Genomic DNA, 144,179 nt, shown 5'->3' with positions numbered 1-144,179 from the left:
GATAGTTTACAAAGTCATAAGAAGACAAAGCCCTAAGTGGAAGAGGTGTATGCTCCTGGTTGTCCAAAGCCAATATTATGTCATTCTTTCACCCACTGCCACTGCAGACATTTAGGAGCTTAGTCAGGCTTGGATTTGATCTTTGTTTAGTAACACAACAAATAATTAGAATACAATAATGAGACAGAACATTTTATTATTTATTAACATCTTAAATATTCATTTAAGAGCTACGGTTTAAAAACTGCAGAATAGAAGACACATTGCCATGTGATAAGTTTAACCATCAGATCTCCTGGAACTGAGTGTTCTTCAGATTGTCACTGCTCCTCAGACAGCAAAAAGGGGGCACACAAGGACCAGACTATGCAGAAATGCACCCAGCTCTATTTGGTTATGTACAGGAGGCATTTGTCTGAATGCATTCATTCATGGCAGCAGGCTTTTTGGCGTGACTTCTCCTCGTGCTGCTCAGATCTATACAGCACCATATCATGTGCTGCAGCAGGAAAGTGGTGGGGAGGTGCTCAGCTGCAGGCCACTCTTGGGCAAAAGAGCTCCAATCCTTCGAGCATACTTAGCACAGTCCTTCCTCCTCTTCCTTCCCCCTTTTAGCCAGACCTTGTTCCTCCCAGCTCAGAGTTCTCGTGTTCAAACTAAGGCCACTTGTGAAAGCAGCTGCACCTGCAGCACTGTGACACCTGAGTCTGACCATGGCAGGATCCAGAAGCTGATCTCAGAAGGGGCAAACAGAAACATTTTCCCCTTTTACCCTCGTATCTCATCACATCCTGGTCCTCGGAGCCAGGAGTCAGCATTAGCACAGCACAAAAGACTTCTGAATGAGCAGCACCTGCCCTATTTGCTCCATGCAGTCAGATGTGCCTGTGTCGTATGGAAACTAGGCTAAATGACAGGAGTGTGACTCCGGAAGCCTTTATTTTGGTGTTGCTTTGTATATTCTGGGTTAAAAACTAGAGAGAGAGGAACCTAGAGAGTTCCAGAGAGGAACAGATCTATGTCTGAGGTCTGTCTGAGTAAAGGCTAAGGCAGGAATCTGGGATTTGGACTGCCATGAAGGGAAAAAAGTACCAGCACTGATAAAATTACAGAACCACAGCACAGCTGAGGCTGGGAGGGCCCTCTGGGTACCTCTACTCCAGCCCATGCCCCAGTAGGGACACCCAGAGCAGAGTGCCCAGGGCCACATCCAGGTGGCTCTGGAAGATCCCCAGGGAGGCAGATTCCACAGATAAGCATTGCTGCACCAACTATGCTGGTGTCCATGTGTTTTATACTTACCTGGTATTTGGGGCAGGAGAGTACCCTTGATGCCGCATGAAATTTCCCTGCCACCAGTCAGATGTGATCCCCATCCATCACTCCCAACACCCCTGGGCAGAGACGTCCCCAGATGTGGGACCACCTTCCCCAAAGCCACATTTAGCAACCCCCACAGGCACAGCAGTATTACTGCACACAGAAATGTCGGAGAGCCCTGAGAAAGCAGAACTGTAACCATAGGTGCATTACTAACGCCTCACTCCTACACAGGCCAGATCTTACTCAGCAAACACAGTACTTATGCAGGTACTCAGCAAGGCTGGAAAAAGCTCTTACAGCTACAAGAAGGTAAGCAGCTTTCTCGTGTGATGTTGGTTTGGTGATCACAATTAGCACTGAGGAAAGGAGAGAAGGGGCTCTTGGTTTGTGTGATTTCCATGTGAAAGGTGACCTAGAGTTTAATCAAACAGAACTTAATCTGAAAATATTGCAGCCCTCAAAGACAGGCTGCAATCACTGAAGACAATTATCAGGATCTGCTGTTTTTTCAGATCATCATTTGCTCAGAGAGGTGGTGGATGCCCCACCCCTGCAGACACCCAAGGTCAGGCTGGACTGCGCTCTGAGCACCTGATAGAGCTGTAGGTGTCCCTGTAGGAGGTAGTAGGTGTCCCAGAGGAGTTGGGCCAAATGGCATTTAGGGGTCACTTCCAACTCAAACAATTCCATGATTCTATGAAATCTTTCCCATTGACCCTCAGGTGGCAGCTACGAGAGGGGCAGTGAGCTGGTTCTGCTGTTTGTAATGCAGGATTTATGACAGATGAGGTGTTTAAATGTTGCATGTACATTCTCTGTGGTGATGTTATGTCACAATATTTGGGTTTTCAGCTGTATCCATAGAATGATCATCAGCACCAATTATGATGTTCACAGTCTTGGTTCTGGCTTTACTTCCTCCTCCAAGTTGGGCTCACTAACATTAACACATATTGAAGAGCAAATCCACCATCAGACCCAGAATATCCTCCCAGCTTCCTACCTACTTCTTCTTCCCAAAAACCAAAAAACACTAACTGCTAAAATGCTGCTTGAGAGCAGGGGAGAACAAGCACTGTCTGTTCTCCTTTGAAGCCCCAACACCAACCACACAGATCCTGTGATACTAAAACGATGTTTACAATGTGATAACAGCACTCTCCCCGAGCAAATGGCACTGGTAATCATAAAAGCAAACACCTTGGACCATCCCTATTGAGCACAGCTTCCAACACGGGTCCCAGGGAAGCCAGGCTCCAGTGCTCACCGGGTGCAACGCATCCCCTGACCCACACTTGAACCCACCACTTGCTGTTTGCTTCTGCTAATCTAAATCTGGAAGCGCACTGTCTGGTCAGTAGCGTACTACAAAACCATTCAGCGAAATGCTCTAGATGCCATAAAAGCGTGTCTGTGCTTGCAAGCAGGGCTGAAAATTGACTTGTAAAATATAGCCCGCGCACTGCTCACAGCCTGCATCGCAGCCGGCCCATGTGCTGCTGCGCAGGCACCTTTGTGAGGCAGCCAGGCAGCAGCTGTGTGCATTGCAGACATTGTGGGTGGGTGTTTGTCTGCACACTCCACAGCTGTCCTGGCTGCCGTGGAAAGCGCCAGTCCTGCTGCTGGTGAGAGCCGCCCTTGGGCATGTTGTGTTCTGCAGGGCTCTGCGGGACCCATCCGCCTCCTGCGGGGCTGCAAAGCAGCAGGCTGCATCTGGGGGTTGTGCCCTTGTCCTTCCCCAGCCCTGGAGCTCTGATGTACAGCTCCTATCAGTGCACAAACCTTTACAAACTTTGCTGATGTTTTTTGTGCTAAAGCTGCATATGTGTTTGTGATTTCAGCATTTGTAAAGGACACTATTAATCTCTCCATAAATTTTCTTGTTATGCATTGGGTAAGGAAAACAGCCTTCAGTTCTGATACCAAAAACTGCAGAACTACGGCACAGTTGAGGTGTGAAAGTACCTCTGCGTCCCTCTGCTCCATCCCCTGCCCCAGCAGGGACATCCAAAGCAGGGCGCCCAGGGCCACGTCCAGGCAGCTCTGGGAGATCCCCAGGAGGAGACCCCACAGCCTCTGGGCAGCCTGTGCCAGTGCTCCGTCACTGCACAGCACAGAAGGGCTCCTGATGTTCAGAGGGAATTTCCTGTGCTCCAGTTTGTGCCCATGGCCTCTGGCACTGGCATCGAGCACCACTGATAGAGCCTGGCTCCAGCCTGTGGCACCCTCCCTCAGGTATTTGTGGATATCGATGAGATCTCCCTGAGCTTCCTCTTCTTCAGGTGAGCAGTCCCAAACATTTCAGAACTCTTCATTTCCAGTTTCATCAGCCCATCATGGGAGGGAATCTTTCAACCACCTCTGTAGCCAGAATCCAGCTTCTACCTGCGCAGTGTCAGGAACATGAGCCTTCAGGACTGCATCTTCTCACTGCAATTTCAGCAGACCTAAGGGTTGTGTAATATGTGGTCATGAACACCAAGGATTCCAGCTGTCATAGAATCATAGAACCACAGGATAAGGTTGGAAAAGACCACTGAGATCATCTAGTCCAACCATCAGCCCATCCCTACCATGCTCACTAACCCTGTCCCTCAGTACCACATCTGCACATTTCCTGAATACCTCCAGGGATGATGAATCCACTCTCTCTCTCGGCAGCTGTTCCAATGTACTCTTTCTGACAAGAAACATTTCCTAATATTCAACCTGAACCTCTGCTGGTGCAACTTAAGGCCATTCACTCTCATTCTATTGCTGTTACCTGGGAGAAGAGGCCAACCCCCATCTCACTACAACCTCCTTTCAGGGAGTTGTAGAGAATGGTAAGGTCTCCGCTGAGCCTCTTCTTCTCCAGACTGAGCAATCCCAGTTCTCTCAGCTTCTCCCCATACAACTTGTCTTCCAGACCCTTCATGGCTTCAGTATCCTTCTCTGGACACACTCCAGGATCTCAACATCTTTCTTGTAGTGAGGGACCCAAAATTGAATGCAATATTCGAGGTGATCTCACCTAAAAGCAGATGGAGTCACTTTTCCTATTGACTTTCAGTGACTGCTGCCTTCCTCACTCAATGAATAGTAAGGATCCCTATAATATAGGCAAGGAAGATGTGTGCACAGACATCTATAACAATTTTGAGAATACCTGCTTGTGTTTAGGTATTTCTGGTAGAAGCTGTGGTTCTCCACACACTGTTGTGGGGTCACTTCTGGGCTGGTTTTGAGCTGTTTCCAAGCAGAATCTTCATTTCAATCACCCTGGTGAGAAAGCAGTATTTTTCAATGTGAAGTGTTTTCTTTTCAGTTGTGTTTTACGTCAACATGTGAATAACTTTAAACAGACTGTTTCTGAGCTTAAACATCACATTTAGTTTTTAAGTGGGCCCGTGTACTTTGCTCATTCTGATTAAAATCAGAATCTTCAAATCCTCATTACCATTGCCAGAGCTCAAAACCTCAAATCAAGGAGCAGTGATTGCAGTGAAGCATGTGAAGGTCAAGCGACCCGACCTGAACTAGTGCATGACCTGTTGAGTAGCAGCACTGTGCTCAGCAGTGCATTCAAACTGGATGGACATTAAGGTCTCTTCCAACCTGAACCACCCTGTGACTCCAGGATTCTATGAAGCAGCTTCAGTGCAGGACATGGAAACCATAGTTCTAAGGCATCATCTGATGAAAAAGAGAACAGCATTTCTTGCAGTGTCAATATCATGTTGAAGGGGGTTTTTCTAGGCTTGATGTGGAGAAATGTCGAAAAGGGAGCAGGTGATGATCTTTGATGATTTTTGTTTTTTCACATCACCTGTGGGAACAAATTTGCCCTTCTTCCGTCTCCCCATATCAGAAGTCACAAAGAGGGGCAGGCACAGGGAAGGTGTTGGGGACAGTTTCTCAGCCATCTCACTCCGCTGGCATTTTCTGGTGCAGTGAGGATATCTGAGAGCTTCTGGCCAAGGGGAACTGGACATCTTCAGGGAGCTCATTATCCTTGGAAGAAGCCAATTAAGAACCAAAATAAAATAGGTCGATCAGCTCTTTCTACTGAGGCTGTGGTCTGGTGCTAGAAGCAAACCTGAATGATAAATCACATATTGTATGAAACTACGAAATCATACGCTTTATGGAGAATAGTATGCTAGGAAGTGTCCAGAAAGAATTACTTTCATTGCCCATTGAGGACCATCTATCCAAGAGCCAACAGGCACTGGAAGCTGTTCCACTGACGCTCCCCACACACCCACTGCTCTTATCAGGCCTTTGTTCCCCTCAGTGCCAAGGTCCTCCTATGCTCCCAACATCTTAGATCTCAACAAATTCTTTGTATTTACAAAGTCTTTATTAGACTCCAGAGGCCATGGATAAAGACAAAAGACCATAAAAACATCCACAGGAGGTTGGACCAAAAGTCCCTCCAGCCCAATATCCTGTCTGTAATGCTGGCAATAGCAGATGCTGAGGGAAGAGCATAAGACGAGGGCAAGCCTACAATAAAACTACCACGATATACTCTGTTAGCCTCCAGTGAGTTGCAGGTCAGGGACTTCCTGACCCAGATAGGGTATGTTTGTGTTTGAAGGCAGGGAAGGATTTGAACCTCTATTCCAAGCATTTGTGTGCTACAGGAAAAAACACTTGACCCAGCTGGAAAGAAATAAATGTTCACTATAAACACAAAGCTGGCGGAAGCAGACTCAAAGGCCATTTCCAAGCCCAAGGCATGAGGTCCAAGGAAACACTCAGCTTTCCAATGCCCAGAAGAATCTTTTGCTCTGAGAAACTCCTGGGGCAGTGCTCACCAGAGCCCTTTCCCCTCCCCAGACGTGTTGGCCTCTTGTCCCATGTAATAGCAATAGGATGAGAGGAAATGGCTGTGAGTTGCACCAGGAGAGGTTCAGGTTGTATATTTGAAAAAACTTGTTCTCAGAAAGGTTGGTAACACACTGGCACAGGCTCCCCAGGGAGGTGGTGTAGTCACCATCTCTGGAGGTGTTCAAGAACCACGTATATGTGGCACTGAGTAATGTGAGTTAGTGGGCACGGTGGGAATGGTTGGTGGACTAGATTACCTTAATGGCCTTCTCCAACCTTACTGATTCTGTGACTCTATAGAGGTGAGCCTCACCCTTGTGCTTTGAGCACATGCTGGCCAGGGCCGGGCACCCACAGTGAAAGCTTTCCATCACTCAAAAGACCAAGCAAACATCCCCCTGTAATGCTTGGCAGGGCCTCAGTGCTTGCATGAAGGCATGACTGCTCTTCAGAGCCATGCTACTTCTCTGCCTGCCACCACAACCCCCACAGAAATCATTTCCTGTTTTATTTTTACACTGTCATAAGCTGCTGCCAGCATGGGCGTAGGGTTGGGGCAGGGCCGAGGTGCCTGGACACACGTCAACAGGGGGTCAGCAGGATGGTGTGTGGTGGAGGAAACCCAAGGAGCAAAAGGCCAGAGCCAGGCTCTGCCAGTGATGCCCAGAGCCAGGCTCTGCCAGTGATGCCCAGAGCCAGGACCAGAGGCCATGGGCACAAACTGGAGCACAGGAGGTTCCCTCTGAACACCAAGAGCCCTTCTGTGCTGTGCAGTGATGGAGCACTGGCACAGGCTGTCCAGAGACTGTGGGGTCTCCTCTTTGGGGATCTCCCAAAGTCGAGCAGCAAGTATCAACACCAGAATCATCACCCCTTCTACTTACAGTAATTGTAGCAGAAAAACTCAAAAAAGGGAACTTCAAATGGCAAATGGTACTAAATGATAAGCTAGACCAGCTGCACTACTGCCAGCATTGCCTTCTTCTCCGGGTCCCAGCTTCATGTTCAATTTACACTGGAATAAGTCTGCTGCTCCATCATACCCTGCCATGTTTGCTTTATGTTCTTTTTTAATTTCCCTTGAAAATATATGAAGCGATTGGCACAGACTGGGGGAGGTGGCGGTCAGATCGAAAGGCAGAACTGAAATTCGGAACAAACCAGCTGCTGGAAATTGTTTCACAGGTTCTGGAGCAAACTGCTCCGCTTCACTTAGAGGCCACTGTGCAGCACATGGCCTGCCTTTTCCACGGGGCAAAATGGGCACTGCTGAGCTGTTTTGTTGTTGGTTTAGCGCAGTAAAATCATTCGTGAAAAGGCAAGGGTTTTTGCTCAAAGAGGCTTTTTTAAAATTCACCAGCCATCCCTTCCTGCCACCAGGATAGCTGTAAAATTTGGCTTTTTTTTATGCCAGAACTCGTGTAATTTCCATGGCTGTGAATCAGGACATCTTCATTCTTGTGGCATGTTTTTCACTTTTATGAACACTAATTTCGCTGCATTTTCGGAGTGGTGACTTTAGCCACAGCGTGGCTGCTGCGAAGTTCCCACGGCTACCAGTAGGACTTTTATGTGGGAAATCTGTGGGCAGCAGGGAGCCTCCCTGCTTGTATCAATAGGAACTTCCCAAGCGCCTCAGACTGACATTTTCTCAGCCCGGGATCGGAGCACACATGCTCTCATTTAGAGCTCCCTTCTCCGAAGCTGAAAGACATGTGTGATCATTTTAGCTCCGGCAGTTTTCTAGCAGGCCTTCTGCACACAGAGAAATCCTGTGCAAATGGGATTTTTTCTCTTCAGCCAGCAGAAACCCCATCCTGCAAACTGCAGGAGATGCCAGCCAGGGCCACGTTGACCCCAGGCCCCCATCATGTTGAAGATCATGGAGGAAGCATATAGGAGTCCCACCAGTGTGGATGCTGCACTGCAGACCTCCCCTTTCAAACTTCTTAAAATTTGGGGTGCACAGAGCATCCCTGCAGTGTGCCTCAGCACCACAGAGACATTATTTTTCCTTCTTTCTGTGTGTCTGCTGGGGCTGTCAGGCCACCGCCAGCAGTCATCCTGTCCCACAAGAGTTTCCCAGCCTTTCGCATCACAGCCATGCATTCCAGAGATGGCCAGACACATAAATACATCTTCTGTGCTTGCACACTGGAGGACTTTCTGCAGCTGGATAAAAGAGAATGTTAAAAGCATATACATTGTCTCCACCAGTCAAAAAAAGAAAAAAAAAAGGTTTGAATTTTTGTTCTCAGAAGACAGAAATGCAGTGGGAGGGCAATGGGCATGTTGTACAGCTTTGGATTTATTAAAGATAATATATTGCAGGGAAAAATCAGCTGTGGTGGGACACTGTGTTTACTGGATGTTTAGAGAAGACCACACAACCCACAAACACGACAGGACCACGCTCAATGATCATATCTCACTATCACTTCCTATTTGCAGAACTGTAATTGTGGGAATTCTTAAGGTCCATAATCACTAAAAGTGGATATCTGAACTCAGAAACCAGGGAGGCAGAAGCCCTCAAGGAATTGTTTTCCACTTCAGTTAAAAAAAAGTCTGAATTCTTTGTCAATGAGAGATGGTCCAGTTTTGCAGCATTAGATTTGGTAAAAGAAACACCTGGCTGCCTGTCTGTAACAGAGCGGAGTCTGATGAGAACAGAGGGCAGAGATTATCACTCACTTATCATGTGTAAGGATTTCATTGATGCACATCATTCCAGTACAAACTGGTAATAACTGTTCAGGGTTGCCCAGAGGAGCTGTGGATGCTGCATCCCTGTAGGTGTTCTCGGCCAGGTGAGATGGGGCTTTGGGCATTTGGTCTGCTGAGAGATGTCCCTGCTACATGTAGCTCAGAGGGTTTGAAATGGAAAAGAAATGGGAATATGTTTGTTGTTGTTGCAGCTAGAATAAGCAAGGTGTAAGTGTGGTGAGGTTTGTAGCAGAAGCTAGTATCTTCCTCCAAACAAGATATGCTGAGGGGAAAAGAAGTAATAATAACCTTTCTCCAGCTCCAAACTATCATCTCTCTGTATCTTGATGGCATTTGATAAGCTTTCAGTGTCAGTCAGAAAGAAAAACATGTATACATTGCTGCTATGGCAAAAATCCTGCTATACACCTTCACCAATGGCTGGTGCAAGAAGACCAAAATGTTCTCTCTGATATTGTCAAGTGGCCCAGTTCTGTAAGGTGGTTTCAGTGTCTGTGCATGCACATCTGTGCCCTTCTCCTTTAGAAAGCTGCTAACACCTTGTCCAAGCAAGCTAAATGCAAAAGGAGACTCAAAGCAATTCTTTTCTAAAATCTGTTTGAAAATAATCAACAGAAGAGGAGAGAATACACATACAATGCCTACAAGCACCCCAATTGAAAGTAGGGCTGTGGTGTGAACCTATGTTACTATGTCACCAAGATCACTGCAGGGGGAAGGTGCCATAATGTTTCAACACAGACAATGGCATCAACAACAGCTTGTGCTCACCCATTATACAAGCCCATGGCATTTCAGTAGACATGATGTTTCACCAATCCCTTATTGACATGAAGAGCACATTCACAGAATAACTGAATCATTATGATTGGAAAAGATAACCACCCGGTCCAACCATCAACCCATCACAACCAGGGCCACTAAGCCACGTCACTCGTATCCAGAATGTGGAGTTGGGGATGGGGTTTTGCTGGTGACAGGAGCTAAAAAATGAGAAATGTGCCAAATAAAATGAAGAAGCAGCAAAAATGGGATAAAAGATGAGGAGAGCAGGTCAACAGGTTGGTCTCACTCTGCAAAACTTGTAAAGGCTTCTTGGTGTCGAGTCATGTGAAGGGAAAGTGGGTGGCTCTTGAGACACAGTAAAAATGAGAATTAACTCACCTACTAAATTCTCAGTCATCTTCCTCTTACAACCACTGCCAGGAAGTCTGATTAATCAGTCTAAGTTTAAATAGAACAAAAAAAAAATACTATGCTCTCTGACTGGTCCACGAGGAAACCATGAATTTGCTCTTTTAATAATTAAAAGTGACCCAGCAGGTTTTCCAGAGCAATCATCTCTCATTCAGAGAATAAAATCTTCTCCACCCATGTACATGGAATCCACTGCATTCTCTGCCCAGATAATCGCACTGTTTTGCCCACTTGGATGAAATTTCATTTTGTGAGGTGGTTCCCCAAATACCACTTGTTTTTCTGCTGAGAAAGTACTGTGTAAAATCATTCCAATGGTGGAAGAGTAGAAATGTTTTAACTACCTAATTGGTCATCTTTTGCAGATTTCTATGGAAGAAAAAAGAAGTTCATTGCCACTGCCAACACAAGATGAATATTTTGCTGAGTATGACTGACAAAATTTCCACCCCAAGTACACTGCAGTAGGAGACATGTCTCACAAGTTTGTGCTTGATTTCTTGCTGTACAAAACCCATGTACTTGTACAGCTCAGCTCATGCTGTGTAAGCTTTGACTTTCAAAGCCAGATTTCTACGTGTCTTCACCTTTGGATATTCTCAATGCATCTACTTCACTGAATGGGAGAAATATCATTAATATCTGTGTCTCCAGACTTCTCCTCTAGGTCACACCTGAGACGGAGCTCTCAAGGCACTGTGTGGGGAAAGGCTCCACCACATTTAATCCCCTGGAGTACTTCATGCAAGTCAGTGAGAGTAACTCTAATGCAAAATGAGCAGAGGAGGCAGAAATGAGTCTGCAGGCAAAACCCCAGTGAGTCAAAGTGTCCCTCAGCGATGACATCAAATTGCTGGTAGAGGTGAGGCAGCCCAAACACCATGAGGAAGGTTGGGACTCCTTGGTGTCTGTGGGGGTTTCTTTCAGATATGAGCACAGTCTAAAATCTGAAGTCCATAAAAATCTTTCAGTCACTCTGGCTCTATGAGAGAAGAGAAGATTTTGGTACTGAGTTTGAACGTATCAGAGCAACTGATTGGCAGTGCCACAATGGAAAGAAAAAGGAAGCAGAGCTGAAGAAACTTCTGAGAAATGTAAAAAACAGCTAACTGGACAGAAACTGAACAAGTTATCAAGTGTTATGGGAAGAGGCTGGTTCCTACAGGTATGTCCCATGCAGCCTTTCTGTTTATAAAGTATGTATCAGCACTCCAGTAATCAGGCCTGGACATTTGGGGTTGGAACTAGGTGATCTTTGAGTCCCTTCCAACCCAAGGCATTCTATGATTCAAGTTATTCTATTAGGATTAAGCTACTGGACATGAGAAAGCATATACTTTAACAGTGTCTGTAAATGAAAGGCATCGTGGAGTTAAGAAATTGCACATCTTTGTTACATAACAGCACAACTAAAAACAAATAATGTATTACTTCATATGGCCATCTCCTGAATTTCATCAAGACCAATTTCATGCTCAAAATCTCACTAGCCTTTGCCTGCTATCAGATAGAGAAAAGGGAAATTAGTGCACTCTTTTTCATTTTTCAGAACAAAAGCACGAGCTTTGAAGCGCTGCCTTTGTGAAAGAAACAGTTGTGGCCTGCTAAAACAAGCAGTACTGAAAAGGTTAACTAATTTGGTTTCCCTGATAAGTTTATCTATGATCAGAACTGAGTCATACAGAAAATACTCCTACAAGATTTGACCTTTTACTTGTATCCCACACTGAGATAATATTATACTTAAAATGGATATCAATAAGAACTTTGTTTTAAAAACTATATTTAAAATAAATTACTTTTAAATAACAGAAACTGTTTTCAATTAGCCCTGTTAAAGGAAATCAACTAGAAAGTTATGTATGCTTTTTTATTTTCTTTATATAAATTATACCCAGGAGTCCTATGATAGCAGCACTATACAAACTATGCACTACCTTTATATTTATTTCTTATCAAAATAAACTTAACAAATTAGATTTGTTTTTACAGCACTTTATATCCAATAATGACAATGTTGTATTGGTCCCAGGATAAAAACAATGAAAGTAGCAGCTGAATGGTATTTTTATTAAGAGTTAACAAAAATGTCCTGTGCAAACACAGTGTATAAAGAAAATTAATTCCATAATTCCTTATGATGAAGGCGTCCCTCTCTTTTTTCTTTTTTTCTCACAATATCAACCTCATTTGGAAAGATCATTTTAAGGGGAAAACTGTAAGTTTTAACATGACTTACTCAGCAAAATGATATAGCTGAACTTAAACATTGCTGACTGCTACGATTTAATATTAGGACCTGGCAAATGTTTTGATAACTTAATACTTTTTAAAAGAAAACTTGTTTGTTACTGAAGATTTTGGGAGCTCAGAAGAAATATAATCTAAAAAAATAACACAGCTAAAGATCCAAAGAGAGGTCTCTTCTTTTTCCCATTTTTTCCATTTCCTTTACCTTGAGCTGGTTCCTCCATGTGAGCACATTTAAAGGCCTTTTACCGGTGGCAGATTCAAATATCTCTGAGATATTCACCATACAAACTCAGCAAGAGTCCACGTTTTCCTCCAGCAGTGGAAAAATGGCAGGGCTAACAGTCTGGGGTTTGTTACTAAAAATGAGTCCTCACACCAAAAAAAATAAAAATAAAAAAAAAATAAAAAATAAAAAAACATTGTTTAGAACATGTGGTTTGCTGCTATTAAGTTAACAGTGGAAAATCTCATTACTTTTAATTTTATTTTGTGGTGGGATTGTTTTGTAGACTGTGGCAGATTTTCTCTTAAGTAGAGCCTCTCCTCCTACCTTGCAGCACTCTGCTCTGCAAGCAGCTCTTTGCACAGCTCGCCTCAGTGTTTCAGGTCAAAGTGCTGAATTAAAAAAAGAAAACAGATTTTTCCCCATGTGTGCCTCTCATGTGCCATCCTCTCCAGCTCTTGCTCTGACAGAGGAGTGTTCCAAAGAAGACCCTGGGCTGAGGGTGTTCTCCATGCAATGCTAAGAACTTATCTGTTCCTACTGAAAGCTCCAAAGGGGCAAATAAGGCACTGGTCCAATCCTGATGTCACCTCTATGCAGGAAGCCCTGTGAAGAAGCAAGGTGTAACATGTGTGGATGAAACTGGAGCTCAAAGTGGCCAGAGTAGAAAAGAGAAGATTGTAATTGTAATTGCAGATTGTCATTGTAATTGGATTTCTTGTCAAAGTTCGGAAGCCTCTCATCTGATTTCTGACTTTGAATTGAAGCTACAATTATGAGAATAGAGGACCAAATGTGCAATTTGAGGTGAAAATATTGCCAAGGCAGAAGCCTTGCTCAGAGCTTAAAAGCTTCTATATACAAACATATATATATCCTACTTATTGTGACTCAAATCTGAAACTATTATGGTTTAAAATATCAAGTGAGATTCAGGGTCACATAATATTTGCTTTCCATCAACAGCCCAGTGGATTTCCCTGTAACATATGCTTGCACATGACAAGGCTCACTCTCGTGCAGAGGTGAGCCATTACATTGTAAATTCCATTTGCAATACAATCCTTATGTAACTCAGCTTGTGTATTTCCAGATAGCCTTTTATTTTCAAGTTCAGCCATTCCCCTGGCACTCAGCACTTTTCCAGGTCCTGGTTTGTCATGAGAATTTGACATCTGCTTCCTGAATAAACAAAATATATGCACATAAGATCACTGATGATCAGATACTATATTTCTTTTGAACATCTCTCTCTAGTCCCCACTTCTTAACAAAGCTGCCAGAAACTGAGCTCTACATTCAGATGATGACTCACCCAGCCCCGCTGCTGCCAGGGTCTCACTTTTCCATCAGTGGTCATTCTGGGAGCTCAAGTCAGTCTCTCAGTATTTTTTTGGAAATGAGGGAAGGAAATGGATCAGCTGCTCAGTGAATACAGGTCTTATGGGGAGTGGCTGAGGAAACTGGGATTGTTTAGACTGGAGAAGACGAGGCTCAGGGGAGACCTTATTGCTCTCCACAACTCCCTGAAAGGAGGTCATGGCAAGGTGGGGGTCAGCCTCTTCTTCCAGGCAACAGCAATAGGATGAGAGAGAATGGCCTCAAGTTGCACAAGGGGAGATTCAGGGTGGATATTAGGAAGAACTTCTTCCCAGAAAGAGTGGTAAAGCATTGGAACAGGCTGCCCAGGAAGGCACTGTCCCAGGAGGCGTTAAAGAATCGTGTAGATGTGGCATTGAGGGACATAGTTAGTGGGTATGATGAGGATGAGTTGGTGGTTGGACTAAATGGTCCTAGAGGTATTTTCCAACCTTAATGAATCTATGATTCTTTGATTCCATGAAGGGAGGAACTCTGACTAGTCTGAATTCCCAAACACTCAACAGTGCTCGGCTAGAAGTGCCACTGTATGGGCACAGCTCGTATGTTTGCTTCTATCCAGCTGCACTATGTTTTCACAAAAAGCTAAAGCAAAGCAGAGGGCTGCTCATTGCTTCATTTTGAATAAGAGTGCCTGGGGAGTAGGCGTCTGATGTTTGCAGTGGCATGAGCACCTGCAGTTTGTGGGCTAGCGTGGAGGAACAGCAGATGTTCAGCATCTCTGCAACATCAGGCCTTGAATTGAACACACATGATTTCAAAGATGACCTTCCAGGGGTGCAGTGAGTGGCTCCTGCCATTTCAAGAGTGGGTGCCATTTAGAGCATTATCAGAGGCTTAGGAAATGAATTCAGAGCTGGATATGAAAACATACTGATCATCGCCTTAGAGATGAACAAAAGTTAAATGTGACCAGGCTGAGACAGAAAAACATTCATCTCTTGACAGATGTCCAAAGTACCAGCTGAGACTGAGAGCAAGCACTGAGATCTTGATGACGGTGTGGTGCTTTGGAGCTGCACTACCCATAGTGAAACCAGCTCAATTTTGACATCTGCTACATGTGCAATTTAAAAGTGAACTTGCAAAATGGGGATTATTTTGAGAGCTAAGTGAAACTAGCTTGTTCAGTCTGTAGAGCTCTTGGGTTCACTTTCTTACGTTTTACTTTGTACAGTTCTATACACCAAGAGTTTTGCTTTGAGTTTTAGGTTGAAACAAAGCAAAACTGATCACAAAGCACTGTATTTTGATTTTTCAGATTGAAATTAGGTCTCACACAGAAATTTTCAAAAGCCAAAGTGCAGAGCATTGGGAGCCTGCGTTTCAGCCCAGTCCGTTTCCAAGCTGTCGGCCTGAGGCTCAGAGCCAAGTTTTCCTTACGTGCACTGATGCTGAGAGCTGCCTTCTCTGCGCAGTCCCACATCCACACAAAACTCCCTAAAACCACCCGATTTTGCAGTTTCTTCCAGGAATAATAGGTGAAGCCATCCCAGCGTTGTTAGATTTAACTAACGTCAAATAGTGCCAAGTTAGTAATTGCTACCTTCAATAGATTTGTTTCTAGCTAAGTCCACGAAAATTATTACAAAAGCACATAAATCCCGAGCTACAGTTAGCACTATTTTCTGCTAGAACGAAAGCCGCATGCTTACCTTTATTATAACAGACATGTCTTGCCAAAAGCAGTAGGGCAGAGTGTCCAAAACACCCTCCTGAAGAAAGCTTTGAAGAAACACCTACTTAAACATACTTTCAGCCTTTATTTTATCCACTTTGCACATTTATTTTCTTAGCAGCCCTCGAGCCCAATGGTTAACACGTTGGATTATCGTTCTTACTGGCCACAGAAAATCATTTCTGTCTCACTTACAACACAGCTTATTATCATACTTCCATGCTCATCATTTAACTTTCCACTATAAGCTGGGCTGGTTTTACCCAGCGAGCAACCTAAACCTTCTGACTTTGACAGAAACCTTGTGTGCTTATTTCTCTTTCTAACCATCAAAGAAGGTCACTGAGCTACCCTAGGTATCAGCATTTTTCCTGTGTGATTCACTCACACCAAGCAAACCCTCTAGACCAACATTTCTTCCGTTTCTGAATTTGTACTTAACCAATAGGATCAACAGGCCCCCTTCTCCGTGGGTGGTGATAATGTCAGTACACCACTGCCCAAATAACCTTTCTCTATAGGGAAATGCTAACATTTAATTCTTTAAATTTAAACCACATGTATTTTGGTCTCATAACCGTACTCTGCATTAACTGCCTTTTGTTATTAATTTGTATCACTAAAAACCCTAATGAAACCGGTTATTTAAATTGGAAATGTTAAGTGCAGTAGACATCTAAAATTTGGGTATGAGCTATAATACATCAAAATATTTAAATAGTAACTAAATATTTTACCTAACCATTGTAAACACATTTGCAGAATTAATAATGACACAGCCCTGCGTATGTTCAATGTAAAGCCACGTCTCCAAAGAGCTGTTCTCTTCAGTCCTTTGCAGGGAACATAAGCAACAGCCAGAGAGGCTTTTGAATGGTTTCTATCAGTTACCTTCATCTTACCCAGAAACAAAAAGTGCCATTTAAGTACTGCGTATGTGAGACCTCCGCTAAGGAGAACAAATTACGTGTGAGTTGGCCACACGCTATTTTCCTCCTGGTGTTCTCTGAAAGAGACACTGCCACTGTATACAGTCCTCACAAACATTGCCGTGGGGTGACCACAAACACACAGCTGCCAGCACAGTGCAAATACTGACATTTGGGACCAGGACTCAGGGACTCTTATTCAGACAACAGGAAAACGAGATAATTCCTCAGCAAAATGTAACACGATTGAAAATGTTTTTAAAAAAAAAAAGAAAAAGAACAAACAGTCAAATTAGGTCTTAAAAATTTGGGGGGAGGAGGGTAAATTTTTAAGTTTCTTCAGTATTAACACATGATCTAGATAATGGTTGCATCGCCCTCTGCTTACAGTTATTATTCTAATTACATGTTTCGTGTCTCAGCATAAAGACTTATAAAACCTTAAACTGCTGATCACAGAGTTTCGATACCAGTCCATTATTTTTTGAATTGCCTTTTTCAAAGCATACACTACCTCCCAGGTGCAGATTTACACCATCTTCTTTGTTTTTTAAATAGGAATTCTGTAACTCATTCCACAAGCCAAACAGTTCACTACTGCAGAATCTTCTTCTGGACCAAAATCACTGAATCATAGAATCATAGAATTGCTCAGGTTGAAAAAGATCTTCAAAACCATCGAGTCCAACCATGACGTGACCATCCTACCCTAACCCTAACAACTCTCCACTACATCACGTCCTTGAGCACCACATCCAAACAGTTTTTAAACACATCCAGGGATGGTGACTCAACCACCTCCCCAGGAAGCCTATTCCATTGCTTAACAACCCTTGCTGTAAAGAAATGTTTCCTGATATCCAACCTAAATCTCCCCTGGCTCAACTTGAAGCCCATCTTTCCCTATTCTGTCTTGGGGAGCTCACTGGGGCTGGTAAATCACACAAAAAAACAGCAGTCATTGAAAGTGGCTGCAGTAACAAGAGGCATCCTTGGGGCTTGGTCACCGATTTCAGGATGCTTAGGTTGCAGCTCTCCATGGCTTCCTATAATTCTTTCGATCTCACAGTTTTTCGGTTATATAATTCCCAGTCCATAAAATGCTGTTGCACACTCTGGGATTTGGTAAAAATGTTCAAAATATCATTGCTCCCTTCTAAAGAGACAAACCAGTCCTGGTTCTCTGTAGGAGTGTTCCTCTACCTTCCTCCTGCTCAGACTGCTGGCATGAGTGATGCGAGGAGAATGTTTGTTTCTCCTCTCCCACAACCACTGCTGCTGTGCCTGGGGGTTCATCCTGGAAAAGAATCATACAGACTCAGTAAAAAAAAAAGAGTGAACAAGAATAATTTTTCTGCTTCATTTGCAAATTATAGAATTAATATTTACACGATTAAACCCGATTTCCTGATTGCTTTGTGGGTCACCCTACATCATGCTATTTTCTGTAACAATTTGACTTTTAAACTTCTGCAACAATAATCCAAATTCCTGTCGATCATAATGCTACTGACCGATAAAAAACAGTTCATGGGAAAGTTTTATCTGCCTATACAATCCTCATTGATTGCCTGTAGTGAATTTCGCACAGTTTGCTACCCTCTCACAATTTTAGCTTCATTATGAGTTATAGATTTATGCACTATATTGTTTTTATATGTTATATTCTAGAAGAACATTCAGTTCAGCATTGTACAATGCCTATATAACCACACCAACTAATATATTCAAGGTTTTTAACTTCCCTCCTATTCAGCAGACCATCAAAAATGAACCTGATTAACATAGCTTTGTAATTACTGCATGTATTTCTCTAACTCTCTGTAGCTGAGTGCCTGGTACCTGAAGTTACCACTTTCTTCATCAATATTAGTTTGCTGCATCATGCCCCAATCTGAGGAATTATGCTTACTTTTTCCAGACTCCCAACACTGTTGAACCTCCAACCACGGTACTCTTGCTGGGAAGCCCCATTTTCTCAGTCAGAGCCTGCGCGCATCATCTGCAAGGGAAAGATGGACTGTTCAGTGCCCCAAGCCCTGAGCCTCACAGCTGTCTTCTTGTGCTCTCCTGCAGCATCAGCATCTCCCCACCCGCACACAGGTTCAGCTCAGACACCTTAATTCAAAACAGACCCTTGATGGCATCCTGTTAAACACAATAACCCTCTACTTGCTAGATACGGAATTACTTTCCTGCCCCTACTCCTTGTTAAACATGGATAAAACACCTTAGGTGGAATTACTTTCACAGCTGTGCCAACTTTGATTTTGTTAAGCCTTTATAAAGGTGTATTGCTGTTTGTTTTTTTTTACGGTGTTCTTCTACAGCTGTATCAAAGTTCAGATGCCCACAGGAAGGTACCCAATGCCCTCTGGAGCAACCCAGAGTCTCTGCAGCACCTGTAGTGGGTTGACAATGACAGCATGGGACCTACAGGAGATCTGCACCACTGAACTGTCAGCAAGAGGCCAGCTGGGATTCCCCAGGGGCTCCAAAGCGACACAGGAGGGCAATGCTTAGGCACGTGCATTTCTTCCAAAATTAACACAATAAAGTATAAAATAAAGAAAAAAAAGTAACTAAACAAAAATTAATATGATCGCTTAACTAAAAGCTGGGAAAATAATACTCCAAAGATATAATTTCACTTTGATATGCAGAATAAATCCCATACCTACCTGTATAAAAGCCAGTTGTAGATAATTGCTGCAAATCATCCAGGTCCCATAAAAATAAAGCGCATAATGGAATAGCTAAATTCACTGCACTTTGATGCTCTTTTTACTTCATATTTTAGAAGACTGATACATTTTTAAAGTTAAATACTGAAAACAATAATTGCTTTGAACTATTCTAGAGTGAACTTTTTTAATTCTAAGTACATATGCTATTTTTTCTCATTCAGCAACAGAGTGTTTTATACCGTCCAAAAGAAAAGCATTGTGACATTTGTATTTAAATAATTTATTGAAAAAGATATGGACACCTACGGCACAATTATTTCCCATCACTTCATAGTAAGTCCAAATTTTGAAAACATAAAATTAATTCACATCGTAATGTATTCCTCAGAGCCAAACCTTGGAGATTGTTCTCATCTTTCCCCTGGATAAATTCCTTCCAGTACCTAAAGGGAGCCTGCAGGAAAGCTGGGGAGGGAGACTGTAGTGATAGGACAATGGATAATGCCTTTAAAAAGGGGGCATAAAAGAGGGGAGATTTAGTTTAGACACTGGGAAGAAATTCTTCACTATGAGAGTGGTGAGGCACTGCCACAGCTGTGGGTGCCCCATTCCTGGAGGCACTCAAGGCTGGGTTGCATTGGGCCCTGGGCAGCTGGCTGGCACTTCCCATGGCAGGGATTGGGTGGGCTTTAAGGTCCCTTCCAACCCAAGCCATTCTGTGATACTATGAAATTTAGGCTGAAAGGCAGAACTATTTATATTTAGAAGTATTTATAATCATCAGAGCTGTAATGGGTTGGAACAAACCTCGTGTGGAATACAAGGTGGGCAGTACACCTCCTGCATGGGTTTTTCAGCAAGTTTGGTTTTAACAGCCAGAAGACCAGACTCAGCAGACCTGGAGTCCTCAAGCAATAAGCAGTGATGTCTTGATTCTTCATAATTCTGGCACAGCTTTCTCAGTGTTGTTATCAAAATTATGCTCTTTATATCAAAGGAATCTGCATCTAATAACCAGATGAACACTTAAGAGGTGACATAACTCTCATTTGAATAGACATTAAAATGATTGCGTGATTCTCAAGTTTTATTTATAAAGTAGAAAGTGAAACTCTACTGTTCTTTACTTCAGACTCAATCTGCAGCAATTCTGCTGATTTCAGTTGCTTCAGTGAGTTTACTTCAAGCTTTTATCAAAGTAAATGAGATTTGCATTCATCACCTTATTCTGTATGCCCTCTGGGGGAACTAAAGCCCAAAGCCCATCATAAAAACTGATGATTATCACTATTTGATAGTCACCATGGGAGGAGAGTTCACAGTGGTGAAGGTGACACACGCAACTGCAAAAGGCAGGAGACATCATTAACCAGGCATTGGTTTGCTTCAACCACCCTCTGCCCTCTGTTCGTTATATGGCAGGGTTATGCAGTGCAAAGATTCTGAGAAAATATTCTCACAGTCTGCTTCAACGTAGACCAGCCAACTTTGTCTTGGTTTTTATTTGGAGTAACGTATCCTTCAAAAGCTGTATTTTAAAGCAAACTTTTTATTTTTTTTTTCCTGTCACGGCCAAATTCTCCACTTCTGGGATTCACAATATTTTCCTTTTTCCAGAATGACACCTGCTGGTGGGAGAAGCATGGATGAATTACAGATATTCTGTGATTCAATAGCAGCTAACCTAACCATACTCTCTGTGCGTGCTCATCACCTGTGTCCAGTAAACTCTTGATAATAAAGATCTGGAAATGTAAAGATACTATAAGGAGCATGTTGTAGAAGCAACATAGTTTTCAAATCTGATTTAATATTTGCTCTTATTAAATCACTAAGATACCATCCACCAAAGCGTTGCTTCAGTGGTGTTTCAGTGTCATATCCTAGTACTATTTTGGGAAGCCCTCAGCATGGATATGTCAAATTGAGGTGAAAGCCTGAATGAAATCCTTCCTATCCTATGCAAAAAGCTGCTGTGCTGCTTCAGACCTTTCAGTGTGAGTAAAACCAGCTGCTAACGCTATTATTGGTGCTTAACACTCCAAAAGATTAGCATCTCAAAGAGAAGCATTATGCACATGTCCCTCAACTGGTATACGAGGACATAGCTAGGAGAGACAGAAAGCAAGCTGTACCTTTGCCAAAACGATGACAAATGCTCCTCAATATGCCAGGCAGCATTAGGATCTGTAATGGATTTCTGTACCCACAGCACCTCTAATGTCTGGGGCTGCTGGAGAAGATTCCAGCTATAATGGAGCCGGACTTGAGCTTTTCATGCTTTCAGCACATTCACAGCAATATTTCCAAAAGTGATTTCCAATGCTCGAAACGTCCTCACTGTGGATGCACAATTTTATCTCCTTTTTCTGAGATGCTAACTACCCAAAGTCCCCTGTGATGGCAAGCTAAAGCAGAGGTGCCCAGGACCCCGAAGAAAACATATATATTGGACTACGAAAAATCTAGAAATCTGAATTATTGAAGCTACTCTCAGATAATTGCAGACAGTAACTTGTGGTCACGTACTAAATCATATTTTGAGACCTGTATGATTTGAGCCCATCTTATGATGAAATATTTGTGAAAAAAATGCCCAACTAAAAAGAAAACAGTATCAGAAATTAAATTCAGAACTAGAATTCAATAAATTCTTTTGAATTATTTGCAAGGCAAATGTAGAATCATAGAATGGTTTGGGTTGGAAGGGACATTAAAGATCATCTAGTTCCAATCCCCTGCTATAGGCAGGGACACCTCCCTCTAGACCAGGTTGCTCAAAGCCCCATCCAGCCTGGCCTTGAATGCTTCCAGGGAGGGGGCATCCACAGCCTCTCTGGGCAACCTGTCCCAGTGTCTCTCCACCCTCACAGTAAAGAATTCTTCCTAATATCTAGCCTAATTCTACCTCTTCCAATTTCAAGCCATTTCCACTTGTTCTGTTGCTCCATGCCCCTATAAAAAGTCCCTCCCCAGCTTTCCTGTAAGCCTTCAGGTACTGGAAGGCTGCTATAAAATCCCCCTGCAGCCTTCTCTTCTCCAGGCTGATTAGCCCCAGTTCTCTCAGCCTGTCCTTGTAGGAGAGGTGCTCCAGCCCTCTGATCACCTTCCTGGCCCTCCTCTGGCCCTGCTCCAACAGCTCCATGTCCTTCTTATGTTGGGGTCCCCAAAACTGGACACACATTCAAGTGTGTTCCTCTTGAGTAAATAATTAAAATATAGATAATGTTATGGCATACCTCATCACAATGCCAGAAGGCAAATTCTGTGCTGATTAGAGAATTAGAATGCAACTTAGGAGCTTTGGCTTGGATTCCTGGATTTGTCACTGGCCTCCTATATAGCTTTGAGCGGACAGCTTCACATCTCTGCTCCTCCAGTTCTTCCATCTGTGAAAAGACAATAACATTTTTATGTTTTATGATTTATGAAGATAGTTATGTGACGGATTTCCAAAGATTACTTTTATTTTGGAAAATGCAAGCACATGAAAAAAGGGGTATATTGCTGTAAACTCACTGGATAATAGGAGACACATGAGGCTGTTTTCTTCAACAGATACTTCAGAGATAGAGTTTCTTCAGACGTATTCCTTGTAAAATTCATCATGTCCAGCCAGTGGTTGCACATACTTCTGGTTTTAGAGCCCTTGTTTGCCATGGCAAATGAAATACATGCATGTTATAGAAACAGCCCAGAGTTCAAATAAGCCTCTGCAAAAGGATGAGAGCTCTGAATTTGGTCAAATTTTCCTGCTCTCTTAACTCAGCCTATTGAATTCACACTGAATGGAATAACCTTACCGTTAGAACCACTTCCACATCCTTATCCTTTTACTCCACCTAGGACATTCTGAACTTCTACCATCAGTAGTCACCAAGTTACCAAGCATTTGTCCCAGAAGGACGAACACTACATAACTGGACATTACTTACCTATCACCAACCTGCACAGCAGTGCCTCTGCACAGAGGAAGTAAGAATGCTCCAGAGCATTGCATATATTTGTATTTCTCTTCTTTATTGCCTTTTTTTCCCCTTTCTACTCTCTCTCACTTTCTTTCATTTGGGTTCTTTGCCATCTTATAACCCTACCATGAGCACCAGAATGACAGTTATTGATTCTCCCTCTGAAAACATATACTTTCAGCAGAAGCATCATATATTTTAAACTCTGTTAAGAGAAAAACAGAGGTAATCCATACTGTAGTCTGAATCCACACAGGACCACTAAACACTGCACACTGTGCAGGATGTAATATCAATTCATGGAGAGAAAAATACATAACAACCTCACCCAAACTAGCTGCAGGTAAATTCAATTAGAGAATTGCACCTTCACTTCTCCCCACTTCCTCTCTTTCTACTTCACTACTTCTCTCCCTTCTCAGAGAAAAAGAAATATTAAATACTTTGCTGTACCACAGCAAATTCTGCACTCTGAGATCCAGAGAGGTTAGATTTACAATATGCCCTTTTTCCATCAAATCAAAAAGTTCCAGATTTGCACGTCATTTTCACACTTTTTTTTTTCCAAAATTGATTATTTCAATACTTCTTTCTATTTACTAAGTACATTTTTTTTCCTCCAAGATCTGTTTTAAAGACTTGTGCCCCTGATCTTTTTACCCAGATTAACAAACCTGCTCTTGTCGCAGTGACTCTTCCCTTCTTGTAAGACACTCAGGCATGTGGTTTCATACACCCATTTTGTCTGAATTCTGGATTAACATCTACCCCACTCCACTGACTTGAGTATCCAGACTTTGCCCTATTTCTTCATCATTTTAGCCTGGAGGTCCAATGCAGATTCTATTTCATCTTGCCCCTGCCTTCAGTGCAGAGCAGCCTTCCCCTCTTCCTCAGTGTTTTCTAGATGAAGAAGTTTTTGCTATTTCCTTCCATTGGTTCTTACTTCATTCCTACACATCCTGCTCTCTGACTCATCACTTTCTTTGTCGATTCCTCTTCTGTCTTTGCACTACCTACAGATGTATTTTCACTGGTGATTGCCCATCAAATTAAATAAGGTGCTCTCACCATTACCATTTTTTCCTTTGTTTTGTATACAAGTTCTGGATAGTTTTTACACTTGAGGGAAAAAAAGAAATAGCCTCTGCAGTTCAGCTCCTTGATTCTTCTTAATGCAGATGACTTCAACAGTTAATTCATGTAGCTTATCAAAACTTTTTATCTTCAAAATAAGGAACCTTAACTACAGTTCCGCTTCTATTTAGTCTTCTATTTAATGCAAATGCAATAGGCTAGTGAGTATTTGTTTCCAAGTTCCTTATATGTTGTTTTTTCTTTTCTTTTTTTCATTGTCTTCATCAAAAGTAAATCTAAAATAGGTTCAGTTGAGAAGTCATTTGGTTACCTACTCTATCTATAGGTACATGGGCCCTACCTTGAGAAGTAAGGCCCTACTTCTTTCTGCATGTCTTTCACTAGAGATCACAGAATGAATCATAGAATCATAGAAAGGCCTGAGTTGAAAAAGACCACAATGATCATCTAGTTTCAACCCCCCTGCCATGGGCAGGGTAGCCAACCTCTAGACCAGGCTGTCCAGAGCCACATCCAGCCTGGCCTTGAAATACAGAGTTACATCTCTGTGTGAGATACAGATGAGAAACATCTAGGAAATATAAATCTTCCCAAAATATGTCATTTCCAGTTGTATTTATTCATCTAATTACACTATTTGTGACCTGATGATAAAGATGGAATGAGAGCTGCAGCATCGATCCAGAATGATCCCTACTTGTTCTAACTAATGTTTCTCAAAGAATGTTAACACAAATTTTGTGTTCAGCCAGCAAGTCCGTTCTTTTATTTTTCTGAGGGACAATTTGAGACAAATTTTTTCTTTTAGAAAGCCAGTATATAAAATTTTCAACTCCCAAAGCAAATGTATCATTAGATAGCACAAAACCTACGGCTGCTGGACTCCTGGCTGCCCTAACACTAGTATATCTCAAAAAAAGCAGCTGCCCAGCAGTAAGGAAGCCTCAGAGCTGGATATCTGAAAGGGGTAACAAGTCTGAGAATCTGGGAGGCCTGGAGGGGAGAACCAGGTAGGTTTGAGCCCCAATCAGCCTGGGAGGAGGGAGCTGGAGAGCTGCAAGCCCTCTCCACAGATATGGAGGGAGCTGGCTGAGCTGAGGCAAAATTATTCCTTTCTAATGGTGTTCTGTTCTAATAGGTTGGAGCCCACCCTAAAAGTGAGCTCTCCCACTGTCACAACCCATTGCACCTTTGCTCAGAGCATCTCAGAGGCTGGCCCAGCAGGGACCCAAATACCCCCATCTGCTCCTTTGGGGTTTCACTGCCATACCTCGGAACATTAAAGTGGCCATTTCCAGCCCTTTCCCACTGGGAACGTTTTGACACTGCTCTTCCCTACAGAGCAATAGCATTTCCAGTTACCACTAAAATATGTAAAACTTTCACAAGCATTAAAAATGTGAAGCAAGAGCAGCAGTTCAGCCACCAGATGAGTAATACCTCTGAAGAAGACTTAACAAAAAGTTTGTGGGAATTTTTGTCCAGCTTTATTTACTGCTACAAATTGCTTACCAGACCGAGCCTGTTCAGACTGCTGTGCTTGTTACACCAGCAGAAAAACAGCTTTAACTCTGCAAGTCCTTTTTTTCTTGCAGTGTACTTTCACTCACTTTCACTAACACGATACAAAAATGATGCCTTGGGATTACAATTGCGTGATGGAAACTTTTTACTACACTTCAGTGAACCTTAAGGGAAAACACGTACATATATGTACTGTGAATATTATGTGGATTTCCAGGAACCCTGTCAAAATTATCTCATGAAACGTTAAAAAAAAAAAAGACAACTAGAAAGAAAACTGCTTCATTAACTTCTTCCATTACTCACACCACGGGTAGATGTAAGACTAAAACTAAAAGCATTATTTTCAAAAGCCTTTTGAAAATGTGGCTGGGTTTCCTACCCTCTTACCTCTGTGAGCCATGCAGAGAATGAGTAGTCCGTGATCTTCTGAGCATCAAAACACCACGTAAAGCAGCAATGTAATTCCAGATTACGTCCAAAATGCTGAATTGTTTAATCCATGAACAAACCACAGTGTACTTTGTTATACATCTGGGGAAAAAAAAAAAAAAAGAAAGAGAAAGAAAGAAAAAAAAAATTAGGGTATGATGAAACAGAAAACTCTCTTTGTGGTTTTTTGTATATCATCCTTGCCACTTTCATAATTAGAGGACATAGGCTACCATTAAAGTCAATTGCAAAGTTCTCGTTGACTTCAGTAGATGTAAACCAGGCATTAATATTATGCTTTTCAGTTTTCTTGAGGTTTAAACACCCCATAAAATAAATTTACAGATGAACTAGTAAATGTACACTTACAAAGAAACCTCCTAAGGAGTCCCTGAAGCCATATTTTTAAATGCTGCTATTCATTTGGTTTCTATCGACCAGATTAAGGGACTGTCAAACAAGGGTGCATAGATCAAGAGCTGCAATAAGAAATGCTGAAAATACACTCCAGCAGTCTAATCTCAAAAACATCATTTGACGTACTTGACAAAATGGACTTAGAAGAGGGTTTCATGTTATGTGACATGTTTCACGAGTACAGAAAACCCTATCTATTTATTTATCTGTCTATCCATTTCACTGATCTGTAAATGAAAACATGTACAGTAGACACAGCAATTTTATTTTTTTTTTTTCCAGGAACCCTTTCAAAACCACTCACATAAAAATACAAGAAAAGTTAATTGAGAATGAGAGTCTAACTGATGAGAAGTCAGAAACACTACCATCCGGAGCTGACATTTTCTTCTATACAACTATGTGCCCATTGGGCATAATTTTTGATCTTGCAGACTTTCCACATGTAAAACTCCAATTGACTTCAGTGCAAATGAATGAACTGCAGGATCTAATTAAGCCTGATGAGGTCTGAAAAACAATCTTATACGGTGCCTGAACATTTCCATGAATTACAAAGATTTTCAAGATACTTTGCCTAGCTCATTGCCAAATAAGCATCTGCAAATATTTAGAAGGATAATGTGTAAATATAAGGTGAGCATTAGATGATAAGCAGATATAAGGAGCTAACAGTTACCTGAACTGACTTGATGAAGGCTTTATTAATGGAACATCATACATGACATTACCATGCAAAAAGTGGTGATTGATGGATGACATTTGCATAATAATCTTGCACAACTGGCACAAGCAGAAAGGCCCTTTTGACAATTAATAACCACTTGGGAAATGTTTGCCTATTACCACACAGAAGCATGGTAGGAGAGGCAGGGATATTGTCCAGCTTTCCAGGGTAGAATTCAACCTCAACTGGAAGACCTTGTTTTCTTTTTCTACCACGTCCTGATTCATTCAGGAAAATTCAGCTTCTCTACATGTGAGCTGGAGTTCTGCAGTTGCCATCCATCAATTCTGCTCAGTGCTGATTCATCTCCAAAGCAGATACATACTAGATGTATGGCCAAAACCATATGAGAATAGACAGCATACTCACAAAACTCAAGTCAGTGTTACAATGCAAACACGTTTTGGAAGCAAAACGAAGCTGCAGAAATCAGTCTTTTATTCTTAATTTATGTAAACTGATTCTTGTAAATTCAGTGTTACCTTAACATGGCGTTCTCCATATACCTGCTGTTACCAAACTAATGAACCTCACCTGTTCTGCGTTCAGATGTGGAGTACTCAGTACAGAAGAGACATGGAACTGTTGAAGCACATCCAGAGGAGGGCCACAAAAATGATCCAAGGGATGGAACACTTCTTCTATGAGGACAGGCTGAGAGAGCTGAGGCTGTTCAGCATGAAGGCTCTGAGGTGATCCGAGAGCAGCCTTTCAGTATTTAAAGGGGGCTGTAAGAAAGAAGGGGACAGACTCTTCAGCAGGGTTTGTTGTGATAGGACAAGGGGAAATAGCTTCAAACTAAAAGAGGAGAGATTTAGACTGCATGTAAGAAAGAAGTTATTTGCAACAGGGTGGTGAGGTGCTGGAACAAGTTGCCCAGAGAGGTGGTGGATGCCCCATCCACCCAAGGTCAGGCTGGATGGGGCTCTGAGCACCGGATGGAGCTGTAGGTGCCCCTGTTCATTGCAGGGGAGCTGGACCAGATGGCCTTTAAGGGTCCCTTCCAACTCAAACGATTCTATGATTCTAAGACTATTTCCACTATGTGGCATCATACCCTCAGAGACCCATCATCTGGGATGGTGTTCTCAGGCCCACACAGACTGACAGAGAGACTGATGGCAAAGAATCACAGAATGGTGGTCTAACTGAAACTGGGAAGGACCTTAGGAATCCATGTGGTCCATGCCCCAGTCATAACAGGACTAATGTCTACATTACGTTTGGCTCCCAAGACCTTCTTGGCCATTCTCTATGTCCATTCAGGAAAGTGGCAAAGAAACCGTGCTGGAGGCTGGCCACAAATGGTAAAATTTGAGAGCTCCACATTTCTCTTAAGGGCAACAGGGACAGGCTGCAGGTCCAAGTAAAGGCCAGAGGCAATACCAGAGGGGTCACTTCCAGCCGAGCCACTGGTGCACCCAGCTGGTGACTGCTCAGCCACTCTGTGAGTACGATGTATGGAAAGTCTGAGCATGGGAAGGAGCTGTGTGAGGCAGAGAAGATGAAATCTCTGGAAATATTTGCTGTTAGGTCTTAGTAAATCTCTATGGAATATTTGGTAACTGTGTTTTTTTCCACTTCTTGAAACAGTCGACCAAATTTGAAAAGCTTTGTGGAGATGGCAGAAGACATATACCTGATTCAAAGGAAGAGAAAGATCTGTCTTTGCTCTGAAACTTCTTAAAACTCAGGGTCGCATTATTATTATTTCTTTTTTCTTAAGTAGAATAACAACATGGCTGTTTTTGTTGTTGTCTTTTTTTTTTTCTTTACCAGCCTTCTTATAAGAAGTTAAATCACTTATCACTATGGCTAATACTTTAAAAAAAAATTCTAGAGAATGACATCCCATATAAATATATTTGACCCAAATGTGAGTTTGGCTAAGTTCTAAACTGAGAACAGAATCTTATAGCAGAAAACATTAGGAAAACTTCCTCAGGGGCAGAGCTGCCCATCCTGCCTGCAATACTGTTTATTAAGCACTTTGGAATCCGTAGACACGAACAGAACCATGTAACCAAAGCTTCTGGCCTGCATTGCCCCACTCCCTCTTTCTGCTGCAGTAACTTACTGTTAATTATTGTTATGAACCACAGCTGGCTGGTGGGAGCACCAGGCAAGCATGCTTTCCTCTGGAACTAAACTCCGGGAAAAGAAAAAATTCTGAATATGCATTGCATCAGGATTAAAGACAAATTGTGAAGTTTGCTTCCAGAGCAAATGCTGGTGCATTCAAAGCCTATTAAGGTACAGGGGAGGGAGTGCCAAAGGACGAGAGCACTCTGCAAATACAGCTGCAATTCCATGAAGTCAGAGCAAGCAGCCCACAAGATGAAGTAAGTAAGGGATGCAGTGTAACAGCCCACAAAACACAAACGGATCTTGCTGTTTAAACTATTTAGACCATGAGACCCAAAAACTGATGAAATTAAACATAAAAAATACGGCCGTTGTCTTCAGGTCAGGTTTTACTTGTGGATTTTATCTTACAGCTCTAAATCCCAATTGTTAAAATGTTTTCTCTATTGTCATTATTATTAAGGTATTTCTTTTTAGGCTTCCAGTATGGGACATCACTAACTGGTAAGGGATCATGGGCGAACTGTCCATCCTGTGGCAGTGAGCAGAAAGTTTGCTACTGATTTCGGAGATGTGAGATTTTTACCTGCAGGAAATCAAGGTAAGTGGGAAATAATATACATTTTATCCAATTAAAAAGTGAAGCTCATGCATTTTCAGGTTCTCAGCCCACAGACATTTCCTTTTTCTGTCAGAAAAATACAGTTGGGAGGATATGTAACGTAAAGTACAAAAAAGGTGCTGTAACACAGAGAAGGCCAAGGGGGCCAAGGCTGTAAATTCCTTCCATCGACATGGTAATCTGTATTTGTAAAAGGCCAATATTGAGCAGGCAGCGAAAACAGAAATGCATAACCACATCACATTGTTCCACTGCCAAAAACATTCATACTAATTTCCACCATCAAACGCACAGTATGATTACTTAAAGGTTTTTTTTTTAACCAATCCAACTTATAAAAACAAAATCCTCAAGATGGTGTAACTTCACATTTTCATATTCTGTAACATGAATATCCATCAAATTGGCAACAATCCTTACCTTGTGTACAAGCCTCCTTCAGGGTCATTAATGTGGAATCAACTCCTTGCAGTAAGTAAACACTTTTTTTCCTTGGTTTTTATGTTGAAAATTGAAAATTAATCTTGCAAGTCATGTTGAACCAGGAAAACAGGGTTGACAAAGCAAGCACTGTAGTCTGATATCTTTTATTAGGCCAACTTAGAGTTCAAAAATATGCAAGCCTCCTTGACCACACACAAGTTCATGTATGCAGAACTCCAGGCTGGACCCATAAAATGGATTAAACTACTTGCTTTGTCACTCCATATATATATATATATACACACACACAGTATATGTATGTACATATATACAGTATATAATGAACATGCATATACATTTTCAAGGCTTCAGAATAAACTGTTCTTTGATGCAGCTTTAAAATAACAGCTCTGAAGGACTTCTGCTGGTTGGCATGTAACCATGCTATGGGTCAACAGGTTTCATAAAGAAAATTTAGCAGTGCACACAACAAATCCTACTTCTGATTCCTAATGAGTTGTAATTCCTATGCAAAAACTCATGACTTTCACTAACTGCTAAATATTATTAGCAGTTCCTTTCCTTTAATGGTAATAATGAGAATAGCTGGCAATATAGTAATATACTAGGAATAATAATGTAATTCACACAAAGTTTTGTAGGAACAATAAAAAGGTTACTAAACTTACAACTCTAACACTTCAGAATGTTCTATGCAAGTAAAACCCTCTGTAAATGGATATGTCTCTCCTGCACAAGAATTCAAGTGTTTGTAACGTTGCTATGTGCCCACAGCAAGGTGTGTGCATAACCTGCTCACCTCTGCTTTTCCTCCCACAAGCATGTATCAAGATCACCGCCCAGCTCTTCAGCAGCCCTCCATCCAGAGGATGAGTCATCTGCCTGCAGAACAGAAGGGCACTGGTGGGAGATCTATTCCAAAGAACATGCAAAGAATTACAGGAACGAAAGGAATTGCTCTTCTTTCTTCAAGTTCTGGTGACTGGGAAACTCCTTAATGGTGTTTCATTAAGGGCAGTCACGTCAGTAAAAGCTAGCTTTGTTAGGACAAAAACTGAAGAAGCAGTGCCCTTCTGCAGTGTCAAACCTCTGTGCTACTATCCTCAGCACTGCTTCCCAAGTGTGAGTATCAGCAATTGTGTGGTATCTCTGCATCCCTCATCTGCTGGAATTCAGCCAGCATGGGCTGTGGCAGCATCTTGTATTCTAGTTGTGCATGCCTTGATAAGGGCTGGTGGATCTAATCTCCTTACATCAAAGGTGGCTCTGATGCAGGCTGGTAACTCATTTTGAGTGCATTTGAGGCCATGGCTAAGTATTTTAAGACTCATTCCTGTACAATAAAGGCTGTTTGTGACCAAAGAGCATCACAGATTTGCTGAAGAGTTTCGTCTACCTCAAGTAATACGTTAATGGTCTGCTAACATTCAAGGATGATCAACATTTTGATCCTCTTACCGGTGAACTGGGTCTTGGGAAAAAAAAATATTGGTAAGTGGATATACTGATTCATAAGAAACCTGAAACCACCTTTAGAATACATTTAAGATGTTGCCTCAGAGTCACCCTATCCACCTGAAAATAATATGGAGGATTAGACATAAAAGCTAGGACTTTATTTATCCGTGAGCTGAGGTAATGGCTACTAAAAATGTGGATTTCATTGACAGATGACTTAGTGAACGTGATGACAGCAGCTCAAACGTGGCTCCATTAAAGATAAAAGTAACATGCTTAAATCTCATGAGAAGGGATTTTTTCTTATTGGTAGAGTATGTATGTCAAGACCTTTAGAAACCTAAGAACCACATAATGAGAAAATAACGAAGAATCAGCACTCGTAAGTGTCTGACTGAAGTTCCCACTAAATGGGCTTTGATAGATCATTTTTCTTCTGGCAACAAAGACACCAGAAGGATTGTCTGGATTGTAGCTCTTACTGCAACCTATGATGAAAAACACTTCCTATAGCCAAGTAGAAATCCACAGAGAGGACTTTCTCCCTAGAAATAGCCATGCATTTTTTGCACTTCTAAAGTGAATCTAGACCAGAGGTATCATCTAAGAACATCAGCACCACCAGAGGCAGAGGAGATGCTAAAACAGTACTGGACAAAAATATTGGGCCATTGTGTTCTTTGAAGACTGTTTAACCAGTAACAGGAAAGATACTGAAGAACTAAAACCAAAAATGAGCTTTTGGTTGTGAGAGCTCAGCCTCCACTGTTGCAGAGCCAGCTGTACAAACTTTGCAGCCTTTCCTTGTGCAGCTGGCACCAGTGAGGGTGGCTGAAAGGCGAGCTGAGAGCAGCCCCCCTTCCTCCGTGGGTTTCAGTGACAGCTGACTACAGCTACTGCATGGGTCTCCTGGAAACACTGACCTTGGTGACAGTGGTGGCCTTTTTTGGCCCTCAGTATCAGCCCTCCTATTAACAAGACACTAACGGTGAGATTCCTTTAGTCACTGGATAGACACAGACAATTCTAGCATGATACAGAATCATAAAAGAAATGCCAAAAACACATCAGATGAATAATTCCCCAGAATTATCTACTCCTTACCATTGACAGTAAACACTGCCTAAGGTGACACACTTCAGTGCAAATATTCATAGAATCATAGAATCATTTTGGTCAGAAAAAAAACCTCTAAGTTGATCATCAGGTCCAACTGCTAATCCCGTACTGCAGGCATCTACATTTAGAGTACAAGAATTCCACCCTAGATACTTGCATTTTGGAAGAAGAACGCAATGTGACGTGGATGCACTTGTGAGTTGATATTATCATGTCCTCCACATTACAAAGACTGGCTATTTTGACTTCCAGATCTTCTCTAGGCATCCACAGTGAATGCCAAACTGCACATTTGGGAGGATACTGGCCTATTTCTTAAGAGTGGAACACTGATTATGGCCACAGCATTATACTTCATTAACATGTTAATATGTTAATATAGCAACTGTGAAGTTCAGTAGTAACAAAATATCCCTCACTATAAATCCAGGCAAACACCAGTGCTGATCTACTTCTTCGACAAGGAACCAAAGGGCAGAGACCTGCAGAACTGGAGCTGCTTTTCACCCATGCATTGAGTCCTGCGCTGAGAAAGGATATGCTGTGTTTTAATGGACTTGGAGAAAAATGTGCTTTACAACAAGATTACTCCACAATAGTTGTCTAAGGAAAAACAAAGAGTAGGCAGGTGAGAGGCAGCACTGTTCCATGCAAACAAAGAGATGAGAAAGAGGTATGATTGAGGCTCCTACTTCCAGTTCCTACTGTTGTGATGTTCCAAACTGCTGTAATGTCTTTCTTAGAGACATTTATTATGTTATTCCAATCATTTTTCCAAGGTAGAGTAGGTCTACAGATCTCATTTGATACGTTTACAAGGAATTAGCAGTAATTAATGATGAAGGGTATAATAAATAAATCTGCTAATCTGACCAGATGTAATTAGATACATAAGAATGAGATGAAGTGAGTTGAAATGTCTCTAAACTCCATTGATTGCATTGGCTAACTTGATCACAAAGGGCACTTAGACACCCACTCACATGTGAACATCTAAGGTTACCCAAATACCTAAAATCTTTCTGAGGCTTCACAACTTGCATTGCTAGATGCGTGAGTATTCCAGACCAGCTTAGTGCTTGTGGTGGCAATGGTGATGAGGAGACAGTTGGACTAGATGATCTTCTAGGTTGTTTCCAACCTTGTGATTCTATGATTCTATGATTCTATGAACTAAATGATCTCACAAAATGCAGGAAGAGTCTGAAAACAAAGGTAGACAATTCTACTGAGATGAGAATAAGGCTCTACACTTAAGCAACACATAGAAAGTGAGGGATAATAGGTTAAGCAGCAGTTAACAAAAAAAAATATGCTAGGATTATAGCTGAATAATCTGAAGATGATTCACCAATGTCATATTGTTATGGGGAAAAGAAAAAACAGTCATAATGGTAGGACACATGATGGGAAGTATGCCTTACAAGGGATATTAAGGAATCTTTCCATTCATTTGGCATGAATTGCATTGCTCAAAGCTTTGGGCACTGTACATCAAGAGAGATGTGGAATAAAAGCTGTAAGAGGGGCTGGAGGTGAAGAAAAATAAGTTATTCTCAAACTACTTTAGGTCAAGAAACAAAAGAGATAGCAATCGACTTGCAGCAAAAGAGGTTCAGGTTATAGAGCAGGCTTGTCCATTTAATTTGCACATGTCAAAAAATAGTTTTCTAAAATGATTAAGCACTGGAGTACACTACTGAAATCTCCATTCTTGGAAGTCTTAAATAACAAGTCTGTAAAATATCTGTTAAGGAGAATATAGGTATATATCATTCTGCCTTGTTCAGACAGAAGGAAAAGATGGATTCTAGAACTGAGTGGTAACAATACATCTTAGAAATACAGAAATAAAAATATGACTTGCCTCTCTCAACAAGTGTAGCGTATCCAGATTTAGGACACTCTGACTTACTTCATTCTTCCAAACAAAGCCAGCTGGTAATATTACCTGTTCTTAAGACAACAAATACATTCTTTTAAACCGACATGTTTTAAAAACAGATGACCAGTTACAAAATAAAAAACCAAAAGTAACTACACATCAACATCATTGCTAAATATGTACGTACAAATCAAGCAATTTTAACACTTACTGTATAAAAATCAGATTTGCATTTCCAGTCACATGAACTACCTGGCATAGTAAACACACACATATTCCGTAGTAAGTAGAGTTACCACACAGTACGTGCAATATCATGCAGTGTTTTTGTGTCTTTTTAAGCTGCTTGTAAGCTCCCTGGAACAAAAACACCAAAGAACATTTTCTGACTTGAACAAATGAAGCAGCAGCATCTCTGCCATATGTAAAGATCACTTTCCTTTTCCTCAGTGCCTTCCCTGTAGACTGATGTTAGCACAGATCCAGAAGTATGACTTCATTCTTTGATCTTTTAAAAACAGATGGGCTGGGGATCACCATGAAAACTGCAGCTTCTTAATCTTCTAACATAACTGTTAAGACCATGTACCTTCTTAGAAATCGTGCCAGTTGTTTGCACTGAGTTAAGGCAATTTTCTGGCATTAAATTTCAATGACTCTGGCAGAAGGTCAAAAATACTTGTAAGTTGTTCTAGAAGGCCCTAGCATATCCCCATATTTCTGTGGGGTCCTGTGACAATGTTATGGAGTGTTCCAGCAAAGCAATGTTCAAAAGCAGAAGCGTAAACGTGGCAATTCACATTTTAAAGCTACGTGTTCTTTTGCATTTGAACAGAAGAACAAATCACCTGCTGCCCTCCTGCAATGAATTATCATCTCACTGATATCTGTTTCTTCAGAGTTTTTACCAAGGTTTAGAATTCAGTTGAGTTTTCCAATTCCCTTCCACATCAGACATTCTTATCTGTATCACAGTACTTCAGGTAAAAATCTAGTGTAAATGGTGTTATTCATGCCCTGCAAACTGCTGTACTTAAATACATACAGTGGCTCTTCCATCAGCCTCAGGAAAATGCTCTTCAAAACTGTTGGTTAGCACATTGGTCATTTATATACTAAGTCTAAAAGGGCGGTCATGCGTGCCACCAGGATTTTAGTATCTGTGACTCCACAAATTAACAAGCTTATCAGATATATCAGTTTACAGTAGAATTCCCATGCTGATGTTGGCTTCCTTAAGCAATACAGAATCCAGCAGATCCACAGCAGGCGCTGTCATCTGGAGCTCCATCAGCAGCAGCATCTGTAGCCACAGGTTAGCATGGACAGGTTAGCTTCTGGCTCTGTCAAAAACGTGATCAGGATTTGTCTACACAAGGTGCCTTGGAAAATCAATCTGGGTCAGCCGAGTAAACTGTATTGGATTTAAACTCTGTAAGTTTTCATATTTATGAGTGTTCAGTGTTTAACACTACTCAGTGTTTTAACACTATTAAGTATATCTGAATTTGAAAACTATCAACTCTCCTACCTTACAGAGATGAGTTTTTGATGCCAAGAACTCCAGCACTGGTGGTTTCTTAATAGGGACTTGCAAGCAAGATTTATTCAGGTGTAGGAGAGGCTCTGTGTAAATCCACAATTCTTAACTAAGCTGCAAGAAGAATGATGGCAATTATGAAAGAATTAATAGTCAGCAACCAAGAGGCTCATCTCTGTATACAGGGTTATAACAGGAGACATTTGGGTGCTAAATATTTAGACAATGCCTTACTGACATCAAGTTTTCCTAAAGTTCATGGGGCACTGTCAATATGGTGGTTTTGCCCCTCTTTCCGTAATAATTTATACAAACCAGAAATGACTTACACAACCAAAATAAACCTTCTTAACTGAAGCAAAACTACTTAGCTTGACAATATACATCTAAAATACAGATGTCCACATCTGACCTGTCAGATCACACTGTACACAAAAGTATATTTCTCTGTACAATTCCCCTCCAGAACAGATTAGATGGATTATACGCTCAAAATGTGTATTTTTCTTCTCTGTATATCAAGCGGTGTGATATGACATGAAATATACACTGTACACTTCTAGAGACAAATTACATTAATATATATTGAATTTTCCATTAGCCCAATATTTGTTTCATTTCGGCATGCCCTACTATAGATGATCGAGTTAACGAGTGCAGGTTTCAGATCTCTGGATGTACATATGTTTTACATCCCCCGTCCCTGTGCAGATCATAGAATCACTGCACTTGGAAGAGACCTCTGAGAGCACTTAGTCCAGTATCAGCCCATCCCACCATGCCCACTGACCACATCCCTCAGTGCCACAACCACACTGCACTTGAACACCTCCAGGCTTGGTGACTCCACCACTTCCCTGGGCACTTTCTTAACATATTTGAACAAAAGTAACATTTTAATGTTTTGCTTTTGGTGTGTTCTAGAGATCCAACTGTTTTCTTTTACTACAAATATCCTCTGAAGGTCGCTCCTTGTGATCACCATTGTCTCAAGACACTACATTCAGCTGCAGAAAGGACAAAGGGAGAAAAAGCTCTAGGGCAGTGTCTCACATCAGATTGCTCTAGAAACTCACCTGCCCTTACCATGATAACTTGTAAACTTTGCCAGATGTTCCTCAGCTCACGAGCCCCACTCCTCCAGCACAACCTCAGCCAGGCTGATGCCTCCGTTCACAGACAGTGCATTCACCTGGGGACATAACTTGGCAATTGCTGATCCATGCTCTTTATCAAAGCTTAAATTATGTGTAGCTAGTCTTTTTGGATGAGACTAGGTGGTGACATACTAATCTAGTTTCCTTCTGTAACAGGATAACAGATGGGAGAAGCAGGAGGTGTCATATCTTGACTGTTATTCACACTGACATGCATTATTCTTCTATCCAAGACAGAAACACAGTTTAGAGGAAACTAATACAGGATGAGTACAAAATGGTTATGAAGCCATTCACCAGAAGCATTTATCAACAGAGAATTGTTGAAATTGAAGGCTGTATAAGAGTAAGTCTGGGATTTCTCAATATTTCCATTACCAACCTAAGGGATGGAAGATAAAATATGCTTATTCGTTGTTGCAAATAATTCCAAGCTAAGAGAGGATGCCAGCTCACTGGAAGATGGGACAGAAACTCCGATGATCTTGACAAATTGGAGAAATAGTCTTGGGGTCTAGTTTGAGACACAGCGAAAGAAAGATTGGATGAGTTCAAAAAGGAGACATGACCTCTGTGAAATAAAAAAGACTGGTATGATTTAGTCTAGAGATGACTACAGAAAATATGCCAAGAAAATGACGGTTAAACACTGGCATAGATTGCACAGAAGGGTGTGAAATCCCCATCCCTGGATGTCTTTAGGAACAGGCTAACATCTGTCCAGCAAAACAAAGGGACAGCAGGTCAAGGGGGCATAGGGAGAGGCTGAATCATCTCCAAGCTGATACTGTCATCCAGGATGCAGTCATTCTGCATCTTCTAAAAAATTAGCTGGAAGTAGCTGCGTTTAGAAGAATTGTACAAAGACCAGCATTTCTCATTCAGCATTCTCAGAGCTGAATGAACCTGAGCTTTTTGGTTGTTAGAAATTCAGTAAGTCTGCTAGCTCTCAGAGTTCACTGCGCTAAAGCTAAGGCAGTCAGACAGCCTGCTTTTATAATGCTTCCATTGAATAAATTTGCAAAGCTGCTACCTAGAGTCCACATTATTGCTCAGCGCCACTTTGTTAATTTGGAATCCAGATCTGGTGACTGATTTAGGAAAACAGTTCAGCTAATCCCCGGTGAATAGAAATCCTCAGCCTAAGATTGTATGGCTCACCAGATTCCCACATGTGCAAATGCAGCAGTTGCCTTGCAAAGGGAGGTTGAAATATCCAGTACAAACCTCAGGGGGGGTTCACATGACATGCAGGAGCTCCAAAAAGCTGAGGTAGAGACAATTGCAACCTGCACATGCCTACATGCAGAACAGCTTTTCTGTACATGGAAAGTGCATATGTGTATTCTAGAAAGCAGTTCTGTCAGGAGAGCACGCAGAGTTAAAAATGATAATTCTGCTAATTAGTCTTGCCTACTTTCTTTGGTCAGCAAATACAATTAGCATGTATACCCCCATGATAGCAACAATCTATAGATTTCAAATTGTTTTCACGTAATTGCCTTCTGCATGATAAAACAGAAACATGTCTGTCATTACAGGAAAGCTGTGCAGATTGCCTTCTGTCTCTCACATAGCCCTGGGCTGACCTATTGTAACCTATACAGTTACAAGGCCCACATATTCCCTCAGACTTGGTAGCAGGTGGGCTAGGATAGTCCTGGGATGCTGAGAGAGGCCAGTCAGGGGTATGTTATACATTGTGCCTGCTCCTGCAGTAGTTGTTCAAGCTCAGAAATAAATAAGTAAATGTAATTTAATTTATATATATATATATAAAATTAGGAATACAAAGAAAATTGATTCTTCCTCAGGGTTTTTATAGAGACGTAGCAATTGCTTTCTAAGGAGTCCTTCTGAGTGGCACTGTCTTCCTGCTTTAGTAAGGGTTGGTCTCCAGAGGTCCCTTCCAAGCCCTACAAGTCTGTGACTCTGCTTTAGAGAACAGTTTGAGTGCAAGAAAGAGTAGCTCCTACTGTAGCCCAGTACAGAACTTCTACCTACACACTTCAGAGGAATCCCCCTGATAGGGTCCTTGCATCATCTCACATCATTTACAACAGGAGCTTTGAAAACATTGTGTCAGCAGTCCAGTTATTGACTGGACCACGGAATTGACCATGTGACCACAGTACCTCAGGCACATGTCATCCTTTCCTCATCTTGCTGGGCCTTCCCATCCCATCCTCATCCCATAGCATTATTTTTTTTTTTGTATGGGATTAACCTTGAAGACTATTGGTACCTTTCCAGCATGGCCAATGATTCTCTCCTGTTCTCAGGAGGGTCAAGGTTTACCCCCACACCATCTAAATGCACTTGCATGCTTACACCGCCCAAAGAGAAACAGCTGCTCAGGATTTGGTTGCCCAGCGATCCCAGGTGACACTGAAGGACTTGAGCCTTTGTCCCACATAAGAAACCAAGCACCAAGAAATTCAGGGTGCTCTCCAATGCATGACAGTCTCACATGATAAACTCAGCCAACGTTTCTGAACTTACTGATTTAAGCGCACGGTGATGACGGGTTGAAACTGATGGTCTTGGAGGTTTTTTCCCAATCTCTATGGTTCTTTGACTGGGCTTGGTGGTGATGGGTTGATGGTTGGACTTGATGGTCTTAGAGGTGTTTTCTAGCTCTAAGCATTGCTGGTCTGTTTCCTGTAATCTGTAGGTACATATACAAAGCAAGGCTACAAGTAGGCAAAGATATGCAGATTGTGTTGACTAAGTTACAGCCCTTGCATCATCGTGTGCAGTACAGACACTCGATGTTAGCTATAATGAATGGCAAGCTGCATTTGCTGAAATAAGGTGGTGATTAAGTGATGAGCAAATATTTTCTGAATATCATTTTACACTGACACACTTTTAATAACAAACAAGGTATCTTTTTTCACGTAACGTTTTATAATTTTTATCTGCCTTGCTTCTAACCTCATTGCTATAATGCAATGACCACATATTGGGAACGTGCTGCAACTCACTGGAAGCTAACAGAACTGCTGCATGGAGTAGGGTGCCTTCTGGGTCCCCAGGAAATGATAATTCCCAAAGGAATGCTTCTTAGCTAAGCAGGCAGCATACAGACAGGAGCAGAGCAGGGGACCGTGCTTACACAGCCGTGTCTCCCCAGCCGCAAATAGGCACGCTGCGTGCCTCAAACCACTTCCATTTGTATCTGCACGGATGGATGTCAGAGATATTGAGCAACGTTTCTCTGTGCATTAGCCCTTCAGTACGCAAATCCTCCCTGTTTCTCTTCCCGGAATTCCCCCTAGAGCAGTTATTAATTAAAGGCAGAGAAGCAGCATTAACTTATCTATTAAAAAGCTGAAATGTAAATTCAGATGGATGCAGAGAAACACTTTTTCTTTATTTACTCTTGATTTACATCTCGATGAGTCAAATCCCCACAGTCTCATCGCGAAGCCAAACAAATTCATCAGCGATTGAAATCGCCTCGTGGGATCGTGCAGCACCACGCACGTCTTTAGTGAGCGCTATTGAGAAGGTGCGCAAAGAGCTCCACCGGCTCGCAGCGTGCGGGCACTGAGGGGCGGCTGATGTCCCGGGGCACGGGGAGGGCTTACAAAACCCACTGACATAAAAAGAGAGGAAAGCAGCAGGTGTAGAGAAACCAGAAGGAGCCGATTTTAGCAGCTGGAGGCGAAATACTGATTTTTTCCATCCAGGAGACGCGAAGACGCGGACGCTTCTCAGGCAGAGAGAACGCGGCGCTCTCTTCCCTTCCTTTTCCTTCCCCTTTCCCGCAGCTCCCGCCCAGAGCCGCTGGTGCGGCCGAGCTGCAGCCGGGGGCCGGGAGGGGCTCGGAGCCCTGCTGCTCCGCCCGGCCCCCAGGTGCGGCTGTAGCCTCCGCGCTGCACGAAACGGCCCGGCCCGGCCCTGCTGCTCGATGCTCCTCGTTCCCAGGTCGTCCCAACACACTCCTAGCACCGTCTCGACTGCCCCACACCATCCTAGCGCTGTCTTCCTGGAGAGAACCCCTCCGGGTGCCCTCATTGCGAGGGTCCCGAACAACCACGGGGGAGGAGGGAAGGAGGGAGGGAGGAACGAGGGGGGGGGGACACACAGCTTCCAGCCCAGGTGCGTTGTTTGCAGTTTCCACGTCCAGTTTCCACGCCTCGGACAAACTGTCTCGGGGCGTCAACTTCGCAGAAAATGGCCGAACGCGATTTTTTTTTCTGCGTTTGCACTCGTTTTGCATTTCCCCCTCCCGCAAAGTCGGGGCTGAAGCCAGGAGATAAAGAAGGGCAGCGGCGGTGAGCGCTGAGCGGCCCGGGATAGGCGGGGGGAGAGGGGAGGTGAAGGCAGAACCCCGGCTCCGGCCGCAGCCCGGGGGGGGGGGGGGGGGGATGGGGCACGGAACGCTCCGGGGGCAGCGACCGCTGCGCGGGTGTCTGCGGGGAGAGATAAGGACCGGGCCCGAGAAACTGTGACAATGAAATAGCGAGAAGCGGGGATCGCTTGGAAGCAGCTGCAGCTCCGCCGGGTCTCTCAGAGAGGGGCGGGGGGACAGCGAGCGCACATGGCACGGGACGTGGGGCAGGAGGACATGGGGACAAGGGGGAGGAGGATATGGGGACAAGGGGGATATAGGGACAAGGGAATATAGGGACAGGGGAACATGGGGATATTAGGAACGGATGGACATGGGGACGGGGGGCCATGGAGCAGGGGGATATAGGGACACAAGGACACGGAGATCTGGGGACACAGGGACAGTGGCAGCGGGAAGAGGGAGCACAGCGGGCAGAGCGGGAGCAAAACTGAAAGTCCTAAATCGCCCCAACACGCATTTGTCGGTGCGATGCTGAGGGGTGAAATGAACGGAATTCACTCACAGCCCCTGAAAGTTCTTTTCTTTTCTTTTCTTTTCTTTTCTTTTCTTTTCTTTTCTTTTCTTTTCTTTTCTTTTCTTTTCTTTTCTTTTCTTCTCTTCTCTTCTCTTCTCTTCTCTTCTCTTCTCTTCTCTTCTCTTCTCTTCTCTTCTCTTCTCTTCTCTTCTCTTTTCTCTCTCCTTTTTCCCTTCCCTTCCTTTCCCTTCCCTTCTTTTCCTCCTAGCTTTTCAGGCAGCCGGGAGTTACTTTCCGCGTCGTTGTCGCTACGGTTTACGTATTTTCAGCGCACCGCAAAGTTTCCATCGGTGAAATCCCCGCACTCCCCCCGCAGCCGCTCAGCTCTGGGGACGCCGGGACCCGCCCGCCACTTCCCGCGGTGTCCCCGCGATGTCCCAATGCCGGTACCGGCACGGGGCACCCGCAGCCCCGAGGAAACCATGCCGAGACTCAAAGCCGCTCGGAAAACGATTGTTGGTTGCTTTAGTTTTTGTTTGTTGTTTCTTTTTTTTTTTTCTTTCCCCCAGCGGTATTGCAGAGTTTTCTGATTGTCTGAAGATTTTTTTTTTTTTGTCTTTTTTTTTCCTCTCTTTTCTTTTCTTTTCTTTTCTTTTCTTTTCTTTTCTTTTCTTTTCTTTTCTTTTCTTTTCTTTTCTTTTCTTTTCTTTTCTTTTCTTTTCTTTTCTTTTCTTTTCTTTCTTTCGGTTAATTGCTTTTGAGCTCCTGCTGAAAGGTATCCGTCGCTTTTCTTTGCCCGTTAAACAACTCTCCGTGCGCCGGGGGCAAATCGAAGTCTCGGGACACGCAGCGCGCTCAGCATTTGCGTTCCGTATTTTTAACGACGGCACTGAAAATCGCCGCATTTAATCGTGCCAAAATGGGAAGATAACGCGGTCATCGATCACCTCAGCTCACACCAAACCTACGCCAAGTTTGGGCGGGAGGCGAAACGCGCAGCGCCCGGGGAGGGAAGGAGGCACGAAATGAGGGACGTGGGACATCTGCGAGGAGAAGCGCGTCAGAAAACGGAGGGACAGAGAGGTGCCGTGGAGGGGACGAGGAGGGCAATGGGGCTGGAGAGGGGGAAAGCTGTGACACCGGGGTTTGGTTCGCGTCGTCAGGGAGAGCTCGGAGCTGGGGAACGAAAAGGGGAAAGGGAGCGGGCGGCCGGGGTTGTATGGACGGCTTCGGAACATCGGCTCGGGGACGGAGCAAAAGGGAGGGAAAGGGAAGAAATGGGGGAAAAGGAAAGAAAGAAAGAGGAGGGAAGGAAGGGAGAAAGAAATACTAAGAAAGAAGGAAAGAGAGAAATAAAAAGAAAGACAGAAAGAAAGAAAAAGAAGGAAAGAAAGAAAAAGAAGGAAAAGGCAAAACGCTGGGAAAGCGCTATCCCAGCGCAAGTTATTGAGATTTTTCGCTAAAGGCTGTCACAAATTGCAGAATATATATATACACACATATATATAACCTCCCTCAGCCGCTCGTGACGAACACGTTTCCAAGCCTCCGCCGCTAACGTACACAGAACCAAGGCTACGGCTGACACTTCCCAGCTACATAGGAAAAAAAAACGAAAACAAAAACAAAAACCCAACCTCGACTCAATTCCAAACAACGACTTTGCCCTAGGACAGCCCCCGTCGCTCAGCTCTCCCCGCCCCGGGCCCTTCCCGCGGCCCCCACAGCGCTCATAGGGCCGCACCGCCCCGCGCCCCTCCCGCCCCGCAACGGTTCGCTTTGCGATGCGAGGGCTGGGAGCGACCCTGCGGGGATCCCGAGCGGCGCTCGGCCCGGCCCTAACAACAACCTGCTCGCCTACACGCGACGGGGGCTGAAATAATAATTACGGAATGACGCCGCTCGAGACGCACAAAAAGTTTCCAGACCGAAAGAAAAAAAAATGTGTATGTATATATATATATATATATATATGTAATGTAAAAAAAAGCCCCACGCTCTCGGTAGAAGCGCCTCTTCGCTTCGACGCGCGGACCGCATTCATCCCTCTGCGGCTTTCCCAACACGTCTCTTTTTGAGCCCATCCCGTCACTTTAACCGTGCGGGGCCGGAGGGGTCGGAGCGGCGCCGGATCCCCCCGGGGCAGCGGTGGAGCGCAGCAGGGCGCGGGGCGGGGCGGGGCGGCGGCGAGCCGGAGCCCTTCCTCGGGCCGAGCTCTTCTTTTCTTTTTTTTTTTTCTCTTTTCTTTTCTTTTCTTTTCTTTTCTTTTCTTTTCTTTTCTTTTCTTTTCTTTTCTTTTCTTTTCTTTTCTTTTCTTTTCTTTTCTTTTCTTTTCTTTTCTTTTCTTCTCCTTTTTTCTCTTTTCCTCCTCTCCTCTCCTCTCCTCTCCTCTCCTCTCCTCTCCTCTCCTCTCCTCTCCTCTCCTCTCCTCTCCTCTCCTCTCCTCTCCTCTCCTCTCCTCTCCTCTCCTCTCCTCTCCTCTCCTCTCCTCTCCTCTCCTCTCCTCTCCTCTCTTTCCCCACCCCTCCCCCGCGCATCTCTGCGTTTCCCCACGTTACACCGCGATTTTTCCATCACATCAAAGGGAAGATTTTATTTATTTTATTTTATTTTTAAACATATAATTTTTTAAAGCGCTTTGAAAATCGTACAGGCGTTGACGTTCCGCTCCGTTTAGCAGTCCCCGAGCCCGGCCGCCAAGCGCGCTCCTGGAAAACGGCACTGGGACAGCGGAGCATCGCCCCCAAATGCCCACAGCCACCGCCGCCAGAGCCCCCTCTGCTTCAGGAGGAGCTGGGGAAGCTGCTGGTGACCAGCATCAGAGAGAGGGCTGGAAAAGTTTTGTTTTTATAAAAATGGGGAAGGAAATGGGATTTGATCTCTCCATCCCCATCGGCGCGTCCCGATACGGACGGAAAGTTTGCAAAGAGAGGACGAGAAGTGAAAGCTTCCCCCCTCCTCCCCCCCCCCCCCCCCCCCCAGTCCCATGGGCACGGGAAGGCAGAGGAGCGAGGAAGGCTGAAGGCTTCTTCCCAAAAGAGGGAGTCCTGAGGTCATTTCAGCCTTTTCGTCAGCATGGATGGAAAGGAAAGCTCAGCGGTAGGGAGCTGCCCCGAGGTGCCCGGCCATGCGCCCGCTGTGCCAAGCCGGGACCGGCCGTGAGGCCCGAGGGTGGCAGCCCTGCTGTGCGACCGCTGCTGCTTCTGTGTCACAGAGCGGGCGGAACAGCGAGAAGCGGGAGGGAGGTCGGGGGAGGAGGGGGGAGGGTCAGATCAGCTCCTTGATCTGTCCCAGAGGAAAGCAGCCCGCGGCCCGTGCTGACTTTTGCCTACGAGGCATTTAGTGGGCAGGGAGCGGTCGGTGTGCCTTCGGGAAGAGACGTGCGGCTCTGAGAACGTCGGAGGGAGAGGTGGAGGGGGAGGGGGGGGAAGAGAGAAAGAAAGAGGAAAGAGAAAAGAAAGGAGAAGGAGAGAAGGAGAGAGAGAAAGAGAGAAAGAGAGAAAGAGAGAAAGAGAGAAAGAGAGAAAGAAAGAGAGAGAGAGAGAGAGAGAGAGAGAGAAAGAAAGCAAGAAAGCAAGAAAGCAAGCAAGCAAGAAAGAAAGAAAGAAAGAAAGAAAGAAAAAGAGAGAAAAGAAAGAAAAAGAGAGAAAAGAAAGAAAGAGAGAAAATGAAAAAAAGAAATTTTAAAAAAAGCACCCTGCACCTAACTGAGCCCTTCCCCTCACGGCTCGCTCCCCGCTCGCTGCAGCACCCTTCTCACCAAAACCGACCCCACGGTCCCTTTCCCCAACACTTGCGAGGACAGAGCGCTGCCCGCCCGCCCTCAGCCCAGCCCCGAGCTCTCCCCGCAGGCTCTCCAGTCCCGGCCTCTCCCATCAGCCCCGTCCGGCCCCGGGGCAGCTCGAGGAGCTCATTTCGGGCTGCGGTTTTGACTTCCCGCACAAAAAAAACTCTCCGTTTTTCCAGTGACACCGCGCGCTGTCCGCCTTCGAACCGGGAGATATTCGTTCGTTTTATTTCTTTCCGCAACGACGAAGAAGGAGCGGGATTCGGAGGGCGCAGCCCGAGCCGGGAGCCACGGGAAGCCGCTTTCATTTCATTCCTCCGGAGCCGTCCGGGAGCGGCACCGCGCTCCGCTGCCCCATCGCCGTGGGCCGCGCGCGTTCCGCAGGGACTCTTCTCCCGAAAACCCCGCAGCGCGATGAAATCCACCGTCAGTCGGGAGGGGAAATCCGCACGTCTCACGCGGGCGGCTCGGGGGGAATCCCAGCTCCCGCCCTGCCCGGCCCGAGCCCGCTCGGCCTCGCCCCGCTGTCGGCGGGAGGGCAGCGCCTCGAGGCCGGGGGAGGACCGAAGCCTCCGCCCGCCCGGGGCACGTCGGCCTGCGGCCCCGCGACCGCGGAGCGCCAGGTCCCTCGGGGCCGGGCCGGGTCTGGCCGGTGCGCTGCGGGGAACGGAGGCCGGCACCGCTCGGGAACGCGTTCCCTCGCCCCGACCGCGGAGGAAGGCCGTCCTCTCGTGTTTGCAGTTTTCTTTGTTTACATTCACTCTAGAAAACATTGGCCCGTGGCCAGCAAAGTGCGCTCGCGTTTCTCGGTGGAAAGCCGAGAGCGATCCGGCCCTGGCGGCTCCGCGCTGCCCGTCCTCCCCTCATCCCGCCGGGCCCGGGAGCAGCGCGTTGCCGGCCGGCTGCACCTGCGAAGGGCGCGGGCCGCTCCTCGCAGCTCGGTCTCCCCGGCCCCGGCCTCCCCGAGGCCGCAACAGGTTTCTCTGCGCGCATCGCCTCCCGCTGCGGGCTGCGGGGCGGCGCCGAGCCGTGCCGCGCCGCACCGCACCGAGCGGAGCCGCGCCGTGCCGCCCGCCCCGGCACACGGAGCCGCGGGGCGCGGCCCGGAGGGGGGGGCCGGCGGGTGCCCGAGGTCGCGCGTGTGCGCCGGGCCGTTCGCCGTGTCGTCCCCCCCCCCGTCCCCGTCCCCGCGGCCCGTCCCCCGGCGAGGAGCGAGTGCCGCCGCTCCGCCTTCTCCTTTTCGCAATGTTGACGCAATCTATAAATAGTGGAACAAAAGGAGCAACTTCCTCGCAGCTTTGCTGAAACTGCACAAAAAAGGCAACCGGGGGGGTGGGGGGCGTTATTTTGATTTGATTTTTTTTTGCCACCGCTTTCAAAAGCGAAGCCTCCTTCCCCCTCCCCCGCCGCTCTCTCGCTACTGGAAGATTACAGATCCGTGCGCGATTATTTTTTGATTCCTCGTTGTCTGCTGCGCTGGCACCGTCCTGCGAGCGGCGGAGCGGCTCGGCGCCGGGCTTCCCCCGCTGACAGTAAGTGCCGGGCGGGGAGGGCAGGGGGGAGGCGGGAGGCGCTCCCCGCCCGCCGCACCGCACCGCACCGCGGGTCGAACCCCTCTCCCCACGCGCGGCTCCGAGCCCCCACGCGCAGCTCCCGCGCCTCGGGGGTGCTTTTATCGGCGCGGTGGGGGTGTTCACGCGTCTTCCCCTTTCTCTTCCTCCTCCTGCCGCGCTCAGTGGGAGGGTGGGGGGATGCTGGTCACGATCACGCGTGTCCCAAACACCCCCCCGCCCCCCCAACCCCCCGCGGAGGGAGAATTACATCATCCTTTCTGTAGTGATGCTACCTTAGCGTGCGCGCACCCGACACCTCGGGAGCGCGCGTCCTCCCTTCTCGGAGGCGCGCGTTTCCCCCCACCCCGGCTCGGGCTCGGAGAAAGGCGCGCCCCCGCGCTCACACACACCCGCGCCGCCGAGTGTTTACAGTGCTGCCCCAGCCGTATTGTGACGTCTCCTGAGCGACAGTGCGTCTGGCCAATGGGACGCCGAGGCCCCGCCCACTCTCTCTCTCTCTCTCTCTCTCCCCTCCCTCTCTCTCTCTCTCTCTCTCTCTCTCCCCCCCTCCCTCCCCCGCTCTGTGCTCGGCTGTCACGCTCCGCGCGCGCCGGCGCGCGTCCGCGATTGGCGCGCCCCACGCTGGTGCTCCTAAGCTCAGGGTGCGGGAAAACAGCAAAAATGCTTTGTTGTTGTTGTTGGGGTTTTTTTCTTTTTTCCTTGTTCCTTTTTTTTCCTTTCTTCTTTTTTCCTTTCTTCTTTTTTCTTCTTTCTTTTTCTTTTAACCCCGTGCAAAGATAACAGCGCCTACTTACACGCTGCAAAGCCCGTAGCAAAGATCAAAAAAAGTGTTTTTTCACACTTTTGAAACTTGTTGCGAGTTTAAGGCAGCAGTGCAAAATTCTCCCCCGAGCGGGCACCGGCTTAGTGCGGGATTTAGGCAACCGCCCGGCCCTGCTCGGCAGCGCACGGAGTTTTTAATGTGTTAATGGCTCGGGGTGGCTTCAAAGAGCGTTGCTGTTTTGAAGTCCAGGTGTTTCTATTTGCGCAGAAAATCGAGCGGGGAGCTCTGAGCTCCTACTGTTACTAAAGTTAAAAGGAAACAAAGTTGAGCTGCTAAGTCGGCAGTCTGGAATGAGTCAATAGTGTCTCCTTTGTCCTGCTAGGTTGTAGCTCCGCTCCGTTTCCTCCGCACTAGCGAGCGAGAGTTTCGCCCCTCGGCTGAATTCTCGGTACATTCTGTACGCATCTCCCCCTCGCTAAGCGTCCCGGCAGCGAGGCTCAGCGAGGGTCGAAGCCTCTTCGTGCTGCGGCTGCGGCTCGGGGCAGCGGGACGGCGCCGTGCAGGGCCGTGGGCTGAGCCAGCCGCCGTGCCGCAGCGCTCCGGGCGCGGTCAGCAACGGGCCCTCGCGGGTTGGCACAGACGTCGCCCGCTCGCTTCTCCTTTCCCCGCGTCTGTTTTGCTTTTCGATCGCCTCAATTGCGTACGCGGCTACGTTACGGCCGTCCCTTCTCACGCTTGAAAAAGGCTGTCCCTGCGGCCGTGCCCAATACTTCAATTCTTGAAGTATATTTTAGCTCTTCGCTCCCGGCTCTTTCCAGAAACGCCGCCTCGCAGGTCCTGCTAGTCACACGCGGTTTTCCCCGGTGGCCGTGAAGGCCTCGGCCGCGAGTTCCTAAAGCTTTCGTTTCGAGTTCGCAACGCTTCCCTTCCGCCCCACCGCTAAGGCCGGCCCCGGGTCGGGAACGCGGCTGCGGGCAGCGCTGCCCCCCCCCGGCCCCGCGGCAGCCCCCGCGTCCTGCTCTGCGCCGACGAGCAGCGCCGTGAGGAATTAACGAGGCTGCGAGTCAGGCTGCCGCTTTTGGGGAGCCCGCAGCCGCCCCGTCTGCGCTCCGAGGTGTCCCCTCCGGACGGCCGAAATATTTAACGGCGGAAAAACGCGGCGCTTGTTGGTGATGGGGAAGGTGAGGGCAGGAAAAAAAAGTTTTAAAAGATGGAGCCTGAGGCACAGAAGGAGCGGCACGGATCCAGCTGTCCTTTTATAGTAAGTGGTGTTTTACAGAAAGTGGGAAAGGAGAGAGAAGTGCCTCCCTTCCCGCAGCAGGACAGGGATGGTGCAGCCCTTCTCATCGCATTCCTGGAGGAATCTGCACGCAGCTCTCGGTTCTTCTCATTTCTGGAAACGAGAAGTGTCGTTCTCAGCAGTTCCTCTCTTGAGCCCTACTGCCGGGTCTTGCCTGACCCTCCGCTGGTACTGACAGATCTCTATAGAACAGTTTTCGGGCTTGGCATTCGTGCTTCATAAAAAGTCGTAAGAGATAGCTTTGATGAGTAATTTCTCGAAGTGCAGTTAACATTCTAAATACTATGTATGCGTAAATGTTGTTAGTTAACTGGGGCGTTGCTTTAGAACGTGTACAAAGGAGACACCCAGCACAGACCGAAAGCAAACTCTCAGCCCAGGTCAGAGCCACAAATATATCACATATAAAGGATGGGAGCAGGGTAGGAAACCTGCAGTAGTTCATCAGGTGAGAAACAGGCACTCCAGAATGCACGAAGAATTAAAAAAGAGGTGTGCAGAAAAGCAGGCAGCATTAGCTGGCAGAAGAGGATATGAAAACAGCTGTACTTTTTCAGGGCTCTTCATATCCTTGTTTCTGGCTGAATGTGCTACGTGCATGAACATCCTTTCTTATAAAAGAATAAATTTCACAAAGATCCCACTGTATGGCAGTGTACTGATTGGCTGTCACAGCCCCTGGCTAAATATTAATGTTGGTCGCTTTTCCAAGTCAAATCTATGAGCTACTCTATCTGGAGAACTTGAAATCTTTACCCACAAGTGAAACTCCAGTACGGTGCTTTGCTGACTTGCACGTTGTCTGTCCGTGTTTATAAAGATTTCCTTAGTAAATTACTTTTCGTTTGACAGCATTTTTTCTTCATGTGTTGCTTAGGGAAATATCAGGCAGTCTCTTTTGATCTGAGGCTTGGTTTGTTGAAGTTTTACAATGCTAAGCAGCGTGACAAACACACAGGACTAACCAGAAGGAGCTCCCCATCGGTGCAACCCCTTTGGTTTCATAACCCCTTGCAAGCTTAGAGCCATGATTTACATAGCAGTGAGGGAAAATGAAAATGAGGAGGAAGCCCATTGTGCCATGTACGTGTATTTTCTCCTAACGCAGACTAGATTAAACCTGGCCTGTGCCACAAGAACAGTGAAAGGTGAGAGCAAAGGCGAGCAAAGGATCCTCCCTCGTAATGACACGCACAGTTAATGTTCTCTTCACCCAAGATAGTAAACCAGACCCAAAACGGGAAGGAGGATCTGGGCTATTCTTTCACCTCCCTCCCCACCCCCAGGCTCTGAGCCGTGGAGGAAGGATCGTGTTGCACTATTTTAAAGCTGGAGCAGCATGTGCATCTCCTCGGTACAGTGAGAGCACTGGGAGCATAGCTCTCAGGGCTCCCTGCTCCCAGGGCTGTGTCTTATCCACAGAGCCATGCTCCAGTTCCCCTCCAAGTTCCCTTGCAAACGTACAATATTTGCAGGGATGTATACAAATAAGAAAGTTATTAAACTGACTTACCTTTGGCACGTGGCTTTGAAAGCTTCCTGCTCGAGGCAAGTCACAAAAGTCATTCTGTCACAGTAGCTCAGCACTGCAGGTAAAGTTGACCTGTAAATGAATGAAATAAAGAAATTGAGTGCCTTTGCCTAATTTCCTAAGCTTAAATAAACTGGATCGATTAGCAAATTGAAAAATATCATTGCTACATCTTTCTCCCCACCATCTGAGTGCAGATAATTTGAAGTTATACCATACAGCTGATGTTAAATCTGTGCCAAGGTAGGAGATGGATCATGGTTTCGAATGGAAGTTCAGGTTAGGGCCATAATTCTGTCCCTGCCTCCCAACTTTTAAGATCAGGACAATTAAAGCTGTTCTACCCCTCACTGGATCAAAGAGACAAAATATGCATACAGGATGCTCCATGGCCACGTGGAACTGCAGAAAGGAACTGCAGAAAGAAGCCATGAGCCTTCCCCTGGGAAGTTGGAACAGGGAAAGTTGTGGGGAGCAGTAGGAGATCCAGCACAAAGGACTGAATAGATTCTAGTGCCTAACTTAGTGGTTGATAGCCCTGCCCATGGAACTGGATGCTCTTTGAGGTCCCTTCCAAACCAAGCCAGTCTATGACTTTGATTCCACGATTCCAGGCTGTATAAAAGCATGCAGAGATGATAGAAGCTGTATAATCATGGGGTGACAAGATATGAACAGTTTAACCTTGCCTTAGCCTCTTCTACCTGAGTTTTAAAAGGAGCAAGATCTCGTTCAAGGCTTAAAAATACATTGAGCTCTACAGATAAAAAGCCATATGTCAAATTCAGCTATTCTTAATGTGGTGGGTAAAAAATACACAATTTTAACATACAGACTGGCAGACATTTCATTTGAAAGCAGGAATTAAAATAATGACAGGTTGTGTCACGTGAGAACACATTTAACAGCAAAACTGTCCTTTTCTGGTGCATGAAAGCCAACTATATGGAGGGAGAGGCTGCTGGAAATAAGCAGGGGGCACAGAAATGGAGGGAAAGATGGGGAGTTTAATGGAAGATGCCGAGTTGATGACCTGAGTCTTCAGCAAGGCTGTTACCCTCTTTACTTTCTAATGCTGTGCAAATGAATTCTCTTGCAAATCAAAGGTTCTGCCTCTCTGTGCCCCTGAGGTCATTCATGACCATGTCCTGACCCAGGCAGTCTGCAGTTGTCCTCAGCACAGGCACACACCTCCCCAGCCACTGCAGCCCACGTCTGCTGTACGTTGCATGCTGCTTCCCCCTTCCTTGTGTTTATTTTACAAATCTATTTTTTAAAATCCTATTACCTTTTACGTATTTCTGCATCTTTCCTTGCACTGAGAAGCTCCTTGATACTTAAGCAAATGTTAAGATATAAGCAAAAATATAGGAAGATCAGATTATTTCAGGCCACTTCGCAGCAAAAGGAATACTTTTTTTTATGGAAAGCAAAATCTTCAGCTGAAAGAAGCTGGTGTTTACATTGTCACTAAAACTTCTGCTGAATGGGGAAGAAACAGTAACGGCAGACAGCGCTTCAAAAGGAAGTTCTGTTACAGCACAGAGGAAAAAAAAATTAAGTTCTTCCAGTGTATAAAATATGTACTCAATGCTGAGCTTCTACATTTGCCTTCAATACTGAGCTATGAGCGTGGAGTGCCCCACTGCAAGTTGTTAATGTACCCACCAGCCCCACTGCTCAAACCTATGCGAGGAAAGAATTAATACAAAGGCATTCATCGAGCACAAAACTGAGATATTCTTTCACTGCAACTTCTCCAGCTCTAACAAAGGCACCATTCAAAAAATAAAAAATAAAAAAGCATTTCAAAGAGCAGTGTAGATGCTGGGCATGGATCGGCTCCTCACTTAAAGACAGAGGCCGCTAGCCCAAAGGAATAACTCAGACAACACTGACGCTCCAAGTTTCAGACTTTCAAGCCGGAGGCCTCCAGTTGGAACTTATCTCTGTTTTCACACATCAGTAGGTTCGGCGGAGTTAGAAATACCCAGCACATACAAGGAAAACAATCTCTATCAGTGGATACAGCATGAACACGATAACGTGATGTTTTGCAAGCCTCGAGCAATTGTCAAGCCGCTGCGCTTTGTCAAGGCAGCACACTTGACTGTCAGGGCCATCTAACCTCAGGTCACCTTCTACCTTGCCCCCTGGCCAGGTCCCAGCACCTCCATTTACTCTCTGTAAGCGGCTGCAGCACCCTGGAGGCAGGGGCAGAGGCAAGGATGCTGCTGCCCCAACACGAGCAGCAGCTGCCTGGGTGCATCGCTTTGTGTCTCTGAGTTAAATGATCCTTTTTTACCACCTGTCCGAACAGAAAAGAGAAGGACCCTACTTTATTCTGTCAATTTTGGGATGGTTTTGTATTTGCGTTATTTTATTTCAGTGTTCAAGGCCCTTATCCAATTAAACACAGCCACTCACAAAACACGTTTCTTTTTGTCATCCGGATTTGTTATTCCCCCACTATACGATTTTTACTTAAACTCCTATAAAGCAAACCTCTGATTCTTAATTTTCACATTTTGTAATAGAAAATGGGGGATGATATGATGGTGTGATAGAAATGGGGGTATGACGGTATGATAGAAAAGGGGGTTTTCTTTACTACGTGATTAAGCCTTCCAATTTCAATTTGTAAACTCCGTGTAGATGGAAGCAGAATGCAATTAAAATGTAGCAAAAGAGCACTACATTTTTTATCAGTTTAATTAAATAACCACAGATGTACGTAATGTATAAGAAAAAGAATACCCTGATCAGAACATAGCGCACTGCAAGCTGATTTATTCAGCAAGGACTAATCACTGCTAGCTGGTGAGCTGCAGTGATTGTTTCTGGTCAGCACGACCTTCAAGACTTTAATGCTGGTACATCTCATCCTCTCGCAGTCTTCACTCATGGGCTCGATGAGAAAGAAAATTAGGAGATTGCCTGCTTTTTCATCTCTCAGTGCAGCCTTCTACTTTGAACGTAAAGTAAATGAGTACATTAAAAGAAGAAAAAGCTATTGGAAGCAGCTTCAGCATTCTGTGGGTTACAGTTCCAAGCGCTCTGGCAGTGACTCCCCACCCCTTCAGTGGTTTGACTTGCTCCAAAAATCTGGCGTCAAAAAATGTGTCGTGTAGCACTTTTATTGTGTTATTTTAAAATACCTACAGTAAATGTAACCCTAGAACAGGCTGCCCTACTTCCATACTTAATTTTAAGTGGTCTTGTTAAAAAAAGAAACATTTAATTTAAATAAAATAAAGTATACATATATAACTCATTAAACTCATATTAATCATTCCAGTAGGCCACAGAAGCAATAGAAAATGTGGATTCCCTCCTTTCTGATTTATCAGCCACTTATGCTACGGAGCGTTCAGAACAGAACGGGTTCCTACTGTGCCTGCTGGTGTACGCATGAAGTTAAAGAGACAGAGCCCTGGCAGAGAGGTTTGCCTTAATTTGCTCAACACCTGAGGTGTTAAAAGTAAAGCCAAACAGGAGAAGCTTTTTGCTTTTTTTTTCTTCAGTAAAGCACTGGCTGTTCAAGCGCAGGTTTACCAGTGCCAGGAGGCAGAGCGTGGGGGGATGCCACAAAGGGCCCCAGATCCTCCATCCCCTCTTGTTCCCCTTACCCTTGAGTTCCAGCTGCACTCACCCAGGCCTATGGACTGGCAGTTGGAGAGAGCTGAAACAAACCAGGGAACTGAATGTAAGCAACAATGGCATTAAGCTCTGCTAAAGATAGAGGCTTCCCATTGAATTTCCTTCCTGCGTGACGCTGGAGCATAAACCTAGCACCAGGACCACTTCTCAAGTGGAAAGGAAGAAAATTATTACTGACAAGGTCCAAAGACTGGGATACTGGCCTGCTCAGTTTTGAACTGTGCCTTACAGATCGGCATTACAGATCTGTGGATTCAACTGATTTGCTTAATATGGATCAGAATGTAATTCCTGCTCCCAGATTACTGTGTTGGAAACCAAGCTATCCCACGAATTTTCTAGCTTTTGGGGGGTTTTGTTTGTTTGTTTGTTTGTTTGTTTTTGTGGACTGAAAGATTTCCTTTCTTGTAGTAATCTGAAAGCAAGTGTAAGGAAGAAGAAAAATCACTGGTCAAAATTACAGTGGTAACAGCAAGTTTCTAAAGAGATCAATTTTGGTTTAGGTAAAGCCAAGATTAAGCAAAAAAGAGAGAAGGTAGAGGCGTTTCACTAACACATTACAAAATTGTTGACTCGGGTTGGCTCTCATTGGTTGAATTTTAGAATGGTCTTGAAAGTATTGTTTAATTGCTGTAAGATTGGGCTAGGAGAGGCTCATAAATCAACTGTATCTTAGAATGGAAGAGAGATTGGGCTGTCCATTAACCCACCTCTGACAGGAGGCATAGGCCAGTTCCTAGCCAAGTGAGCAGCAGGACCAGGACCAGCACACTTGACATTGCCCATGGTGCCAGTACCCAGTTTTTAGCTCGGGTGTATCCCTGGCTTGATGCGATCTGTCTGCTCAGTGACCTTCATTAGATCCTTCTCCACGTTCTTCTGCAGCCCCTCCTTGAATCCACGTGAGCTATTTGTACTATCTGTACTATCTGTACTATCTTAAGGCAAAGAATGTCACAAGTATATTACCCTCGTGCATATAAAATAATGCAATTTTTTATACTATTTGCTCTGAACTTGCCTACTGCCAGCTTCATCTGATGCACCCTCATTACTGTATTGGTAGTGAAGGTAGAAAGTTGATCCCTGTCCATCCTTTTCATGTGCCATTTTAAAATATTTATTGCTATTTTGAAGAAGCATCGGAGGGGCAATTAAAGACTGAAGTAGAAGCTGTAGTCTCTGTGCTGGAAACCTTTTTCTTCTTAGCTCTCGGCCACCGCTCAGCCCACTCTCTGTGGCAGATGCTGGAGCTGCTCTTGTACAGAAGGCCTTCCAAGATCCCAGGGAACTGGAAGCTCCACCGAGCACACTTGGGGAGAGCCACTCTTTCCCACTGTTAGGAATGATGCATTGGAGGAAAAGATGCAGTCATGCATATTGCGCTCTTAAAGCCCTGCCGGTCTTTCTGCAAGCAGAATCTAAAAGAATAGTAGGGAGTGGAAATAAAGAGAAGAAAATTTGCTATTCCACAGAAATCAGCCCCATTCTAGGAATATCACTTGCTAAGAATTAAAGCTCAAGGAATCAGTGTAAACCTCAGCTGAAAGCTGAAGTAAAAGCCTGAAGTAGTTCAAGCCTTTCTCTAAGGGAGCAAGACTTTGTTTGTGGAGTTTGGCAGCAGACCCTAATCAGGCAGAGCTGACAATAATTCAAACAGCAGAAGCTTGTGAGAATTTCCTAGTATTTCCATAGGAGATTCATGGAATATATTCTCATTTTCCTTGCTTTTCCATATTCTCATTTTACAAGGCACAGGAATATCTCTCAAGCAGACAGGAAGGTCCAGTTTCTATTGGTGAGAAAATATTAAGATATATAATGGGACCCATTTTCATTCTTAGGTAAAAATACGAACAGAATCCATTCAGAAACCTTACTGCAAGGTAAGATATATCGTGTCCCAGTACAGAGACATTCTGTAGAATTCCAGGTAGTGTTAAAGTTCTTAAACAGCACAGTACTACTGAAAGCAGAGGTTAGGAGAAATGCTGATGATGCTAAGATACGTGGACAGAAAGTCTTCTAATTTAGATTTAGTGAAAGGTACTCTGTGTAAGACAAAATATTCTGCACTGTTGTGAAACAGTTTCTGTCAGTAAATTTCACACTGGCAACACCCAGACCCAGTTACAGCCATCCTGGGTTTGGCTGAAGGATCTGTTTATTTCTTCAGAAGAATATGTTTGGCTAAGCAGGTACAGAGACAGTGCTGAAAGTTTCACACAACACAAAGAAAGGTGAAAGGAAAAGGCATCCACAACTCATGTTTCTAGGAAGGTCAGCAGAGCATTTTTCCTGGAACTGTCAGTGTTGCTCCTGGTAGAATGGGGCACCTACTCTTGTCATGAATAAGTGCCCGTTTAGGATTTCCCATTTGAAAATGGTTCCTCTGGAAGACCTGTCACTGTTGTTGGCTCCCCATTATTGTGGTTAGATGGACTGAAGGTCAGGAAGGGTCAGAACCTCTTAACAACAAACCCCAAAAGTTCCCTGGTGTGTGTCAGGTGAAAGTTACTGAACAGTCCTACCTCTCACTGGGTTGTTGACAAAACATATCATTGGTTATCACTTTGACTATCAGCACTTGTTCAGCAAGCCTCTGAAAAACAAAACCTAGTGTACTTCTGATTCAAGGTACTGGGTCCTGCCTCAGAGATACACAGAGAACATCCTCCAAGCATCACAGAGACTTTCAGCGGGAGCAAATCCCTGTATCTGAACAAGCTACAGTCACATCCAGTAAGAAGATGACACCATACTGAGGACCTGTGATTGGTTTGCCCCAAATTTAATGAGGAGAGGACTTCTTCATGTGCCACACCATTTGATTTGGTGCTGGGGAGCAACAGGTCAACTTTGTGCAGAATGTAGACAAACTATAGTATGTCTTGTGAGGGACTGTAAATGCCAAAATGCTTTCAGTGAGCTTAACAGATGCTTGGAAGGAGTTTAACTGACTTGTTGCTGTTCAGCAACCCAGTAACCATGTGTTTAAAATCAGTGTGGCTGGTTTTTTTTAGGTCTAGAACCATTGATTCTATGGTTTTTGACCCATGTGACTTGAGCCAATCACCTGTTGTGGCACTACACTTCAGTTTATTATCTTCTAAGACAATTGCTTTTGGGAGAGAGGCAGGAAGAACACCAGAACAAAATAAATGTCTCTTGGTTCACGAGGAGGATTTGTGAAGGGTTGCTCTCTGTAGAACTAGGAATCTGCTGTGTGAGCCCCTGTATAAAGGACACTTTGCAGGCTGATCTTGAGAATTAAGGATTGGTGAGGAATTGGTCGTGGATCCAACATCAGTCCAGATTTGAAATAGCAAATGCAAGTGTCACAGTACTGATGGCTCACAGCATAGGGCTAGCCACTCACCCTTTCTGTAAGGAAAGTGGTAGGTACAGCAGCTTCTGTTAGCAATCCGCGGTGGCATATTTGCTCCTGCAATCTGTTGTAAAAGGAAATCTCTTTCTGGTGTTTGTTGTTTCTGACTGGCTGGATAGTTTTTCAGGGAATAAGGGATAGAGAAGGCACAAGAGCAAGCCAGACAGCTCTATGGACAGCACAGGCACTACGGAGGTGATCGCTGCTATCAGGACTCTAAATGCATCAGGCACTTAACACAAAGCCAGTCACTATCAAGGTCCCTGCAGGGAGCATCCAGAAAATAAAATAGTTCTTTTCAGGCCATGGGCTTTAAAATACATGAATCAAAGAACCACCATATTGCTGATGACTCTTTCATCCCTTGCTATGTGCATGTGCTTGCGCTTGGAACCGCAGTCCTCCGGCCAACTTCCCTGTCGGTGGGCTGTGGGCACAAGTATGGCCTAGAAGCCCAGAACCACTGCTTTTAAGACACTTAGTATGAGACACTGCCTTAAAGCATAACTGTAGCTTTATTCATGGAATTTAGAAATAAACTGATTTTTTTTCCCCCCCTAGGGAAATCCCCTCCCTCCTTCCCCCACTGTCTGTTTCCTTGTGTCATAAATAGGATCTGAAGAATCATGCTAGGGAAAATATTAAACCCCAGTAACTCATGACTCTCTTATCTGTATAGAAGGAGACATATCTGGTATATTAATTTAAACCATATTTCTTAATAGTCAGTAGGAGACCTAATTTACTGCATGAAATTAATTACAGTACTACACATAAAAGTTAAATGAATCACACAGTACTTACATTGCACTGTTTCTACCTTTGTGGTATGGAGGAAATAATGAAATCATGAAAGTTTGTACTCACAGCACTGTTTAATGCCCTGAGGACAGAGAGCATAAGGGTGCTTCAAGTAATCCACTGATACCGTCTAATAATTAGACTCTGCTCATCCAAACTGTCCTTGTACTCACGGGGCACATACACACCAGCAATGAGCTATATCTACTCAAGCACTCAAGAAGCCAAAAGCACCCCAGCTGAGTTATTCACATGCTTCATAAAAATCGGGCAATTAAAATAATTTTCTGTGCTTTGGCCAACTTAGATGGAAAGCTTGGCTACATAAGTTAATATGCATGCAAACTACATTAAGAAAGCATCGTTCTCTTTATTACTGTTTCTGTGTATCACAGTGTAAGTATGGAGAGCCCAGAACTACCTACAAACTCTAATACTCCAGAGAAAATATTTTCTTAATTTTGACCTCCTCTTAACTTATTCCTCAAAATTGGCCAGGGACTGTCTTTCTAAAGTACAGTTTATAGCACTTTGGTCAGTCTAATTTTGATTATGCTAAGTAACCAGATTACCATCTCTTTAAAATAATATTGAATCTTTTAAGACAGAATATCTCAAAACAACTGCACACCATGTTTTCCCAATTCTATCTCACCTTCCAACTATACGTTCTCTATAGAACTATAGAACCATAGAATCAAAGAACGGCTTGGGTTGGAAGAGACCTCAAAGATCATCAAGCTCCAACCCCTCTGCTGCATGCAAGGCACCAGCCTCCATATCTAATACTGGACCAGGCTGCCCAGGGCCCCATCCAGCCTGACCTTGAACACCTCCAGGGACAGGAGGTCCTCTCTGGGCAGCCTGTGCCAGCACCTCACCACTCTCCTGGTGTACTTTCCTTGTATCAATCAGTCCATCTTCAATTAAAAAAATCTTCTGTTCTTTATCACATCATTCCAGTTTAATTGTGTATGGTTGTTTACCTCACTCAGTCAAACAGCATGTATTCTTTTTCTTCTCAGCTGCCCCTTGGTAATTCTTACTGCTTCTAAATACCTTTATTTAATCCATAAGAAATGTTTTCAAAGTTGTTAAGTGACACATTCATTGGCACCTTTGAAATAGCAGTTAGAGCATTCTATACTATTAGTTGTAGGGGTGTTTTTTTCTTGAGTATCATATCATCTGAAGTAGATTACAGACACCTTGCTGGGCATTGATTTTCTTAATCACCTCATTGGGCCCCTGAAGACACATGGAGAAACTACATTTCTCTTCCTAATAAATCACCTCTGGTTAACAAAATCTTTTCTTTAGTCTGAAAAAATAATACTAACTGATTGATAAAATACTCAATGGGAATGTTGAAAATATAGTTGATATTTTATAACTTCAAACTGTAAATGTGAATACTCAAATACTAAAAAAAAAATAAGAGACTTTATGCACCCTTTGAAAAGCAAGTTCTGAGAAGTGGGCAAGCTTAGATTTTGATTTGAAGTAAAAGAAGCCTCAGTAGTTTCACATTTTTCTCAATTTGTTCTATCCATCATCCACAATTCACATCATTCTCTCTTCATGAAACGTCTTGGATCACAAGCTACTACTTTGATTTTCATGAGAAAAACTAAAAAGAGTGAATTAAACGTTCTGAGGTTATTTGCTAGACATGTTCTTCCCAAAGCTTCTCTGAAGAAAGCTGGTTTTCTTCTAAACTATATTAATATAAAGAAGCAGTAGTATGTAATTTATATTCTTGTTCCACAGTGCTGTGGGAATTTTAACATAGAGCGAACTTTGCCTGTAGCAAACAAATTTATAATGCAGTCAATTACTGTTGGTAAATAAGACTCCTAAAATTACATACATCACATTGACTACAATCTCTGTCTGGACTGCTTTGTGTTTTAAAGGCTTTGAGACGACAGTGGTCTTCTTCTAGGTCAGTTCTCAAATAACTTAAATAGATGTCTTCTACTTTAAAAACTCCTTAAGCCAAGACCTGGTCCAGTCTAGAAGACTCACGTGCTGTACAAAAGAGGAACATTACACTGGAGCTCCTTGGTTTTAAAGCAGGATAACAAGACAGGTCTACAAAAGCGAAGGATTGCTTCTTCTCTTACTTTCTTACTTAAGCCTTCTTCTCTGGGAGGTTAACTAAGCAGAAATCATTTGAGTCTCTGTATGCTATTCACATTTTTAATACAGCTGTTCCTAATAATTGAAATGTTTCTCACACAGTTTGAATGAAGGTACAAAAAATACCCATTTTCATATATTCAGTCTTTGCTGCCACAGACCAAGTATAAGAACTATCACTGCAAGATGAGCACTTCAATTCGAAGACTTTAACTATTGTTTGAGATGAACACAGAAATTCTTAAGCAGCGAACAGATCTGCATTTTTACTATTTATCACAATAATAAATACAATTAAAGGCTTTTCTCATTTTCCTTCAAATTGAGTTTCTTAGAAGGATCAGACGTGCTCATCAGGATTTTGAGCAGACTGAACATGGTCAGGATTTTGAACAGGCAAATGAACCTCATCCTTCCAGTATCCTTGCTCTTCCGTGTCACGTATTTTATGTTCTACCGAAAGCACACATGTGAATGACTCACATTATAATCAAGGCCATGAATGTCAGTAACGTGATCCATACATGTTCTTTAATGTTGTTTTTGAGTACAGGAAAATAAAATAAATTGAGGTTTGGAGCACGAATACAAGTGATACTTTCTAATATCACTAACTAATTTCACTTTGGGGTTCCATTATGACAGCACAGATACTAGGTTTCATTTTTATTACTAACAGACTTCACTTATCACAGCAAAAAATAGGCTGCTAACCACAGAAAGTAAAATTGATCATCAACGTTCTGGTTTTGCTTAGGAGTCAGACTTTTTCAGATACTCTGTAAAGTAATACACTCTGGTTATCTATTTATGACTTAAAAGAAACTACATGTGTTTTGAATGCAATATATTTCCCCATAATATCAACAAAGCTGTACATACCTGAGGAGCATGTGCTGGAAGTCAAGGGAAGAGTGTATTGCTAGTGCTGGAACAAAGGCACACAGCCTCCTGTGTGGAGGCTCACACAGTGCAGTCAGGTACCAGCGCTGCTTGCACAGATAGGTGAACTTTTATCCTTGTCCATGATCTGCAAATACAGAGTACATGCATGTGAAGTTCAAAGTTAAAATTGGTGAAAATTAAAATACAAAAACGCATACAAAATACAAAAATGCCTCTATTGATAAAAAGAGGCCTGTATTTTTAATGATTTATCATGCATTCAGACTAGCTAATTTCATTTCTGCATTTCATAATTTATTTTCAAATTACTTATTAAATTCCAGATTATTTATTGAGTTTAGTGGAGCTAATGGAGTTTGGAGAGAAGATAAATGTAAGAGCACTGTGGTGACAGAAATTCATTGTTTAAGGTGTTCTAAATTGCCAGTGAGGAGGATGCTCCAGCATCTCTGGATAGCACAGTTCCAGTCTTTACCCATCCTTGGACTCAGAAGTGCTGTAAAGTGCTGTAACCCAAAATTAAGATAATCTTTTCTTGTCTTTCCACAACAGGCTACAAAAGACAATTGCTGAATGTCTTCTTCACAATAATCCTTAGATGTCAGATTCTTTTATTTTCCCCTCAGTCCTTTCTTCTGCAGACCAAACAAACACAGCTTTTTCAAACCGCGCCTTATAAATCTCCCTCTGCAAAAGCCTTTTCACTCATGTGTTCTCCTACAGATTCTCTTTTACCTGGACATTGAAATCATTTCCCTTTCTTAGATTTTAACACAATGATGCAATTTTATTTCCTTTTTTCTTTTTTTTTTTCTGGCCATTTTGCTCAAGTGTTTCTTGTTGGCTTGCTTGATTGATTTTGTTTCATCTGTAAAAGTACATGCTATCAATATCCTCTGGAGTTTTGTGGTGTTGTAGAGCAGTAGGGCTCGCAGAGCCTTGAAACAAAACACATCTGTCCATTTTTTCAGTCACTTTTTTGGAAATCAGTAATGACACTTAATTCTCTTTGAATGATTCGCTTGTTCTCATTTTTTTTCCTTCCAAGTAGTGGATGAAACAGGGATTTTGTATGCCTTCTGTTTAGTAATACTTAACTTTTAGGTGTAATGCCTAAAACAAGAATGATAATATTCTTAATAAATGAGCAGCCATACAGATGGACAGAGAAACATTTTTTTGCTTTGAGAATCAGGCATAAACAGAAGGAAGGTTTGACTCAAAGCCCACATCCCTCTCCCTTGCCTCAAAACAGATCATAGTGCCTTCTGAATCAGAGGCAGAAGGATGCTGCTAGCTGAAATATTCAGTGGAGTCCCTTTTGATGTTTACAGAGTTACTAGTTTGTGGTAAACGCGTGTCACATTCTGCACTGTTTTCAATATGAGTTTTGTCTGAATAAAGCCGAAATATTCTGGACCAAGAAAAATAAAACAAAGGATGTAAGATAACAGATCAAAGAAGTGCTTTAAATGCTGCGGTGGCTGTCTTTCTTCACATTTATTTCCAGCTGCCTGCCTTTGGAGAATCTAGTCTCTTTACTTTTTTAACCAGAGATAATTTATCCTGGGAATCTCCAAATTATTTCCTTGAAAAGAAAGACAAAAAGTGAAAAACTGGTCAAAGGTCTACGACATGTAGCCCAGATTTTCTGTCTCTTTGCTCTACTTCACTCGCACAGACTGTACCACTATAACACAGTCACGTATGAAAGTTCTTCTAAGAAGTGGTTTCTTGTTTGCTTTTACTTCTTAATATTCATATCATCTATTCTTAGGGTAGTTTCATAATGAATTCCTGAAATTTAGTAGTTGTTCTCTGTAATCTAACTAACCTAGCCATTTGCGAAGCATCCAGACCCCAAAGTACCCAGGTGTGCTCCCTGTGACAGTGAACTCTGTGGCTCCCAGCAGCTCCTGCTCACAGCCATCCATTTCCCACGTCAGAAAAAGCCTTTTCACACCTTCTGTGATGATTTCTGATGCATTCACCCCCTGGACATGTTGAAGCTTGCTGCACAGCTCCCAAAAGCAATGGGAAAAAACCCTTCCTCTGGGAACAGAGAGGCAACCCCACAGCACGTGGCTATTCAAGCAGGAGTGATGAGCACTGAACGTATTCAGAGTGAGCAGAGAAGCAGTTTACCAACACTTTTCCAGCGGACAGTCATACCTGTGCTATCTGCTGTATTTTTCCAAAGCTCTTTTCAGAGAAGCCTTAAAGTGACTTTTTTTCCCCTCAAAACAGGAACTGCTAGCTCTGACAGTTCAGACATTAGGCTCAGAGAGAAGTGGACAGCTTCAAATATTTTGTTTGTTTCATGCCATTTCCTGAAACTGAAATGACAGAATTTTACATAATGCATTTCCATTTCAAAATTACAAGGTCACCGTAAGAACTTTTTTTTTTTCCCAGCCAGATATGTAATACATGTGACATTGGCTTTTTTTTTCCTCCATCCACGTGAATGCAAATCTACTTTCTTCACCCTGATATTCTCTTGCCTTTACGGATGCATAATTTCTATTATTTGCAAAAACAGAACTATACCGAAGTCAAAGGCATAGAATCAGACATTAACACTGTAGATGTGATTTTGCTGAACATATTTCCCCACCACATTGCACATATGGATGCCAGCATAACAGTAAGGCCAGAAAAGCCCACTTAGTTCCTCCAGAAAAGCTGCTCGAGTCTTAAGGACTTGAAGGACTTGCTCTGCACTTCTTAAGGACTGCTTCTCCAAATAAGTTACGCTAGTTAATCTGCAGACAAATTTATGCCTGAATAGCTGTTAAGATGGTCTCTTTGTTTCCCAGCATTACATTAAGAATTGTTTCCTACTAAGTTGTTTCCAAACACCTACTCCCATTTTTTTCCTTCTCAACTTCTGGCCACTTTATTTTGATCTGCAGCATCCTAAAATTTTGCCCAATTTATTTATTCATGTCCCTTATATACTGAATAAATGTAGTCAGTATCATGCATACAGAAATTTTAATCAAGCAAAATCAAGTTGTTTGTGAATTTGGTAAATTCGGCAAGTTCTCATGAATGTGGTGACCCTGTGCTGAATGTAGGTATTTTCCTTTGAACTGCCTTTGACACTTCATACCAGAATGCCTCAAACATTATAGATGTGGTGCTATCAGCACTATACATAACTACTCTAAAAAATATTAGCTCCTTAATTTTATCTATTTTCAAATGTAATGTACAAAGAGACAACATTCTTCTTATAACCCCGATGGCACTCTGATACATTTCTTGAGTTTTCGTGTTAGATTGATATTTCAAGAGCAGATTTTGCCAAGTATAAAGATCCTCAGCACTCACCAGAGGACCTGAACCCCCTGCAGAATCTGCACATTGTTTTCTCTCTCTACATCTGAGTAACTAAAATGACAGTATTCAACTGAATGTTAGCAGATCATGTTCTAATATTGTTCAACTTGCCATGTTTTCTCTCTCTCTCTCTCTCTTCTTTTTTAAATGTTTTTAAAGTTAAGCAGTTAATCCCAGGTCTTAAAATAGTCCATGAATGTAATGTTATTTCCTCTTTTTGTGTATCCCGCACGTAGCTTTCTACAACCTGTAAAATCAGAAGCAACAGTGAAAACAACGGGTGACCTCACTAGGTCAAACTTTGACCTGGAACCTAAGAGTAATTACATCACATACTGGCAAACTGTCCAAGTAATTCAGAGATTATATTAATCCCAAGATATTATTGCATATCCCTTTCAGAAATCTGTACAAATATTCAGTAAAGCACTTATTCCATCATGTGCAGGATGAGATCACTACTCCGAAATATGCCCGATTCAGCATCAGATCCTTCTCAAAAGGCTAAGAACAAAACACCATAACCAAATACGTTATATGCCAGGCTTGCATCCCAGAAGGAACTCCACATACATAGGACTCAAAATGCTTTATATTAATGAACTAAATCTATTTACCCAGTCATATGCTAACTTCTTTGGGTTGACGGTTGAACTAGATGATCTTAGTGGTCTTTTCCAACCTCAATATTTCTATGATTCAGTGATTTTTTATTGTAACCTTGCTTCCTCAGAAAGAATCTTTGTTCACCTACACAGCTTTCCAATTTCATTTAAAAATACAGTCAAGTGAGAACTGCTTTACCTTTTGCTGTCCTTCTCTGACTTTAGCTTAGTGATTTATTTTCAGCTTTTCTTTGTTATCTTTAAGTCACTTTACATCAAAATTTATACATTCATTGACATTTCGGTTGAAGAAACCATAGTCTGAAAGGTAACTATAGATGACTGGCTTTCAAGCCGTTGCAGCTTTATCTTAGAGCAGGCTGTACAGCTGTTATCACTGCCAGCGGCACCTCGTTTATAAGGTTGATCTGTGTTACTGGGCTGAGCGGGGCCCAGATGTGCATTGGGCTCTGCCATGGGACAACCTATGGCTTTGAGCTGTTAGCGTGCTTTTTGGTGTGCTTCTGGGCCAGGCCGAGAAGCCAGGAGCAGCACGGGTTGGGTATCGTGCTCAGCAGGCAGTAAGGACAGCTGCCACCCAGAATGGCCAGTTGTGTGAGCTGTGACACGCTATCCACCTGCAGCTGCACCACAGCCCTTTTGTTTTCTAGCACAGACGCCTAAGAAAATAAAGGCAGAGACTCAGCGCATCGCCTCGTGCTCCTGTTATCAGAGAGCTGCTGGCATGGAGAGGCCCCAGTCAGCTCCTGGTGGCCACAGCAGAGGTGCTCGGCCTGCTCAGAAGCAGCACAGAGCCTGAGCCATGGGCGCAGTTGGATACCTGTCCATATTTACGGTTACCATGTTTGTTTGCTGTCTCTTCAACTGGGGAAATCCGTTTTATCTTTGCACAATAGCAAACTCACAGTCTGCATTCCCAGTTCATTTTTATTTTAAGCCGTTTGGTAGTTTGTATCTTACTTCAATGAACGTTTGTTTTCAGGGGAACCCTATTAGGGGAACCCTAACGAGCTTTCTGCTGTTACTTCCCAAACCTTGCATTTTTCTGCCAGTGATGTTCACAGTGATTCCTGCTTTTCTGGCCCATGTATTGAACTAGAAGTACTGTACATACTTAAGGTCTTCATTTTAGGTTTGTTGTTAAGTTCTTTTTCCTGATCACTATCAGATCCAGGACTGAATTAGCTGTCATTACTTATTCTAGTAGTATTAATAAAAAATGCCCTATATCTCGGATAAAATAAATATGCCATTAAAAATATTCTCTATCTTAGCAATATCTTGTAGCCTATTTGGGAACACTCTCGCACATAATTCCAAATCCTCTATTAAGCTTTTCCACACCCATATTTTCATATAATTGCACAGTCCTTCTTCCCAGCCCTATAGAGAGTCACATGAAATAAACCTTCATCACAGCCTTCATGGATCTTCCATTTTCATGCGTAATATTATTTCTGTGCCTGCCAGCCATGCGAACTGCAGGGGCTGCATGCAGGGTGGCTGTTTTTATAAATTACGCTCCCTCACCTGATCTTCCCTATATAGAAACAGATAGTTATATTCTATTTATGCCTTAGCCAGGCTTGTTTGTAATGCAATCAAAAAGCATTTCATGGAATTTGTTGTGGCACTGCACCTCTCAAGACCACACGCACCTAAGCTGTGCTTATGAACAGAAATATCTCATTTCACATGATTATTTCCTGAAAGGGTTTCTAGATTATGTATATTATCACATCTCAGTGTAGTAGTATTCACTCAATGTCATTCTGTTCTTGCTAGTGTTTCCCTATGGCTGCATTCGTTTATTTGCTGAAAAACTTGTCTTGCTTTGTTAGTATTTCCAGCTATGCTTTCCTCACTATTCTTCATATGTTGAAGAGAGAGAGATTTTAACTGGTTATTTTTACTGAGACACTGTCACCCAGAAATTGCAATTAAAAAACCCAACACAAATTTGAGTGTAAAAATACTTCTGTCTTCAAACTGTAGCCCTATATTTTAGGTTAGTAGTACGGTTAAACAAGCAACAGTTTTGTACCTTATGTAATGCCATTAGAGTACTCCCAAAAACAAAGTTGATTCTCCCATGCTAATTCAGTTTGATGTATTTCCCTCTAACAATAATATGCCAATCTTAAAATTATATTATTTTTCATGATAAGACCATGTTCCATAACTACTGTAAAACTGATAAAGGTATTAAGGAACAGTCTGTTTCAGGATGTTATTATATTACATTAAATAGTCAATGAAAAGGACAGAATGTCAGCAGCTATAATTTAACTGTATGCATGCCATTTTATATAATATGAGGATAATACTAATAGGCTTTACATAGTTTTTAGAAGTCTTTCTTTCTCACTCCATGGATAATTTTTGTATGGTTCATTCAATAAAATTAATTGCAGCAGATCCATTCTAATAAAAAACTTACCCGTGTTACTATACAACCCAAAACCCCGTCCTCCATATAACTACTTCTGGGTCCAGCATTGCTCTGCTTTCTAATTCTTGCATAGAACGTCAACCTCATACTCAGAAAACGAATCTGACATTTAAAAAAAAAAAAAAGCTTTTTTAATGGACTCAAAATTACGCAGAATTCTTGTAATTACACTGGTTTAAAACTTCTGGGCATCACAAATGATATGCTCAACCACACCCAAGCATTTTGTCATAAGTTGCTATCATTACTGTAAGCTATCTAAGTACCAGGAGAGGCTGCAGAACCATATTGTACGTATCAGAAAAATTCCAAAATGTCACTATTTTATCATGTACTTAGCTTTCCTTTCACTGTATTATGTCAAATCCAAGGAGTTCAGATTGTGCAAAGAACATTTAGTAAAGATTACAAAATGTGTATGTATCTACCCCTCAGAAAACATTAACTTTTATTGCAGATTTCTGCTGTAACAAGCATGATTTATAAAAAAAGATCAACTACTTTTATGGATGTACATCTTCTAGTTGTCCTTCTTTTTTTGTTACTTTAACTGTTTCCATTACTGTCAATACAAAGCACTCTTTGTGCTAGCATTTCCTCTTTGATCTATCTGCAAATAAAATCTAAATGCTCCTGCAACGCCAATTATGAAGGCAGAATGTTTGCTTTCTTTCAGATGCTCCTTTTAAGTTAGCAATCCTATACTGAACCAATACTTTAAATTTGTATTTTTATGGGAATGTTCATGCCTGTCCATAATTATTATGCCACTGATGTGGATTCCCGTGAGGCATGTGTGGCATAAAATAAACTGCTGTCACTGAGTGCTTGAGTTTCTTATCTACTGGAAGTCCTGAAATGGCACATCTGATCATGCTTAAGACAGTTGTTTAAGCTGATGGATGTATATGTGAGAGAAAAATGGACTGGTTTTGAACCAAGAGAGTTTGGAAAGTCCGGTGCGAAAAGGAACAGGAAACTTAAGCTAGTAAAAGGAAGTAAAAAAAGAGAAGATAGAGAAGGAAACAAACTTAACAGGAGAGATTTTTAAGCAATTGGTCAGAATAAAGAAAGTACTACCGTATGGAGGAGGAAAATAATTTTATCCTTCAGTAAGTCAGAATTTGCTAGTCCACAACCTTTAAGGTATAACCCACTTTCTGCAAGTGAGCCATGTCTCCATATTTACCAAAAAAAAACCAAAAAACCAAACAGACTAATGCTATATTTTGTTAAATTTAAATTACTTTAATGTGGGTTCACATTTGATTTTACATTTCTACAAACATCTTTAAATTACAAGTTCATTAGGAAACCAGCACACTTAATTTGCAGTCACAGCAATACTTCTAGATGATTCAAAACCATACAAAAATAAAATCACAGGAGTGCCATCTTCTCTTTCTGTCTCTTCACTACAGTACTGTCTCTCACAGAAAATACTGATATCAGCATCAGAGGAAATGGTCAGCAGTCATCCAGATCAGAAGTTAGGACAGTGCTCTCAGGACAGGAGGCAGGATGATCAGAGAGGGAGCAAATGAGAAGCTTCAGAAGAGATGGTAGCTAAAAAAAGCCAGGGAAAGATAAAAAGACAGAGAAAGATAATAAGATGGGACAGGAAAAGAAAAAACAAGCAGGAAATACACAAAAAATAGTGACAGTAACAATTGTACTTATTTTATAAATGGTACAAGAAGAAGAGTGACAAATAAAGGTGAGGAATAAGGTAGCTATTCTTAACAAATAGAAAGGTTTACAGAAAAGACCCAGCATGGCTTAGTTACTCCTCTCCTCTGGTGACAGTCCACTCACTTCACTTTTAGTTTAAGCTAGGCAGTTAAGGCAGGATTCCTGGGAAGCCAGTAGACTGAAACGGGCACCTCCAGAGGGCGATTCATCCCATCCTAAGGCTTAAATCTCAGACTCTGAACCATATCTTTGGAATGTTACTAATTTCTTGACGTTCACTAGGTTTTGTGAGCACAGATACGCTGAATACTTATAGGTAACGACACTAAGATTAAAGTAATACGAAAGAGAGCACATTTTCAACTTTGTTTATTCTGAACAACCAAAATTTGCTAACAGCTTTCATCTGCACAGAATATGCAGTATGCTTGTGTCATGGGTTTTTGTTGCTGTTGTTTAATTATTATTACCAAACATTAATATATTGAGCACAAAAAAAGAATTCTGATCCAGTCAAAATTAAGTTTGCTCCTCTGTTAGGCAAATCTATGTACTACTGGGGACTTAAGCTTAACTCCTGTAATCTAAAATCAAAGCTTGGCATGACTGGGATTCTGTATTCCCAAGATTAAGAATGTGATTCAGGAAATATCACATGTATCTGATACTTACAATGGCACTGCTGATATTTCAGTCATTTGCCACTAAATTCAGTGATTATTTACAAATAGGATACTTAGATTGTAATGGTTACTTTAAATGAGCTATAAAGACAGGAGTCAAGGGTGAAGGAGTGGTTTTAATGTTGATATATAGACCTGTCTGTGTGCAAAAGCTCCAGGAGCAAGTTTAAAGGCATAAGCCTTTTATCCCACGTACACCAGATTGCCAGCCCTGATGCAAAAGCAAGACACTGGTCTTAGAGAACTGCAGTACCAAAGCATAAATAGTGAGAAAAGAGGATGGGAAAGGGAGCTTCCTCCTGAGCACTGCTCTGGGGAATTTGCAATGCATCCCAACAGGACAGTGTTCACAGTGTGCACTTTTTTGCATAGCAAGTCTGAGCCATAATCCATACCACCACTGCCACACCATAATTCATACCACCTTGGAGACGTAATGGTCTTGCAATTTACTCTATGTTTTTAATGACTATTTCAGGATACAGTCACCCCAATCCTGCCTATTATGTAAGGACAACATGGATCTGTCAATGCAATTAAAAAGATGTCTTTAAAACCTAAATATTACCCTGCTTGAAATACAATTCTGCACTGAAGAGTTTACATCATCTAAAGAACGATAGACCTTTGATGGAAAATAGTACAACGCTAATGCAAAGCAACATAATGATAGCAGCTAAATTTAACATACAGCATGAAGTCTGTTATCTAGAACTTCCCAAAGTTGTGTCTGCTTTTAATTTCAATATCCTTTTTGAATGAACAGAGCACAGCTACATTAGTTTTTCAGTCTTCTTACCGTTACTGGGTGCCCTTACAGACTGCTGTCCAAATTCTCCTGTGCAATGGCACAGACACTACACATGAAAATGAATCCTGTAACACAGCAATTCGTAGTGTAATTCTTACAAAGGCCTGTATCTTTCTATTAGTAGAAATTAATACTGAGTTGTTCTACCTTCCAAGAAGTAGATGTTATCACCCAAAAATTAATTGTGAATTGGCACCGTAAGTGCTGTCCTTGCACCACCCATTTCTGTTCTGTTTCTGTTGTAGGGATGCACACTGCCGTGCATCAGCTAAGGGCTCAGTGACAATGTAGTGGTGCTCAGGTGGACAGCTAAGGTGTTTTATGCATAGCACCAAGTGAATGGAAGAAAACAGGAGGTTTGTTTAAAAATAAACAAGTTTTTAGCATTATAACTCATGAAGACCAGAACTACTGGCTATATAAACATTAATTGTGCAGTTAAAAAAAACCCCATACTTTCCCAATTTACTCTGCTTTAAGGCCATATATACTCTTCAGAAACATGTAGACATACAAATGAACAAACTAATGAATTAAACCTTTTTTGCCATCTTCCTAATTTATGTTATTTTATTACAGATCATGGATGAAATCCATACACTGATGTCTAACCTGTAACAAAGGCTCATGTGAGTAGTCTGTTGATCTATACCTACATTTGCTTATGAAGTGACTTCGCCTAGTCTGGTTGAATGATGATAAATTAGCAGTTAGAGTTTATGTATTTATATTTTTATAATATATTTTAATATATTTACAGTTTCCTGTTCAGTCTCACTTTCCATTTAAATTCTGACAAACTGATGTAGAGATGGATAAACCTCTTCTGGATTTAGACAGTCACTTATATTTCACATTGCTCTTTGAGGATGGTATATAAAGTATTGGCTATAAGTGTTCCATCTAGAATGAACAGCCTCGAACACGGTGTGGACAAGAACTTGACAAAAAAAACAACTTGAAAAACGAGGCTAATTTTCACTTCCATTGTTATTACAACAAGGTTTTGCACAGAATTTTTGCCACCGTTCAGTGTTACAGCCTTTCTGTATGCTGTCCTCTGTCCCAAATGCCAGTGAGTGGAATTAACAATAGCAAATATATATATATATATATATATATATATATAAAACTGGCTTTTTTATTATTTGTGTTTCCAGCAGTGTTTTTAGATGGCTAGGTTAGGAAGACAGAACAATGAGGGAGATAGTGCACTTTGTGATTGAGGTTGCCTCAGAAAGATAATTTCAACCCTTTTTTAGAAGCAACCACAGGAAGGCAAAAAAGGACATGGAATAAAGTACGTCTCAGTACAGCAGTTAGTCAGAAAGCAGAAATCTCAATCTATCTTCCACACACGCGCAAAGCATTACAAGTCTGAGCACTGAACATTATTCCTCCCTTTTCACCCTGTTATTTCTCCTGTGCTCATTACACACTTTCATCTTGCCCTTCCTTCTGTAAGTCACAGAATCACAGAATGGCCAGGGTTGGAAGGGACCTCGAGGATCACTGTGTGTGTGATTCTGTGTGTGAATCTTCAACCCCCCACCACATGCAGGGCCACCAACCAAGCTGCCCAGGGTCCCATCCAACCTGGCCATGAACATCTCCATGGATGGGGCATCCACAACCTCTCTGGGCAGCCTGTGCCAGCACCTCACCACTCTCATAGTAAAGAACTTCCCCCTGACATCCAAATTAAATCTTCCCTCCCCCAACTTAAAACCATTTCCCCTTGTCCTGCTATTATCTACCCTTTCAAAGAGTTGGTTCTCCTCCTTCCCCTTAGGTATTGAAAGGTTGGAGGTCACCACGCAGTCTTCTTTTCTCCAGGAAAAGTAAAGGAAGTAAAATAAAGGAAGGGAAATTTTCTCCACTCCATCTGATTTTTTTCCTTTCACATTTGCTTTTCCCTATTCACCTGCACATTCCCTGTTAATTGCAAAACTTGAAGGACTATGAATCCAATCCTGGAGGGAAATACTAAGCTTGTGCTTGCAATCTTTTACCACGGACAAAGAGCGATTACTTAAAATTTAAGTGTTTGCATTTCTCCCTTTTTCTGAATAAAGTTACAAAATCACCAGGATAAAGTTTAGTACTGACAATCTACGTAGGTAACTGTAATCTGGTAAGGTAGAATGAGATCACCGTTCTGCGCAGAGCTCTGCTCATATAGAAAAACAAAATGATTTTTACTGCTTTGGAACCACACGATTATTTCCAAATCATTATTTTTATGCTTAGCTGTTATGTGAAGTGAATCCACCTCTCTCCTTTGGTAGTAATTTTAAATGATGCACTGAATACTTTGGCAAATGCAATGACTCGTATCTTTAAATACTTTACAACGAACATACAGGAAAATACTAAGAAAGAGATTTTAAAGAGCTAAAAAGTTAAGACCAGTATATTGTACACAAATCAAGTTCTTTTTCCCCTGCAACAGTTCCCAAGCAACATTTATTACCTACATCCATGACATACATTTTTAGATGTCAGCTCTTCTAACCACACAATCTATTTCACAAGATTTCTAAAGCAGTGTCATAGCCATTACATCAAATGTTGTTTCACAGATGGTTATCAACACTTTGGTGTTTCACAGATGGGATAAAAGAAAAAAACCCAACACCTGAATTTCAAAAAACCACCAACACAGTAACTTGCATTTAAAGATATCCCCTTAGAAAGTGGCTCTCAATCTCTCTGCAGAGTCTTGCGGTTTCATGAACAATTTTCAAGTGGGCTGCAAAATAGTAATTAAAAAAATGAAGCATATTGTCAGAAAGCTTCAACGTATCAGCAGTAGGTGCAATCATCCACTGGATTTTTTTATTTTTTTTAAGAAGGTCCTAGATCACAAGGAATTGTGAATTAGATTAGGCTCTAGAAATCCTGAACTGTTCTGCTTCTTGGTAAGTTAAACATTATCAAAAAAGCTGTATTTCAGCACAAAGGAAAAAAAAATTATCACGTTCTAACGAATAGGGGGAAGAAGAATGAACGAACTCCTCTTTGATGAGCAGATTTCAAATGATGGGTTACATCCCACTTGGAGAAGATGCAAACTATCTGGTGAAGCAGAGGCATTATTGTGCTCCCAGGAGGGGTTTGAGGGGCCTTTTGTACTAGTGTGTGTCCTTGTTTCTGGAGTAAGCAGGAAAGTAAGGTTTCCAGTTCACAATCAGACAAGAAGCTGGGATTCCAGAAGACGTGGGAGAGAACAGGTAGGGAAAGTGTGCAGTGAGCCTGTGGTGGAGAGCCATAGCCATTTTTGGGGTACTGACTTCCAGCTGACCCCAACGCCTTTATCCAGCTGTGACCTCTCCAGCTCCTACAGGAATCCTTTCCTGATCCCTGCCACTAAATCTTTACTCCTATACACTGATCTTCAGCCCTACCCGTATACCCCATCACTGCTTCTGTACCCATATGCCTTGCTTATAGGCGTATTTATCCTCTCCAATCACCCCCAGACAACACTGGTAAATAACTTTTTTCCATGCTAAAGTGGTAGAAAAACACTCTCCTCTCTTGTTTCTTTCTGACACAAGGCAAAGATTTCCTTCTGACCTTATACCCAGCTTAGCCCTGTGCACGTGAACAGGGCAAACCAACCATGTGCACATTGCATATTAGAACACTGAAAGGTAACTGCAGAATCATATCAGTTAGCAAAAGACATTTAGTAATAATAATATAATATTAATAACAACCATATAGAAGCATTCACAAAACTCACTTCCTACATATGTATCAAAAAAGCAGGAATAGGAAAGATGCAACAAAAAAGGGTTACACAGAGCACGCTAGCCTGACAAACTACTTTAATTCCCTTAGAACATTATTACTGTAACTTTTGTTTCCAGTACTATTTTGTTTACATTTCATATAATACATATGCTACAATCTAATTTTAGATTAGACAACAGACTTCTTCAGGATAAACACATTTATACCATTTGAATAAGATTTATAATTTGAATTTATGATTTATAATAATATTATAATTTCTCCACTTCAACACCACTGTGGTTGCTAAAAAGATGCACAATATGTTGGAAAAGATATAATCTCTGCAAATTATTTATTGATGTGCTTGTATGGTATTCATGACAACAGAAAGTAACCTACATTGGGGCAACTGAAAGCATAGCTAATATAAATACATTACGATTCTGGAAAATTGTCAGTGTGGATAATATTAAGAATAGGAGGCTTGATAGGAGGAAGAGGAAGGTTTTTACAATTACCATGCAGGCAGCTTATGTAAATTAAAGAGCGCAGTCAAACAGAAGTGGATTTTTTTAGAGTAATAAACTGATCTTGTAATAAGACGAGCTAATACTCATAAGAAAAGTTTGCATCTGCTAATGTTGATAGCAAATCAGATAAGCATTCAAAGCTGTATATGTTTTTTCATTTCATTGAGAAGTCTAATCTTTGTGCGATGGGGATCCAATCCTCACTTCTCAAGCCACTAAATCCACTATTCACGAGCACAGATGCAAAGGAAGAGGAGCAAAAACTGTTAGTGATACTCAGGAGAAGGCAACAGTTAAAAAAGCAGCAGTTCTTTTACTAGTTCCTGGGAAGGACGTGGTGGAACAGAAGGTTACTGCTACCAGCTTGATCCTCCTGGCTCCCTCCGGGAACCTCTTGCTGCTGCTTCTCCTGCAGAGGCACGTGGCCTATGTGATGTTGAAAAAGCAGGCAGCGCTCTCTACCTTTTCATACACACCAGAAGAGCAGAGCCCAAATTTCTGGAGCAAGTGATTGCTGTCAGCCCTTAACATTTTTCACAAAACAGCACACGCCCATCTGATAAAACTTTTAATTGAAGGGGCTGTTTAAAACACCATTAGATATGGTTTAGCCCAATTGCTGTTCAACTTATCAAAGCCTTGTAGCCCATCAGGGGTTAGCAGACCACAGCTTGGAAACCATTCCTGCTATTTCAGAAATACGATGATGTTCCCTACTCCCTCCCTCCAGACCTTCTGGTTGCTGTTTTAAACATTTCTGCTCTTCTATCTGATTTCCCCTGAGATTGATTTTAGGACCTGCTATTTGCTTCTGGCTTTCTGAAGTAGCAGCAAACTGACATTCGCGTTTGGCCATACATTTGTAAACAGAAGCAAGGCCAATATGACCATAACATTACAGACACAGGATTAGACAGAAGCATAGTTTAAATATCTATAAATATATGTATATATATATATATTCAGGTTTAGGAAAAAGGGACCAATTTACATTTGATTCATATTTAAAAATTTATCATCAGACAATAAGGCCTACAAACTTTTATTTACAGAAAAGCTGTAATTCTGCATGGGTTGCATTTTGGTCACGGCTGATCCAGGGCAAACAGAGATGTGCAGTTTTGTGCCACAAAGCTACGGCAGATGAAACTGGTACCTTGTGCTGTCTTAAAGGACACCTAAGATACAGAAAACAGTGACCAAGGGCTCCTTGTTATTCTGTTCTAAGAAATAGTTAGAGTCTGCTATTAAATACTTCCCCATATTCATGGTTTCAGAGATCTTCCTTACGTTATTACTCCTCAGCCAATGTTTCTCCAAAAAGAAGAATCCTGATTCAGTTACTGCACAATAGCTATGCCACATCTTCATCATTCATGTCTATATTGTTCATAATTCTCATCAGTGCTCAAAACTGACTAGTATGCCAGCATGACTCCTTTGTTTCAAGTACCATTTTGCCTCAACTCCATCCAGAATGACTTCAGGAAATCAGCAGGAGCTGCTAAAAATCCACACAAACATTAGGAAGGGGCTTGAGAAACCAGGCTTTTCACAGCACCCGGACAGCACCCATCAGCTTAACAATTAAACTTCACCTCTGTGACAGGCAGGAATTCCAAGATCAAAGTCTGAATTTCAAGCTCACCTACGGCTGTGAAACCCTAAGAAATAGGGAAGTAGAACTTCCACGCTGCAGTCCCTGTTAGAACAGCTGTAAGTCCCTGCCTCCTGAACAGCAGGGCTGGCTGCAGCCTGCGGAGCTGGCAGATGAGGAGGTGATGACCCTCTCTGCTGACAGGTCTGGTTTAACAGTGCGTCAGCCATACCTGGCCTCTGGGATGGCTGTGGCTCCTGCAGCACCACAGCCCGTGCTGTGAGATCCTTCTGCAACTCTTCAGGGCCAACGTCAGCTCTGACTCCAAATGCACAGTAGCCTTTTATCATCTCTATGCATTATCACTGCACTTTTTCATACCATTTAGGGACAGGTGGACCAGAAAATGTGCCAGTACAAACTGCTGGGAGGTGGTGTCATTAAAACCACCCATTAGTTGCTATAGTCTTTATCTTGTAACCATTTATTAATCCACAAGGAATCTTACACATCTCAACACTTCACTGTGTTAACATTCTTTGGTGACAGACCTTTTAAAAAAAAATTTGGGTGACCTACTCCCATGTATCTGTTTACTGCTTCAAGTAATAAGCAAAGCCATAAGACAAAACTACCTTGTACAAAAAGGTATCCATGTTCCTAGTAATTATATTCTTCATCACATTTGCTGGCATTTTGCCTGCCATGGAAGTCAGACTTATTAGTACATTAGTCCACAATCATCCCTAGAGACCTTTTTAAATGGTGTCACATTTGCTGCTTTCCATTCCTTTGTCAGCAACACCAATTTAAATGATGGATTATACAACACAGTTCACAGATAACCAGTTTCATTTCTGAATTTCTCTAGAACTACTGAAGGAACAACGTGCTATCTGGCAATCTGCTAGTGCCTATTTAATCAAGTTGTTCAAGAATCTTTTATTGGTATTTAAAAATTGAAATATTTCTTATAAAGAACAACTTTTATATGGGACTGTTCCTAATCTCCCTGGAATGAACTGCCAATGCAAGGGTTTGTCCATATGTTTCTTTCTGCAATGGCTTTGCCTTTAAATATTGTATCTCTTGAACTCAGTGTCCTGCTAACAGAATTAACTGAAAAATTAACGCTTATAGATTTTACTTTTTGCTTTTAGCCTGTTTCTCCTCAAAATCTTTTTGTCCCTCCTTACAACAGATCTACACTTAGCTTCCCAGAATGGGAAGATCTTCTCTTTGCTTGTTTGAATTTCACTCTTTGAAAAACGTCTATTTATTCCTAGTAACTTCCCTTACTTCTCAGTTGTCATGAATTCTTATTCACTTGGATCAGAATTAGAAAACAAACACTCTGTGTCTCTCATGGCCTCTTATAATTTTTACTTGAACGATTTCTTCATTGGTATGCAATTCCTTTTTACAGTTAAACAATACTGGATTGTTTATTTATTTTCATCATTTTCTCTCACACAAATGTGACAAACTTCAGTTTGATATCTGCCACTACCAATTGTCTTTCCTATAGTTACTTTGTCAACTAAGTCCTGTTACTAATCTAAACAAAATCAAGAGCAGTCCCCGTTCTACTGGATTCTCTAGATAGTTTGCTAAAAAGTTAGCTCTTGATGGAAGTTAAAAACACAGCTTATGCATGATGGCCTAATGTTAAGCTTATCCAGACCATACTCTGAAAACTGAAAACTCTTGTTACTATCGAGCTTCTCAGCTGTATAGCCACTACAGTACACTTCAGTACTGCAGTACTGTGTCCACTTGTCAGCTCGTTCAGAGCTCTTGCCAGGCTTCTCCTATTCAGATATGGAACCATTTGTAATTACATTTTATGGTTTAGCCTGATAAATTTAACTTATTTGACTAGTTAGCATATAGAGCCCAATAGACCAATCTATCGTCTCTCTATCAGCAAGGCACTAACATTTCATCATCTCTGTTATCATCTGTACGCTGCCATTTTGGTGTCACTTTGAAAGAAGGAAAAGGGACACATGCAGGCCCACTTCCAGAAACACTGACATACCTGAAGAATTCCTGTTGCAATTCACACTTACCACACTTCTGAATAATCATTATCTTCAAGGTACCAGGGAAACAGAGCAATATGAGGCAAAAATGTACCTAGATACTGAATCAAAACTAGTGTGGGCTCCTTCTCAACAGAGAACCAAGTGGCATTTGACAAGGACTGACCAACAGAATGGCCTGTGGTTATTCAAGATTTCTGTGCCAAGAGAAGCTGTGTCAGGAAGGGAATGCACTAAGGAGCAGAAGGACACTATGGAAGTACATGAAGTCCTTTAATCTCTTGTATACACTGGAGAATTTTGTAATACTCACATTAACTTCCTCTGAGGAGGGAGAGTCTGCTGTTACTGCTGTGGAGAAGATAAAGAGGGATGCTTTCTGGACACAATGCCAGTAGATACTGACTTGGGTTTGACAGCTGAGAAGACCTCTGGGGTGCTAGCATTTTCTGTGTTGGCTGAAACTCACTTCTCTCCCTTTTGTGAGGCCTCTATTTGGAGCACCTTATCTCTGCATCAAATATGATGTGACTCAAGGCTCAGCAGAATCCAATGGCTACACTGCAGTATCTACTGAGTATTCATTATTATTTATTTGTATTACAACAAATCCTAGAAGGCTACAGCCTGGATCACTTCTCGTTATGCTGAATAAGCATACAACAAAAAGTCTACATGCTTGAATTCTACGTAGAGACAACAGAGATTACTGCAGAGTACAAAGGCAAAGTATTACTGTGACAAGCATTGATATTAGTATACTTGTACAACACACTTATTTTCTAGTTGGATTGTCATAAATTTCATAGTACATAAAGCTTCTAAGAAGATATTAAAGGAAGACAGCAAACAGTTCTGTTCATGGAGGAGTCAATCAGTACATGAGAGGCAGCTGAGGAGAAAGTATCCAGTGTGAAAATTTAACAACTGAATGATGGAAGCTGGCATCATATGTTGATCAAAATTAGTCAACCTCTTGATATTGAAGGAAAAGTATCAGGTAGAAGTAGTCTTGATGGGCCTTGAAAACAAAGACAGCTTATCTTTACTGCTTTAAATTGAAGGAGGAAGTTTAAAAAGCAAAGGAATAAATTTGGAAACTGATATTTACAGCAGCACTTGGAACACGTAATGACAAGACTACATTTGTCAAGGCAAAAGAAGATTTTCTAATGAAGATATGATCCACTGAAAACCTGGATGAAAAATACAAGCAACTAACAGAGAAGAAAGAGCATCCCTGAAGGGTTGGAAAAAGATTTTGAAATCTAAGATTTAGCCTTGATTTGATGACTTAAAGCAAACAACAGCATGATGGTGTCATTTACTGAGGATGCAGAGAGTTTCGTGAGGACTCCAACCTAAATACAAAAAAATTACTAACAAAAGTTGTAACTGGAAATAAAGAACTGAGGACAACACTGAAGAAAATTTTCATGCATTAGATCTGCTTAGGAGTAGAAAAGAAGATGAGAGGAGGTATATGAAGTGACACAGAAAACACTGTTCTTCCTGTACTATGAAATGAGAAGATTCTTTCACGCCACGTTTATTACTAGGCTATTACAGCTACCTGAGCTACCATGTTTTGACTTTCAAGGGCTGAAGAAGAATAATGTTCATGACATTGTAATTTGATGGGTGCCTCATTCAGCAAACAAAAACATGCTACATCCAGCTCAAAGACAGGACAGTGGTGATACAAGCCAAGCACAAACAGCAGTGGAGAAAAAGATCTTGCGGCGTAAAGTTAAAACAACTAACATGGTGAACATTCAGGCACATTCCTTTCCTCTTCCTTGTTATTGTATAGAACCAACGCTATCATTTCAGCTTGCCATCAAAGGAAAATTACTCTCCTTTGCTCTAGTTTGGTATTTCCAGCTCCTGAAGTATTCCCAAACCTACACAAAGTGTGCCCATGTAGCAAATGCCCACACCCTATATTCCACCAACATCAACAGAATCTCTTCATGTCTGCTTTCTTGCTGTTTCCTAGTTTTAGTTATTTACAACAGCACAGAATGGGTTGAACCAAAGGAACAAGCAGATCAGGTGCTCAACCACAGGGGTTAGCAGCCATGAGTACTGCGACCTACAGCAGGAGACAATTCAGAGTTCCTTTTCTTCCAAACAGTATTCTGTAGCAGCATTACCTTAAGCAGAACAGAGCCAAGCTCCTGCATTCTTTCTCTCAAAGCACAGGGAGTTGCTTTCTCAGGCAGGAGATGCAGTCAGATGTGTACGAGCTGCCCTCCATGGAGATGACTGAAAAACTTGGACACATGAAACATCCAGGGGACTCCTCATACCCCACTGACTAATATATCACCTTGCTTCTTTTCCTCTTCTGAAACTAGATCTTTTCTGAGGTACTTTTTTTTTTTTGTCTGCTGTGGAGAGGGAACTCTTTGAAAGAGTAAATAAAAGCAGAACAAGGGGAAATGGTTTTCAGTTGAAGGAGGGAAGATTTAGGTTGGATGTCAGGGGGAAGTTCTTTACTGTAAGAGTGGTGAGGTGCTGGCACAGGCTGCCCAGAGAGGCTGTGGATGCCCCGTCCCTGGAGGTGTTGAAGGCCAGGTTGGATGGGGCCCTGGGCAGCCTGGTCCAGTATTAAATGGGGAGGTTGGTGGCCCTGCATGTGGCAGGGGTTTGGAGATTCATGATCCTTGAGGTCCCTTCCAACCTGGGTCATTCTGTGATTCTGTGAACATAGGAGACTGGTTTTGGTTGTTGTGCAATCACCTGATCTCTCTCTCCTTTTCCTTCCCTTGCACAACTTAGGGGAAGTAAGAATAAATATGGCACATAGAACTAAAAGATGAGAACAGTTAACTATTAGAACTATGCATTAAAAAAAAAATAATTCAAGATTTTAGATGCAAAGTGAAATATTCAGTGTTCTCATTAATCAAAAGAAACATTCAATGTTCTCAAATAATGGTTTCATCTCATATTGAAAAATAACTCCATTTTGTGTTCAGAAATTATAAAAGAAGCACCAAACATCCCGTAACAAAAACAATCACATTGTGTTTTGAGCTCTCTTCCAGATGTTAAAACTTAAAATGGTTATCAGTTTGAACAAGAAACTCTGTCTTCTGCTTAGCACTAGCCACATTTTAGCATATGTAGACCATTGACCTCTGTTCTTAGTTGCAGTTGTCATCTCAAATACTCTTTTTATACAGGTAATTCACAATCACTAACTCTCCAAAGCCCACACAACCTCTCCAAAAAATTGCAGAGAACTGTAGAGAAAGACATCTGCTGAAAGTTTTAAATTAAATAGATAGGTAAATCAACCAGATACTTGATGAAATGAAAAGTACCAGTAGCTACACATTTCAGTTCTCCTTCTGCCACATATTCTTCTGTTCAGTTCCTTGTTTCTTTTTTGTGTTTTGTTTGTTCGTTTCTTTGTTAATTGGACTCTCAATTTGTTTTTGATCTGTTAATGATTTCTTCTTTGGTCTTGCTCTGTCTTCAAATTCACTGCATGTTACTTTTGTGCCAAGCAAAAAAATAATTCTACAATCCCTTTATCTTTACTACCCAATCACTATTTGCATCTTTATTCTACATTGAGGAATCTCTAATTGGCCATGCCTACAAAACCTCTAGAGCTTTACACTTCATTAATAATTATTCACAAATTCAATAGCAATTCTAGTTCTTCCATTTTCCAGATATAAGAATGCCTTCAGAACATTTTTGTACTTGAACACCAGAAAGGAAATACACCATCATAAAAAAGGGCATGGAGTTTATAAAGCCATTAGCGTTACACAGGTAAAACACCTACACATAATTTTTGCTCACTGGATATAAAAACAGGAATCATAGCAATGCCTGTACCCATAGATACAAGAAAAAAACTTCCTCTTCAATATACAAGTATATTTATAGTTATTTTGGGTGAATCCACTGACAGAGGGTATGGATAATTATTACTGATTAAGCACGGGATGCTTAGTTAAAATAAAATATATAGTTCTTGCCTAAGAAGACTATAATTAATCAGCATGTGTGATCAAATTGCCACTCATAACGTCAGATCAGTTTAGTTTAATTTAAGCAAGTTACTTTGACATGAACATAAGTATGTATTTATTAACATTTCAACGTTCAACTCAGCAAGACAATTATGTTAGTAAATCTGCTTGCAGTAGCTACCCAAATACTGGTGGTATAAACAGTTTTTATAGATCTATAAATTTGGAAAATTTTATGGGTGAAGATAGAGAGCAGGTCAGAAGCACATTGTTCTGAAAGCAAAGGAAATAAAGAAATTTAAACTCCCTACCTAACAGCAGTGCTCAAGGACTCCAGGTTCACGTGGTAAATTACCCAAGAATAATCATATCCCTAATGGATATATATTGTCTGTATGCTCTAAAAAGAACCAGGGTCGCACATAAATCACACCTCTTGATTAACCCTTTTATCATTATTAAGCTTGTCAACATCAGCAAAGACTAACTATTGAAAAATTCAATCATTGCAGTGTACTTACAGCTGAATTTTCTCATCATGTGACCAACTATCCACAAAGCCTCAGTGCCATTAAGAAGTTTTGAGGAATATATTATTTGGTACTGCCAAAAAAACATAATTAAAAGAACGCATGTAAATTATATTTATTTTCTAATTCAACACTTTTTTCTTTTTTTTTTTTAATGATTATTTCACATCTAAAGTACAGTTGGGGGAAAAGCAGAACTTACATTATCCCAAAAGGCAGGTTCCAGCACAACCCATGATACACTGACAGAATTCACAGTAAGAAGGCACAGTGGGGTCACACAAACAGAACCCCGCACTACTGCAGAATCTCCTTAATTTCAATAGGGCCCTACCCACATATAATCAGTTACAGAGTCCGCCTATGTGGGAGTAACAACAGTGAGCACAGGACCCGTTCCTCCACACACCTGCAAAAATATTGGGATAAAAAAAAAAAGAAATTCAAATTAGTAACACGCAGCAAAACCTTCTGATAGCCTGTTTTATTACAGCATTTAGCACATAATAAAGGAGTTCCATACATCTTTAAGTTGTACGTTATTTATAGGAATTTTTAGTTCCTTTTTTTTTACAGAATGTTGACTTAAAATTGCTTACAGGCCTTACATGTAGCAGCAGCACATTATGGGAACTTTTACTGATATGCATTTGAAGGAGAAATTTAGATGTATTTTTGATTATTACTTTATAAAAAGCCATTGTCATAGTTGCTTCTTAGTGTTTAAGTCTGCTTAAAATCAGCATACAGGGGAGACAGCATAGGTCAGTGAATTTCTGAGGTCTTCATGATCATGATCCCCCAGCATAGGAGGGATGTGGAGCTCTTGGATCAGGTCCAGGGGAGAGCCACTGAGATGAGGAGAGGGCTGGAGCACCTCTCCTGTGAAGAAAGGTTGAGGGAACTGGGCTTGTTTAGCTTGGAGAAGAGAAGGCTCTGGGGAGACCTCATTGTGGCCTCATAGTACTTGAAGGGAGCATGTAAACAGGAGAGGGAACGGCTGTTTATGAGGGTGGATTGTAATAGGACAAGGGGGAATGGTTTTAAACTGAGACAGGGGAGGTTTAGGTTACATATTAGGAGGAAGTTTTTCACACAGAGGGTGGTGATGCACTGGAACAGGTTGCCCAAGGAGGCTGTGGATGCCCCATCCCTGCAGGCATTCAAGGCCAGGCTGGATGTGGCTCTGGGCAGCCTGGTCTGCTGGTTGGTGACCCTGCACATAGCAGGGGGTTGAAACTGGATGAGCACTGTGGTCCTTTTCAACCCAGGCCATTCTGTGATTCTGTGATTCTATGAAAACATCTGGCCACATATAGCAGCATTGAAGACTACACTATTTGAAAACACATGATAAACAGCAGTCAATTTTAGCAGACTAAAAGTGATCTTTTTTAAAGAAAAAATCCCTACAAAAATCAACTGCAATCATTTCCTAAATTTAAGAAGTTCCTACAGAAAACTATTTAAAATGCAGGAAATACAAATGTAATGTTAAACAAATACATACCACCTCTTTGCCATTCACACAAAACTTAACATTTATGATTTGACCTCACTGTTCTTATTAAAAATACATCTATGTTGATCTTTAAAAGGCATTTTATTTTCAGTTGCAGTGCTTTTCTATATCATAAAACATTTACAAACACATTAACCATGGTTTCCAAGAAATAATATTTAACTGCTGACACTGTGCAAGAGCACTGATGATAAAGGATATGAGAACTAGATCCTAGAAACATGCTGAAGACACTTCTTCATTCCTTTAATTTAGATACCATTAAAGAAACAACAATATTTAAAGCTAAGAACACATTAAAGGATCTGACACTCTAACAGAAGAATCAGGAGTTCCATAAAGATGGAATGCAGTCTTTTTTTCTTCTCTACTTTTGTTTTGTTTTTTTTTTTTTTAGCAATCAGTTGTTCTCTTACTGGCTGTGATTTTGTCAAACAGCAGACTTGTAAACAAACAGAAAATGGAGAAGAGTATCACAGTTTTTTGTTCCTTGCCAGGCTTAAAGCTTTTAACTGGGCAGGAAGACAAGCAAAAATTTGAAATCCACATTTCAACATACAGGCATTACAACAAGTTTCAAGGCAGTTGTCTTAGAAGTTACTGAATTTGAAATGTTTCTTCTCCTTTTATTCTCTTTAAAACTTTTGGTTTATAGGCATGACTTAAAATGAAAAATTCAACTCTTTTTAAAGATCAGTGCTCCAGCTCTAAACTCTGTTCAAAAAGTGTCTTAAGATATAGAATCACAGAATCATAGAATGGTTTGGGTTGGAAGGGACCTTGAAGATCATGTAGTTCCAACCCTCTGCCATAGGCAGGGACACCTCCCTCTAGACCAGGTTGCTCAAAGCCCCATCCAGCCTGGCCTTGAATGCTTCTCCCATCTAATGTTACACAGAAAAAAATTACAAATACCAGACATCCATCACGTTAGCCTGCTTGAGCCTGCAAGTGTGAACCAACACCTGAGCCTACCTGAATGAACTGGTACACCTGGCAAGTGTAATGGACCATTTCTTACTGACTGAGAATGAGCAGACTATACTTTTGGGGACAGTCAGTTCTCTAGGAGCCCATGACTACGAAGTTTGGGAAACATTGGCATTCTCCAAGATGCAGTGCAATGTGGTAATTTATGCAGCCAGATCCTAATACTGCTTTCTGCCCCGCTGCCTAGCTCCACATCTTTCTCCAATAAGGAAGTTAACTGGAATACAATGCACTGCTCCTAGAGTGCAGATTGTAGGAGAGGTCAGGGACACATAGCTGCAGTCCAAATGACAGTCAGTTTCTGAGAAGAGCTGAAAACACTATTACAAATTTGACACATATCTCAGAGCTGACATTCAAACCATCAAAGAAACGAAATACTGAAAATGCCTCAACAATTCCCTTCTCTGACAAGGATAGGAAAAACACACATCTAACCTAGGTACAGACCACCATGAAGTTGAAGGATACACGATTGGTTTGGGAGACTGGAAGAGACTGCAAAAACAAGGGTTTCTTTCATGACCAGCAAAGTAACAAAGTCTAGTTACTTCCTAATGTGCTTGCACATGCCCCAAAATACTCGTGGAGCAATCCCAAACTGACATTACCCTGGCTGGATTCCCACTCCTTCCTAAATAATTTCCCTAAATTTCTTCACAAAACACCAACTTCTCACTATTGGGAGCAACTCACACTGTGACTGTCAGACCAACCAGTGATGCTAATTTGCAAGGCAGCAGGTTGAATGGAATAGAAAATATCCACGCTGAAGCTTTTTCTGTCCTGGGGGCACAAATTTGAGTCATTTTTCTAATCTCATCCACTAAGTTTCATTGAAACTGTAGAAACTTGACCTTGTGACCTCTATCTCTGTATCAAATACAGCTCAAATGAAGCAGTGGATTGAAAAGTTACTGGGAAAAAACTCATTCCTATATATCTTGTTTTATTCAGAAAGTGGGAATGAAAACACAGTTGTATAACCATTGTGAAAATAGCTATGAATTTTATGTTATTTACTGTTTTCATTCAGGAGTCACACCACAAACTCAGCTATAACACAACACAGATTTTTACAGGGTGACAGTATGAAAGAATCCACAGAACAGAGACCGTTTCCATAAAACTGCCTTTGTTTTGTCCCTGTGCAAAGCACCCTAAATATATGTCAATTCATAAAGGTGAAATTTTAACAGAAACACAATTTTATACATATGTTTTGAACTTACCAAGAATGCAGCGGACTGCCCTCCGTGGAGATCCATGCTTCTCTTCCAATTCTGTGTTGTATCTCCCAAGGCTTAAGAAAAGTTCAGTGACACACAGCTTAGTAACAGAACACTGATATTAACTTTAAAGAATCAATCTATTCAGTGGGTTTTTCTGCTTTGTTTTTCAACGAGTAAGCATAATGGTTATTAAAGAATCACCTTAAAATCCTACTACTGCTACCTGGCTTCCTAATTATCTCAATTTAGAGAATAATTTGTAATAACAAGCAAGTCTCAGTTCCCTTTTTGAAAAATGCCACCCACTGTGCTCTTCATACCCTTTCTATTGCTCTAGAGACAAATAGTCAGCATAGCAAAGTTAATAGAAAATCGGACATTACAGGACAGGTTAGAAGGAAACAATGTGAACAGGACCAGAAGTGAAAACGACTTAACAAAAAGGGATGGAATAAAAGAAACAACGTTACTTTCTTAGCAGAGTAATAAAAATGGGATTTTCAGAACCATCCAACTTCTATTGAAGTAAAAGAATTACATCAATTCCAAATATGCTTTTAGAAAACCTTTAAGCCACTTATCTTTAAGCATTTAACTTTAAGCATATGGAGTATCTAAACTCTGCTCAGCTAAACAACTGAAGTGCTTAAATTTAAAAAACAAATGTAAATCATCTTGAAACCATTCACTCCGTTTGTAATACCAAGCTTGCATACAGATCCGAGCCCCAACTCCTTACCCTGCTTACATGCTGACTCACACTTGGGCTGAATCCAGCCTATTGGTTCTCAGATAGGCAAACCCAAGTACAAAACGTGAGGGACTAAAGTGCATTCAGACTTCTCTCTTACAAGCTGGCCTCGTGCAAGTATGATGACTTAGGTACGTGATTAATTGTTTGGTGAAGCAGAGCGCTAATAATTAAATGCTTAAAGTTAATTCTGGAAATGGATTTTAAAAAGAAAACTAAAGAAAGTGCCCGAGAAAGAAAAAAGAAACTGAAAATTAAATCAGGATTAAAAATAAATGACCTCTGGGTTATATCTCAGTGCACTCTGCCTGAAAACTGCTGCTTCTTTTTGGCTTAAGTATTAAATCTCATTTTTTAATATGCAAAATGGTAACTAACTTTGACAAAGGTTGAATTAGTTCAGTGTTTGATGACAGTACTGCAGTAATTCTTAACACAGAGTTAAGAAGTCATTCGGTTATTGGTATAAAGGGCTCACCATTTCTTCTGCCTTGTAAACACACCTGAGCTTCCAGTCCTGCTTTGGTAGAGAGCAGGGTGAGGGTTAATAGCCAATATTCCAATCTCTGTGGTAGCAATCATAAAGGGAGGAGGAAATGTGGAGATCGTAAGCTGCTAGTAGGGTTCTGCCCCTTTTACTCCTTACTCTACAATACAGTTACTAGAGGAAAACATAAATTGAGCCACTGAAATCAAAACAGCGAACCAACAAAGTTCAGGGACATCTCTCGGCATCCTGTGAACTTCTGGTCATTGTGATCTGCCTCCTAAACTGCAGATCATTGTATACACCGTTATTTTAAGCTGTCACCTCTCTAAACTACCAGGAAGCCAGTACCAGTGCTTAACAGTCACATTCTCATGTCCTCTCCTGCTACTAATATTCCACCCTTCACATACAGCTATAAAAAAGGAAATTCTCTCTTTTTAAAATGCATGCTTAATAATCCCATGTGTAAAAATCATTACTTAGTGTTGGTATGGAGCTAGAGCAAGGGTTGAAGACCTGACTAAGGCAGTGAGTTATTGATAGAATTAGTTCCTCTCTAGATTCAGTTCCCTTCTCACAAAATGGTTAAACACAATAACGTTTTGTTCCTTTTATGAGAATCATGAGCATTACTAAAATTTTATAAACGTTTTGAAGCTCAGATTTCAAAATTTCCCAGAAATTGGGAAACTAGAGAAGCAAATGAACAATTTACATCACGCTGTCTTAAAAGAAATGAATTGAACAGCATAAAAGCAAACAAATTAGTGCTAGCTAAAGCATTTCCAGACTTCTCACTCCTGTATTAATTTCAGTAGCTTTTCAATTAAATGCAGGAATACATATTTGCAAAGTCTGAGTTTCAGTCTTTCCAACAATTCTGCATATCCGAGCTGTGCTGCACTGATTGGTGGTGCTGATAGAAATTCTCCTATGGACACAGCTGAGCACATGCACAGGACTAAGGCTAAATCAAGTAATAAAATAATAGCTCATAAATTCAGTGTATCTCTAACAATTATTTGGAAAAGTCCAGGATGGATAAGAAGATGATAAAGCTTGAGAAAGTAACAAGCGAAATAGCGGGTGGGAAGGTGAGAAATCAGGTTCTGGCCCCAGCAATTACCCTACCAAAACCAATCTAACTTTAATACCAGTTAAATAACAGAATTGATACCAAGAAAAAAAAAAAAATAATAGAGCATCCCCTCAATAATTTATAGCCCTGAGAACCACACTTATTTTCTCACCATTTGATGAGTCCTCTTCATGTAAGGCCAAAGTTCGTGGGTGCTGTGGAGAAGATCACTTGGCAACTGCTCTGCTGTAATTAATCCATAAAGAATGGGCTTCAGTTTTCACAGATAACGAACCAGCACATTTCACAACCACTAACATGCAGAAGAATTTTTACAATGTTTAGAAGTTACAGCGAGGCCGATTTAGCAAAACTTCACCACAGAGCCTAAGTTTAATAGCAAATGTTTCCCGAGGCCTCAAGGATCTGTTCTTTATGGGTCAGGCCTATGGCTGCGTTAGAGTCAGTACTGTCAGGTCTTAGGGAAAGTATCGTAAGCCCAAACTTTGCATTATATCAGCTGCCTTTATGCTGTGTGAAGCATCTTAGACACTGGGGGAAAAAAAAATATATAGGGAATTTAATAAAGCAGATGTACGTCCTAATCTAGCACATACTTCCTACAGTCCTTAATACCAAGAGAAGGATCCCTAGATCAGCTCTCAAATGGCAAATTCAGAACTTTGTTTTCACTGCCATTGCAGTCTAATGTCTGTACAATAACAAATGGTGCACACTTCAGTCCTTGCTACATGACAACCCGAAATGGCATAAGCAATGAATTCTAAATCCTATGTTTGTCTGGATACATCAGAGACTTAATGACCACAGAAAGAAGCAGAAAAGTCAAAAATGAAAGGAGATGTTCAACTACAGTTGATTATTAGATTATCAAGCAGAAACTTAATAATTTAGTACCAAACTTTCAGAAGAGGTTTGAGGGGAGGCCTTGGTAAATCTCTAACAGGGATCCAGCAAAGAAGGCTGGATAAGCACCAAAAGCAAGGCAGGGCTTAAATTAGAAAAATTAAAAAAAAAAAAAAGTTGGAATTTCCCCTGGCTATGCACACATATGCCATACCAAAACAGGGAACCCAAATAATAAGTTGATGTGCAATTACTTGAAAATGTTATTATAACTGCTCCATGTTGGATGTACTTTGGTGGCCTCCATTTGGTGCAACTCACTTAGCAGCTGGACCAGAAGAGAATGGAATAATATGCAAGTACCCAGGCAGACCAAAGAATCCAGCTACACAGTTACACAGTAATGACACAATGCCAGTTTTCATTACAACAAATTCCTCTAATCCTCACGGTTGTAAAATAAATCTTAAAAACACATAGCAAGGTAATTTGCAAAGTAATGCGTGCCTGGGTCAAAAGACGGCCTCCAGCTTTCTAACCACCCCTGACGAGCTGGGAGCTCCTGTGCCATTCAGGGAGATCAGTACCTTGCTTTGGTTGTGTGACCTCACAGACAGATCCTGGCAGTTTGGTATATCCAAGCGTGATGCTTGTTCCATATAGGGAACTCCCAAGTATAGGAAGCCAGAGGGAATGTCATCTCAGTGGTGTATGTGAATTCGGGGGTGAATTCCCCCCGAAAGTCCCTCTCTTCCACCTAATACTGATTTTCTATAGAACTTTAAATGACAGATTTAGGGTCTCCAGATCCTCCAAGGCCTAAATCCAGGTTTCCCAAAGAAATGCCTGGGTCTCCAGATACAGCCTCGTGTCAGCTGTTTCTCTTACCTGACACAAGAGAATTTACACAACTAGGGGAAAAAGCTAACATTTATAGAGATGCACTTTCTCAAGAGCTGGAGCAAGTCAGTGGGATGAATACACCCAAGAGCTAAGGGCCATCAGGAGCCCAACCAACCACATAGTGCTTGGAGAACAAAATACATGACTTTGACCTTGCCTCACTACTGTAAACACACAATACATATATTGAAAAAAAAAGACAGATAAACTCAAAACATTCAACTGCACATGCTCCTCCCCCTGGCAACAGGAGAGCAGATAACATGACAAATGCTGGCCATGTCATGTTACAGCAGTGAAAGACTCTCTGAGAACGTAATGACACTCTCTGAGTAGAAGTGCCTACAGTGGGGGATTGGCTCTGCCAGGAGGTGTGCAGGTTGTGCTTCAGTGAGGAATGTGTGAGGAAGGGATTGCAGCACAGAAACTGCAGCTCTGCCCTCTATTAGCTGCCACAGCAGACAGGACTTCCACCGTTCTGATGAGCCCACGTTATCTGGAATGGAAATCTGATCTAAAGAGCTGACATCGCTTTTGTTGAGGTTCAAAATCCCTCTCCCCTGCCTTCTGTCCTCAGCTGTGCCCCTGCTGTGACTCCTTGGCTTTGCCAGTCACTGAGAAAACGAGCTGACAATCCTCTCCCAGATGCTGCAGCCAGAGAGTGCAATACCCACCTCGTATTGCAGGGGCTGTTAGACAACAGTGACTGCCCTTCCTCTCTGTTAAATATTTAACCATCCTGATCCTAAAATTATGATATTGTGCATTATTTAGCTACAATCCCGGAGATACGGGCAAATGATGCAAACCGAGACTATTGCACTGGGTTTACGCTTCGTGCAGCTCTAAGTCATACTGAGAGCAGTGATTGTGTAATACGACTTCCAGCTTAAGTTTGGAACAGGGGCATAACGAAGCACAGAACCACACACAGGATTGGGCCTGTGTGTGTCTGCGAGCACGTATGGGATAGCAGCAGTGCAGAAACTTCACTGCCACTAGAAATCCTAATGAAACCTCAGAAAAGCCATTTGAGAGGACAATAGTGTGATCCGTATAAGAGAATACCACATCCTATCTGCTACATCTTATTTCTGCATCATGGCTGGGAAAAAAATGGGTGCAAATAGCAACTAGAATCACTTTCGGGCAAAACTATATGCAATCTAAATACAGATGAATGGTATCGGCAGCACTGTATTTTTTATATATTTTTTCAGTGCTCTAATTGCTATTTCTACCACCAAATCCTGCTTTTGTGGGCACAAAAAAAAAAAAAAAAAAAAAAAAAAAAAATCCAAGCCGTTGGCTGCCGTTCCTTTCAGTGCTTATTGAAAACTTCACTCGGGGCAGTTTTAATCAGCTAAGCCTGAAAGTGTAAATATACGGCCAATCATTTATACTCAAAAAAAAAAAGAAAAAAAAAAAAAAGAAAAAGCCGTGAGGAAAGACCAGTTCCTTTTTTTTTTTTTTTTTTTCTTTTTTTGCTGAGAACTTGCTTTGAAAAAAAAAAAAAAAAAAAAAAGAGTTGGCTCTATAGTGATCCCGAGCTTCGGAGCTGAGGCGCAAGCAGCCGCACACGGGCGCGCTATCAGCGTGCGGTGTCTCACGCACCGCTCGGCGCTCAGCCGGCAGCCCCGGGATCGCGTGTTTCTGACCGGCAGCGCACTTCTCGTAGCCATGACGGTCTGAGCGAGCCCGGCAGCTCGGAGCTCCGTGCGTCGGTCGGTTAAGGAAAGAAAAAAAAAGAAAAAAGAAAAAAAAAAGGCAACGAGCGAGAAGAGAGTGAGAGCGCGGGCCTGGGAGCGGCGGTGCGCGGCGTCCGCTGCTCTCTCCCTCCCGCAGAGGGAAGCCCGGCGCCGGGGCTGAGGCGGACCCGTCGCAGCCTCACGTCAAGTGCAGAGGTCCGGAGCGCCTCCATCTCGCTTCCCCCCTCCGCCAAATGGGGCTGCGAGCGCGGGCCGAGCTCCGTCCGCTACCTGACGGCTCGGCACGGCTCCGGGGGGGCGGCGTGAAAATGAAAGTTCGCCTCTTCCCCCCCCCCACCCCCATCCTCCCCGCCCCGCGTCCCCGCAGCGCTATTTTTTTTCAAACCGGCTCTGCGCGGGGCCCGGCCCGCACGGCTCGGCCCGCAGCGTCTCCGGGCGGGGCGGCGGGGGGGACCTGAGCGCGGGGTCCCGCGGGGAGGGATGGGGGTAGCGGGGGGAAAAGCACCGCCGCGTGGAGCAACCCCCTTCCCCGCGGCCCCTTTACCTTGACAGCCGGCGGCGCTCCCCGTCCCTCCGTCCCCTCGCTCCGTCCCTCAGCACCGCGCCCGCCGGGTGACATTTCCCTCCCCCCTCCCTTTCCTCCCCCCCCCCCCCCCCCATCGGTGGCGGTTGGGTCGGCAGCGCGGGAGCGCGCGCTGAGCGAGGCGGGCGTGGAGCGCGCGCGGGCGGGAGGGGGGGGAAGGAGGGGGAGGGGCGCGCTGTCAGCCCTCGCCGCGTCCGTAAGCGCCGCTCGCTCAGCCCGGGCCGCGCGCCCCCCCCACCCCCCCCCCTCCATTCCCGGCATGCCCCAGGGCGCGGGGCCGGCCCTAACGAATTTGAATGAAGAGCCCTGCTCTTTCGGCGCCATTTTCGAGTGATGCCCGATCGCATCGCTGCCGCGGGGGAGCCGCGGAGAGCGCGGCCGCTGCTGAAAGCCGCTTCGCTCCACCGCCGGCCCTCGCGTTCCTCTCTCCCCCTCCCCGCCGCGCTCCGGAGCGGTGCCACGGGCGGTAAGAGCCGGGGGGAGCGGGCGGGGGGCGGCTGTGTCAGGCGGCGCTCAGCGCGGGGAGCGGCCGGGGGAGGAGGGGGGGGGATGGGGAATGGGGTACGGCGCGGTGCCCGCTGTGACAGCCCCATCTCCTGCCCGTACCGCGGGGTGCGGCGCTCGGGACGCGGCTCCCCCCCCCAACCCCCCCCCCCCTCCTTCCCCCCCCCGCGCCGCGCATCGCCCCCGCTGCTCTCTTTCTCCGCTCCCTGCTGTGTTTTCGTAACCCGGATTAATGCCCCTCGCGCTTTTTCTTCCCCTACCTCCACCCCCCCTCCCTTCCCCCCCAGAAAAAAAGCATAACCTTCGCTTTCAGCCCCCTTCCCTCCATTCCCCCCCCCCCCCCCGCATCCCTCCCCCTCCCGTGTCAGCAGCACATTAACTTCTCCCCGCTCCCCGCCCGCTGCCGCCCCCCCCCTCCCCCATTCCCCCCCCCCGCCGCTCCGTTACCCCGAGCCGTGGATGGCCGCTCCTCTTCCCCGGCGGTGTCCCCCTTTCCCTCCCCCCTACCCCCCCCCTCCGGACCCCTGGGCCCGGCCCGACGCTGCCCATTCACCTCCTCCTCTCCGCCTCCGGAGCGCTCCGCTCTGTCACCCGGCCGCCGTTCGTCATTGGCTCTGCTATTTTTTGGTGCCTGTTTCCATGTCACCCCTCGGCGGATCGCGATAGGCGATGAGCGGCTGCGAACGGCGCTCCGTGACACCGCCGCGCATCTCGCCGCCTCCCCCCCCGCTCCGCACCCTTTCTCAATCCGCGGTTCGGAGCCGCTGGGATGCGGCCGGGCTCGGCCCCGCGCATCGCATCGCCCCGCGCCGGGGGCGGGCAGCGCTGCGGGAGCGGAGCGCGGCGGCGGCGCCTTAAAGCGAAACGCAAAAGTTCGCCTCTCCCTTTTCCCTCCGTCCCTCCCTCCTTCGCGGGGCTGAAGGTATTTCGCGTGTCACGCAGGGATCCCCGCCGCTTCGCTCGGCTCCCCCGAGCGCGGGGCGCGCACCGCACTTTCCCAGCGCCGCTTTTTCCCGTGGAGAGCCGCTCCGCTCCGCCGGTTGTCCCTCGCTGCCCCGATGGCCGCGAAACGCGGCGGGCTCTCGCTAGCATCGCAATCTCGGAGTCTCCGCCGCGACGCGGCCACTCGTTACAGTACATTCGCGTCGCGGCTCGGGGAGCGTTTTTAGCGGCGAGCATGGGAATGCGTGCCGGGCCGCCTCGTCGGGCCGCGCTCTCCGCAGGGATGAGGGCTCGAGGAGCGGCGGCACCCGGCAGCCGTCCGCCCACCGGCACCGACTTTCGCTTTCAGGAGCTCGGCGTCCTGCCCCGCTCGGTGCCGCACAGGTGCGGGGCGTTCTTCCACACCGCTCGCCCGGCGTCGGTCCGCAGCCCGCGGTTCGTTCCCGTTTCTCATTGAAATGAAAGCCCGTGCCCTGCGCCCGCTGGGCTCTGTCGCACCATCGTTCCTTTTGGCTTTCTTATTTCTCGAGCTGCACCGTTTCCATATTTTATAATTACATAAAGGTGGGTGTGGCTAAAATGAAAGCAGTAAGCGATCTAATATCGATACGCGGGCTGTGGAAATTAGGTTTTCCTTCCTTATATTTGACATGCTCCTCATTTTGAGACACTTGGGGAGGGGGGTGGGGGGGAACCGTGTAGCTTCAATGGACCCTTGAGGAACTGCTTGCATTTTTCACCTCAGTTAAAACGTCAAACATTAACTGGATGGTTTGGCCCTGCAGAAGGCACATTTGGAGGAAATATCAAATGTGCTTCAAGATCGAAACCTGTGTATTTACACGATGGCGATAACTGAAAGCTGAACTTCTGTGCTTAGTGGTGTTTCTTCGCTGTGCCGTGCACTGCGTACACATACTTTCTTATTTTTTTTATTTTTTTTTCAGACTTTTTTTTTTTAATCTCAGCTGTCAGAAAAGCATCCAAATAAGCTTCTCTTGCCCTCTTAATTTTTTGGTAATTTTTTGGTAATTTTTTAACATTTTTTTTTGCTATTTTTTCAATAGCCTGGTGCCGAGAAAAACCCAACCAAGTTGCACTGAAAGTTTCCAAGAGGTGCATTCTCTTTTCAGAGAGAGAAACCTTGTGCAGCTTGGAGCAACTGTGCTTTTTGTAATGCTGAGGAGCAGCAGCAATGGGAAGGTGTGGGGCTGTGGGCAGCGTGTTGCAGTGTGGGGCACAGTTAGGCTGTGTGTATGGTCACAAGGTGTGCGAGGTGCTTTTGCTGCTTGGTCATCGATTGGGGTTTTGTGTGTTTTTTTTTTTTTCCTTTTTTTTTTTTTTTTTTTGCTTGGCTTTTGGAATTCTGGGCTTGTTCCTGCTCCATCCAAAGCACAGCGTCACAGGAGGGATTTTGCTCCTGAGCTGTGGGCTGCGTTTCCTTAATTCTCCCAGTGCTAATGAATCAGGATGTGAGCAGAGTGCAGCCGGGGCTGCAGGCACTGCCTGTCAGTGTGAGCAACAGGGGAAGGTGCACAGCCCATCCCTCCCAAAGGGCACAGCTGCCCAACAGGTGTATGGCACTGCTATCTATTTGAGTGAGCTGCACCCAGAGCTCTCACCTAACAGCGAGCACTGCTGCTACAGCAGCCTGCTGCTTTTCAGTTGCATTGGGAAACAGTTACCTACTGAGCACCTCCGTGTCCTACCAATATTCTGTAGATATTTCGTTTGATAGCTCCATCATCTGTCTGTGCCCAGAGGCCCCTTAGCTCTCATCCCAGCAATTTACATTTATTAAAGTTGTCAAAAGTACAGTGCAGCTTGGCCTTGTCCTGCGTGGGGAGGAAATGGGGGATTACACTGTGCCGTTCTCTATACCAGCAAGGAAATATTTTTTGATATATATACATATATATTTTTTTTTTAAATAAAAATAGCTTTGTGTACTCTTAAGTCTCCTTCCACAGATGTGCTGTTTGTACTTATTTATATAAAAATAAATGTACACATATATACATATTCTGAACACTTAACATTTAACACTGGAACCTGATACCAAAATGATGATTTTTTTTTTTTTCTATCACCACTAACACTGGGGAAGTGTTGCTTGCCCACATTTCTCGTGTATATACTCTGACTCTTCACACAGCTTTTTTTTTTTTTTTTTTTTTTTTTTGTTATTTAATAGAACTGGTGATGTACTCTAAGGCAGGAGGACTGAAGATGTGTCCCACAGATGTGAGGGGGGACGTGATGCAGAGGGGAGGTGTGTGGCATGGATTCCCGATGCTTCATTTCCCTCAGTCAAAATGCTGCTTTGCCATTTTATTTATTTATTTTGCAAATTATTGGCAGGAGCTAGGTAGGATTTTTTTTACTTTTTTTTTTTTTTTTTTTCTTTTTTAGGTAACTGTGTGTTAATGCACAACAAACAGGAGAAGTTAAGCTTAGCGGGGGAAATAGTATTTTTGAAATTACCCTAAATTTGGATGCTGGGCAGTATCAGAAATGGTTACAATGAGCTAGGTAGAATAATCCCTGCCTATTGTTTAATGGGGTGTGAGGCAGTGTCTGTGCTGAAGTTCTTTTTTAACCCTTTGCTGCAAATCCTAAAAGCAGTCCAGCTGCAGTGTGAGGAGCTGTGCCTGTTCCTGGGGCAGAGAGTGGGAGCGGGGCTGGGGGGCAGCTCTCAGCTCAGCCCCTGTGCTGCTGCTGTGCGCAGGGGCAGCAGGGAGAGCAGCCAACACCTGGCAGTTTTTTACTTTAATATTAGCATCTAATCATATTTTAGCACATCATCTCTTAAATAAAAAAAAAAAAAGTTATCTTTACAGCGAATATTAATGACTTTGTGTAATTCTAAGCACTTCTTCCTATCTCGGCAATGCAGTTGCCAGTGTGTGAGGATGGCCTCCTCGTAGGCACACACACATTCATTGCCACATAGACAGAACAGGAGAAAAATGTCAATTCTGTACATTGAGCTCCTATTTTGTAAAAACTTTCCCAATGTGTTGCTCTGAGATGATACTATGCTTACAGCTGAAAAATAGCTGTGACTCGCAGGGATGGTTGTTAATGTCTGGAGGAAACCACTGTTAGAAGAAGGGGATAAAAAGTGACTTTTTGGTTTGTTTTCAGAAACTGTAATGAGTGTATCCACAGTAAATGGATTATTAATAAACTTTTCAACGTCTGATCTAGCTGCAACTAATTATTTTATTTAGTGTGAGCTGAAATTCACAGGAAGGTCTCAGCTGAGAAGGAGATAATTACACTCGGCTGAGGGCTCCAGCCTCTGTTTTCGTAGAAGGTGCTTTTCTGTGAGCTTGCTTTCAGTATTAGCTTGAAGGATATTAAATCTTAATATAAGCTTGGGGAGGGAATTTTGAGAAGCATTTTTGTGTTATTGGTTGAAGAGCAGAAACTTTTATTTTCACTTATATTCCTTCCCATAATTTTTTTTTTTTTTTTTTTAAATAAGGCAAATTTTCTGTTCTGATTAAAGCAGAGTGCTTATCAGAGCTCTACAACTATGGGGATTTTTTTTAGGATTTTTCTGGACTACGATGAAGGAATAAAGGGCAAAATGATGGGGCACGTTTGTGAGCAGGTGAGCTGAGCGAGGCAGCTGCTGCCACGTTTGTTAGGCACTGCCTGTGTCATGTCCTGCTATCTGCAGTGAGAAAAGCTCCAATAAGTGGAAGGATGTGGCTGTGTGGATGCACTGCTTCCTGCAGTAGATACCTGATACAGTTATTCCCTCTCTCAGGTTATGTTTTGTTCTTACCTGAATATTGTCGTGGCCAATTTCTTTCTTTTTTTTTTTCTTTCTTTTTTTTTTTTTTTTTTTTATTTTTTTTATTTTTTCCTCTTCCCAGTATGCTTTTAAATTTTTGCTGGGAGAGCATTAGATGACTCTCCAGCTTCTCTTACACCTTCTAAAGCAGCTAATATTTGCGCAGCTACATTTTAACGAACGTAGCAGTGGTGACTGCCCTTGAAGAGAAGCAGCTGAAGCTCCTTCAGGAAAAACGTGCGAAGTTCAACCCTGCTCAGTCAGCAGCACCGTCTGGGGAGTGTGGCAGCAGTCATCACACACCCATTAAGCAGTTTGTACTCAACCTGTTTGCTGCTTTCAGGGTGGAGGGAGAGACTGGGAGAGGTTCTCCCCCTCCCTCCCCCCCCCCCGCACCTCCTCCCTTCCCCCCCCCCCTTTTTTTTTTCTTCCTCTTGCTTTCATGTTAAAATGCTGCAGGAAGAATGAAAGCAGGGCATGCTAATCTGATTTGTTTCGAGAGGCTTCTGATAATAAAGAGGCATATCACAGGTGTTCCCAATCAACCCGGTTTGGTTTAAAATATATCTCTCTCCCTCTTTAAAATTAGGATTTCCTGTAATATAGACAATGCGAGGGTCAGCCCGATGACCTCTGTCTATGTTTGGGGATCAACCATGAAACTGTGGGTGTTGGAAATATGTTATAATACATGACGTTTTTATTGCAGGTTTCGACCTTTCAATAGAGAGCTGATTTTGGAGAACGGCTTAGTCCTGTGATTGAAAAACTCTTTCTGGAAGGTTGATGGAGCAGGAGCATGGTATATATTATATTAACATTTCTCTATTACACGTGTTCTTAATTTAAAAAAAAAAAATGTATATGGTGTAACTTCTTTGGACTATTCAAAATAGGCAAGTTGGGCTGGGTTTGCCTGAGTTTTTTCTGTTTGGTAAAATAATTCTTCTTTACACTCTCTCTGTAAAATTCTAAGAGGCTGAGTAAAAGTGAAGCATTCACACGAGCTGTCTTCAGAAGGAAATGAAGTGGCCAAAATTCGTACAAAAAGCTGAGTTTGCAGCAGCCTTGGTCATAGAAGTTATATAAATTCTCTATATAGTATTGTTCTCGTGTTCATGTATTGGGAATTAGTCCAAGTGAAATGTTGCTAATCCAAAAACAAGGTATAGAGGAGGTAGTGTTTATTTTTAAGTAACGTTATTTTGTTGTTGTTGGGAGGGTTTGTTAAAGAAATGAACAGAGAGCTGAGTGCACTTCAATGTAGTGTGCAAAACTTATTTTTAAATGTGTTAACAAACTTGCTGCTTGACGAGCTGAGAAGCAGGAAACAAGACAAAATGGGCTTCAGAGGTACTAAACTAATTTGTACCTGTAGCAAAACAGGCAGAAATTTAATTTAATTTCTGTATTTGTCAGTAAATAGATTTTTCTATAGCAAAACAGCTAATATTTAAAAAATAATAAATAGGGACTGGCTACACTCATACTGCGAGTCCTGCTTTGCACCAGAAGTACTAATTTGGCTGAAACTGAGAAATCCATTCAGAGTAATCATAACCTACCTACTTGCATGTGAATAATCTTAACTAACCATTTCTAAAAACAACTGAAATTAAAATAGTAACTGTTCTTGGATTGAGTAAATTTGTTTAAATACTAAATGGAGCAGTAAAAACTGTAAAACTTTATCTTGAGCGAAATATATTACAGTGCAACAAATTTTATGAACATGTCGTGACTTTAGCAATTCCAGCTTTCAGCTGGAATCCACTTTTTATCCTTAATCAAATCTGTCTGTCTTCAAGAAGGCATTTTTTTTTTTTTTTATTTTGCAGGAAGTAATTGTATCATAAAATAAGAGAAATTTGGGAAAAAAAAATTGTAGATTATTCTGGTAACTGCTAATTTGTACTAACCAAATCCAGCAAAGTGTAAATTGCAGCTTTCCTCAGTGTTGTAACTAATGTCCACTACACCCGAGGAGCAGCTGCTTTTGCCACTAGAACACCTTCTGGCACAGATCTGTTTGAGGCAGACACATTCTGAAGGTGTTTTTCATATAATGAAAACTGTACAGTGATTTTTAGGGGTTGCGTAGACCACCTACAGGCAGTTATCAGTTGAGAAAGAAAATCCTGAATACAGAAAGTGCAGGGATCCAGAGGAAAAGGAGGGAAACAGAGGTTTCTATGGACTTAGCAATTTGTGATTAGTGAATTGGTGATTATTTTTTTTTTTTCCTCTTTGTGATTAACAGTTGTAGTAAAAGTTTTCTTTATTAATGCAGTTAGTGTTCGGGTGACATGTCTAATATGATCCCAAATACATATTTTACAGTTTGTCCAGAAGCTCTGCACTGAGTGTAATGCATATGGGTTTGGGTGATGTTTTTTTTTTTTTTTTTTAATCCTGCTTCTCTTAAGAACATAAAGATTTCACAGAACACCTCTTTGAATTTGTTCATTCTCTCTTCTTTTTTTTCTATATTTTTACTTTTTTTTTTTTTTGTCCCTGTACAAAAGCAATTACATTCTTGTTAATGAAAATCAGGATTATATTGCAAGGCAAAAGTATCTAAGGCTCCCTTGTGACATATTTAAAAGGTGAAAGTTTGATGGAGTGTTCCTTGGGCTGACACGAGTTCAGAGTATTTCTTATAGATTCCTATTCAGCAAAAAAAAAGATATAATGTCTGGTTCACAACTGTAAATCAAAGGATTTTTAAGTTTAGGGCCTGAGCCTGCTGAGTTCTAAATACACAAGTAGTCCTAATAGCTCACTTCCACAAATAAAGATTTGCAGAATCATGTCAGTAGATCCAAACTTTTATTTATTTTTTTTTTTTTAATGAACAAAAGATATCAAAGTAATTTGAACTTTGGGACAAGTTAAATAATTTTTTTCAGGAGCCCAAAGAGGAGAGTTTTGCAGTAGTGCAGTTACAGAGTGTGACTCGTGTACAAGCTGAGCTGTCTCTCAGGAGTGCTGTAGTTGTCAGTTACCATTAGAATCCATTTTTCAAGTGTCAATTGGCTCTAGAACAGTTTTTTAGCTGAAATTTGGCCTACATTAATTTTGTTGTAGAGCTGGTCAGCACGTTTGCTGTAGAAGTGCTCAGCGTGGCTGTTTTGTGCCCCAAAGAGCAGTGAAGCTTTGCAGAGAGCTCTGGGGTGTGTTTTAGTTTCTAACTCCCTGTTTCTGCTGTTGCAGTTCTTATTTAGACAAACTACCACTGCTTTTGTTGGAAATTAACCCTGCAATAAGGGCTGCGGTGCTGGCCCCTTAAAAACTGTTGGTGTGGCTATTGCAAATAGTGTGCTCGACTTCGTGGGCTGTTTTGCAATATCTAGTTGTAATGAGCTGAAGAGATAAAAATGTGCAGGCTTCTTTGCTGAAGTGCTTCCCGTGTGCAACTTTCCATGGCCACTTTTACCACTCACAGAATAGGTACATGCTTGAGCCTCTACAGATCTTGTTGCCTAAATCACAGTCTGATAGCTGACATTGCAAGCTTGCTGCTCTGCTCGTCTGAAGGAGCTGCTGCAGACATCTTTGTCAGCTCATCAGTGTTTTCTTTAAGGACTTCTGCTGCTTTTTTCAAAAGCAACTTAAATAATTTTCCTGAAAGGGAGATGTGGCTATGAAGGCACCCCGTGCCTGGTTATTACAGCACATGTAACATCAGCAGCCCTCCTTTGAAAGCCCTCTGGTAGCTCAGACGTGGCTGATTTAAATTTAGAAATCTGAAAGAAGTGAATTTTCTGGATTTTGTTCATTTTAACTAGATCCAGCCCTAATATTATTTTAAAATGGAGTTTTGTGTACTGTTAAATTTAAATAAACCTTAACTTTTGTTACTAGGCTAGAGATCTAGTGAAACATCTCTATGGCAAGGATTTGAGGCTGGTGTACTTACACTTCAATTTTTTCTTCTCTGTTGATGAAGTGATCCTGCAAAACACTTGCAGAAGAAGAACAAACGACCCACAAAGTCTTCGGGAAAAATAGTTAAAAAATGCTAATTGCCATATTTAAATGCTTATGCTTCCCCCTCAAAGCCAAATGCATGAAAATAGGCTCTTGCTTGTATTTATTTATTTATTTCAGCAACAACAACAAAAAAAGCAGTGCAGAAATGTCTGCAAACCCAGACATTTAAGCTGTGGGTATGGGAAGAGAAAAATATAATTCCAGTTATCGTAAATGTTCAGCTATTTTATTGATAGCTTGTTCACCTACCTCGTCTGGGACTGCTGCTCACACCAGCAGGAAAAAGAGCCTGTATGAAGATGTGAGTGCTAATTCAGTAGTGAGGCCCTGTTTCTGGCTTTGTCAAGTTTGAGTTTATTTTAAATACATGGATATCCATGGTAGCTTTTTAGTTCTGAGTCTGTTGGAGGGGTTTTAGGTTTGGGGGTTTTTTCTTGTTATTTTTTTTATTTTTTTATTATTTTTTTTTTTTTTCAGAACATGTTATATTCTGTTGCTGTAAAAATTTTTGAATGCAATATTTTGAGGAAAATTACTGCTTTTCAGTAAAATATGATCATCAATTTAATTCAATTAGCTAAGATAATTTAAAGCAAAGGATCGGCGGTATCTATATTTTTAATTTGTACAGTGCTTAAAAATCCTAGCAGTGTGCAAATACCTCCAAAGTAATTACACCTTTCCCTTATTCAAGTCAGTATGAAGAGCTTGCTGCTTATTTCTTGTGAGTGTATTTCTGGATTTTTCTATGACTTCAAACCAAAAATTGTCATGATTTTATCCATCCATTTCTTAGTTGTTATGAAGAGGAATTTTTTTAAATTTTTTATTATTTTTTTTCCCTAGAAGAATATGGTTTTAAGCACTAATATGAAAGTTAACATAAATATTTTGGAAATATTGTCATTTTCAACATGATCAGAGTCTTCCCAACCTGAAATGACAATTTTCTACATCAAAATAGCTGTAGTATATTATAATTCACTTGGACTTATTGAAGATTCTGGGGAAGCCAGGAATTCCAGTGCATCTGAGAAACAAAAAACACTTGATTTAGAATTTCTGTATTGTCAGAGCAATGTTTTCTCTGGTTGAATAGGCAGATACTGTGGTCTGAAGGGAGTTAACACTCAAGTTATCCTGCAAACACTTTGCTTCCCCCTTGTTACAAACTATTACACGTCTTACTACAGATCAGGAATTAGAAAAGGAGGATGCTCCATCTGTTGTGAAACGTTGTAACAGCTCTTATGAGAAAGCCTGACTATAAATATATGCAAAAGTCTATTGCAGAGCAGAGTTCTCTGACACAAGTCTGACAGTACCAGCAGTACCTTGCACAGGCAGACAAACCCCTTAGCAAAAGGAGTGGTCTTCTGCTAATGTACTCCTCCTGATGCTCCCCAGAAGATTTCTCCAGGCTCTCAGGAGAAGGCAGATTGATGCTGTCAGCGACAGGCACAGTAGTTACACAAGCAGCAGGGAAATGTGTATTTTTCTTCATCTGTTTTATAACCTGAATCTGTTTCAGTTCTCAGGCAGTGTGGCTGTTACTTTAGGGGCTGTAGTGCTGTCTGACAGTCATTTCTTTGTTTCATTCTTTAAAAAATAAAAACAAAAATGTTTCCTATGTTGATTTTAATGCTGTGTGTGTGGCTATCAGTAACCCATCTGAAATAGAAGGGTTACCAGGTCCTAAATTCATTACCTCTGATCAGTTCGAGAGTAGAGGAAAACGTGGTTTGAAATAAGATCAGAAGAAAATGCTTGGGCTTTTCTTTCTGGAATTAGCAGGTTTAAAATAAGGGCTGTTGTTTGCACAGTGCCTGCTTGCATCCAGGTTTGGAGTGCAACTACAAGATCCTCGAATCAGCAGGGAGAGAATAATTCCTTCTAGAGTGTTAGTGCTCGTAGGCTGGGCTCTGTTTTTACACCACCAGCTCCTCAGTTTTCATTAAAGTTTTGATTCCAGCTCTGTCACTGTAATTACAGTGGATCTGGCTGTCAGTGTCTGCTGTTTGTTTCAGGAAATGATGTTTTTGTGAAACTGCATAAGAAACTGATGGAAGTGTAAAATACAAGAATGTTCCTAAGTTCCCTCTTAAACTTGCTGTCCTTGATTTTTATCTCCCTATTTAGAAGTGCAGATTTCCTCTTGCATTTTTGGTCTGTAATCCTCAGTTTGTCAATCTCTCAGTCTTCTGACATGAAAATGATCCTTCAAAAACGCTGCTCGGTTGTTGTTTTTTTTCCTCAAAGTTTTATTTTTAGCTTAATAAAACTTAAGTTGTTGACCCACTTTTCCATTATGTAAAAACCTGAACAGAATTTGTCATTGAGGCAGGAATTTGTGAAGGCTAACACTAGAGGGCAATTCGAAGCAAAAGTCTGCCTGCCCCGGAGCTCTTACGGTCCCTCTTGAAAAACAGGGAGCTTGTGGGGGCTGTCCCTGTGTCCCCCAGGCCACAGCCAGCCTCTGTGGTCACACTCCTCAGTCTTCTATTTAACTCTCTTTTTGCATCCAGTACCTAACTTGAGGGTATGTTCGAGTGCTCTGCTGAATGAGAAGGAACTTGAGCCAGGTCCTGTGTTTTGCTGCATTATCAGTTAACAAACCCCTTCTTCCAATCTCCTTTCCTTCACTCTTGCTGCTGTCAGAAAGGCATAATGCAGTCAGTGGCTTTCTTTTGTTTTGTTTGTTGGGTATTAATTTGATCATAACGTGCTGCACTGAGCCCTCTGGAAGTGATGCGAAAGATGCTGAGTTTGGGGAGGTGAGGTAACATTGTACTGAAACGCCTTTTATTTCAAAGAAAATAAAATGGTGAGTGAAAAATAGTCTGAATTTGCTGTATTGACAGCTGAGAAGTCAGGTTTTGTGGAACCAATTGTAACAAATTTACAGCAATACTAATAGCCAGGGAAATACTGCTAAATTATCTAGATTAACAAGGAAATATATTTAATTTTTAATGAAATAAATTTATAAGAGATCAGACGGGCAGATGATGCCTGTAATTTTACCAAACCAGTATATGAAATGTAAAAACGGAGTTGAAGTGAGATGATCACTCCCCCACAGTTAAATACAGCACTTGATTGCTCATCTGTGTGTATTGTGCAGGATTTAAACAATTTACATAACAGTGCATTACATAATAAACGATAGTTTTCACAGGTTGCACTGTTAATTGTGGTCTACTGGACATCCCCATCGCTTGTAAACAGCAACCTGTAGTGCTGGTAGGGTGATGTCATGGTTCTTGAAATGCACTCAAGGATTCTTATTTTAGAAATGCAAATTCTCTCATTGTACCGAAACGTATGCATCCAGCAGTGTAAATGTTCCTAAGTGCCGTGGTACAGATTTCAACACGGGGTATTTTATAGATGTGTGTTCATATCTATCTATAGAGTTGCACATTGTGTTTTATATGTACTTTGATATCAAAAGGCTAATCTGAGGTTCAAGTGGTGTGCTCGTTCCTACCTTATGTACCAGCTTTTCAAGTAGTATTGCTTTCACATTCTTAGAGGTTTAAAATTTATTCTTTCTTTACCAGCTTTTTTCTTTTCTTTTCTTTTTTTAATAAGGGATATGGATAGAAATATTGCCATGCATTGTTGCAGTAAATATTCACACCTATCTCTGCAGGTCTGGTCTGCAACTTCAGTGCAGCTTGAAAACGTAATCTGCTGGCAACGATGTGCCCAAAGTTATTCAGAATTTGTGGAAGGGAGATTGTTTCATCCTACAGTGTGTAGTCCTGACCTGGATAAAATTGACAAAAGGAAAAAAATAATAGGAAGTGGGGGGGGGGGGGGGGGGGGGGGGGAAGGATAATAGAATGCTTCAGTGATGAAAGTCTCTGGATCCTAGAGGAGGCTTTTGTTTTATTTGGGGGGGGATGTGGAGAGTGGGCAAGGAATTATCACTGACCATGGTTATTAGCTAGAAGAAATCCTAACTGCACATTATACTCATTCTTGAGAACATGAATGTTTAATATAAAATCAAGCTGAATATTCAAGTGCTTAAACCAGCATGCATATAAGCTGCTAAGAAATTGAATTCTTAGTGCTCTGTAGGTAAAACACTATCAATTTTTGCCAACGTGCATATTTTATCTTTTTTTTTTTTCTTTTACTGGTTTGATTTTTGGCCTTAAATCAGCAAGAGAAGTTCAGTTGTTAACATTTCAGGCTGTCTTCAGAATTTTATTATTTGAAGAAAGCAAGAACAAATGTGTGAGTATCAGCAGCGTGCAGAGCAGTGCTGCGATATTGTTCTGTTCTGCCTTTAAGCAGGTGGTTTCTTGTGGCAGGCTGGAAGAGAGATTCTTTTTCTTCCCAGCTTTTGACAAAAAGATGACGCATATGTCTCAGAATTAGAAGGGGAAATCTGCCAGTTTGCATCAGTTCCTCAACTTGTGGGTTGCTTTTCACCACAAGGAAAATTGGTATATTCGCACCAGTGCTTCTTGAGAGATGAGGAGTAATCATTTCCTTCAGAAAGTGTAGGATGGTTGGAGTAGGCCCTTCATATGTTACACTAGGCTTTTCCTACAAGATATCTTTCAAGTATATTAAATATTTAGGAAGTAGAGAAAACAAAGCATGTTCCTAAATGCTGCTTTTAATGCTTGAAATGCATGGGATCATGCATCTTATAACTTAATGCAGAGTAAAAGCAGAGAAACCTGCTTCCTTTTGAAAATGCTGAGCTTTTCTTCTGCTGGAATTGTAACTCAAAAAATAGCCCTGTAGATCTCCATAGCTGAAAGGTAAGTTATTTGCTTTGTTTTTAACCTAATCCTATATATCTCAGTCTCCAGTTCCAGCCTTAAATTAAATCAGTAGGACTGGGGGGAGAAAATTAAATACAGTGAATTTGAGAGCTAAAGGTATCTGCTTTGTTGGGAAAGCATTTAATATGAAGTAAGGAAGCTCTAATTTTCTACAACGTCATGCTGTAGACCTGCAGGAGGAGGGGGAAAAAAAAAAAAAAGGCAGTAGCTTATATGAAAGAATCTGAATTACCACTAAGGTTTGGGATATGGGGGAGCGAGTTCTCCCAGTACTGAGGTTTGCTCAAAGGGTGTACTGCTAACTGGCTATTTATTTCAAAAATAATATTTTTTTGTTAAAAGCTGAGTGCTGATTGTTAAGATATTGATATCTTTTTGTTTTGTGGCTATTTATTAAGCATTTGATAGGACTGATTGTACCACTCAATTTCTCAACTGCTACTGTGGTTTTAGGCGTTGGATTTTACATTTTTTCTTAATATATTAACTTCTGGTTAATTCAGTATGGTTTTACTTTAAGCTCGTTAGTGAAATATTGAAAATCTAGCTTAATATAAAGCCTTAGGAGGTACCCAGCATCCTCATCTTTTTTTTCTTTTTTTTTTTTTTTTTCTTTTCTCTCAAGTGGATGAAGTTCCTTTCATTTAGCAAAACTCTTGTTTAGGGCATATCCCAAACACAGCTTGTTTTCTAGCTGCAGAAATGAACTTCACTGTTTAGCAGTCAGCCTTAGAAAGCACTGTATTCCTGTGCACTAGCTCAGTCTGTGAGTCATGGGTCTCGCTGATGGGGGAGTGGGTAACAAACCCATAAATGTTTTTGAATGGGAGTATTCATGTGTGTGTGCTTGTGTGTGTGCAAATAGATATCTTTTGTATGAATAAGGGGGGGAGGGAAATGATCAGCCTTCCATCAGGGCTGCTGCTGCTCCTGTGTATTTCTTCAGCTACTGTTGACTGAAGGAAAAATAAGTAGGTAGTATGACCAGAAACCTGGTACCCCAAAGGTGTTAAAGGCACCCGAAGCTTGTGCTCAAGTGACTGCTTAAATCGTGAAGCTGCAGAGATGGAGGCAAGGGCTGGGAGAATTACAGCAGTTGCCGGTAGGTGTTCCCCTGATGTTAACTAGAGGATTCCATTAACAGTTGAGTCAATCTCTTCTAACAGCAGTTTTACCTTTCATAAGTCATACATTGTCTGGCATTTCATAGAAGTCGTGTAGTGATGATGTCAAGAGACAGAAGATAAAGACAAATTTACTGTCTGGGCCAGAAGGCAGGCTCACAAGAGGCAACTTCTTTCAGGACACGAAAAGCTCTTTGTTCTGTGGCCTTGGTCTTTCTGTGCTTTGACCCTTATTTTACAGCGTTGTCACTCTGACCCTAAATCTTTTAGAAGCAGGCGGGCAGCAAATGTAGCCCTCTACAAGTGGGGTTGCATTCTGAGCTACGGGCTTGGTTCTCTGTCTTCAGGCATTGTAGTTCTTCACAATTCAGAGAGGCAGCAATTGAAAATTAAAGATGGGTGCTGTTGTCCAGAGCGAGTAGGATTGCATAGCAGGGTCATGTTGAAAAATATATTCACTTCTGTACATTTTGCTTTACTGCCATCCTATGAGTCCTTATGATTTATCAATTTCAGATAAGATGGCAACTGGGAGGGCAGCCTGACTAAAGCTAATTATTTTCCCCTTTCCCAGCAGTAAGGCTGGGTAACTGATCCTCCTGTAGAGGATAGGAAGAGCTTTGGTGTAGATGCTAGAGTTAAAATACTTAAACAGCAGTACCTGCTTGCCTTTCTTTCACAAAAGAGTGGGTGCCAGCTTAGAAGAGCACAGTGTTTTACACCAGGCCTGTGTCTGCTGCTTGGGCTAAAAGAAAAAGCCTGGTGAGAATTTGGGTGGGGAAAAAGGGAACTTCCTTTTTTTAATTTAAGAAAGCTAGAAAAGAATGGAAAGGACAAAAACCTAAAAGCTTGCTGAGATATTCTGAATCTTTATCATTTACCTTTATTCTTTTATAGGGCAAGCTAGGAAAAATGTGATATATTTAAGAGGAGAACCTGTTCCTCTGTCTTAATAGCTCTTCAATATACATTGTGGGGATTTTGTTATTTTGGCAATTCTTCTGTTTTCTCCTTTACCACGGAGGTTCTACATGTGAGGTTTCAACAACTTAAACTGTAAAAATAGGACAATCTTTTCTGGGGGTAACAGTGTAAATATCTAAAAATGCACATTTATTGGAGAATTGGAATAAAAAGATTTTTTTTTAATCTTAAAGGATGTTGTAAAAAACTTTCAATTTAAAAAAAAAAAAAAGACATTTAGAAATTGAAGTTGTGTTTCAAGGTGATCCTGGCTTTCTTTTTGGTAGATTCTACAGACCAGGTATTGATCTTTTTGTGATGAAAATTCGGGGGTGGGGGGGGAGGAAGGAAGAGACATTTTAATAACTACTGTAGTAACATATAAAACATATCTACCTAGAACACAGAAAATAGTGTATTTCTTTTTCTAATTTTGTATGTGTCCTCTCAAGCAGAAAGAGTACAGATTGAAAGTGTTCGCACAGTTTTCCTCTTGTGTGTATGCCAAAGGTGCAGGGAAGGCAGATTTTTAAAAGTTGTATGCATGCTGCAGCAGTGCAAAGAAGGAGGGATGTGGGAAGCTATTCTGAAATACAACTTTTCCAAACGCTGTTGGGACGCAAAGCTTTGTTACACTTCATGAGTTCACATTAAAATACCTCATATAGAAATATAGTTAATGCATCAACATCTGACAAAACACTTTTGAGAAGCTGGGAAAAGAGGTGTGAGGAGTTGGTCTTATTCAATTTTATTTTTAAGCTGGAGTCAAAACTGAAATATACATTGATAATATTTGTCTGCCGTCTGTCAGCTTCCCTTAGGGCTTTTTTTTTTTTTTTTTTTAAGCTCTAGCAAGAGAAAAAATTTGTTTCAAGTCTTGTGCTTGATTTCTCACTTCAGATCTGAGTACCTTTTAGTTTCTTTCCTTCCACAGAACATTTCAATTGCTGTCCATCACTTCCTCGGAAGCCTCAGTATTGCCATTCCAAATGACTCTTTGTTTGTTGATATGACTGCAGTGAAGGACTGGTGCACCTCCTACAACAGAACATGCAAGTCAGGTCAGTGTAAGCCAGGTTGGAGTACTGAGATGAATTTAAAAAGATTTAGAGCTGAATTTAATAGTGATGGACCATAACTGCATTTTCAGGCTTCATATATATTTTTAAACTGCAGACTTTCTTAACGTTTTAGTTACTGGCTTTTTTTTTTTTTAGCTGACTTTGTTTCTTTATGTTTATCTTTTGCAGTAGCTCTCCAGATAGTCTAAATATGTTTGTTTATGATCCTTGGAGGAATGGCTGGACACATGTTATAGATTCTCCAAATTTAGCAACAGTAAATTTCTGTAATCAGCAGTTATCTGCTTAAATTTCATTAGTAATATTTTACATTGCACAGAACTTCTGTCATTGTCTCAGTCTCTCACTGTGATTACAGGGGAAAAATTGTTGACACTGTTGTGAAACAGTTAACAGATAACACCCTTTTTTTTCCTCAAAGCTTGTGTGCTTGACCTTACCCACAATTTACAACCAAAACTGCAGAGCAGCTCTAGCTATCTCTGTTCAAATAATCTTCCTTGTGTTCAGAAAATTATCCAAAGCACTGTGTCTTTTTAATGCACATTGATGCTAGTCTTAAAAATATTTAGCTGCTTGGTAGAAGATAGGGGAAGATTTATGGTGAGAGTGCATAAGCTTGATCCTGAACGACTGCACCTTTCTGTGGTGAAGTGATGCTAATTTATTGCTGCATTACAGTCATTTAATAATAATAAATAATGCTTAAAAGAAAACCCACAGAATTGTTAGGTCAAAAAAAATTGCTTTTTAGAACTGCAGTCCCAACTGTGAGTTCAGAGTCTTACTGTTACTTCCAGATAAAGGTAATTAAGGTATATATTTCTCTCCATTCTTTTTGCTCTCTGGACCACACAGTAGCCTCAATTAAGTTGAGAGCATTAATTGATGTCATAGGCTATACCCGAACCGAGTAACAGTGCAGTCATTGCCAAAAGTGCACCAATATCTTTAAAATAATGCTTAGAATTGATATTTCAATTGAATCTTTCCTCCTTTTCTTGTTGTCTGCGTGTCACTGAAAGCAAAGACTGTGAAGAAGCCCTTTATTCCTAAATATTCATGTCAACTAAAGCAGCCAGCAGAGAGGGACGGCAGAATATTTGACTCGCATCTATTTTAAAATGTAAGTTTTAAAAATGAGCAAGGGCTATAAATTCCTGCATGTTTGCAGTATAAATATTACAGTGTTGAGCAAGCATAAGACAAGAAGTGAAACTACTATTGTTTAAACTGGTGGGGAAAAAAGTAAACAGTGCATTATCAAGAGTCAGCTACATACACTTTTAGATATCAAAACGTGGATGCTTAAGAATAGAAAAGTTTGTTTTTCTTCATTCTGCGGTGACAGTGTCTCTTCAATTCTGTCTTTTTCACAGAGGTAAGGAGTGCTGGTATCCCAGATTAATTTGATAGAAAGTTTGTATTTGAAGCAAGCATTAACTGTTAATATGCATGTTTGTGCTGAACAGTGTTTGGGTGGCGCTGACTTGTGGTCTGAAGGGGCAGCTTTGCAAGTTTACCTGCAGTGTAAAAAAAAAATTCTCACTGCAAAATGTCAGTCATATGATTAAGTTATGCTCTTCTAGGAATGCACACAACAGAACACGTGTCAGAACTGCTGTCTGCACACAACCCCATCTCACGTCGGCTTAAAGGGGTTAAACTGGGAGAGCTTGCACGTGGGGAAGTACTTTCTGATGACTGTGTTATGGGTGCTACATAGCACTGGTGGGAAGCAGTGCCGTGCTTCAGACTTGAAACTCTGAGAGCCTTCCAGTCTTTCACCCTTCGTTCTCTAGTTTTAAACTGCAGTGAGGTTGGAAAGGGTGACGGTGAACAGTGAAGCTGTGCTTTCGTCGTGCATCTGCGTAGCTTTGCAGTGATGAACAAGTAACCCAAACAAAGAAATATGGCTGTGTGTGAATGGTGTCTGACTATCAACGTGGAAGGTGCGTTGGCCAAGAAGTATCAGGAGAGAGCTGTTGGTGTCTGAGGACAATGTGCCAAGTAAATGTTTAAGCTTATGGCACATTCCTGGGCATCTGACACGATGTACTATATTTAATAGGAAGGCGTTGGTTTGGTTTATTCCAAATCACCGGGCTGTCAGATTGCTGGCTGGTAGCAACTCTTTGAATATAACTTGTTATTTAAATTAAACTTATGAGTAGCTATAGTAGCCACAGATTCACTTGGAATTGATTTTCTTGGGATTCAGAAAGAAAATGAATTGGTGTTATCATAAAATCTTAACCATAAACCAATAAAAAACTGATGGCAGTATTTTACATTAGGCTGTTCTTGATACATCAACTGAAACACTGAAATCAAGAAAAGGCTTTCTGACCACCTCTTTTTTTTTTTTTTTTTTTTTTTTAATTTTTGTTTTTTATAAGCAGTTTCCCTGCTTTTCTAATTTCATTTTCTAATTTTTTTCTTCCTTACTTCTCTGTACGTGTTAAGAGCCTCCTTCGTTGGTATTTAAATTCCAGCCCTTCAAAACTCTTCTATCTTTCTCAGCAGAGCTCTTGTTTGGAGGGGGCCTAGTGGAGAGACCTGGTGAAGTTATCTGTACACACAATCCCCTGCTTTTACTGAGGCCTCCTCAGTAATTTGTCCCCCAACAACAGCTGAAGACATAAGGATAGAGGTAGGAAAAGCACTTGTTAGCATGACTGTGTCAGCTTTGTGACTACAGCACAGAGGTACAAGGCTTTGTGCAAATGCTCCTGGATATCAGTAAACATCTTGCTTAATTATCTGTATGCTTTTTATCTTGGTCTTCCTCCTTTCATCCTTTTCCTGTTTTTCAACCCTTTCTCTCTAATATGTCATCTTCAATTGTAACTTGTTTCTAGTCATTAAAATGCATTTTTAATAGCAAAGTAGAAAATGTACACTCGCGGTTTTTTGTTTTTAATTTTATTTCTTGTTTGGTAGAGATTTTTAAAAAGTAATCCTATAATGCATGTGAAGTTTTGTATTCGTGTTTGGGGAAGGGGGGAAATTACCTGCCAGTTCTCTTAAAGTACTCACTGGGGAAAATAGCGTAATAGTTCTGCCAAGTCTCCATCTCGTGTGGGGCGTGTAGTTTAATTTTAGAGGGATTTACTTATGTAGGAGAGGAGGGGGGGGTTAATTTTAAAAAAAAAAAAAAAAAAAAAAAAAAAAAAAGCCCACTCATTCTTAAGCTAGAAAGCTAAAAACAACCAGGCAATTAGGCAACTGAAACAACAGTATCTAATTTAACACAGCTTACAATTTAAGAATTTGGTCTGGATGTATAAATGAGAAATGTACTTCCAAAGGTAGTAAATGTTGCAGCTGTTTTTTCAAAAAATCATTAAATTCTGATATCTTAAGGTAAAACTTGCAAGTAAAAGGCAGCGTTTGTTCTTGTGAGAAATTTTCTTGTCTTTTCCCAGAAATGTTTAAGTGAATCTTTTTTTCTGCTTTCTGGGTAGTATCTTTGCAAACATTCTTACCTTCTCTCCCATTGCTTTATGCACACACAGATGCACATACGTGCAGTGCATTATGTTCAGCGTAGTTTCTTTGAAGGGATGATCAGCTGTTACAACATACTGTTGCAGCTAGGTTCCTTTTGCCTTTACATTCAGATTCTGCATCACCATGGTGCTGGGTAAGTTGGGCCTCTGTAATCTAGCTTGCATATTAACGAAAGCAAAACAAGATATTAAGAGGGGAAAAAAATAAATGTATAAATAGTTGTGCACATACAAAATATACTGGAAATGGCTCTCTTATACAATCTCTAAAGTAGCATTAGTACCTTGATGGTCATATAAAGTCTTGTGTTGCTGCATTTAACTATATTCCAGCAAACCTCATTTTTAATTGACACATCTCTACCAACAGACCCTTTTAGCAGAGGCTGTCCTGTTGTATTACTATAGGAGCAAACACTGGAAAGAAGGGAAGGAAAACTTACCAAACTTTCCCACCTGTGGCCTGCAAAACTGCTTTGTGCTTACACAGTCCTGTTAATTTAAGAGGGTGATTTCATCCTGCACTGGCTCTAAGATTCTTCACAGTGGAAAGAAGTACTCGGGTTGAATCTGTGTAAGTAGCTTTTCTTAAAATAATTTGGTATTTAAAAAAAAAATAAATCTTTTTTTTATGTAGGGAACTGTGAAAGTACCGTATACGTTTAAAACACTGATGTACTTGAGCACGAGAGAAAAAGGTATTTGGTGAGGATGTGAACTGAGGTTTTTCACCTACATCTTCAAATAAAAGCAGTGTGATGGTTTGGGCTGGAGGCAGATAAGCTGCTACAAGCTACTTGCTAACTTTTTTTCTCCTCAGTAAATATCCACATAATCTTTCGTCCCTCAAATCAGATGCCATTGTCTACTTTCTGGTTTGTGGCCCATTAAAGTCTCATGTACAGATTTCAATAAAGTCTAAAGCTTTGTGTAACTAAACAAGCAGCTTGGCAATGTTTTATAAGGATTTTGTAGTTAATACAGTTCACGTCAATACACAAAAAACTGTTGTTCAACACAGTTCTGCATTTAGCTCTCAGCATAGGTTTTCTACATCCTCAAAGTGCAGTAGACACCTTGGCATAACGTAGCAGCACATAATGGTTTGTGGGTTTTGAAAAGGTGCAGGCCATATTGTGCTGCCTCAAAAATACAAGGATTTCATCATCCTGAAGAGAAATGTCATTTAGGCATTAGTCAATCTTGTGATGCTGATGTCTGTCATACTCTAGCAGCACGTAAATATTGGTGTTAAAACTGTAAATATCTCCAGTATTAACTGTGCTGCTGAAGTAAGGCTAGCCACTTCTGCATGTGAGTCATGAGAGAAAACGTTTGTATTTCCTGAAGCTGCTTTGTTGTTGCTTATATGTCGATTGTTTATGAACATTTTCTTGGCTTGGTTTGTGTTTTCATCTAGTCGGTAACAATATATAGGAATTGAGATTATCTGATGGCAAATGTGGAGTAGGTGCATATGTAGTCTTGACTGCTTTGGTTTACATGAAAGCTGAATTTATTAAAGGAGTGATCTCAGCCTATACCTGTCTAACAGTGCTTTGGTAAGTGTGCTTTTATGTATATTTATGTATATAATTATAACAGTGACATCACTTTAAATGCTAGTGTATCTTTATTAAGACTCCTGTAACTATGTTAATTTTTACAGCATTTTCTTAATGGATGGAAATTGGGAAATGTTTAGTGATATTTTTAGCGAAGCAAGCACATACAGCAGAAATACCTTCCAAAATTACTAATGAAACTTATTCAGATCTCAGATTAAATCAAACATTCTTAATTCATTTCTTAAACTACAAACAGCTGAAAATTCTAACCCTAAAACTGTTAACTATGTAAGTGACTGTGAATTACTAATTCTTTTCTCATCTTCCACTGACACGTTTCTTTTGCAGGGGAATCTTTCATTGAGACAATTGAAATTGCTGCAGTGAGAATGGAAATTACTTGGGATCCTTTCCTTTTAAAAGCTGTATGCAAGAACTGTGTGGTGAGTCAAACTTGGACTAATGGTTATGTAAATGACACTAATTTTAGATACAGGCAAGATCTGAAAGTGTTTCCTTTCAGAATTTTATTTTCTTCACTGTCATGACTCAGTATCACTTGCTAATCTTGTTTTATTAGCCCTGTTATATATTGCCATTAAAACACTTATTTGAAGACTGCATGTGTTTTTACAACTTCAAGTTTATACATCGTATAGATGTTTTAAATGGAGGGAGGGAGGGGAAAAAAGGTTTTCTGCACTGGGGATTTTTGACTCCAGAGATCTGCTACTGGTGCAGCTGCACAGGTACAAACATGATGTAGATGAATATGAATGCAAGTTGTTACAATTAATAAATTTGCATTGCTTTACTACTTGGATGTTCAGCCCAGTATACATACTGGTGAAAAATCACTTTTTTCCTGCTCCTGCTATGGATTTGAAATAATAAAACTACTTTTGACTAAAACTTTCTAATTTAGTTCAACCTGAGCACTTCTCAATAGTAAAGCTATCCAGTACTAAGTAGCTACAGTACTAAATAGTACTAAAAGTATCCATGCTTCTGTGTGCCATTTACCTACTACTTGTCTCTTGAGATGCATAGCCAAAATGAGGTTGACTACTCAAAAATGGTTATCTGGCTCAAAGTTGGATAATTTATCTGTAACCGTGCACTGCTGCAAACTGTGGTGTTTGCAAAGGGCCATCCATGCTGTCACTGCCATGGATCCAATATTTAATATCTCTGGGCTGTATCTCTGAGATTTCAGAGAGCATAGATGCAAATCTAAAAAGCCAATCGGAAAGATCTGAGAGCATGCAACGAACAGATCTGTTTGCATGGCATTGCTGTGTGAATGGTGAAACAGACTTTTTCTGGTTCTTCACACAAGCCCCTGTACTGGCACAAGGCAGAGAGTGGGAAGCAGCAGCAACATGAGCTTGCCTTTCTTTGTTTAGCCATAAAGGCTAATGGGGATGAAAATACAACTTCAGCATTTGCAGAAACAAGATTCAAACAAGGAATGAAAGTTCCAGTTTAGTTTGATTGTCAACAGTATGATTTCAAGTGCTTGTGAAGACCTATCCATGTTACTTGGTTTCTAAACCTTTGAGAAGAATGTCACCTTTTTTGCATGGTTCATAGTTGCCTTACATATTAGCTGTTATGTTTTCCAGAGATAAACCTGCAAGGATGCACTGTCTCCAGTGGTGGAATGGAACTCTCCTACATTTGCAGCTCTGAGGTCCTATGGATTTTGCCTGATTGAAGAAAGAAAGGTGTATTATATTCAGTCCAGATGCTGCTAGTTTAGGAACTGTGAGGGGAAGCAGATGCTTAATTATAAATAAGGGAAATAAAAGAAAGGCCTGCTTGAAAATATCTTGAGATTAGTTGCTATTCAAGAGTGAAGACAGCTGGTGAGAGGAGCATGTCTGAAACTCCAGTGTTTGAAAGATTGGAGCTGCAAACTGGTAGGGGAAAGAGATGTGAAATTGGAAAGTTGGAAAGACTGGTACAGGTTGGGTAATGATTTAGGGATTCATTTGTTTCTTGAAGATGGAAGAAGCAGCAGCTTAGCAGAAGGAACCCTGCCTGATACTGTAAAAAGAAAGCAGGGGAAAGCAGGTCAACGTTAATGTTTATTAGAATGTTTAGCACTTGAATCAGGCTGCGACATAGCAGTTTTTGCTATGAAATCACTGTCACTTTCATTTCTCATCCACATCCACAGAGAAAAGGGTGTCTTTATTACTACAGTCAGCTACTTCATGAAATTTCATCCTGAAATTCAAAAATTACAAAGTAGTTGATGTGCTACTGGAGATCATCTAGCCGAAGCAGAATCAGGCAGAACAGGCCTCTCAGGGGTGTATCTGATCTTAATTTGCCCCCTTGTGTTAGTCTACTATGAAGCAATCTTCATGATCGTATGGAATATTCAATGATAGGACCAGTGTGGTGTGCTGCTGAGTCAGGGAAGGTGTTTGTAAGGCTGTACAAGGAAGAAGTTCAACTCTGCTACAGAAATAGGTTGAAAATTCTGTAGGGAATGGACCAAAGCCTACAAGCAGAAGAAACTGTCTTTATGTTTACGTGACGTGAGAAATCCTAGGAATTGGATGTTATATTTGATCTTCTGTTTTTATTTTCGTACGGTGTACAAATTACCATTGATTTTTGCAGTGTTATGTTCCTCACTTCACAAGTGGCTTTGAGCCATCAAGTCCAATAGAAACACTGGATGTCCACGTTTGCAGCTGATCTGCTTAAGAATTGCAAACATGAATTTAAACTTTGTGTAATGTTATGTCTGCCTGTAGTCTCCTACATATTTCAAGTGGGATACCTCCAACCGTTGGGTACTACTGTAGTTTCTATATCTTTGTGTCACGTTTAAAGTAGGGATGATAGTCACTTGAGGGGATGTTTATCTATTTTTGCTTATTTCAAGCTTTGTCTGTTAGTTGTGCTACAGGGATGTGTTTCCTCATGGGATTTTCTATGGCATTTATGACTTCAGATCACAGAGGAAGAGGTGAGTGTTGTCTGTTACCTTGTTAGCAGTTCAAGTAGAATCACTTGGTTAGCACCCTAAGCAGTTTATTTCCATTGGCAGTTATTTAACAGCTCTCAGGTACATCTCTATTTTTCAGAATCTGCCTTGCTTGTAATAATGCTGTGTTAATAAACAAAATGTAACATATCTAATATTGCTCCCTTTTCTTACTGTAAAATTTGATCCCTGCCTTCAAAATTTCTGAAATAAATATTAATTATAGTAACATGTATCCAGACAGAATCTTCAATCTTAGGTAGATAGTGCTGACCAACTTAGCTTCTGATGAGAGATAGGAATCATATTGTAGCCGTACTGTTGTGGGTTTTTTTTTCTGTTGCTTGTAACTGCAGGAGATGCCATAAATGAACCATGGGTTCTGCGGGGTAAGCATGTGGCTCTGCATAAAGGGATCTTTTATTGGAAGCTTCAGTGCTTTGAAGTAGTTTAAAAGGCATAGTATTTTAAAATCTACCATAAAATACTCTGAAATCTTACGTAGTTCTGATCTTATAACATGTAAGGCATAAATCATAGAACACAGTCTCATATGCACACACTTCTAATAGTTTGTTGAAATAAAGGTGAAGAAAATGCTTCAGAGATTCTAGCTGGTCCAGTAATATAATAGTAGACAGAAACAAATGAGTGTGGTACTTACAGTTCTGTGATTCTCAAGCAAGACAAATTTGGAGCTGACAGAGTCTTCCTGTTCCCCTCAGTATTAGCCTGGCTCTGATGTTTCCATGGTGGTTTCACTGGTGACTGGGTTTGATTTTTGGTAAGCTCAGCTGGCTGAATGTGTTTGTTGTGAGAGCGGCAGTGCTGGCACCAAGGAAAAGTTCCCTCCACCCTCTTGAGAATGGCAGTCTAGAATCATCCAGAAGTTAAGTTTGTTTCATTACTTAAACCAGTGTCAGGAATATTCTGGGCCTAAGCCTTCCTTTCTTGACACTCCTACTGACTTCACCTATCTGTTCCCTAAATCCTTCAAAGGAGTTTACAGGAAAATGTAGCCCAGGACCTGTAGGTGCAGCATGAGAGAAACATGAATAGAGGCAGTAGGGGGAAAAAAAAAAGCAGCAATAACTGCTTTCATAATTATGGGAAAGGCCAGGAGTTTGTAGGCTTCAAGAAAAAAAGATGTTTGCCTCTTGCCCGCTCAGAAGTTAGCATAGCTGTCAGTATTCACTGCGTGCTTTGGTGATAATTGGGAGGAGTCTCTGAACAAAGAGAAGACAACTATTCAGTGCTGAAGGGGCTGACAGCATCCTTTTCTACTTTTCCTTTGGAAGAAGAATATCTTTACATAAAAATAACACGAAAATGCTCACATACACGTGGATTCCTAGTGTATGGAAATGGCTGTGACACCTTTCCTACCATCAAGCTTATGTGGAAGTCCGTCACTCTTGCAATAAGCAACATGTTATTTTCAGACATGAATAAAAGTGCTGACTTTCTATATATGCATATGAAGTGAATCTTAAGACATCAGAATAAGAATGGTTGTGTCAGGCAAAGATAAAAACAAAAAAGAGCTACCATGTTGTTACCTGCAGGTTATTTAGGAAGTTTGCTTGTCTGACCGTAGGTTGTATGGTTGGAAAAGGTTTTCTAGGCTGAAAATGTAACATCGTGTAGCCAGACAGCCCCCTGTTGGCTGTATTGTTGTGGAGGCTCCAGGAACAAATTGTGCTCAAATCCAACAGCTCGTTGCACTCGAGCTGTTTTTTGAGTGCCCTATCTCAAATAGCAAAAATAGGGGGGGGAAAGGTGTGAAACAGTTACTTGTGAATCAAGTTTTATTCCATCTGAATAAGGTAAATGTCAGAGCTCAGTTAAACAGTGCATCCACGTCCAGTTTATTAATGGCTTTATAGAAGCCAAATTTTAGAGAGATGAGAGGAAAATATAGTTGGGACTTTGTCCTTATGATCAAAATCTAAGACTAGGCAGACAGATGTGATAATGCCTAGTGTTTAGATTAACTTCTCTTAAGAATGCAGGTAATAGATTTTAAAACTCACGTTTGCCGACTATCTGTGAACTACCAAGGTATAGATTCCAGCCTTATTTAATGATTGGGATTCTTGAAGGCCTATCTACAACATCTTCTGCTATTTAGCCAAGTGTAATTTTACCAAGAGGCTTGCTTTTTAGTTATTCATTTCTGCTTTTCTTCATTCTTTTCTTAAGTTGCTACATGTGCAACAAGCTGGTTACTTCCAGTTGGTGTTTTCCTGTCTATAAGGACATCAAAAGCCCTTTTTTTACCCAAACAAAAAAACAACCCTAAAATACTGGAAAATTAAAGGACATGTATTAAGTATTAACAGTTAATAAAGGAAACCAAAAACCAGTCTTGTAATTGTCACTGTATATCCATGTAGCAATGGGATAATGGATGCTGTATGTATAGATGCTATATGGAAGCAGTTAGTGTCTAGAACTGTATGGTGTATCCTTGCTCAAAAGGCACTGTTCATGGTGGAAGTGGGTGACCTGTGGAGAATTCTCAGGACAACGGGTGACTCAAAATTTTGTCAAGAATAATTCAAAGGCACTTCTGCCCTGCGTTAAGCAACACATATATATTTTTTTCTTCATCGGATGTGGATGAGGGTATGAAAGTTCATCTTCATTTGAAGAACTGGATTTTTGGCTGAAAATCTGGAGCTATAATGCTTGTAGAGACACCAGTGTGTTAATAGCCTTCTAGGACAGAAGGCTACAACATGATAAATTGAAAATTGAAATGCTTAAGGACTCTTTCTTTCTCCTTTTCAGATGAATTATAATCTGGTATAACAGTTGACAGTAACAAGAGAGGGCAAGGATATACGCTGTGCTTGAAGAGGAAGAATGGGAAAGATAACAGACCCAAAGTCACTAAGCCTGGTGAGCTGCTTAAATGTTGGCATGACCACCTAAAATCCTTCAGATCAGTGTAAGATATTGGCTGAAGCAGGACCAGGAGGCTCACCTGGGAAACAGAGAACCCAGGTTTCAGGTCCTTCAGAAATCGGGGGGGATTCAAGTTCACGTCTCCTGCTTCTGAAAAATAGTACTTGGGGAAAGTTGCCCACAGATGTTCCTCATCTTTCTTGTTAAATCAATGATATGTGCAGAAAAGCATAGAAGTCACAAAACGGTTTTGTTCAATGGTTGTTGGCAGTGATAACTGTTAGCATTACCAGATGAAAGCAAGCTGCAGGTAGGATTTCAAAGGGTACTGGAATTTGTTTTTCTTGGACTAACTGCAGTTCTTTGCAAGTTCCATATTCTTTTCTTAAGATGTTTCCTAAGTAATAGTAAAAAAGATCATATAGTAAATACAAGTGCCCATTAAAACATGCTAAAGGAATACCTTATGTTTCCAGTAGATGAACACTGAGATAGTTGAATATTTGTGAACTAGATCACAGATCTCTGTTATGCCAAAGTTCTGTTTTAAGTTGCTGGAGAGAGCACCAGTAAAGATGTCCTTAAACTGCTTTATACTCTTGGGTTTTCTACAGCTGCTGAGGAGGGGAGGTAACAGAATTAAAGAAAGGTTGCTCAGCAATCAGCAGTGATTCACCTCTTCACTAGTCTGGATTGCTTTTCTTTTGTTTTTGACAAGAAGGTTTTACACTCTCCCTCCCCAATTAGTGTGATTGACGAGAGTCTGCTCTGGGTAAGAGATTTAAGCAACTTGCTGTGAACAGAGAAGCTACAACTCCTCTTTTTGGGAGTGGTTACTTAATTTCCAAACTGTGATTAGACTATAAGACAGCCTCAAGGCTTGTGTGTAATTTATACTTCATTCAAGCAATTCTAGTAGCTTAAAATAAAGTTTACTTGGCAAAGCTGTGATAGCATGATCCTGTTATTTTATGCTTATTCAGGCATAAAGTAAGTAGCTTTTGAAAGATACTGCCTTACTCTATGAAGGTATCCTCCATCTGTTTCTTCCAAAACTGCACCTTTCTCTGAGTGTTGAACTATGAGCAGCCGGCCAGTGTAGGGCAGTGGATATTTCTAAAGGTAATTGACAAATTCTTGCCTGTATCTCTACTTTTTCACTTTTATTTCAGAGTCCTTATAAAAATAGTGTCTGTTCCTGATGATTTGTGGTGTTTGTTTCCCAGGCTGCCAATAGGGTCTTCCTTTGAGACTTCTAGGCCTAAGTGAAACTCCTCTGATTGCTCATAGAGCATGCTCTCAAGACAGGAATTTGTCACCCTCTGTATTAAAAGCAAATCATGTGTCTTGAACTCCTTTTAAATTTGCCTGTTCCTTCCTCATTTTGGCACTACATAGACAAAACAAAACGAAACAACCAACCAACCCTGAATTCTACTATATAAGAATACTTCTACTTATTCTTCTCTCTGTACACTTGTATCCAGGCTCCATATTCAACTATTGGTACCTGCGCATCTGATGTTCTTGTACATGGGTATTGTTCTGCATCACATGAGGAAGCAAAAGCTGTAAATCAGTGCATGGGCAGTGTTAATCTGTCCAGCCCCTTGTTCTCCAGACTGACAGTGACTGAACAGAGCTCTTCATTAGCCTGTGATTTAGCAGGTGGTTGTTTATTATTCACTAACTTGTACTTAAGTCAGCACTTAAAGAGCTGCTAAGATTGGTTTCAGAAATAGTAGCATTTGTTATTTTCCTGCTGGATGAACTGCTTTAGCCTGGGAAGAATTTCATATCAGTACATACCTCATGAATGGGTACAACTTAATGCTTAATGTTCAGAGGCATACTGCATAATGTGGCACTGTTATTAAGGACTGTCTATGTAAGATACAGCTTACTTGGTTTGAAGAGCATTATCTGGATCTTCAGTGAAGGCCAAAACATCTTGCCTCAAGATGTGACAAGTGATACAGGCACCTTGTCTCCCGTTCTGGTTTGCCTGAGCAGAAACACTGAAAAATAGCAGAACCTACTTGTTCTTTCCATTTTGTGCTCTAGGCTGTCAGCAAGTCTCCTAGTATGCCTTGGCCCTGATTAGAGGGTGACAAGGAACAGAACTTCTGCAAAATCCATCCTAATTTTCTCCTTGCATGTAATTTGTTTGGAAGGTAAGTACAGCTCGTACCTAGGAACACTAGGAAGTTTTATGATGCAGGTTTGGAGCTACCTTGACGTTTCATGGGATGTGGTCTGCAGTCTGTGAATCCATTAACAGCTGTGTTGTCAGAGCAGAAATCATCAGTGGTGATGATACTGGAATTAATTTGAATGAGGTTGAGTCACTTTTGGATTGTTCAGCTAAAACCAAACTAATCAGTCCAGCGCTCCATTATCAAATCTGGCTCAGACCCTTAGAAATCTCTATGGGCACTCATACTTCTGTGATGATTGAATTGTTTTCTGTTCTGCTGGTACTGAGATACTTTTCTGAAAGTCACCAGGTCCCAGTAAGACCAGTTCCATGGGAAATAGTCCTGTGCTCAGAATCAGAAAAGGACAGAAGGATCCTCCTGTGAAGTTCTCTTCAGCTGGATGTTCTACGTTAGGTAGAGGCACTAGCTGCAGTTCAAAGTAGGATGCTTATAGAGGTGGAAACCCTGCATTTTTCAGCATCTCCACATTCTGCTTGGTATTTATTAAATGACAAGGGTTCTTGAGATGCCATCCAGATATTTGACTTCAGTCTTCAAAGAAAGCCTGTTTTTGCCATGTCACAGATTGAATTGTCTCTGTCCACGCCATTCATTCTTACTCTCACCATGGCAGCTCCTGACTTGTTACCTGCACCTACTCAGTACAAAGTCTTCAATTGGGAGAAAGATTTACCAGATACTAGAGACATTGCTGAGTGTGAGCAGACTCAGTGTTGTCTCAGGCCAGCGCTCACTGGAAAACAGTCTCCAAACACAGCAACAATTGGAACTTAGAGTGATGGGGGAAGCAGATGAACTTTTCTATCTGCTGCTACTCTTCTGGGAGGGAGAGATCCAAGCTAAATAGGGTACTGATAATTAATTTTTGTGAATAATAATTTGAAGTGGTAAAAGTGGCTACAGACATAAAATCACTCAGGTTGGAAAAGACCTTAAAGATCATCAAGTCCAACCATGAAGACATCTAAGAAGAAATTCAGAAGAACAGGAATCCCTGTCTTTATATCCTGAATGTGTTGGATATGAACCTGTGAAAAATGTTGTCGTGCCCTTTGCTCATCGTGGCTGTGTCATGTTGCTGTGAGTAGACAAGAAGTTGGGTTTTGAACCATCCACAGAATTGAGGTTATCAAAACCATAGCAAAGTTTAGGAATTTGCTAGTAGGGTGACTGCTTTCCACTGTGCAACTGGATTGGAAGCAAAAACCACCAGAAGGGAGTGTCCAAGTTAGCGGAAGTATCACCCCAGTGCAGCCAAGGCAGTGCTGGTATCCAGACCTTCAGTGCTTGTGTGCGCAGCCACCAAAAGCCCAGTCACTGTTTCCAGATGTGGGGTATCATGATGACTGATTCAGTGTCTGGATCCTGCAATGGCTCACTTCCAGTGCAGGTACAGAACTGACCTCAAGAGAGAATTTGTTGTTCAGATATGCAAAGCATCAGTGCAAGCTGTTCTGCAGAGCCACTTATCTAGCAAATTCTAAGTCCCTATAGTCTTTTATATGTCTGTGTCTCACCCTACGTCTTCTGTGCCTTTTCCAAGTTCCTGTAGCAGCTGTCACCCACCCATTCATTCAGTCTATCAGATCTTCTGCTTTTCCTTGTCTGACAATGTTGGAACTTCTGGCAGCTCGGCTAATTCTCCTTTCAGTGCAGTAGAATCATAGAATTTTGTTTAGAAAAGGGCTCTAAAGTCATTAAGTCCTACCATTAACTTAGTACAGTGCGTACGCTTCCTAAGCACCGCCAGAAAGTGGATTCCACAAAGGTACTGAGTCCCTCCAGCCCTATGTTTATCTTTTATCTCCTCTACAAAAGGAAAAGTAAGTTGGGTTTGCTCTCTTCTTTGGTCTCTATCCACTCACTCTCTTCCTCTGCTCTGCCAGTGATCAGTCCTAGGAGCAAGCTGGAGGGCTTATAATGGCATGCAAGGACTGAAGAAGGATCAGCACGTGCTGTGTAATGTCTGTTGCTGAATCACTGAATTGTAGGGATTGGGAAGGAGCTCTGGAGATCATCTAGTCTAACCCAATGGCACGCTTGTCAATTACTTTTATCACACATTTATCACGGGTGGAAAGCACAGAGCAGTCATTTCAGAAGGCCTTCAATGAGTGCTGCAGACTGCCTTTGAAATTCAAAGAAAATTGAGTTCCTAACACCAAAGTATGAGTAAAACCCCGGAGTTGATGTTTCCAATCCATTGCCTTTTTTCCAGCCTAGAATGAGGATGGAACAATGCTGCAACATTTAATTCTCAATTTCTGCAAGCACTCAGCTGGCTGTTGTGGCAGTAACTTGCTTAGAAAGCAAAGCACTAAATTCATTCTGCAAAGCAGATTTGTAGACATTACTGTTTCCAACCTTTAGGGCAACATTCATCATCTTTCTAACCAGAAAGAAGCCACCAATTACTGAGCCACTGCGTGAGAATGGAAGTGGAGTAAGAATTCCTGGGGAAATTTACACGTCAGATCACTCTTAGAGATAAAACTTTGGGGGGTTATTTCAGCAGCAACGACATCATGGTCTAGAACGCCGACGTTCCCTCTTTTTTAACAGAAGTCAGATTTATTTTGATTTGACATGATGACTGGTGATTTACATCCCGCCCACCCATCTGAGAGTACTCTGAGCTCCAGGCACATCTCCAGCCATTTCCAGACTATTCACATCACGGTTGGTCCATCCATTCGCTAGTCACAACAAGGCCTTCTGTGACTAATTATGGCCTGACTGCAGCAGGAGATGCAGCTTCAAAGAGTGGGAATCTTCAGATGCGCTAGCAGCTCCCTTGGTTCCCAGTTCTTTATTTATGTGGCTTACATTGAGCTGACAGATTTAACTGGGCCGTTGAAGATATGGTCAAAGCAGCGGAGTCACTCCCTTCCCTTTTATTGTTTTCTGAAGACATAACAGGCAAACGCATCTGTCAGTAGAGAGGAAGTTCTCCATCGCTGGGCTTGCTTTGGGCTTTTACATGCTGTTTCAGTAGCATCTGGGAATAGATCAATATAATATTTGGTAGGGAGTTGTATTTCCTCGTGATGCACTGTAAATCTTTTATTGTAGATACTCCCACTGTTTATTGTTGAAAATCAATAAAAATAAACCTTGTAAAGTTAAAGCCTGGCAAGGGTTCAGCGCAAATCACAGGGAAGGAATAAGAGGCAGTGAGTCTCCCTCCTCCTCTTGGATAGTTCCCAGCTTGTTTCCCAGTGAATATTCAATAACACTTTCCAGCAATCTGGGAACAGACTTTTATTTTTTTCCTAATTATTCATAGTTATGCACTTGAATTGCTGTGATCTCAAACAGGACTGACTTCTTATCCACTTTGGCTGCTTTCTGGCACTGAATTCAGCTGTGGATCAGAACTGCATCCCACCCAGACTATGGGTTGGATATACCTTAGCTTTATCCCTTCCCAAAACAAAGACACTTAAGCCTTGCAAAGCTCAGATTCACTGGTTATTTCTGAGCACTGCAATTGAAAATGAGCCAAACAAGGTAAAAACTGGGAAGATAATAGACCTTCCAATGAAAAAATAAACATAGGGTAAAATCTAACTATAAAAGAGGGGGAAAATATTAACGTAAGAAAGAAATACAAGATGATCTCAGGTGATGACAAGTGGTCTCAAATTGCAGCAGGGGAGGCTTAAGTCGGATATCAGGAAAGATTTCTTCACAAAAGAGCGTTCAAGCACTGGTACAGCTTCCCCAGTGAGGCAGTGGAGTCCCCAGTCATGAAGATGTCCAAGACACATGGACGTGGCACTGAGAGAGACAGTGTAGTGATGGGACTTGGTGGGTCAGGCTGATGGTTGGACCTGGGGATCTTGAAGGTCTTTTCCAACCTCAACGATTCTGATTCTTTCCGAATTATCGATTTTCTACAAGTGAATCATAGAAGCACAGATTGACCTGTGTTGAAAAGGACCACAATGATCACTGAGTTTCAATCCCCCTGCTATGTACAAGGTTGTCAATGCTAGACCAGGCTGCCCAGAGCCACATCCAGCCTGGCCTTGAATGCCTCCAGGGATGGGGCATCCACAGCCTCCTTGGGCAACCTGTTCCAAAGCATCAAGTGAATGAAAGCAAATGAAGCATCAAGCCACTATCATCCCTTTCTAAAAAGTCTACTTCTGCGATGTAAATTTGAGCACCTGCCGGACAGAATGGCAGCATTGTCTTACAGCTTCATTTCCTTTCCCTCTAGCAGCCCTACTGCTCTGGGATTCTGCTTGTATGTTACAAAGCAGAGGAGAATTCACTGCACATCCAGAAGTAGGTTGGATTTCTGGGACAGTCTGCAAATTTTTTGCTGAATGCAATGAAGTATAAAAGGCAACCGTAAATGGACTGAAATTAGCAAATTTTCTACCTTCTGGACAAAGGAATTCTCTTGAGAAAGTGGGCAATGAGTTGAAGAAGTAGAATATCAGTGATCACAAATTCCAAGTTAACCGGAAAAACAATCCAAGGTTTCAAAAACTTCTATTTAATCAAAAATAGAGGTAGCTGTGAGCAATCAGAGCTCCTTGTTCTCCTGAATGAAAAAACATGACCAGATCTCCTCCACCACGCTTCTAGTCCAGCACAGATTGTATGGGGAGATGCCATAGCTTGTGGACCTGCCAAGATGTGTGTGAAATTAGTCAGTTTAACACGTCATCTGGTTTTGACCAAAAGGCTTGAAAATCACCCAGACTTGTGGTTAATTTGTGCTCTGATCAGCCAAATTCACTTCTCCCTCTGCAACTGCTGCCTGGTGGGGAAATGCACCAGTGTGAAAAGCTCTGCTGCTGATACACTTGTTGAATAATTGCCATACACACATGTGCTCTTATACTTCCTAAAGCAACTATGAAGAGAAAAAGAAGGGGGGGAGAAACAGGTGCAAAAATGACACATCTCAGTTAATTGCTAAGAATAAATTACAGAAAAGCTTTGGAATCCCGATTTAGTAATTTTCATATGTACAGGTTCTTGGTACATGGCCCTAACAGGTCAAGATAAAGTATTTATGATTCTTTACAGGACAGGAGCTTTCACTGGGGTATTCTTCCACAGCCAAAATATTAGGTACATAGGATGGTGTTTGTGCTGGGTAAATTAACCCATGAGGGTGATCTTTCCCCTCTACTCAGCACTGCTGAGGCCCACACCTGGAGCACGGGGTTCAGCTCTGCAATCCCCCAGTACAAGACAACCTGGAAGAGAGAGTCCAACAGAGGGGCACAAAGTTGATGAAAGGCCACAGAAACTTCTATGAGGAGTAGCTGGGAGAGTTGGGACTGTTCAGCTGCAGGGGGCTCAGGGATCCCATCAATGTCCATACATACCTGAGGGAGGGTGCCAGAGGCCAAAGCCAGGCTCTGTCAGTGGTGCCTGGTGCCAGGACCAGCGGCCATGGGCACAAACTGGAGCACAGGAGGTTCCCTCTGAACACCAGGAGCCCTTCTGTGCTGTGCAGTGATGGAGCACTGCCACAGGCTGCCCACAGGCTGTGGGGTCTCCTCCTTGGGGATCTCCCAGAGCTGCCTGGACGTGGCCCTGGGCACCCTGCTTTGGATGTCCCTGCTGGGACAGGGCATGGAGCAGAGGGACTCAGGGAGCCCAGACAGCCTCAGCTGTGCCACAATCTGTGAAATGGTTGTATCAAATTTTCCTTTTGCCAAAACCACAAAGCACGAGTAATGATGTAGGTTAAAACATATATATTTCTTTTTCCTTATTTTAAAAGAGTTCAGCAGTGAAAATAAACTCACTGCTTCTGCAGTAGGTGAAATAGCCTAATTTTGTTGGTAAAAAGTCTAATGAAAGGCCTGTGCTCAAAGCATTAACATATTGGTTGACATTATTGACAAAAAAATCCAGTTTGAAGTGAAAGTGTGTTCCATAATATTTACTACACGTATGTAGCCTGTAAGCAGCTTAGGAGATGTCGTCCCATAATCACATTATTTTACCCCTGGAAAGCTCCAAACACCTGTGTCAAGCTAAAATGCTTGATGGTAGCATAGAGAAAATAAACATCTGATAGCAGCACCAGAAGTCTGAAATGATCCATTCCATTGCAAACGCTACAAACATGAAACAGAAGACTGATCCCCACCACCCATCATCATTCCTAAGTGCTGTAAAGAAATTCACACTTTAAAGCTAAAGGAAAGCCAGACCTAATTAATCAGACAGGCTGATGTAGCACGTTTTCTCAACAAGAAACAAAATCAGATTCAAATAATGAATCCTTGACACTGCCATGATCTTCCTGTTAGGTAGGACAAAAGGTCTATAAATCTATAAAGCCTCAATAACTCTCCCATACCTGAAATAATCCTGGCACTTTTACAAACCATTGGACAGGGTTAAAATTCCCAAAGCGACCTCTGCCAAGCCTCCTTCCTGAATACCTTTTCATTTAACAAGCACTAAGAGATACCTCGTGCTATCTTGTTTAAAATTTCACCAATTCTTCCATCTGAAGGACTGTTCATCACACTTTTGTTCTTACAGTTAAGGCTCTAAGAACTGACTGACTCTTTGTTTGCATCACAAGTATTTTCTGAGGATCTTTATCATTTAATTCTCAGCACTAATGAGCAGCTCAGTGTCTTCAGAGTGTGGGGAGAGGACAGAGGAGTATTTTGCAAGAGACAGTGGCACATTATTATTTCATGAACGCCAGCAGTGGCTTCACAAAGCCATGCTCTCGTGTCTCCAGTCCCACAGCAACACAACTTGTGACCTTGCCATTACAGGAATTGGTGTTTCCAAAGCAGAAACAACCTCCAGTCTTTCAGGTTGACATTCCTCCTCCAGACACTTCTCCACACTGCTTCAGTCCTTTTTGCATGCATGCAAAACTCCTTTGCATGTGATCACATTTGAAGAGCACAGAACATAGGAATAATTTTCTAGAAGGAGTGACTGATCTTCTGTGAGTCACAGAAGTTTTAGCCACAGAGAAAAACAAAAACTGCCCTTGAAAGTACTGCAATCTGGTCCACAAAAACAGCATTGAATCTGTGGTTCTTTTATTTAGAATTAAAGAGGGTGGAGCAGGGAAAGGCAGGAAAGCATTTTTTTTTCCGCCTCCTTTTTTAACAAGTTGTTTGTTTGTTACTTCCCTCAATAGCCGCAGTTTCCAATGAGCAAACAAACAAACAAAAAAAAGGCTGCTGGTGCTGACACACACCACCTCTTCCACCTTCACAGGAGTATAGGAAAATGCATTATTTCCCCTTCTGCACTCGGCTTCTCCTTGCCTGCACTGTCCCGGAGCTCTCTGGGTGTTGGTTTGCAGCAATGCTAAGGCTTACAGGCCTCTGTGTTCTTTCAAAACTGTAGCACTCCACTTTTTCATCGCTAGAAACTGTCCTGGTGCTTATGAGGCGAAATCCATCTTTGAGCAACGTGTCAATCAGCAGGCCTAGCACGTTAGTACCATTTATCAGCATTCTGTTGTCAGGTTTTATGGAGACGTACCTGAAAGAAGAAAAAAAGCAGTTACAGAACACTTCTAATACTTTTCTCGAAGGATGTAATCAAACAACAAAAATAATAGAACAAAATCAAGTGCTCAGATGGAGCATGCCAGCAGTTGTACACACACCTGCACCCACCTACAGCCAACATGCTGGATCTCTTGCCTGCTTTGAGGACAACTTCACTCCTTCCCTCTTTGTAAGAGCAGCATTCCTCAGCTTGCATTTTACAGACTGAGGAATAAGCCCTTTTCCTTCACCCCCACAACGAAATTTACTTAAACCAGCAGAGAGAACCCTGAATTAATTTCATTCAGTGCAAGAGAGGTGGATGGCATCCTCTGTGTAATATGTGCCAACTTCCCGGGTAAGAGATGATGGAAAGGACAGCAAGGCAATGTACATCCCAACAGCACCACTTCCCACTACACAGGATCTCTCTAGGAACAGTGACATTTATTGCAGTCACCCCATACAGCAGCTCTGGTGGTAACAAATAAGAAAATCATTTTCACATCACTTCAGGATTTTACTTGGTATCAAGTACAGTGTAAGAATCTACCCAGTTGAAGGAACAGAAGTCAGATAAAAGTACTGTTACAAAATACATAAGCTGAGGAGTGAAATTGTTCCACAGTTCACAGGGAAATACACCAAACATTTACGGAAAGCACACAGAAAAGATGCCAGCACAAAGACTGAGTCAAGAGAAATTCAGCAGGCTACAGTGCCAAAGCTGGCTTGTTTCAGGGGGGTTCAGCATCAGGGGATGCTCTTCTACTGATATGCAAAGGAAAAGTCCTACAAAGTCAGAATTAAAAAAGGAAAGAATCAGGAATATTCCACTTAAGCAGTGGAATAGTAGCCATAACGTGCTCAGCCAACTGTCAGTCCAGTAAGATAATTAAAAATAGATAAAATTGAGGTTTGCCATATAAATAGATGTCCCTTCACAAATGCAAAGTAGTTCTCTCTCCCCTGTGCTTGCTTAGCTGAAGAGAGCTAAAAGGAAGATAGGCTCTATTGATTTTTTTTTTAAGACACAATCAAAGGACTGCTGTGTTAATTCAAATATTCAGAGAGAATAACCCTTTTGGAACTGTTTCAATGAAATTTCCATGAAGTTCCAGATGTTCTAGCTGCCACAGAGGACAAATGAGGTTACATTTTCTTATACGGTAAGAATGTGTCCCCATACAATAGAGACATCCAGCAAGAGCTTGTTTTAAAAAATATGGGTTGCTATTGGAATATGATGCTGCTATCACAAAAATCATTGATTTATAGTGATCTCAATTAAACAAACTTCGCTCTGAGAAAACCCACTGTGTAACCCATAGTTAATAATATACCCCTTCTTCCTGGAATAAAAAGGCTGTACAAAAGCTCTCCAGTCCCTGAACTGCCATCTCAGTTCCTCTGGTGTTTTTGACCTGTTTAGCCACCCTTTATTTCCTCTTCTCAACATGAAAGTCTACAGGCCCGTAAGCTAGTGGATTTTAGCCTCCTCCTGTACCTCACTGCTTATTTATTTTGCTTTCTTTGCCTCATTTCATGCCATTTGTCGAGTTTTCTACGAGGTCACTGATGCTATGAAATTCTAAAGCCTTGCAGAGAGAGCACAGAAGAGAAACCCAACCAAACACAAAAACGAACATCAAGAACAGTGTTTCAGACAGTCAGGAACATTTTTAAGAACAACATGACAGAAATCAAACAGGGTACTTCAGAGCTGGAAAACATAACATTAAGCTAGCAGAAAGAAGGAAACATTTTTTTCCTCTGACAATTGTCCAACAGCTTTTTCACAATGAGCTTGCAGAGTGTGCAGAGCGTATTCCATGAAGGAGAAGCCAGGAAGCTGTTTCTATCATGAGAAGTCACATTCTGGAGAGTACCTGGCCACAAAGCGGTCACCAGCAGAGCAGTCGGTTCCACACTGAAAAACCATGTCGTGATGAGAAGGTCTTTCCAAAGGAAGTGGAATTAGTGGTTTCTGAGAAGGAAAAGGACTGCTCCAGCCCTGCCCTGGCAGCTGCCCCGTAAGCACAGTGATCTGCTCAGCCAGCGTCTCCACAGTGCTACTGCAGGAACCGAAGATCCGGAAAAAGGCCTGCATCTCCTGGAGGAAAAAACGCACCTCCAAGATCTCCAGCCTCGGCTTCAGGAGGTGTTCCTGGCCCAGGAGCTCAGCCAGAGGGTACAGCTCATAGAATTCCGCTTCTCTGCGCAGCCTCTGCAAGTCTGAAAAATCAGCAGGCAGAGAGACCTGAAGAGTCCTCAAGAAGTCCATGATGTAACTGAACAAAGCGGCATCTCTGTCCACAAAAAACTCTCCGTTCACCAGTTTAAACTCCGGGTCGTCACCACCCAACATGCGTGCTAACCTGGACTCGGGGAACCGCAGCAAGGTGCAGGGCCGGGTGACAAACCTCACACCTCCCACACTCACAGCAACCACCTCTCGACCGCTCATCGCTACCTCAGCTCCGCTCCGTATGTCTGTGACTTGATCTCTGCTACCCCACAGGCCATCTGGAGCGACAGTGTGGGGCAGCAGCAGCAGCAGCACTCCCAGGTAACAAAGATGCAAATACAACCCTTTTGTTTGCAGGGCTTGGTTGCTTGGAAACTTTGTTTCTTGGAATTGAAGCTTGCAAGGACTACTGGAAGACAGCAAACTGATCATCACAATATATTAAATCAGGATAGAGGCCAAGGAACATCCCCGAAGTATGGCACCCATTTCTTTTCTTTCCTGGAAACGTGGACAGAATGCTTTTATTCTATATATTGCTGTTCATAGGACTACCGTAAGAAAAAGGGAGATGTACTTCAGGCCACATATTTCAGGATCATATGCTCTTAAAGAAGGGCACTTCAGCAAACTCAAGCTTACAGTTCACTTAAAGCCATTGTTATCCCACAAGCAAGCCAATAACACCCATAAAACTCAATTCCCAGTACATTAAAAGATCATACCTATGTCTTCGATGTTAAAACACCAACAACATCCTTATTCCCAAGGCCCTACACACCATTCCAAGCAAATCATCCCATCTTTTTTCCTGGCTCTCAGAATTACAATCTGGATCGACACAGATGGAGAGAAACTGTTCCTCCTGCCATCGTTGCAGGCCTACAACACAAGCTGCCTTCTCACCACACTGACTGTCAGCATCAAAGCCACATCTTAAGGAAGCATGGCTTCAAAGAGACACGGATGAAACAAGACAACCCAGGCTAGAGAAGTAAACTGCAAAGTATAGAGTACCTTGCAGCTTGTTCTCTTATCAGTATCAGTTGATTTCTTTTTACCTCTAGAATTTATTCGAGGTGTTTACCCTGAATTTGTTTTTGTAGTATAGAACATGTAAACAATAAACAGTATCTAAGTAATCAGAACACACAGGAAAAATTCAACTCGTGGTTTTACAAAAATATATAAAAACACACATACATACATGTAGATATATTCACCTACGTACACACATACATTTATTTTTCAGGGAATACAGGTAAAACCACCCTCAGGTAGAAAGGGATTCCAGACTGAACTCTACACTGTGTTTTGCAGTAGAAGGGCAATCTTAAACCCCTCAGATTACTGTACACTCTTCTCAATCACAGCTCTTCTTTTTGTTTCCAAATGACTTTCAAATTAAGAAAGAAAAAAAAAAATCAACTATGCCCTATAGGAGTGCTTTTTATCAAAGAATATACAATTTCTTAATCCACAAGCATTTTGTCATTATAGTAAGTACAAAGGCCCTAAATTTCAGTAAGGAAAATGATTTTAAATGAATATTCCATAATCACCACCACAACAGAAGTCCAGGAACATGTTTTTCAGAGCTCTGTTTCACCTTCAGTTTAGTAGTGCTCCAACTACACGAACATTACAGACAATCTGAAAGCATTTCAAATCTCTGATTGCTTACAATGACAGTCTTTAAAAAAAAAAAAAATTAATTTTACAACGTTCTATGCTCTTTTTCCCCATCAAATCTCTTTTACTTCTTACGTTTCAGTAAGGACTTCACAACAGTTTATACTTGCACACAAACTGTGCAACATTATCCAGTACAACCAACGTGTAGTTTTTACATTTCTCACTCAGAAGTGAGGCTCCATCAGTCATCTGTTCCCAATAAAAGACTGCATGATCAGCTATCTCCACCGTATCTGCCAGGTAGGACAAGCTAATGGTAAAGAACTGAGATTTCCAGCACTGGAAGTTGTCAACCACAGACTCCACAAAAGACATTCTGGTGACAGCAAGAATAAACAAGCAAATGAGAGAGGCTACTATAAATCTGCGTGAAAAGACTGAGGGAATCTTCAATTTCAGACTGTTGTTTTCCTGAGGTAAAGAAAGTTTGTCCACGTCAACCAATTTGATTCCATTCCACTGGCTGGTATCAAAGCTCTTCATTGTAGGGGTGATGTCCACACTGGAACAAGGTAAAGGGGTTTCTCTGAGCACCTTGATTTTTTCCCTGAACTCCTGCATCTGTTGCAGAAATACAATGGGTTCCGACACGTCTTTGAAGGCCTCTGCAATGTTAAAAGCCATCCGCTGCTCCTGCAGAATCGAGTTCAGTTTATTGATCTCCGGATCGTAGGCCTGCATCACTGCAAGCTTCATGGTCTCAAAGTCAGAGAGAATCTCATTTCGCTTCTGCTCCAGCGTGTGCTGCAGCTTATCAAAGAATTCTTTCACCTTGTCAGAATCCTTGGTCAGCATCTGCAGAGCTTTCCTCTTACTGGTTTCCAAGGTATCCAGCCGAGAGAGCGCATCTCCACAACGCCACGTTTCAAAGCCCTGAAACAGGGTTTCAAAAGCCCGCTTCTCCTGGGAATAAGCTTCCTCGATGGAACAGAACATGTGCTTTGTATGGTCACCACGGGTGGCACAAACCCCACAGATGAGCTGCATGTCTGTCCGGCAAAAAATGTTCAGGGGTTGCCCGCTGTGCACTTTGCACACAGGCATTTTTGGAGTTATTTTGATTTTGTTGTACTTCTCCACGATACCCTTCAGGGAATAATTGACCTGTAAGCTGTTGACTCCAGTAACAGGAGTTTCCTTCCTGCACGTGGGACATTTGAAAGGGGATGGCCTCCACAGCACGTTCCGCACGTTTCCATCCAATATTCCCTCCAGACACTTTCTGCAGAAGTTGTGTGAGCAGGGCAGGACACGAGGATCATCAAACAGGCTACAGCAAATGGGACAGGTGAGATCTTCTTCTAGGAGCTCCATCACGTCCTGGGAAAGAGAACAAAGATGGTAACAGAACTTACAGAATGTGCTTCTCCTCTCCGGGAAACACACAAAAGCTGATCTCCATCTGAGGAGATATTTTTTTCTCAAGGATCCCAAAGGCAGAGCCCCAGATGGGCTGTGACAACCCAGCCCAGAATCAGATCTTCCCCAAAGGGATCAAGTTAGCTGTGGAATCTGGCCACCAGATGGCAGGCACAGGAACGGCCTGGGGTCCAGTCAGAACCATTTTCTCACTCTCAAATAGAAATACTGGAAAAGGGCTTGCCAAGCAAGGCTTTCCATGTCAAACGAAAATAGGTCATGTACTAGTAATTCAAGGCTTGCATCTTCCTGCACTGATGCAATATGCAGAAACATAACAGATAAAAACTTAAGGAGCTTTTCCTGCTCCCACCATATTTATAAATAACCAAGTGAATGTGTTATTGTTGAGCTGTTCAGCACACAACCAGCATAGTTCAAAGAACAGCTGCCCATAATTTTTGATAACTCAGAGCAAAATAAAACTGTTAACTACTTTTACTCATCCACCACCTCTATTTCCAATTCTCACAGCACTAATGCCTCAGTAGTTTCTTCTTGTGGACAAGACCTGCAGGAAAAGGATTTACCACACTCCTCAGTGCTGTAAAGTCTCAGTGGAGGGATGCATTACTCCATCTTCCCAATGCCTCTAAGCCAAGTTCTCAGACACTCTGTCATTAGAGCAGGCTCTGAGAACACAAGTCACTAATAAACACCAAACAGGGCACCAGCTTGTATTAGCCAAAACTCTTACACACTTAGTTTTGAGCTATAATTAAAAGGATGCTTCTCTTGTATAAACTCAATCCATATTATGTTTTAAAGTATGTAATAAAATGCCTTTTATAAATTAAAAGATGTATCACAAGAAGAGCATCAAAGTAGTTCTATAACAAGCAAAGCATGAATGAATGAGCTCCTTTATCTAGTTCTGATGTTATTGCTATGGTTCCTCTAGGAAACACAAAATGGCAAAGAAAGAGAACCAAGAGAAGAGCTACAAGGAAAGATACATGCTGCATAGGACAAGACTAATAAAACACCACTGATCCTAGGAAAGCACAGGGAAGAATGGCAAGGCCAGTCCTGAGTTTCTTTCACAACTAGACAGATGCAGTCACAGCGAGACCTCACAGTTCCCATGCTTCTCCAGCACCAAGGAAGAGGGGAATTCCCCACGTTTGCCTGGATAAAGGAGTTTGAAAGAATTGCCAACTTTTCTACTCACCCTGAGGACTAAGGTCATCAGGCAGAAGGCACCTGTTAGAGGTAGGGACAAATGCTGGAGAAATGGTCTAATTACTTCATTTGCCACCTAAGGTTTCCTTTAAGGCCACAGATCTCATTCAGAAACTTCATTTTCTGTAAAAAGAAAGCAATTTTGAAACACCTCTCAGTGCTGGTACAAGCAAAGTTTCTCTCTTGCATTCTCTTTGTAATGGTAGAAAGAATGGGATGAAGGGAAGAGGGTGATCTTGCTCCTAACCTCCCAAGTACTCCTCCTTAGGAATGATTCTCTTTCCAGCCTCCATTCATAGCTTTAAGCCATAGTGGCAGCACACAGATCAATTTTGCAGTTAAAATGACAGTTGTACACCTTTAATAACTGGAAATTCACCATGCAGAAAATATTTGTTCTGGTCCACTTCCTTTACCAGGAAGGATTTCTTTTCTTAGTTAGGGAACTTGAAAAGAAGCTTTTGTACAGCTGGCAACAAGTAATGCAAAGCACTGCAGAAAACACTACACATTCTATCAAAACTTTAGGGCAAACACTGAAGACTTTCATGCTCCTAAAAACCAGTATATGCAAAAACGTTTTGTGATCCAAATAAAATCATCTTGGTGCATTCCAGGACCACTTATCCAATGAAAAAAACATATGCTTTATAAACGCAACCTAATTTCAAAACCACTGCATTACAAGTTTAGGGTTTAAAAAAAAAGAAACGGGCAAATCTATAAGCTTTCAGTTTTCCCCTTCTCTTTCTACAACAGTAGTCACACCAAACCAAATATATTGAAAACCTGAAAGACTGGTTTGGACAGCTGAATTCCTGCCTTCTTCAGGAGGTTTATTTTAGAGGAAGCTGCCCGTGGACTAAAACATCCCCCTTAAATATCCCTTTGCACTACCAGCTCAGTATTTGTGTGACTATAGGTTAAAACCTAGCAACTTGATGGGACTCAGTAACCCTTACAGATTCTTTCCAACTTGGGATATTCTAACTCCTCCACTTCCCCACTGGGATGTACTCCGTGTAACTTCTGATTTGGGTGTGAATGGCCCCAAATTCACCATTTGTAGTGTACAGACCAAAAGGCACTGAGGTTTACTCCTTCACCTGGACTACACAAACTCTCTGGGTACGGCCACTGAAGATGTCCTCCACTAGAAAGACCAACCTGCAGAGTTTCAACATTCAGAACTGCAAAGCACATCAAACCACAGAGGTAAAAACAAGCTACACTGTAGCTTTTTACTGCACTCCAAAGACAAATTCACCTGGCATGTGCCTCAGCACAGAACTCTGGTCTGTCAGCTAGCAGAAAGCAAAAGAGAATTACCAAGCTTCAAGCAAAACAGAAAGAGAGCTCTTGAGTTGTGAATTTCCCACAATGACATCCAAGCACTGTAAATGAAACTTAACAGGCTGTGCTTCCCCAAGGAGCTGAAATAGTCAGGAGGGCTCTCATCCTTCTCCCTCTACATGGCCCCCTACTCCTCATCTCCTCCTGTGACTGACCTCCCTGATCTTCCTCGGGTCACTGTGCTCACGCCACTCAAAACACAAGGCCTGGAGATAAAGGCAGGAGATGGGAGATGGGAGCTTCTCCTTCCAGCACCTCAACTGGGGGGAAGCACAACCCAACCAAGCACCAACACAAACCACACCGCACAACTGCCCTCCGGATCCAGCGGCTGTTCAGGCAGCTGGGGAAAGCGGCCACGCTTGGAACTGATTGTTTCACCGCCAAAGGTGGTTTTACTTCTGAGGAGCATCAGAAAGATCCAAAACGCACAGCTTCCAGAAAGCTGGAAAGGCCTGGAAAAAGAAAACAAGCACAGAACGAGGCTTACGGGGGAGGAGAGAAACAAGCTAAAGAGGATCGCCCCTTCCCGAACCACCGGGCTCAGAGCAGCGCCGACGGCCGCCCCGCGCCGCACACAAAGGCTGCCCCCCGCCGCTACTCACCCTCCCGGGCCGCCAGGCGCCGCGCCCCCCCTGCGCGAAATGGCAGCGACGCCGCAGAAAATGGTCGCGGTTCGGGCGCGGCGGGGCCGGCGCTACCCGAGCCGCCCGGGCGGGAGAGGGGGCGGCAGCCGCCGGCGGACCGGGGGAGGCGGGGAGCGGGCGGCCGCGACCGCCCAACAGCGCGGCCCCCGCCCGCGGGCTGCTCGGAGCGGGCCTCGCCCCGTCCCGGTCGCTCTCACCTCAGCGCGGCGGCGGACGGCACCGAGGGCCGCCATTCCTGGCCGCGCCGCCGCACGCCCCTCCTCCTCGCTCCGCCGCTCGGGGCGGGCGGGCCGCGGGCACGGCGGGTGCTCGGCGGGCAGCGCTGGAGGAGCGCGGCGGGATGAGAGCCGCCCGCTCGCCTCACAGCCTGCCGACGTAGCTGTGGTACTTTAATCCGTTTCTCGGATACGCAAAGTGTGCTCGAGATAGCCCAGCACTTGGGCGGTTATGTCTCGGGATGCCATTCAGAGAGACCTGGCACAGGTTCCAGCGGCGGGCTCAGGGCAACCTCTTGAGGTTGAACAAAGCCAAGCCTTGCACCCGGGTTACTGCAGTCCCTGCTATCAGCGCGAGTTGGGGGTGTAAGGATGGAGTGCAGCCCTGCTGGAAACGACCTGAGGGTACCGGCAGTGACAAGCTGGACGTGAGCCAGCAGAGCCAGCAGTGTGCCCTCACAGCCCAGAAAGCCAACCCTATTCTGGGCTGCATCCAAAGCAGCATAGACAGCATGGTGAGGGAGTGATCCCAGCCTCTGCTCTGCACTGTGAGACCACCTGCAGTACTGCATCCAGATGTGGAGTCCTCAGTGCAGGAGAGACGCAGACCTGTTGGAGCACATCCAAAGGAGGGCCACCAAAATGATCCAAGGGATGGAACACCTCTCCTACAAGGACAGGCTGAGAGAGCTGGGGCTGTTGAGCACGGAGAAGAGAAGGCTGTGAGGTGACCTGAGAGCAGCCTTTCAGTATCTAAAGGGGGCTGTAAGAAGGAAGGGGACAGACTCTTTAATGAGATCTTCTGTGACAGATCGGGGACACAGTTTCAAACTAGAACAGAAGAGGTTTAGCCTGGTAATGAGGAAGAAGTTTTCTACAGTAAGGGTGGCGAGGCAGTGGCACAGGTTGCCCAAAGGGGTGATGGATGCCCCATCCCTGGAGGCACCCAAGGTCAGGCTGGAGGGGCTCTGAGCACCTGATGGAGCTGTAGGTGTCCCTGTTCATTGCAGGCGAGTTGGACCACATGGCCTTTAAGGGTCTCTTCCAACTCAAAAGATTCTATGATTCTGTGTTTCCCAAGGTCTATGCTTTCCCAACAGCCATCTTTATATTAAGAATTTTACTGAATTTTACTGAACTTCTCTTGAATATTTTGGTTAAGGATATTGACAACAAGATGGCGTTCTTGGCATTCTAGATTCCCCTCTCATTGTAAATTACATGTTTCTCATACAACTTCTTTTCCTCATGTACTTCTTGAGTATAGCTCATTGTCCATTAATTCTTTTGATTGAAATGAGCACATTTTCCTGTCCTAATCTTTTTTTCTTATAAACAAAGAGGGAGCTGCTTGGACTTGTGTGTAGACCAGCATATCTCCTCTTTTATCTGGACCATCCAATAATTTTCTTGTCCCACCTTGCTTCAACTTCCATCAGATCAGAAAGCTTACATCTCAAGACAAACACAGCAAACACAGTTTCTATTCCTATGCAATCAGATAGGATTTCTGCATTTAATTTAATCATACCGTTATAATCACCAACACAACCAAATATATTTTTTTACTATTTCCACTTGAGTGATTATTACACAAACAAAACATGTGATAGGGCTGTGCACAACCAACTGTTTTGCACAAATGTAGTCCATCTTTAATCAGTACAGAATCATAGAATAAAATCATAGAATGACCTGAGTTGGGAGGGATCCACAACCATCATCATGTTTAACTCTTTGTAAACACTTTGCTGCTAATACAGGTTTTTCAATGGCACACTGCTAATGAGGTTGCATTCCCACATCTCAGAGTGCAGAGAGTTTTCCTGGAAAGCACCATCATAGGCCATTTGTTGAAGTTTCAGAGAAAAGTTCTGGCAGGTGAAAAAGAGCATTAGTAGATCTGTGGCAATATTTCCCTAACTGAAAACAGAACCAAAGAAATCTAAGCCTAAAGGGAAGTTTGAAGGGAAGGATGAATGTCACTTACCCTTGGGAGGGCTCAAAATCATAGAGTCATGGGATGCTTTGAGTTGGGCCCATTACAGAAGTCCAACCCATCTTTCACTAGATCAGGTTGTTCAGAGTCCAGTATGACTCTGAACACTTACAGTGACGGGGCATCCAGAGCTTCTCTAAGAACTTGTTCCAGTGTCTCACCACCCATGTTGTGAAGAATTTCTTCCTTATATCTGGTCTAGTTTGGGAGGAGTTAGAAAAACAGTGGCAACTACCAGCTTTACCAGACAAGCACCCTTATTTGTTACAAGAGAAGGGAGGCAGCAGTGCCTATTGCCATCTTTGAACTACAGATAGGACCTAAACCATGGTTCCTGTATTAAGCACAGCGAGGGGAAACTGTACATTGTGATTCAGCCAACGACCCGATGGAGCTCTGCTGCTTCTCATCTCTCTTGTACAGATTCTGCTACGCTTCACGGATGCCCTTCCAAGCTGAACTGCCCCACTTTACCTGCAGAATGCCATTCCCTTTTCTGTGCCTTGGTTAGTTTTCTGCTGATTCAACAAGCTAAACCATTTCAGTGCAAGATTAGACAACCACCAGACCTAAAGTAAGAAGAGGGAGGAAAAGAGGGATGAGGTTTTCTCCTAACCGTGGAAGCAAGCCATTAAACTGACACAAGCTGTATGGAACAGGTACTTCCATCCTGAGAGGTGGATTCGTGGGGAGTTAAGCCAACTGTGCTGCTGGCAAAGGAACAAGCTCCATCCTTTTCCCTTCCCTTAGTCATGCTTTCCTGATGCCTGCTCTCTGCTGGCTGTGACATCCACGTAGCCACATGTTAGCTTAGACCTTCTTGCCAACAGAGCCGAAAGCTAATCCAGTTTAAAAAAAAAGTTTTCAGCGGGATCAATTTCCTCACCCAGCTGATCCCACAGCCTAACAGACACTGATGCCAGCAGAAGGGAGCCAGAGAGGGCCCTGTC

General features: G+C 42.4%; 2 protein-coding genes and 3 long non-coding RNA genes across 19 annotated transcripts; 1 reads left to right on the top strand and 4 right to left on the bottom strand.

Moving 5' to 3' along the window:
- Positions 1-8,553: 8,553 nt before the first annotated feature.
- Positions 8,554-37,601, bottom strand: LOC125701512 (uncharacterized). The gene is made up of 9 exons (XR_007380267.1): positions 36,523-37,601; positions 34,970-35,057; positions 31,329-31,407; positions 27,913-28,106; positions 26,193-26,336; positions 22,732-22,860; positions 22,452-22,601; positions 18,438-18,527; positions 8,554-17,822 (listed from the first exon to the last, which is right to left on the bottom strand). It is a non-coding gene; the product is annotated as an uncharacterized LOC125701512 (long non-coding RNA).
- A 9,841-nt stretch (positions 37,602-47,442) lies between these two features.
- Positions 47,443-125,190, top strand: LOC125701499 (uncharacterized). 7 transcript variants are annotated; one of them, XR_007380258.1, is made up of 9 exons: positions 47,443-47,824; positions 72,546-72,595; positions 100,490-100,582; positions 111,606-111,732; positions 114,280-114,406; positions 115,674-115,839; positions 116,686-117,276; positions 118,459-119,819; positions 122,631-125,190. It is a non-coding gene; the product is annotated as an uncharacterized LOC125701499 (long non-coding RNA). The 7 variants fall into 7 exon arrangements; XR_007380266.1 differs by lacking the exon at positions 122,631-125,190 and having other exon boundaries at positions 116,686-116,827; positions 117,182-117,276; positions 118,459-121,877; XR_007380259.1 differs by lacking the exon at positions 122,631-125,190 and having other exon boundaries at positions 115,674-115,837; positions 117,182-117,276; positions 118,459-121,877.
- LOC125701475 (uncharacterized) lies at positions 48,433-94,591 on the bottom strand. 7 transcript variants are annotated; one of them, XR_007380252.1, is made up of 8 exons: positions 94,491-94,591; positions 90,640-90,713; positions 88,149-88,219; positions 84,607-84,813; positions 84,396-84,477; positions 62,334-62,481; positions 51,443-51,532; positions 48,433-50,143 (listed from the first exon to the last, which is right to left on the bottom strand). It is a non-coding gene; the product is annotated as an uncharacterized LOC125701475 (long non-coding RNA). The 7 variants fall into 7 exon arrangements; XR_007380251.1 differs by having other exon boundaries at positions 48,433-51,532; XR_007380249.1 differs by lacking the exons at positions 48,433-50,143; positions 51,443-51,532; positions 62,334-62,481 and adding an exon at positions 68,912-70,346.
- An 8-nt stretch (positions 125,191-125,198) lies between the features above and the next one.
- On the bottom strand, positions 125,199-135,151 carry KCNRG (potassium channel regulator). The gene is made up of 2 exons (XM_048963545.1): positions 134,361-135,151; positions 125,199-132,463 (listed from the first exon to the last, which is right to left on the bottom strand). Exons 1-2 carry the CDS (start codon positions 135,149-135,151, stop codon positions 132,211-132,213), a joined length of 1,044 nt encoding a protein of 347 aa, XP_048819502.1. The 3' UTR covers positions 125,199-132,210.
- TRIM13 (tripartite motif containing 13) lies at positions 134,845-141,301 on the bottom strand. Of its 3 annotated transcripts, none has more exons than XM_048963521.1 (4): positions 140,974-141,098; positions 139,263-140,823; positions 139,005-139,138; positions 134,845-137,734 (listed from the first exon to the last, which is right to left on the bottom strand). In XM_048963521.1, exons 3-4 carry the CDS (start codon positions 139,020-139,022, stop codon positions 136,502-136,504), a joined length of 1,251 nt encoding a protein of 416 aa, XP_048819478.1. In that variant the 5' UTR covers positions 139,023-139,138; positions 139,263-140,823; positions 140,974-141,098; the 3' UTR covers positions 134,845-136,501. The 3 variants fall into 3 exon arrangements, with proteins under 3 accessions (XP_048819478.1, XP_048819487.1, XP_048819469.1); XM_048963530.1 differs by having other exon boundaries at positions 140,524-140,823; XM_048963512.1 differs by lacking the exon at positions 140,974-141,098 and adding an exon at positions 141,213-141,301 and having other exon boundaries at positions 139,005-140,823.
- Between the last annotated feature and the right edge of the window lie 2,878 nt (positions 141,302-144,179).

This window comes from Lagopus muta, chromosome 1 (assembly GCF_023343835.1).
Source record: "Lagopus muta isolate bLagMut1 chromosome 1, bLagMut1 primary, whole genome shotgun sequence".
NCBI classification, from domain to species: domain Eukaryota; kingdom Metazoa; phylum Chordata; class Aves; order Galliformes; family Phasianidae; genus Lagopus; species Lagopus muta.
The sequence above is the reverse complement of the archived record's forward strand: the minus strand, read 5'-3'. Positions and strand labels throughout refer to the sequence as shown.

Excerpts from the sequence above, each read along its gene's own strand:
- KCNRG (XM_048963545.1), bottom strand. The coding sequence starts at position 135,151 with ATGATCAGTTTGCTGTCTTCCAGTAGTCCTTGCAAGCTTCAATTCCAA. Across the intron at positions 132,464-134,360 it reads GGTGACCGCTTTGTGGCCAG|GTACGTCTCCATAAAACCTG; the intron begins GTACTCTCCAGA and ends TTCTTCTTTCAG.